At 41.1% G+C, this 144,179-nt stretch overlaps 1 long non-coding RNA gene, 1 other non-coding gene and 1 pseudogene across 3 annotated transcripts; 1 reads left to right on the top strand and 2 right to left on the bottom strand.

Annotated features, from left to right (window-relative positions):
* Positions 1-1,727: 1,727 nt before the first annotated feature.
* LOC131238184 (small nucleolar RNA R71) lies at positions 1,728-1,834 on the top strand. Its single transcript, XR_009167594.1, has one exon. It is a non-coding gene; the product is annotated as a small nucleolar RNA R71 (small nucleolar RNA).
* Positions 1,835-39,353: 37,519 nt separating this feature from the next.
* LOC131229631 (uncharacterized) lies at positions 39,354-40,938 on the bottom strand. Of its 2 annotated transcripts, none has more exons than XR_009163498.1 (5): positions 40,851-40,938; positions 40,654-40,734; positions 40,371-40,540; positions 40,036-40,078; positions 39,354-39,886 (listed from the first exon to the last, which is right to left on the bottom strand). It is a non-coding gene; the product is annotated as an uncharacterized LOC131229631 (long non-coding RNA). The 2 variants fall into 2 exon arrangements; XR_009163499.1 differs by having other exon boundaries at positions 39,354-39,879.
* A 19,667-nt stretch (positions 40,939-60,605) lies between these two features.
* Positions 60,606-105,653, bottom strand: LOC131237292 (probable amidase At4g34880; annotated as a pseudogene).
* Positions 105,654-144,179: the final 38,526 nt, after the last annotated feature.

Raw genomic sequence — 144,179 nt, 5'->3', positions numbered from 1 at the left:
ATGGCATACACCTCCCTAATCGTATCATCATCCAAATTGGGAGAGTGTGCCAAGCACGTCTCTAAAGGGTCAGAGGATAAGGTCATCAGGGCTCCATCTTCCATAAAAGAGTCTATCATGTTAATGTCGTAGGCCTCGTCATCATCTACTGCTTGTCTGCTCATGTTGAAAAAGATATTGAGCTCCAACGTCATATTTCCAAAAGACAAATTCATGACCCAATTCCGACAATTAATGATAGCGTTTGATGTAGCAAGGAACAGGCGGCCAAGTATGATGAGAATTTGAGTGTTCATATCTATAATAGGCTAACTATCCAGGATGATAAAATCTACTGGATAGTAGAATTTGTTAACCTAGACCAACTCATCCTCGATCATCCCATTCGGTACACGAACTGAGTGATCAGTAAGCTGCAGTGTAGTCTGAGTGGGTTTTAATTCACCTAGACCCAGTTGTTCGTAGACTGAGTAAGGAATTAGATTTACGCTCGACCCCAAGTCAAGTAGTGCATTCTTAATTTGGTGATTCTCAATTATACAAGTAATAGTTGGGCTACCAGGATCTTTGTATTTTTATGGCATAGTTTGCTTGAGGATGGCACTTACTTTTTCTATTAGAAAATTTTTCTTTTTGATACTTTACCGCCTCTTAGTCGTGCATAAGTCTTTCAGAAATTTAGCATAGGAGGGAATTTGTTTCACCGCATCCAGCAAAAGGATGTTGACTTTCACTTGTTTTAACACCTCTAGAATATCCTGAGAATTGGTTAGAGGTTTTGGTGCAATCAACTGCTGGGGGAATGGAACAATTGGTTTGCTTTGAGGTTCCGGTTCTAACCCCTATGGAGCAATGCTAGATCCATCATTTCATCTATTTCTGGGTCCTTAGGCTTTCCAACCTTTACCAAAATAGTTTTGTCAATTGTTTTCCCGCTCCTGAGAGTGGTGATAGACTTGGCTTGCTCCATTTGGTTTAAGGAGCTTGGGTCACTAATTTTACATTGCGGCTTTGAATTGGGGAGAGGTTGGGCTTGAAGCATACCTTTTTCCCTAATAGCTAAGTGTGCCTTAAACCTTTGAATGGATTTGTTAAAGTCTTGGAAAGCATGTAATGTATTTTGATTGAAAAGCTCTTGATTTTAAATGTGTTTTTAAACCGGATCCTCCTGAGGCTTCTTTTGATTTAAAAGTTGAGATGGAACCCCTTGAGGGTTAGCTATTTTCCCATTCCTCCAACTGAAATTGGGATAGTTCCTCCAGCTAGGATTGTATGTATTTGAGGTGAGTCCACTGGAAGGTCTTTAGTAATTGTTCATGGCATTCAATTGCTCATTCAGTACCTCTTGAAAAGCAGGTATGGTTTGAAAGTTTTCAGTTGTATGTACATTTTAAGAACAAATACCACAAACAGTTTCCTTAGCCTTATCCTTCTTAAGTTCTATGGCCTCTATCTTCCTTGTGAGGTAAACCACTTTAGCATTTATATCATCTTCTTCTTTCAAAATATATATTTCACCCTTCTCCTTTGATTGGGTAGGCTTGGACATGGTGCTAGGTCTTGGGGAGATGTCCCATGATTGTGCGGTTTCAGTGGGTTTGTCAAAGTAATCCCACACATTATCGACATCTTTGTTCATGAATTCCCCATTGCACATCGTCTCAATGAATTGGCACATGGAAGATGTCAGTCCTTCATGGAAGAAACTTGTTATATGCCACGTTTCAAAACCATGTTGTGGGCATGAACTAACAAGATCCTTGAACCGCTCCGAACATTGAAAGAATGTTTCATCTTCCTTTTGGGTGAAGTTCATGATCGACTTTCTGATGGTGTTCATTTTATGGTATGGGAAGAATTTTTTTATGAACTCCCTTATCATGTCATTTCATTTGCCAATAGTTTATGGACGTAGTGAATGCAACCATGTCTTAGATTTTTCTTTTAATGAGAAGGGGAAGAGTTTCACCCTAACCGTGTCCTCAGACACGTTGGGAAAGTATAAAGCGGTTATGATCTCATCAAACTCTTTCATGTGTAGATATGGACTTTCATATTCAAGTCCATGAAACTTTCGAAGGAGTTGGATCACCCCTGGCTTGATATCCATATTTCCTGTATTTTCTGAAAAAATCATACAGGAAGGTGTGCTCTCCCCCACCGGTTGTAAGAAATCTCATAAGGTACGAGGCGGGGGTGCATGATGCACCTCATTCTCATCCTGGACTTCCTCAACTGGAGGTTGATGTTGATTTGTAGGTTGATTAGCCGCCATCACTTCTATCAACTTTGAGGATCTCAAGTGATGTCTAATCCGGTGATGGATAAGCAACCCTTCAACTAATCCTCTTTCACTTAATAGACGTAGAGTGTTATCACAGACCCACTTGGGCATGAAACACTCTCAGCTTTCAACTTCAGAATTTAACCTAAAATCTAAGAATTGAAAACTACAGCAAACAATAAGTAAGAGAGAGAGAGAGGGTTAGAACGAAGTTGTCAAATAGGAGACGCTAGGTTAGGATCCTACAAAACATAGAATAATGTTAGTTTCTAAGAATAAGTTCAAAAAAATTCCTTAACTAGAAAGAAAATAGAAAGTTAATCCTAATCTTAACCTAATTCTAAAAATAATTAAATTCAGAAAATCGCAACCGTCGTCCCCGGCAACAGCGATAAAAACTTGTTCACAACCCCAAGTGTATGGTTGCAATGTAGTAATAATTCGAGTGAGACCGAGGTTGAATCCACATGGACTAAACTTGTGTGTATTCTAAAAGTAATTAGAACTAGAACTAGGAGAAGATCTAAGTTAGAAAGCTAGGAAAAAAAGTGAGTAATTGTGAATATTGATTAAACTAACAATTGAAAGGTGGGAACTAGGGTGCCAAGGATCCACTTGTAGCTCTTAGGATGCTACCTTACTTGATTCAAGAGATCCAATTGGAGTCATAGTCCTATCTTGTCCAAGTGGAAAGAGAGATGATCAAATCTTTGAACTTCTCATTGATCTAGCCTCAATAGAAAAAGATTGTGAAGATTCGGAAGGGATTCCATCACCAAACCATGCCCAAGAGACGATGACAAACAGCAAGATTTACCAATCCCACAATCCCAAATAAGAAAAGAAGATACTAAAAGCTATCGCAGATCAACTGTAATTTAAGCCACAACCAACCATTAAAAACTGAAAGTATTCCTTAAAATCAACTAGAAATCAATGAAGTTCAGCATTAAAACATGAATCAAAGAAAAGTAAACATCTCAATCACGCTACAAGCTTCACTTCTTAGCCCTAGCTAAGAGATTTAGCCAACCATAGACATGATTGAACTAAAATCTATTAAGAAAAGCATAAAAATAGCTAAAGAAGAAGAAGAAAAATTTTCGGACGGCGGCTCCACTCCTTAAACCCTAGAAGATTCCAAGGAACATCATAGGAACTCCTATTTATAGTTAGGGAACTCCAACTTTCGCACCAAGTTGGAAAAGTTCGGAAACCCTCAAATTTACGCAGTCCGTGCAAAATCTTCGTAACCCTCAACCGACAGTCTTCGACTGGTCAAGGGTAACCTTTGACCTATCGAGGATCGCGCGAATTTAAAAAATAATGTTGCCAGAGTTCGAACCAAAGTTTCCTAGGCTAGTCGAGTTAGAGTCAGGGCTATTCGAGGCAGAGCCAGGGTTAGTCGAAGCAGAGCCAGGGCTGGTCGAAGCACGCAAATTTTTAGGATTCCTTTTCTTTGCTTCAAGTCTTTGATTCTCTTCATTCCTCACTTGAATTTCTTGGATCTTTGGCATGTGAATTCTTCATTCTTGGTCTTCTAAGATCCAATCTTTGGCTTAGTGATTCTTGAGTATTAAATTCATGCTTTTAGCATTCTTTTCAATCTAAGCTTTCAGATTCACCTTGCAACACAAACATGTACAAAATAAACCGTTAAGCAGTATCATGTTCATAAAACCAAGATATAAATAGGGAAAAATATGCAATATTTGACACTCAAGAATACACCCTATTGTACCTTAAGAAATTTTATTTATGAAGGTTATTTAGTTTCATTTTGCATTTCTACACATGTGATTCTTAAAAGCACCCAAGTCACTATGAATAAATTATGGAACCTCAGATTCTCTAAAAACTTATTTGAATGGTTTGTTATGGAACTTAAATTCTACACACTTCACATTTATTTAGTTCTTGATTTGGAAATTCAGGTATAAGACTTAGTTTCTTCATTCTTTTCAGAACATCTACATTTACATATCCTAATTTATTGTGCCATAAATCAAATGACTCAACCATGTAAGCAAAACTGGAATTCATCTTATTAACATTAATAAAGGAAATATTCAGTACAAACAATCCATCAAACAATAACCCTTCCTAACAAATGCCCCAAGAATTTTGGACAGTACAAGCTTCTCTAAATCAAAAACCAATTTAACACTAACTTTATCCCAGAGGGAGCTATAAACTAATTTTTTTCTGATCTCAAGCACATGTAAAATATTATTTAGTGCAAAGGTCTTTCCAGAAGTGAGCCTTAAGATAAGTTTTACTTTTCCGACTAATGAGAAGGTTCAAGTATTTCCCATGAACACTTGTTCATCCCCTACAACTTAATTGGAGGCAAACATGCTTCGATCCTTATAGATGTGATGAGTAGCCCAAGTGTCTAGTATCTAATGCATTGTGTTGAAAATATTCACTTCAGATACTACCACAACTATTTCATCTTATCTGTTTTATTCAGTTAGATTGGCTGAGCTTAAGAAGCCTTTTTCTTATGCCTGCACTCTCTAATATAATGCCCGAATTTGCCAAAATGAAAATATTTTCTATTCTATTTTCCTGGTTTCCTTTTCTTATTTTTGAGCCTACATTGTTCAACACAATAACTTGATTTTCTAAAGTAGAAACATGTTCATTTTAAGTATCGGCATTGATCAATAAGTTAATCTACCTTTCCACAGTGAGAATAAGATCTTTTAATCCTCTTATTCTCCTGATTTGTTTCAATCAAGTTAGCATTTGAAGCAGTGCCATTAGCATTTTCCTTTTGATCCCTTATACGATATGCTTCATCTATTTGGATATGTATGATAATGTTTTTATTTTTTAATTGAAATTCCATTCTTCTTGTGTTTCATCTTATTTTTGTATTCTTTCTAAGAGGGAATGAGTTTTTTAATTAAAGCATCTCCATGGAAAATATCATTCATTTTTAATCTTTTAGATATAAGCCCGTGTACTAAACTTTAAAATTCAAGTATCTGATCAGGTATTGGTTTATTATCTAACATATAAAAGTATAGAAATGAGAAAATAGCGTGCTTTTTAGTACCAGCTTCTTCTAACACATATTTCTTACCCAATGCCAACCAAATATCCATGGCTCTTTCATATGTACCATATACGTCATACAACTCATTAAAAAGAGAATTCATATTATAATTTTTGCACTTGTGGTCATCCCTTACAACAGATTCTTTATTGGCTTCATATTGGAAAGTATCAGATAGCACATACTATATATCTAATGTATCTAAAGCAAATAAAAGTTTCTGTTTCAACCTTTTAAAATGGTTCGATTTTAGATAATTCGGTGGTTGGGTTTACTATTATGTTTGTCATTGCTACAAATGTACAGATTAGTAAATCAATTTTAAGATTGTAGGAATTTTTGGATCTATAAATCCATAATTATGGAAATTTGGAATTAAAATAAATAAATTAAATTAAAATTTTGAATAATGAGGAATTTAGAAAACTTATTTGATTCGAGGCACGACGAAAGCCACTCAGCTTGAAATTGATTTGTCCTCTTTTGGATGATGTCTGTAGTGGAATAAGAATATTGGACAATCAATCTCCATAATACTCTCGAATGTTGTCTTGTCACACCGGCACACTCAATGTACGAAGATCCAAATAATCATTGTATGTCTAACCCGAAGACTAAACCAGATGACATCATTGTAAATATTTGGAGTAAGAGTGAGAGCCGAAATATTGAACTTGATTAAAAATTCAGAACCAGAGATGTCCATTATATAGACTTCAAAGGGCGCCTCGAATAGGTGTGTACGCACCCTGCCAACAGTCATGGCTGTTGGGTTTTTTTTTAAGAAGAAACCTTTTCATTTTTTGGCTCAGTTCAGAAATACAAAACAAATGACCATTGTAAATTAAAATTTTAAAAGGACAACAAAAACATTTAGGCATGCAAGTATAATCTCCCGGGCACGCACCACACCACACCACGTCGTGCCACGTCCACGACACTACCCCGGCCCGGCACGCATGTGTGGTTCATGGTATAAATTAGGGCTAACGGCATAGCCCCCTAAAAGAACCAAATTCTTATGCCCCCTGAAAGGGGCCTAAGCTCTATGCAAAATTTTCATCTTATAAACCTAAAGTTTTCTTCTTACCTATCCGATGTGGGACTAAACCCACACCACTACAAGACAAAATGCATTTATTTCTTTTTTTTAAATTTTGGAGGATTTTTTTCAAATCAATTAAAAATAATTATTTATTTATTTTGAAATACTAAAAATACAACAATCCCCAATATGTTTCAAAAAAAGGACCTTCAGGTCAGATAGAAATAATAGTGCATTATATTGAAGTCTATTAGACTTAAATCGATACTCAGAATAGACAATGTAGGTCCACAAGAGTCAGGTGACAAGCAGTTTTGAACCAGATTCCTATTATTGTAAAATGGCTACACATGTTACTTACACAATTATTCCGATACAGTTGGTTCTGTGAGTTGATGCTTTTTACCAAGCATATTTACTTGGATTTCACTAGTGCTTTGGAGATTTTGTCCAAGTTCTCGTACGAAGCAGTCTCACCTCTACACTATTATAAGTGAATTTTATCAATTGTATGCAACAACTGAATACACCACCAACAAGTATATAGGATATGGATTCATTAAGAGTTCAAGACTCACACTTACTAATTGTTGCTTGCACTGCGTACACCATAGAATTTTTTTTTTAGTTAGCTTGTTAATACACCCACTGTCAGTTCACACTTCACTATTAGCAACCCCCACTAGGGAATCGATACCAAGACCTCAGTGTTAAAATGAGGTATCATTCACTCTGCCTACACCATAGAATGAGCTTTCTTATCGCAGTGCTATACGTCTCCTAGTGTTTTGTTGCTTATTCATTTGAAACCCATCACATGGGATCTCTATTTGTATAGGTTTAGTTACCAACACCGGTAGCTGATGATATTGGACTTAGCCCCATTCCCTTCGATGTATATAAAACTAATTGTTTAGTAAGTCCTTTAAGCAAAGAATCCGCCAAGTTCTTTTCTTATCTCGCAAAATCAATGACTATTACTCAATCTTGTAGTAAATTTCTTACTATATTATGTCGGAGTCGAATATACTTACTTTTGTCATTATAAATCTTATTATTTGTCCTTGTTATAACAGTTTAACAATCACAATATAAAGATATAGCCGAAATAGATTTTGGCCACAAAGCTATTTCAAGCCAAGTAACTTTCGTTACACCTCGAATCAAATAAGTTTACTAAATTTCTAATTTTCTTTTAATTTTTTTTTTAACTCCATGAAATTTACACATATGAGGTTAAAGAATAGATTGACAATTTGGAATACATGTAAGGAATCTAGTCCACTTAAAAAGTGGCAGCTGTTGTGGATATGACCTGGCACAAAATTTATGAAGGTCCACTAATTAAGTGGGACACATATTTAAGGCCTGTTCTAGCATTGGTTAATTATTTTGGTAAGAGTTGGTGTCCCTCATGAACACGTAGCTCATCTCATGCGTGGACTTGCTTGAATTGTGCCCCAGGACATTCTCACTGTGCTCCCAACTAAATGGATGGCCCGAATCAAGTAATATATATATATATATATATATATGGAAATGGTTCTATGCGGTCGAGCTCATGTGAACTTCCCATTAGATCGAGCTACGTGGGCCCCATTATGATTAGTGTCAAACATCAACAGCATGTATTTGATGGGTCCCCTTTAAATTATGGGATATCCCAAAATTCAGCTGTATACGGAACTCAAGTGGGCCGTACCATCTAAAATCATGTAAAGACATGCCTAAAATATATAAAAGCATTTAGTGGGGCCCACTTAAAATTTGGATGCATTTAAAACTTGGTCTGACCCCTCATCCAAGTGGGACACACATAATGGAAAGGATGGATTTGTAAACCACACCTCGGTGGGCCCAATAAATGATTATGAATGTTTTAATGGGAGGGTAACCCCTCTCAACTTTTGTACCTGTTGTGGCACACAAAAGTCATGGATTGACTCATGGGAAGTTCCCATGACCTCGACGACATAGAACCATTTCATATATATATATATATATATATAGTCACACTCACCTACACACCTACCTATGTGCTTACCTTTTGCACACATTTCATGGGCGTCTAATCCGAACGCTCCATGTGATGTGCAATCCCATGAAACCCCAAGGGACAAATTTTCACCCTAATCTAAAATTCTAGTTAGCTATAGAAAAGAGAAATACAAATCAAGGGAGAAAACTATTTTCATTTTTCATGGCCCACCAAGTTTTGGATCAAAGTAAAAATTGGGCCTAGGAGGTTTCATGAGGTGTTGCTTCGCGTGGACTGTTCAGATTTTCAATTCACATCACATATAATAAGTTCTCAAAAAAGTTTGAACAAGTTTAGTCAGAACTGGCGCAGCTGAGCATTCGGCTGTGTGTGTGTGTATGTGTGTGTGTGTGTGTGTGTGTGTGTGTGTGTGTGTGTGTGATGGTAATTTAAAAATAGAGATTGGTGGTGGATACTTATTTAGAGAAGTGAGTGGAAGATGAATTTTTTTTACTTGGAGGCATTGATTTATATCCAGATTATTTGAAAAGGAAGAATTTAAAGAGATGCAAAGAGAAATAGAGAAATTTACCACTGTAGACAATACCTTTTATCCAGCGGTTTTTATGAAGGAATACAAACTTAAGTTACCAACTTAGACCAGCACATGCGGACAGCGAATTTGAGAATGAAAATACCCCTGCTTTTTAAGTAAGCTGGTCTATGGCTACGGATTTGATGGCCTTCTATGGCTACAGATTATAACCGTAGCTATAGGTACCATAGCCGATTTGGCAGCCGACTGCGACAGTGGGATAGGACATTGAATCAAGGTCGACCGGGTCAGTGGGACAGTGACTCGAGGTCGACCGGGTCAGTGGGATGTGGCTTTTCAAGGTAAAATCAAATAGTTAGTATCATCTTCTCAATGTAATTTTTGAGTTATTCTCCATAATCAATTATCCATGCACCCCTATTTTATTTTTATTTTAATTAGCCATTTTCTTCGATTTTGGAATGAGAAAACTAGTTTGGATCCATGTCTGTAAATTCAGATTGATCATATAATCCTAACCATCTAATTGATGGACATCAAATGGAGGGTTATAGTAAAATAGCCAGTGGTCCAAAATCTAACTATTAATATCACCATCTCAATGTGATATTTAGGTTATGCTTCATCAACAATTGTGCATGCATTATGTAGCTATCAAATTCCTATGTTGGTTGTCTCATTTTGGAGTGGTTATACTGAAAAATCTACATCCCTGATAACCCATGAGTACATAAGCAATGTTGACATGTAGTTGGTGATTAAGGTGGATGATTGCAACATTTTGTATTGAATGCATTTGTACTAGCACCTTTTACCTGGATAAAATGATGGTCCGTCTCGTGTGTTTTGTCTTTGTTCTATAGCTAAGATATGGATGCAAGTTGATGATCCATCTCAATGCGTTTTGTCCTTTCTCTATACATGAGATATTGATGCAAACAGTCACAACTTTATCACACATGTCAGATTGGTTAATGGCCCGTCCTACAACCTTAATGATCAAGACTAATTTGCTCAAGAAAACTCAGTTTAATTGTATGTTTTAAAGTCGTTGTGATATCTTGAATATCTTATTGCAATTTGAAGAGCATGAATGAACTAACTAACCACTCTATTTATCTAACCGAAGAATTGCTTATTGGTTGGTGGTGAGATAAGAATCTTTTCATTTCTTACCAAACAATTCCAAGCAAAAATTCTTCAATTTTCGAATAAAAACATTATATTTACGCTATTGTTTATTGTTTATTGGTACGTTCTCGAGTCATCATTCCTATTGGATTATCATAGACAAAACTCATGTGCTAAATGATATCGAAAATGAAGTTTCTATAAAAATCGAAAGAGAATTTAACCACTTTTGTAAAAAATCTTGGGTCCTTCAATTTTCTATTTCGCAACAAAAGTATATTGAGATCATAATTTTAAAATACAAATTCGACTCAAGCCTTGTCGAGTTGAGTCAACTAAAATAAAAACTCAGGCAAGTTTCTTGAAAACTCACACTAGTTAAATTGAGCAGGGCAAACATGAAATTCAGCTGGGCAAATGGAAATTTAAGGGAGGCAAGCATGAAATTGAACGGGGAAAACATGAAATTGAGTGGGGCAAACTGAAAATTAAGCGGGGCATAGATGAAATTCAGTGGGGCAAACATGAAATTTAGCAGGGGAAACTAGAATTTGAGCGGGACAAACTAGAAATTCAACGGGGCAAACTAGAAATTCAGCGGGGCAAACTGGAATTTGAGCGGGGCAAACTAGAAATTCAGCGGGGCAAACATGAAATTCAACGGGGCAAACTTGAAATTCAACGAGGCAAACATGAAATTCAACGGGGGAAACTAAAAATTCAGCAGGGTAAACTAAAAATTCAGCAGGGCAAACTGAAAATTCAGTGAAGCAAACTGGAATTTGAGCGGGGCAAACTAGAAATTGAGTGGGGTAAACTAGAAATTCAGCGGGGCAAACGAGAATTTGAGTGGGGAAACATGAAATTAAGTAGGGCAAACATGAAATTGAGTAGGGCAAGCTAAAAATTGAGCGAGAGAACCTAGGAATTGAGCGAGGGAACCTACGAATTGAGCGAGGGAAGCTAGAAATTGAGCGAGGGAACCTATGAAATGAACGAGGCAACATAGGAATTGAGCGAGGGAAGCTAGAAATTCAACGAGGCAAGTTAAAAATTGAGTGAGAGAACCTATGAATTGAGTGAGGCAACCTAGGAATTGAGCGAGGGAAGCTAGAAATTGTGCGAGGGAACATACGATTTGAACGAGGCAATGTACAAATTGAGGGAGGCAAACTAGGAATTATGCAAGGGAACCTAGAAATTGACCAAGGCAACCTAGGAATTGAGCGAGGGAACCTAGAAATTGAGTGACGCAAAGTAGAAATTCAGCAAGGTAACCTAGGAATTGAGCGAGGGAAGCTAGAAATTGAGCGACAGAACCTAGAAATTCAGCGAGGCAAACTATAAATTAAATGAGGCAACCTAGAAATTGAGCGACGCAACCTAGAAATTCAGTGAGGCAATGTAGAAATTGAGCGAGGCAATCTGGAATTTGAGCGAGGAAAACTAGAAATTCAGCGAGGCAAACATGAAATTGAGCGGGGCAAACAGGAATTAACCGGGGCAAACATGAAATTGACCAGGACAAACATGAAATTCAGCAAGGCAAACTAGGAATTGAGCGAGGCAAACTAAAAAATCAGCAGAGCAAACATGAAATTCAGTGGGGCAAACTAGGAATTGAGCGGGGCAAATATGAAAATGAGTGGGGTAAGAATGAAATTGAGTGGGGCAAACATGAAATTCAACAGGGCAAACATGAAATTGAGTGGGGCAAGCATGAAATCCTCGTGCTCTTCAATCTACCAGCTAAGGGACCACACGTGGTATCCCATTGGATAACCAAACTTTCTTGCATCACTAATGAAGTTCAAAATAAGATCAATCAAACCTCAAACGGGATTTTATGAAATTTACTTGTAGTCATATCGATTTGTAGAAGTCTAAAAGTATGGAAATTAGCTAATCAACTTTAGTATATGAAAATTTTCAAATTTTATTGTTAATTAATGGTAGGTTAATATCATTCCTTGCCTCTACAACTGAACCATACAACTAATAGGCAAAACTTAGGAAAATCCCACTGTTTGGCAATTTGGAATTAAGATAGTTGCCACGGATATGCATAGTTCGGACACTTGGCTCATCTTCAAAATGCAGAATACAATGCCAGTCTCTGATTCTCTAGCCTTGGTGAGTAGATATCTAGAAGAGATTCTAGTTATTGGAAGTCCCAGATAATTGATGTGGAATTGTCGTTAATTCTGATATAGTAGATGAGGCTAAAAAATGTATAGTAGTTGGACATTGAATGATTAAAAGCATTCACTACTTCTGTTGCTTTTCTGCATATACATAAGATTCATAGGCTGAAAAATTACCATTGAGTTCGTGTTTTATGTTCGGTTAGTAGAGAAGGAGAAACTCTTTACACTAGATGACTTACAAATGAAGAAAATTTCCAAGTAAATTGTACGAGGTTTACAGTAATCTTGGAGTACAGAAAATTTTCAAGTATGTGCATTTCAGTCCGAATTCTTTCTATAATCACGATAGCCTTGAGAGGGTTGATCCGAGGGATGGGTTGATTGCAAAAGGGCCGATTAAAACTATATTGGGTTATCTTGCTGGCATAATGATTTTAGGACCAGCAAGATAACCCAATATAGTTTTAATCAGCCCTTTTTGCAGTCAACCCATCCCTCGGATCAACCCAACTCAAGGTTATTGTGATTAGAGAAGGAACTCGTACTGAAATGCACATACTTATAAATTTTCTGCACTCCAAGATTACTGTAAACCTCGTACAATGTATATAATATAACATCTCATAGAAGATTTCTCTCATGCCCTTGACAAATATCATCTACAGACTAGAGATAAGCAATCATATGCTATTGACTTCCTCCAATCAGCGGTGAATTTTTGCATGTCTATTCCCGCCAAAGTAAGACCGCTACATAAAATGTCGATGAATTTCATTATGAATATGCCGCAGTCAAAACCATTGTCCTGCTTCAGCACTGATTCATCAACTCTGATGCTCCACTTCATCCCTTCAAGAGTTGTGCTGTCTCCAGTGGCATAGAAGAGAATGGGGAGTGCATCAGTCATCTTCTTCATCTTCTGCTTGTACTTTATTAATGGATTTGTGCTTAAGCTATCCACAATGACAAGTTCTCTTTCTCTAGGATAGATGACCAGAAAAAACTAATGTGCATTTTCATGATTTATGGGCGCATGCACCTATACATGATTCAAAAAATAATATATTAGTCAAAACATTATAAAACACATAACGGTCAGAGATGATGTTCTGTGACGAGTGCATTACCTGTTCATCACTTTCCACTGATCTCTACTCACCCTAGTCATCATTCTCGTTACCCTCATCGCTCAATTCCTGGGTTTCGATGACCTACAAAATGTATCAATGCACATATAAAAGTCAAAAAACTTTTAACGATGAATTAAACAATATTCCATTTTAATTAAACGTTCATGATATCTCACCTGAAAACTATCACGAAGCAAGAGAACTGCATCTGTTTCCCATTCTCGTAGGGTGGGTTCCAAGTTCTTTATTAAGATAGTCTGCAAAAGAACCCAGACTGATGTTAATATATAAAGTGTAAGTGTCAAATCAAGCAAAGCGAACGGCGAAGAAATACATATACTTACAGCTTCACTCTCAAAAATTGCATGTATTTTGTTGTACCTCCAACCCTTCTAGCCTCGATATTGAATGAAGCGTGGAATTTGTGAGGGAATAAATGAAATAACACACTCTCGTATGGCCGGTAATCTCTCTACAGCCCATATCTATTTTAATGAGATTGCATGATGATAAAAATCCACAATTGAATATAATTATGTAGAATAAAGAAAGAGTTCTTACCTGTAAAGGAAAGACAACCATATACATTGTAGCGAACCGCACCTCATGCCATCACAACAGCTGTGACCCCTTGGGACATTGTATTGTAGGCCAAACTACCCCAAGGATAGCTATAGAAATCCTCTATGGAGTCTACTAAGTACATATAATCCATGTTACACATAGTTTTCGATTCGGTTCCCCTAACAAAACACTCTACACACATAAGTAGAGCAACCTTCACAACATCCTCGTGCTTATTGGTGTCAACTAATTTATTAAACATATCTAATAAATGCTTCTTAAAAACTGGATATTCTTTGAAGTATTTGTCCATTAATGTACTCCTGATGGGACTTTTTTGGTATTCTAAACTCCCCAGTCTTAAGCCCCGTTATGAGGGTGAAGTCCATCTCCGTGAATTGCAACCATGTCCCCCGTATCTAAAATATAAGATCGCCTTTATATCTTACAAGAAGAAGGTGAAATAGAGCCCCTATAAATCGAAAAGATGAGAGGTGCAATAAGAAGGAAAATGGGGATTGCTCGAATAGACTTAGCCTAGTATCATGCTTCTCTAATCCACCCTTCATCGTGTTGAACTACCATCTTAATGAATACTTAGAGGATGGGTTTGGGAAATGAGAACAAGAATCGTTACCTACAAACATGTAATGGAAAATAAATTAAAAGAAAATTTCACTACATAAAGAATCATAACGCAAAAAATTAAACATAGTTGAAATCGAGCGAGGAAAATTAGAAAATGAGTTAGGGAAACATGAAATTTAGCAAGGCAAACATTAAATTCAGCGAGGCAACCTAGGAATTCAGTGAGGCAACCGTGGAATTCAGCGAGGGAAGCTAGAAATTAAGCGAGGTAGCATAGAAATTCAGCGAGGCATCCTAGGAATCGAGTGAGGGAAGCTAGAAATTGGCGAGGGAACCTAGGAATTGAGCAAGGGAACTTAAAAATTAAGCGAGGGAACCTAGAAATTCAGTAAGGAAACCTAAGATTTGAGCGAGGCAACCTAGGAATTGAGCGAGGGAAGCTAGAAATTAAGCGAGGGAAGCTAGAATTTGAGCGAGGTAATGTAGAAATTCAGTGAGGAAACCTAGGAATTGAGCGAGGGAACCTAGAAATTGAGTGAGGCAACCTAGGAATTGAGCGAGGGAAGCAAGAAATTGAGCGAGGGAACCTTGAAATTCAGCGAGGAAACCTAGGATTTGAGTGAGGGAAGTTAGAAATTGAGTGAGGGAAGCTAGAATTTGAGCGGGGAACCTAGAAATTCAGCGAGGCAACCTAGGAATTGAGCGAGGCAACCAAAGAATTAAGCTAGGGAAGCTAAAAATTGAGCAAGGGAACCTAGAAATTGAGCGAGACAACGTAGATATTCAACAAAGCAACCTAGGAATTGAGCGAGGGAAGCTAGAAATTGAGCAACGAAACCTAGAAATTCAGCGAGGCAACCAATGGATTGAGTACTAGCAACAAGCAACGACTTTGAAGCTACAGCCATTTTCTTACTGCCTCTACTTGTTCCTCCGTTTGCTGGGCTTTTCACCGTTGCTTTAGGAATAAGGAATCTTTCTTTTTTTTAAAGAAAATATACCACTAGTTAAATCATCAACAAAGATGAGAATGACTTTTGTTGAGAGACTATTTATCCTCTCATAGATAGAGGAATAGATAGAAGAGAGAAGATCTCTATATCTTTTCTCATAGATATAATATAGAACAGAGATCCCTCTCATTTTTTATCAGGAGAGAGATCTCTCTTCTCCGAGGACTTTGGATTCAACGATTTTTAAGAGCAAAACAGAGAAAAGAAGCGTTGAGATAATACCTTTCATCCTAATCTCATCTACTGAAAAAGGGGGCCCTCTTGATCACCTAAAGAGCTTTTTAGGCAGAATTAGAATAATTATGACTGCAAGGATTGAGCTGCCAAATGAGATTATCATCATTCGTCAGCTGAGGTTCTGGAAGATAAGATTTATGCAGTAAAAAAAAGTCTTTTGAATTGAGTGAGGCAACCTAGAAATTGAGCGAGGGAACCTAGGAATTGAGTAAGGCAATGTAGAAATTCAGCGAGGCAACCTATGAATTGAGTGAGGGAAGCTAGAAATTGAGCTAGGGAACCTAGAAATTCAGCGAGGCAACCAGGATTTGACCGAGGCAACCTAGGAATTGAGCGAGGCAACATAGGATTTAAGCGAGGCAACCTAGGAATTAACCGAGGGAAGCTAGAAATTAAGCGAGAGAAGCTAGAAATTGAGCACAGTAACCTAGGAATTGAGTGAGGCAACCTAGGAATTGAGCAAGGCAACCTAGGAGTTGAGCGAGGGAAGCTAGAAATTGAGCATGGGAACCTAGAAATTCAACGAGGCAATGTAGAAATTCAGCGATGGAACCTAGGAATTGCCTGAGGCAACGTAGAAATTGAGCAAGGCAATCTAGAAATTGAGCGAACGAACCTAAAAATTGAGCGAGGCAATTTAGAAATTGCACGACGAAACTTAGAAATTGAGCGAGGCAACCTATAGAAATTCAGTGAGGTAACCTATAAATTCAACGAGGTAACCTAGAATTTAAGCAAGGCAACCTAGAAATTTAGCGAGGCAACATAGAAATTACGCGAGGCAACATAGAAATTGAACGAGGCAACCTAGAAATTGAGCGATAGAACCTAGAAATTCAGCGAGGTAATGTAGAAATTGTGCGAGGAAATCTATAATTTGAGTGATAGAAATTTAGCGAGGCAACCTAGAAATTCAACGAGACAGCCTAGAAATTGAGTGAGGGAACTTAAGAATTCAGCGAGTCAAGTAAACTAAAAATTGAGCAAGGCAAACAAGAAATTGAGCGAGGCAAGGTGAAAATTGACCAGGGCAAGATAAAAATTGAGCAAGGCAAGCTGGAAATTGAGCAAGGCAACCCAGAAATTGAGCAAGGGAAACATGAATTTGAGTGAGGCAAGCTTGAAATTGGGTGAGGCTAACTTGAAATTCAACGAGGCAAACATGAAATTTAGCTAGGCTAACATGAATTGGAATGAACTTTAAATGTAATTGAACTAGCCTAACAATTTGTCCTTTGGTGAATTTGACCGCAATTAATGAAATTGACCGAGCTTTACATGAAATTCTCTTCAGTGAATTTGACCGAGCAATTAATGAAATTGACCGAGTGGTTCATAAAATTTTCCATTACATTACATGAATCCTTGGAAGTTCTCGATCGTATTTTTATGATATCTCTATCAAATTTATGAATTGCTCAGGAAATTTCACCAATCATGAACCGAGAATTAGGTCAAATGGACCAGAACCTCTCGCAAATTGGATGTACAGTTTGCTCAATACACTCTTATAGTACTGAGTTAACTGAGTTGGGCCCGCCTTGAATGTATGTGGACTATCCACGACGTTCATCCGTTTTTCCATCTAAAGTAAGAGTTTCAGCCCAAAATGGTGGCATATCGAAATATCAAGCGGATCATACCATAGGAAACAGTCATTCCAATGTAGAAACCTTGTTATGCCCCCACAATGATGTTTTATTTATAATCCATCATGTTCATAGGATGATTTTTACATAGATGAACCGAAAACTAAGATGCGAGCTTCATCTAGCAGTTCAATGGCTCACAAAAAATTTACACTGTTTAGGTAAATATACTACATTATACCTGTGGTGCGTGCATTCTTCCGTGGAGGGACCATTTTCAGAAAAACAAGAGAATGCTGATGAATAGAGAGGGTCGGATCCAGCTAGAGGACGGTGCAATCCAAGCAACAGAAGTAGTGCAGGATTTTTCGTCTCTTTTTTATTTTTTTTTCGAAAATGGTGCGAGGGAAGGGAGGGAGAGGAAACGCAACAGCAGTGAAAAGGAGGGGTAGTTTCGTCATCAAATTCGCTGTCCGCACGTGCTAGTCTAAGTTGGTAACTTAAGTTTGTATTGCTTCTTAAAAACCGCTGGATAAAAGGTTTTGTCTACAGTAATAAATTTCTCAGAAAAATATTAACTCACTGTCTATTTAGCTTTGCATCATGTACATGAGAATTGCATATTCTACCATCCATAAAGTGCACCCTCAATTTTAAGCCCCGAGGCCAAAAGTCAGCCGAATCCACAACATAGGTGGGCCAGATAACAAGGAACAACGGGGGAAAATGCCTACCGCACCTTTGTGTGTGAGGTCCACCATGCACCACATGAATATAGAGGTTTTAGCCATGATTTGACATCGTTTGCAAAGTTTGGGTAACCCAAGCATTGGATTGGGCTTAGTTTAGATATGTAGGGTGAAAATTAGTATTTGGACGTGATGGACGGAGCGGATGTTACATGCACAACACAGCGGAGTCCACAGAATTTGGGCGTTTTATGAGCTGTGAATGATAGGATGTTGTACAGGGTACAGGTCCGGTTGTCCATGCCGGACTTCATCCTACACGCAGAAGTTGTCTTGATCTATTGAACCGGTTTGACGCGGTCAGTTTGACCCAGTCGCAGCTCCACCCTTTGTCAACAAGATACGCTGGCAGTGCGTGAAGGTTTAGACGGACGCATTCAGTGCAAAGCATGGTGAATGAATAATTCAAAATAAACCGTCCAAACCGTCTGTACCACTGTGCTAGCTTCCTAATCCAAAATAAGATTAATTGAAATAGTCTAACCTCACATGGATGGAGATTTATGAGTTGAATCGGCTCCTTTGACGATTTCTCTTTTAAGTGTTCGATCGCTGTCAACCTGGTCTGATTAGAACATACGCATAATGTGAGTTTTTTTTTTTTTTTTTTTTTTTTTTAACTGACACATCTGAAGTGGAGCCCACAAGACAGTTCAAAATTGAGCTGTGTATTTTACCCAACTGTATAGCTTGCAGGCATGCCTGTGTAGCATTTCGCTTCTCAAGAGTTGGAAGTTTCCGCTTGTCCGTGACGACTCCAGTCCAGCCAAGAAATGCCATCAGTGGAATGTAACGAGAAAATGAGGGACTACTAAATACAAAGTAAACGAGTCATTATTATTATTTTTTAGGTATTTGTTTGATTGAGCAGGAATTATAGCTACAAATTAAGAGTGAAATGTAAGTGATGTCTCCGTACATTTACAAGTGTAAATAATCATTGCTTGTTTCCAGTCATTTGTAAGAATTCTGTAAGGTGGGACTTATTGATCCACAGTCTGGATTGGCATAAGGGTTGGATAGTGTTATCGGAGTACCAATGGACCCCACTAAGTTGTGATGCATCTAAAATCATGTAAGGGGTTGTGCACTAGAATTATGTCACATACAATGTTCTAGTGACACTAGGATTACCATATATGTGTGGGGCCTTAGGGAGAGGGGTTTCGATGGTTCCAAGATAGTGTTATCGAAGTACCAATGGACCCCACTAAGTTGTGATGCATCTAAAATCGTGTAAGGGGTGGTGCACTAGAATTATGTCACACACAATGTTCTAGTGGCACTGGGATTACCATATATGTGTGGAGCGTTAGGGAGAGGAGTTTCGATGGTTCCAAACTCCTCAACCCTCTAAACTATATAAACAGGGCTGGGTCCCTAATCCTACATACAACAAAACTTCATTCCTATCTCAGTGCTTCTCTAAGGGTGTAAGGTGTGGAAGATTACGACATCAAGCATACAACGATGACGTCCCAATTACGTATGTCATTTATTTAGTTCATTGATCTCCAAACTCGATGCATAGCACAGTCTTTTGCTATTCCGCATACTAATGACAGTTGGTACCAAAGCCAAATATGCATAAGCTATGGCGGATCTTATCTAAATATCGAGTTTGTTCGTGTTTACTAGGGCCATAGATTTTAAACGTCCATTCATGGATATCTAATTCAAATCTCGGCCATCGATCTTAGTTCTTTACGGTTTTCATTGAGGGAAACACTAATCAAATTTCTATTCAACATTAGGAAAAAAGTGCTAACCCTCACCAAATTTGATAGAGCTTCAATGCAATTAGAAATCGACTCTCTGTGACATTCGATAGCCAACGAGGTTTAAAACAACTGTGGCATCCACAATATCCAGTGACCCTTACAGTTCAAAAAAAAAAAATTACTTGTGGCTATCTGATTTGGTGAGCATGGATAAAATTCGATTTCACACCCAAAGTAGTCGTCCGACAACCATCAAGCTTGAAATCGGCAATCATGCGATCCTCTGTTTTTTGCGGTCAACAGAAATCGATAGCTATGGCAGCCATTAAGGATTCCAGATTACCAAAGTTGTAGTTGGTAGCCCTTAAGCTTACAGCAGCCTTTGAAATTGCCAGTCGCCCCACCCTCTATTCTAGCATTGAGTCGTGGGTGCCACCTGGGCCGCCATTAAAGCCCGTGGACAGAGGGTTTTCAAAAACCCACTTCACTGGTTGTAACACCCTGAAAATCGGGGGTCGTGCAGATGCCCAACTCCTGAGTTCCAACGCATCACTTATGCAATATAGATAATGATGATTAAATGTTGACCATATTAGTGCATTAAACATGAAAGGGGATTATACCAAATCATCATATCATACTCCAGAGACAATTAGATTACGCAAGCGAAAGACTGTGATAAGTATATAGAATATATAAGTGATTGTAAGTCTCCTGAGTATGATCATAATACCAGGTCAATTAATTACATGTAAAATTCTAAAATATACAAAATGTGTAATGTCATCTAGTCAGCATCCCAATAATTCCCGTCAATCAGAACATGGCCTACATCGACCTGCCTGATAACTGCATGTAGGAGAACTCCTCCTCGTCATCATAAAAATCAGGCTCCGCCTCGTAAGCATTGCCATCATCTGCAACTAAACCAGAGTTTAGTTAGTGTTTTAAAACACCGTCCCAGAGTAAGAGTGAGTAATCAACTCAGTGGTACTATAAGGCAAAGGTTGACATGTTTCAATTCAATCAAGTAGTAATGATAAAGCAGTACAACACTCATATCCTAAGTACTCTTGTCAATGCAAGAATGGTATGTTGTAATGATGCATGCCCTCGCCTGCACTCCCTCAGTGACATCATCTCACGATCGTGGCATGCACCACTTCGGACACTTGCACTTCCTTGCCAAAGCACATGCAATGCGGTGCATGATCGTGTTAGCCAATACTTAATTAGGTTTATTTATATAGCAGATTCGGGAAGTTAAGGCACCTCCCTTCATATCACTTACCCAAACAATGATCCATCTAGGGTCGTTAATCCTAGTTAGTCACATACGATAGATGGTTACAGGTCGCTACGGAGAGGCTCGTCACCTCATCATAGACCAAATATACGCTCGAGGTCACTACGAATGGCTCGTCACCTAATCGTAGCCTGACAGCTCGAATACAGTGTCCCATATCACTGTATTCAGCTCATGAGACTGGGTTGCTCACTGGACACTACAGGGAGGCTCGTCACCCCATCGTAGGCCGACAGCTCGACCACAGTGTCCATACCACCATGTCCATCTCATGAGTCTTAGCTGATCGAGGTACCAGGTTAAGCGGGCTTTTCACTGGTAAGTTGGTATTTTAGATTCAAGCAGTGGCGTCCATACATGGTGAACATACATTAGGCCAATCGGGTTGCTTGACAAGCTCAACTGGTATGAGCGTACATTTAGTTGATCGACATGAAGCCCGTAAGCACTCCGCGTGGCCTAACCACTGACGACAATCAGTGTACAACTCGGATTCCTCAAACATGTCTTGTGTGGTGAAACAACCTCAGCCACTACTAAAGAAACTTTTCTGATTGCCTAGACTATACAGTAGTCCCAATCACACTTCAAATATGATAACATTCACATGTGTTAATCAAAGGTAGCATGTAGCAACCAATTTAAATATGAATCTCATATAAGCATTTTAACGAACACATAGAGTACATGTTAACATACATAGGCATTCATCCATAAAACACGTAGTAGTAAGATAGGTTATATGAAGGAGATTGTAACTATAGATAAGGGGATCGAGAATCATATCTCAACACCCTAACTAATTACATTTCAATAAGCATTTTCTCATTTAGGCATTTTATCAAACACTTCAGCTACACATATTAACATACATATAATATAGTAGTTATATCAGGCATTATAGCAAATCCTTTCACAAGGAAGTTGCCACACATACAACAATCATGTATCCTCAAACATAAATCATGGCAAGCACAAATCATAATTTCATACTCATACAAACATTTCAACAAACACATGGAATGCATGTATTTCAACATAGTTTATATATATGTGTAATACACGGAGAACATCGTATCTAAGCATATGTGATAGTAATCAAGTTAGACATAAATTATTACTGACATTGAAAGCCTTGAAAACCATAACCTAAACATTTATAGTCTGCACCTTTCACTGGTAGACTTATAACGAACTCAGTTTAAACACTAAGCCTTTGTATATGGCACAATAACAACCTATTACATGAAATAGGTTAGCTATTTCACCATTTACTCTAATTAAATCTCTAAAACAGATTAGGGTTAGGATTTCTTACCCAAGAACGGAGTCGGAATCGACGGTATGGAGACACGGAAGCGGTGGTTAAGCACGTGGAGTGGTGGGATCGAATCCCAGGAACAATCTCTCACTCTCTCTCTTCTCCTCTCTCTTCCCTTCTCTTTCTTCTCACTTCTCTCTCTTAGGGTTAAAATTCGTATGGAATGAGAGAGGGGTGGGTTTAGGTCTTTATATAGGCCCAGAACTGACCCCAATGGCCTCATGGCCATGGTATACTTAGGTTATAGCCAAAAGTTAGCTGTTTCGGGTCAACGGAGCTCATCTAGAGGCCCCTTTTCTACATACGATCCAAAAAAAATTTCCAGACATTGGATCTAGGTCAAGTTAAGTTTTCAGCCCGATCGGATTTACAGATTGACCGCAGAGGATCAGTTTCAATTCGACGGTCACCGTTACTCGATCAGGGCAACAAGTACACTGACCTGTGTTAGAAATTTTCCCTGATCCAAGCGTGTAGTTAGGTCAGAATCTGATGGTCTGAAACCTTAAACTTAGCCCGCAAGCGTACGGTCCAATTCACTTAAGTTCGAGTTCATTTTCTAAAGATATTCATGTTTCTCACACACTTCGCTCCAGGCTCAAGTTGTGCATTTCTGGATACTATTAGGACTTGATTTCTGAGATAGTTGTCAAGCCCAATAAGGTGGTCATAATCGTATAGTTTCGTGAGAATCGAACTTTCGACGCACGGTCTAAGTCCGAAGCGGAGTTTCAAGCTGCTCCCGAGAGCAATTGGGTTATGAGATTGATCTTAGGTTTCTAGGCAATGTAACATTAGTGATCCTACTAGTTTTAGGTCTTACAGATCGTATAGAAAGCTGTTCAATCTAATCTAGCATTTAATTCAATTTAGTACTTAATTAATTTGCGTCTAATCTCTAAAGGATTTAGTCCTTAGTGATTTCTGCCTGAGGTGGTACTCAAGTCTTTGTACGGATTTTTTTGAGACGTTATGCTGGTTTCAGTGATCATTACAACAATGTTGAGGACTGCCATTATGGCTAGTCACGTCATGCCCTTCCTCCCCCATCGTCAGGGATGGAGACCGTGAAGGGCACATCATCCTCAGTGCAGAAAATCTCTAGGTTCCGGTGTGTGGCTACCATTTCTCTAACGAGATTGGTGGTGTAAGTGTTTATACTTAAAGCATACTTAGTATTGTCAAATTTCGTAGTTCTAGATGGATCACAAGCACGCTCTAGCATTCTTCAACAACTCATGATGATAAATGGAAGATTGACTCAACATCTCAATATCGACTCAACATCTCAATATCAGCTCAACATCTTAAGTGTTAAAGACTTTACATGGTTTAAAGACTGAAGCACTCTATATATGTCAACCATCAAGTGGTAAAAACCTTAGAATGACCCTGGGTTAGGTGTTCTTCAAATATGGTCGTAATAATAATTTATACAATGTAAAAGACACTGAAGTTAGCCTGGCCCGACTTCAAGTTCGACTAGCCTAACCATATTCGTCTAACCTAACATAATTTGGGCAAGTTTACAACAAGATTGATTTTTCCATGGAAAGTTCGGTCAACCCAACTCTGGGTTCAACCAGCCCGAGTTTTGTTTGGTCAAGTTTCCATCAATGCATTTCTTCAGAATTCAGGGAGATTCGACCATCCGAATTTAGGCTCAAGCTAGCCGAAAATATGATTTTTCTTATCCCACAGAATTTGAAAGCCATTGGATCGCAATCTTTGAAATTCGATCAGTCGAATAAAAAATTCGGCTAATCGAATTTCCAAATCCTTTAGCTATAAATAGAGATCTTTTCTCATTCATTTCAACAACGAAAATTGGTGAATAACCTCCTCAAAGTTAAAGAGAAAGTCAGGCCCTCCTTAATTTATTTGTGCGGTAATTTTAATTCTTGTTTAGCTTATTTTATTCTCTTTTTAGGATAGTTTCAATTATATTTAAGAGAGTCATCTAAAATCTACTTGAGATTTAGATAATAGAATTTGTAGCAATTAAGGTTTTGTTTATTATATTGAAAATACATTAGATCCCTATATACTTTTGGGTTAAACATATACTGATACATCAATTTTCCAAGAAAGAAGATCGCCGCAATCAAACTTTGGTTACATCTTCGATTCAGCATCTGAAGATAAGTACCGTCTATTTATTTTATTTCATTTGGGTTTTTTTTTTAAGATAGCCCAAAAATCTCAGTAGGTTGTTTTGTGGTGAGCCCGTGAAAATCACAAGAACTGTACCAGGTTGTTAAGGTGATCTTGTGAAAACCTTGAAATAGTGAAAGCCAAAATTACGAGGGTAGTAATTTTTGGAGTGGAGTAAGTGTGCGGTTAAGCATCGAACCACTATAAATCCTTATGCATTGGTTGTAATTGATTATCTCTTTTATCGTGAATGCTTTATTTATTGCCTCTTGGAAGTTTGAAAGTTTGATCTCAAAAATATCATGAAATAAGGTTGTCCTGCCTAAAATCTTTTAGGTGAAGGTTTTCCTACGAACTACTTGGAATTAAGGTTTTAATACTCCAAGCCATTGAGAGTAATTGTTTATTTATGCTCGGGACTAGATAAGGCAATGCCCTTAATATCTTTAACCAGCCTTTGGGCCCTCGTTTGTTATCAGGCTCGACAAGTGGGCCCATTGGACCAATTTTGACACAAATTTGTGGGCTATGTCTACAAACCTGATATATGGCCCAATGCACTTTCATATCCCATGTTGGGTCCATGCTTGCATACCAACTAATTAAATTATGGGCCTCATGAGGTTGTCCGTATGGACTTATTCAATTTTGGGCTTCACGGGGTTGTCTGTATGGGCTTTCTCATTTATATCTACTTTTATGAATTAGTGGTGAGAGCTGAATGGTCCATTTTATGGACCCTAATATAAGAAATTTTTTCCTCCATATGAATCAAACCAAACACTCCATCTAGATCACTCATCTTGTGAATTTTAAACCTAGAATTGGATCACTCATGGATGATGTAACGATAATATGTATAGAATCTTGATTCGACTTAATTGTAGGCCCATTACTCGTCTTTTAGGAGTTGACATGGACCATCAAAAATGGGAAAAGTGAAACTTAACCATTTTTTGCTTCAATTAAAGGACTTCCCTTGCTATAACAGATAATGCCAACTACTTATTAGACCTAATCAAGCTATTTATATACAATCCATGCATGAGATATTGTAAATACTATAAGTGGATTCTTGGATCCTTAGTCTTTTATTTATTTGTTTTAAAACTCTTTAACCTATTCGCATGATTAAAAACCCGGACAGCCTTTACCTTTAGATTAGTTTTAGGTTGTTCCCCATTTCCTAAGGTTTCAACCTCGCTCTCACTGAGTTATTACTACATCATAGCCCTGCACTTGGGGTTGTCAACTCTTGTGTTCTATTATATTTTTGTTAATGGACTATGTGATTTTTCAATCTTTTCTCCATCCTTTATACTTGGTTTTCTTGAATCTTTAGAACTTGACTTCTTCAATAATGTCTTCCAAATCTTAAATTCTTCATTGATCATTCTTTTGAGTTTTAAATCCTCGTTTTAAACTTGCATAAATATGTAGGTCCAAAATCACCTCACTTGCAGATAACATATATAATTAGATCAAATTAACACTTAAATATCATGAAAGCTAATGCAATTGGGAGGATAAATATGAAATATTTAGGCATTATTTATCCACACCATCCATATATTTATCCAACTCATTTTAGGTGTTGAGCCCAAAATTGAAGCATATCCACTGCTCAAGTGGACTACACCTAACGAAATAGTGAGAAAAATGATTTCCATCATTAAAACCTTGCTAGGCTTATAGTGATGTTTATTTACAATCTAACTTGTTCATAAGATCACACAGACATGGATGAAGCGAAAATAGATTTGATGAATCTATTCAAAAATTTTGTGGCCTTAGGAAATTTTCAATGGTGGATGCTTAATTTACACTGAAGTCTTAGGTGTATCTGAAAGAAACAAGAAACCAGAGCAATGTCGTACTAATAAGAAACAACCTCTAGAGAAGAGATAATGGACACATGTTCAAGTGATTGTATCAAGAAACCAAGAGCAACATTTCCCTGGGAATTGCTTGTATTATGGGAAGTATGGGCACAAGGCTCAAATTTGTAGGACCAGGCTAAGAGATATGGGTGTGATACCTCTTTAGTAGATACCTTCTAGGCTACAACTATCGGCACCAACTCAGCAGTCGGGATAGACTTCTCAGGCGTTGCATGCCTTACCTCCTAGGCCACTACAGAATTAGTAAAGTAGGCCTCCTCTTCCTGCACCTCAAAGTTAGGGACGTCAGCAGATAAGACCACCGCCGTTAAGAGCATGAATGTATTTTTCTCATTCTCTTATGCCAATAGAGAAACCATAAGATAACCACAATGTGGTAGAAGGTATGATTGAAATGAACGGTACTCCAATTTCTATTTTATTTAATTCTAGGATACATTATCCTTTGTTGCATCATCATTAATAATTTGATTAAGGTTGAAAATGGAAGCCTCTGATAAAGAAATTTTGGTAGAATCTCCCATAGGAAAGCTAGTTATTTTGGACTGAAAATGTAAATATATCCCACTTATGATAGGGGTCTTCTGATGTTAGCTAACCTAGTAGAGATGGACATGGCAGGCTACGATATCATTCTCGGGATGGATAGGCATACACAAAATCATGTTAAAATGGACTGTTATGTAAAGAAGTCACTTTCTTAGCACCAGGCAAGGAGCCCATCAAGGTTCAAGGAAAAAGGAAGAATGAGAAGATGGAACCTGTTATGGCATTAGTAAATGAAGAAACATAGGAATTGATAGTGAAATTAATTCTGGTAGTGAGGGAATACCCCGAAGTTTTTCAAAATATATCGAGTTTACCACCTCATTGAGAAGTAGATTTTGGTATTGACCTTTACCAAGATTCGTGCCGATATCTATCTACCATTTCTCTTTAGGAGTAAGCTTGGAATGTTGGTGGTGTCCAATGATTGTGCGTTTTTAGCCAACCTATCAAGGTAATCCCATACCTCTACTGGATACTCGGTCATGAATTCGCCATTGCACATCATTTCAATAAATTGAAGCATATTCGAGTTCAATCCATCATAGAAGAAACCGATTACTCAACAAATTTCATAACCTTATGGGTAAAACTAAACTGACCAAACAACTGGGATCCGATGGAAATAATAAGGAAAATAGTTCAGATGAGAGATCAGGAAAGAGCTCGGCCCCAGATGTTGAGCACAACCTCCACGACTGGTCTAGGCACTAGCAATGAGTGGTAGGCTTGCTCACCTAGTCTGCATTTCACTATCGCGACCAAGGGACAACTATAGATGCTGACCTCAACCCCGACCCCAATCATTAACTAAGCTTGGTATGCAAGAGCCTAACCAAAGTGACTTAGAGGTCAGCTCCAACTATCGATCACAACTGCCTCGAATGCCGACCACTAGGAGATGTCCCCTCCATATACGAAATGGATTACCTCCCCGAGATCTTTGCTGAAAATCATGATAAGATAAGTACCATATACATAAGGGAAGATCCCCTGTGTGATACATATCTACATGGCAAACTCATTACCATACACGGGAGATTTCTAGAAAAGTTATAAATAAGAACCCTACCCAGGGTAGAAGGTATGCACTATTACCTTAATTCGACTAGACTCAGAGTGTGCTTATTCTAAGTTAGGCATTAGAGGGTCCCCAGCTACAACCAGGGCCCCCATTATCACTTGGTTTTGCAGGTACAAGACGGTCTAATAGGGATGACCAGATCTTAGCATCAACAGTTTAGCGCCATATATGGGAATGATAGTAAAGCCATTAAGAAATTGTTTCACCTACCTCCATTCATCCTACAATGGCGAAAGGAAGGAAGAAGGCCTTGGCCACCATTACGGTACAAACTCCCGCACTAGAAAAGCAATATGTGGATCTCCAAGATCCACCCTCAATACATCATACTGACTCTCCCCCTACAAGACAGCATAAAGGCCCCACAATCGAGGGTGGTCGGCTCGTCTCCTTAGAAAATCAGGTCGAGGCCTTAACCAACAATATAAACCGCATAATGCAAATACTGGAAAGGCAGAATCTACCTCCTAACCATGGAGCAGAGGCAAGTACGACAACCAAGCGATCTTAGCCCCCTCAAGCACCATGACTCCCGCACAGTCAAGCAACGGCTAGGGCAACATAACCATGCACCTACGCACACTGAATGAATCACTATGCTAGCTAATTCCAACCTACGCCATGCACTAGAGAAAAGGAGGTGCGGAAAAGCTCCCGAAGTAATAGCAGAAAATAAGGTCTCATGGGAGGTCGAGCTTCAAGAAATCTGAGGACAAGTCGGTGATATTCAACAAGGATATTGCATTCGGGTTCCAACCTTAGTTGAGGCCATGTTAGATGAAACAAAACCACCATTTACTAATGAATTCATGAGATCTCAACTTCCGCCGAGATTCTGGATGCCTCAACTTATTCCCTACTCTGGAGCTGGAGATCCAGCCGAGCATCTGAAATCCTTTAGAGCATGGATGGAGTTACATGGTGGTTTAGTTCAATAATGTGCAGAGCATTCTCCCTGACCTTGCCAGGGGCAACACAAAGGTGGTACAGACAGCTGTAGCTAAAATTCATTAGCTCTTTCACCCAGCTCAGCAAGACCCTTATCACACAGTTCATCGGAGGAAAGGATAGAAGGAAGCCAATGACCCACTTCCTCACTATTTTCTAAAGGGAGGAAGAGCTACTAAAAGATTACATCATCCGTTTCAATGAGGAAGTAGTACAGGTGGATGGATATTCTAACTAGATAGCTCTGGCCGCCATGATATCCAATCTATGGGAGGGGAAGTTCCTCTTCTCAATTGGAAACCCCCCCCCCCCCCTTCCCGACCACCTTAGTTGATGTCCTTAACCGATCCCAAAAGTACTCTAACGCGGAGGAGCTCTTCAGCTCACAGAAAGCTACTCGGAGCACAAGTAGCTCAGCCAAGGATAGGAAGCATAAGGAGGAGAGGGAACCGCCCACCGTCGACAGCAATAGGAGAAAGGATGGTGATCCGGGTAGAAGTCATTGCCCAAGTCGACGACCGGAGAGCAGGTTCCTCTCCTATACCCCATTGAATGTGACTCTTGAGCAAGTCCTTATGGAAGTTTATGATAAGAGGATCCTAAAGTGGATGAGTAAGATAAAGGTCAATGCAGACAAGAGAGATAAGAGAAAGTACTGCCACTTCCACTATGACCACGGCCACACAACCGCCGAATGTTTCGACCTCAAGGAAGAGATCGAGTCCCTCATTCAGGGAGGACACATGAGGGAGTACGTCAACAAGAGGAGGGACAAATGACCCGACAAATAGGATGAGCAACAAACACAACAATAACATTATAGGAGAAATTAACATAATATTTAGAGGACCCCCAGGAGGTGGAGACTCGAACAGAGCCCATAAAGCGCACGCCCAAAGTATCAGTAACAACAGTACGGAGCACCACGTACACCTCACCAATAAGGTTGCGAAAGAATAAATATTGAGCCCCTGCAGCTTAACCTTCACTGAGGAGGACGCTCAAGGAATCCATCACCCACACGACGATGCCTTAGGGCCAACCATAAGGTGCACCGTATATTGGTGGACACCGGTAGCTCGGTCGACATCCTCTTTGTCGCCACTTTTGACAAAATGGGAATTAGGAGATCTATATTACGTCTCGTCAGCACTCCCTTGCTCAAGTTCACAGGGGAGAAAATTACCTTTGAATGAAGCATACTGCTACACGTGACAATGGGAGAAGGTCATAACTAAACCGCTATGATGATCGACTTACTTATGATCGATTGCCCCTCTGTCTACAACATAAGATTGAGAAGACCATCCCTCAATGTCATGAGAGCAGTGGTATCTACCTACCACCTCGTGATGAAATTCCTGACCGAGCATGGTATTGGTCAGGTCTTTGGCAATCAACATGAAGCTCGACAATGCCACTCAACGACGCTTAAGGCAAAAGCGCATTGGCAGATGATGATGATTACATCCCTCGACCCCCGAGAAGAATTAGTCAAAAAAGGGTCTCCTGTAGAAGGCTTGGTAGTTATACCCCCCTACGAGACTAACCCGACCCGCACGATTTAGGTTGGCTCATTGCTGACCCCACGTCAGTGAAAAGAGATTGTCAGCCTAATGAAATGGCATGATGATGTCTTCAAATGGTCACACCAGGACACGCCCGGCATCAGCCCAAAGATAATGGTCCATAGACTAAACGTCGACCCCGGCAACTAACTTATAAGATAAAAGCAACGAGCACTCGAACAAGAGCGATACGCTATTATTGGCGAGGAGGTCAATAACTTCGTAAGGCCAAATTCATTGAAAAAATCTACTATTTCGACTGGATAGAAAATGTCGTGCTCATGAAGAAATCAAATGAACAATGGCAGGTATGTGTCGACTACACGGACTTGAATAAAGCGTGCCTAAAAGACAGTTTCCCTTTACTGAGGATCGACCGGCTGGTCGATAGCACAGACGGGCACGAGCTCCTCAGCTTCATGGACCCCTACTCAGGTTATAACTAGATCATCATGCGTGAACATGATATGCAGATAACAACCTTCATCATCGACAAAGGGCTCTACTACTATAAAGTCATGCCTTTCGGATTGAAGAATATCGGGGTAACATATCAACGCCTTGTCAACAAAATGTTTACTGAGCAGATCAGGCATTCCATGGAAGTCTACATCGATGACATGCTAGTCAAGGGCACTAGAGAGATAAACCACGTGGCCGACCTTAAAGAAATGTTCTCCATCTTGAGGAAATACCCGATGAAGTTGAACCTGACCAAGTGTGCCTTCAAGGTATGCTTAGGAATTTTCCTCAGCTTCCTAGTGAATCAGAGGGGAATTGAAGAAAATCTCAACAAAATTCAGGCATTGTTGAACATGAACTTGCCCAAAACTACAAAGAAATCTAGTGCCTCATAGGTAGAATTACGACCCTCAACAAATTTGTCTTTAGAGCTATAGATAATTGCCTACCATTCTTATGACAACTAAAAGGTAAGATGAAGCTGACATGGGATGGCGACTACAAATGTGCCTTTCAACAACTCAAGCAATATTTGGGATCACCCTCATTACTCTCCAAACCCAAGCAGGGAGAGCCGAAGTTTCTCTACTTGCCTATCTCAGATGCAGCAGTTAGCTCGACTCTTGTATGAGAGGTCAGAGGCAAGCAACTTCCTGTTTATTACGTTAGTAAGGCACTGGTCCAAGTTAAGACCAGATACCGTGATATTGAAAAATCATGCTAGCCTTGATTGTGTTGTCGCGATGCCTCTGTCCCTACTTCCAAGACCACACTATTGTGGTCCTGACCAATCAACCCCTCCGTCAGGTGCTCTAAAGGCCCGAGGTGTCAGGACGACTGATAAGGTGGATGATTGAGCTCGGTGAGTTTGATATTGAATACTGACCTCAAGCTACCATCAAAGGCTAGGTAGTGACCGACTTCATTACTAAGTTCACATGTGTCGAGCCCCTAGAAGAAGCTAAAAACAAAGAGGAAACTAACCCGCAAGAGTGGACCCTTCATGTTAACGGGTCTTCTAATTTAAAAGGCAGCAGAGTAGGGATAATCCTTGTCGCACCTGACCAGACCTGCATTCAGTATGCCCTGAGGTTTAGGTTCCCAATTTCCAACAATGAGGTGGAGTACGAGCACTCCCTGCCAGGCTCAGGCTGGCGAAGACCATAGGAGCCCGAGCCTTGAAGATCCACAACGATTTCCAACTCATTGTCAACCAAGTCATTGGCAAGTACCAGGCCAAGGGGGAGAAAATGATTTCCCAGCTCCAGAAGGTGAAAAAGTTTATCGACAAGTTCAACAAATGTGAAGTCAACTTGATCCCTCGAGTACAAAATTCCCGCACAGATGCTCTGGCAAAGATGGCCACAACAGTCGATGATGACATCACCAAAATAATCCCCATTGAGTTCTTACCCAAGCCGAGCATTGGCCGACCCGAGCCAGAGTAAACATTTCATGTTATCTCGATGCCGAGCTAGATGGACCCGATCATAAGCTATCTTCAGAGGAATGAACTACCCTACGACAAGCTTGAAGCACAAAGAATACGAAACAGGGTAGCTTGGTTTACCATGATAGGGGGCATCCTATATAAGAGGATATTTTCCCTACCATACCTTAGGTGCCTCCATCCCGATAAAGGTAAATACGTTCTAAGAAAATTCATGAAGGGGTTTGTGGTAATCACTCGGGCAGAAAAGTACTAGCCCATAAAGTGATTTGATAAGGGTACTACTAGCTTACCTTCCATGAGGATGCCAAGCAGTCTATAAGAAAATAAGACAAATGCAAGCAATTTTCCATGATACCTCGATGACCATTTGAGCAGCTGACATCATAGGACCGCTACTGATGGGCAAAGGTCAGGCCAAGTTCGTTGTTTTAGCTGTCGACTATTTCACCAAGTGGGCCGATGCTGAGCTACTGGCCAAAATCACTGATTAGAAGATCACTGACTTCATCTGGAAGAGCATCATCTGCAGATATGGGATTCTGCATACTATTGTCTCAGACAACGGCAAGAAGTTCAATAACGTGCGATTTCGAGGACATTGTGAAAGACTTAGCATTCGCAATGCCTACTCATCACATTGACATCCCCAGGCCAATGGACAAGTAAGGGAGGTTAATAAGATTATAAAAAACGTCTCAAAACTAAGATCGAGAAGTCCAAAGGGGCCTGTGTTGAGGAGTTACCACATGTCCCCTAGGCATATCGAACAACTACTCGAACTTCAACTAGGAAAACTCCATTCTCCCTAGCCTTTGGCGTTGAAGTCGTGGTACCAGTCAAAGTAGGACTTCCGACCACGCGCATTGAATCATTTTATGAAAGTCAAACTGTTGAACAAATATCCCTGAGTCTAGACCTCCTCAAGAAAGCAAGGGGAACAAGCACAATTCAAAATTACCACCTATCAATAGTGGGCCACCCCGTACTGTAACTCCAGGGTCAAGGTGCACAAATTTTGAGTAGGGTACTTAGTCCTTCGCGAGACTTTCCAGAACACCAAGGAGCCTGACTCAGGGACATTGGGGCTGAGCTGGGAAGGGCCCTACAGGGTTACGGGCACAACACGACCAGAGGCATATCGACATGAGGACATGGAAGGTCAGCCCTTGCCTCATCCATGAAATGTTGAGCACCTGAAGATCTACAATTCTTGAAAAGGAATTTGAAAGTTCAATGGTCATGCCGACCGTGTTAGACGAATCGGTGGCTACTCAGTCAATGAAGAGCGACCCCCCTTTTTCAAAAGAAAAAAGCTACTCATGATATTACTATTGTTTCCTCTCTACTATAAATTCTATAATAAAAGAATTTTTCTAGGTCAGGGGAAGAAAAATTCTTTTAAACATTATTATCCTAACTACCCGAGTCATACGGCCGACTATGGGGGCTTCCCTCAATTTAAGGGAAGAAAATCCTTCTTTCGAAGTGCTCAACCTACTACAATGAGATCGGCCTATTGATTCTACTGTGCATGGCCTACCATTACATAATTGTCTTATCAACCCTACATTGTTCAACCTACTAACTCTACTTCGCCCAACCTACTAATTCTACTAACTTAAGAAGCTCATGCACACAACATTCATAGCAAATCATGACAGAGACATATCTCTTCATTGATAGAGGAAAGGAGATTACAAAGCAAAAAAAAAAAAAAACAAACAAAAAGTTTTATAAGTATTGGAGGGGGGAGAGGCTTAGTCTAATCCCTAGGGGGTTGCTCGATTTTGACTGCAACAGAATCCTCGCGGGGCTGCTCAATTTTTGCCGCAACAAGGGTTAGGTCTTGAAGAGACTCATCGACCAAGCAGTCCGGGTTAAGCCCCAGATACTTTTGCTTGACGAGCTCCTGACACTGCCCATAGTAGAGGCAGAAGTACTCCTCCAGCTCCTTAGCCCGTTCCCCGGAGGCCTTGTATGCCTCCAATACTGCGGCCTACACCGCCAAGATTGAAGCCTCAACCTCAGCCAACTTGGACACCACCATCGCTAACTTGACCTCCACCCTCACGAATTTCGCTCCCACTTCGGCCTGCTTGACCTTGGAGATGGATAGGCACGACTTCATCCCCTTTGACTCGGCTCACAGTGTGGCCCTCTCCTGTTGCTCCTCAACCAACTTGGCCCCGAGAGCAGCCCGTTCCTCCCCTGCAACACGCAAAGCCTCCTAAAGGGACTCGACCCGGGCAACAGATGTGTCCTTAGCCATGACAAAGGCCTTGCGCTCGACGTCCTTGGCCTAAAGGCCCGCCCTCGCCTCCTCAAGCATGCACCACAGCTCTTGGAATGCATAGCGAGTGGCTAAAAGACTAGGGGCAGTTTGAAAAAAGAAACAAAAACAAAGGGTAATAAATGAGGGGGTAGAAGACCAAAAGAACATCGTATTAAAAAGAAAAGCGAAGAAGACCTACTTTGAGGAGGGATGCCATTAACTCACCCAGGAGGGCCACCGGGTGGACGACCAAGAGTGCGGAGATATCCTCCTCGAGCACATGTCGGGTCCCCTACTAAGATAGGAGGGTCATGTGGTGACCCTGGGGGAAGGGGCCTGAGCCGCTAACTATGGCCTCTGAAGCCTGACGCCCTGAGATAACACCCTCCTCGGCATGTTGGTTGTGAGCAGCAGAGGGCCCTTTAGCAGGATGAGTTGCATCCAGCACTGGGTATGGCTCTAAATCTACAACCTTCACTACCGTCGGCTGAGGAGGAAGGACCCTGCATGGGGAAGCCTCCTGAGTTGCCCCACTTGTAGCTATCAAGGTTAGCTGCTCAACAATGAGCCCCTCAGGGATGGGCTTAGGTTTGTCCTCTGTGACCTTAGAGGACTCCCCTAGATGAGCCAAAGGAGGGCCAGGAACCTTCTCAACCATCCTCTTCAGCCGCCCCAGTTCGACTATAGAGTGACGTTTGATCTTTTTCGAAGGGCAAGGACGATTTGCCATATCTATAAATATTTACAAATGTCAAACGTCAAGAAATAAGGTCTAAGCACAAGAATTCTAATGAAAACTTGACTAGCTACAACATACACATTGGCTCGACTAAAGACATGCCAGATTGGTATAAGGATTAAGGAGTTATCACTCCCCAAACTTGGGAACTGGGCTCACAAAATTCTCAGCCACCGAATCTGATGCCGACACCCTTTGTAGTACCGCATTCTCAGCTCCCAGCTCCTATGTGCCGGGTTCTGATCCTGTGATCTTAAAAGGAAGATTTTCAGGGTAAATTTTTTTTGTAGAGAAGCATAATCAAAAGTGTACCCAAGTCACCAAAACATCATCACCACATATCCACTAATATAATATTTGAATACAGTGTTGAAAGAAAAATATATCATATAACAAAATTCCAAAAGATTGGACACATGCTCATGCCTCAATGCTGTTGCAGTTTAGCATAACTCACACGTAACAAACATGCATAAGCTCACTACGAAGCTTAAAGAGTGTGTGCATGTGTGTGTAATGCATGTGCCAAGCATATAGATGTTAGAGTAAGCAGAAATTAAGGAAGGCTAAATTGGCAAGTCTATAAATGATGTTAGCCATATGAAGGCTATGTGATGCAAGGCCTACATGGCCGAATGTCATATGCTAGAGATGCAACATGTGAGTGTTATAATGTATAAAGCACACTCTTGTTTGTTAAATTTCAATGAGACAAAACAACTTATGATATGACTCACATAATGTGAATCACGATGGAAAGTTCACGAAGTAACTTCAAGTGATCAAGATGGAAAGCTTGTGACATAACTTCAAGACATGATTTTACTAAGATCAAAACCTTCTTAAAGTTCAAGTCAAGAAGTAAATCAAGACGGAAAGTTCACCTTTAAGACAAATTCTACTTCAAAGTTTAAGCTTCGACTTCAAGCCCTATTGAAGATTCAACTAGAAGACCAAGCTCCAAAAAGTTCAAACTACTTCATGTGAGTCTTTTCAGGTATAATTGACCCTAGAAAGACATTAGGCTTAGGTCCTTTCAAAGCATAATCATATATGCATTTTTATGCTTAATATAGACTAATCTTCGACTAGTCTAGGCTTAGGTTCAACTAGCCTTAGCTGTGGCTCGACCAATCTAAGATATTTTCGACTAATCTAAGTTCAAAATGTAGAAAAGCAGATTTTTCTGTTGCTTCCTCGACTAGTCATACAGATCACTCAACCAGTCGAAGAGGGACCTTCGACTCCAACAACCATATTTTGGCACCCTCAAACAGTCGAAGCCCATGCTCGATTAGTCAAGCAGGGTCTTTGACTATTCGAAGAACCATTTTATCTAATCACGCCCAAATTTTAAAATTTTGTTACATCTTAGACGAGTTGAAGGAGACTTTAGACGAGTTAAAGCAACAACATTTGCAACTATAAATAGAGGCCTTGTCTTATTTCAAAATTACTCATCCAAGCTAGTAAAAGCCTTCACCAAGAGAGAGAGAAGTCCACACTATCTTCAAGCTATTGAATGGTATTTTATAAATAGCTTTTTGTTTTAAATCTTTGATCTTTTTTCATGAATCTTATTCTTTAAAGAGAGTAATTGCTCTTCTTTGAGATTTTGAGGAATTCAAACAAATAGCCTTTGGTTTGAATTAATTTAAAATCAATCTAGAACTTAAAACCCTTGTTTATGTGACTGGACATTGAACATTTTACTTCAAGACAAGCAGTTCTACAGGATACATCAAGAGATATGTCTTCAAGGAGAAGATAAGTACATTTCTATTCTTTGTATTTTGGTTTCTATGAGATAGTCAGAAAATCTCATGTGTTGGTTTTGACTGAGATAGCCAGAAAATCTCAGTGTGGGGTTTTTGTTTATGATAAGCCCTTTAAAATGACAACTATGTAAGGTTTTAAGGTGAACCTATGAAAACCTTATTTTTAGTGAACACCAATATCACGTGGGTTGTGATTATTGGGGGTGGAGTAGGTGTGGTTGTTTGAGAACAATTGGTGTACACACCAAACCATTATAACTCCTAGTGTTGTAGTGATTGTTTAATTTTATATCTGTGGTGAATGATTGTAATTTTATTTTTGTGCTAGTGGTGAATGTTTGTAATAGATCGGTTTATTATCTCCTGCTTGGTTTGAAGTCTTGATCCTTACAAACATTTGTGAAATCAGGTTGTCCTACCTAAAACTTTATTTTTGATGTAAGGTTGTCCTACGAACTAAGTTTGAATCAATTTTTCAATACTAGTGCTATTGAGATTTCTATTTTATTCTGATTTATTTATTATTCCAGTACTTTAAGTTTTATTCGGCATAGTCCTATTCACCCACCCTCTAGGACTGTTAAGCTCACCTTTTTCACAACGCAATCATGTCAATCCTCAATTAATCCACATATTAGTATGCTTCGTCACTGGAAACATCACTGGGGTCTAGTACACTCCAACACTGGCTGCCACCCCATCGCGTGCATTACCAAGTGAGTAGAAGAGGCCATAATATTCGACTTCCCAGTGGTATGCCAATGCCCACCCAGCTTGTGGATAGCGGACCCATTTACGAGCTAGTTAAACTCAACCTAGCTTACAAACCCCTACCCTCGAGCGAATAAGGTCACGCCCCTTTTCAACCAACCATAACACATTGGGAGACGTGGCTTATTGGTATTTGGCACTCAAGCACTAATGTTATCCACTTGGTCTCAACATTAAAGCATCTTACTGGTACCATAAGGGTTTATGGACTTTCACCCAAGGACATCCATAGCTCCCTAATACTAAAATAGATATTTTCGGTATCCAATCTAGCTATCCACGATATGCCTATGGAGGTCATAACCCTAATATCACTAGGGTGTAAAGTGATCATGACATACAATATTCGAAATGCATGAGTCATACCATCCAAGTCATGCATTAAACCTGCGCATACTGCGCGATCATGTGAGGCAACCCTATCTCATATGGGGTCCCCTATGTATCTCAGCCCATTGGCATATGCTATAATCAATCACCACCCATAACATGCATACAAATGGTGCATATGGGCATTTGTCTAGGCATGATGTCATTATACTAAGCATGTTCTTAATGTATCCTACCAGGCCAAGTACACTAGCATGTTATCAGACATATCAGAAAATTATCGACCTTAATCAACACATCATATACAGAGAGTGGGAACTGAACGACATGCCCCACTAGAAATATATAGAAGTCTATGTGGTGTGGCCCACATTAGACTAACATCAGCTCCTCGTGTAGCCTTCAAGGCATGAATAGAATATATAGATTAGACCAGGTCCTATTCAACACCTCTAGCCTTATCGGTATTCTCATGCATAATAACAACAAAGAAATAGCCTTTATCTATAAAATCATAACATCATTAACATTAGAGGCTTGAACTAGCTATATGGAGCTTGGCTCCTCTTTTTATCAAATGAAAGAAGCAAGAAGTCATTAAAACAAGAAAGCAGAGGAGATAGGCACGAATGGCTAATGGTACCAAGCTATTAAAATATACCACCTGCTCCTATTTTTGCAAGTTTATTGAACTTCCAAGAATTTTGCTTCACAGTGTGTGAATAGAAAATTTTGCTTCATAGTGTGCAAAACACATTCCATGAAGACCAATACAAGGATTCGCCAAGGTCTGGTTGGAAGCAGCAGAAATTCAATCCTGTGTAGCTTAAACAGCATAACTAGCTCTATCCCTAGTTTATCAGCACCATTTCTGCGTAGTTGTTAGGCAAATTGAGGATAGACTACACCAAAATATGAGGATAGTCTGTCCTTTAAAGAAAGGTGGGATAACAAATCTTGGGCAGCGATTCATTATAGTAAATCCAGGCATATGTTTTCTTGCACGCATGAATCATATCCGCCACATGTACCACAATAGATGTGACAATGTGCCACATGTGCCACTATCAACCTTCAACCACCTACATGTGCCACATTCAACTTTCAACCATCCCACATGTGCTAATGTGCACATGTGACACCAGTGATTCACAAGTGGCCAACATGTGCCAAGGTGCCAATGCACACATGCGCCAAATGTGCCAAATGTTCCTTCCTTGTCCAGGGTGTTTTGAAAAACAAAATGCAGGACAGGTTTTCTTATCTTTTTCTTTTTTCTTCTTCTCTTAACCATTTGTTTGAATTAAGGAGTCCCATTTGATCGATATCACTGACAACCCAACTTGATTAGTGGTATAGCTAACTTTGAGTCAACACATGCAAATATATCATGTCTGCCCTTATCTACAAACACCCATTCGATCCTCTAGGCTCAAAAAAACTAGTCAGTCTGGTATCTTTCAAAAAAAAAGGTTAGAATAGAGGTAGTTTGCAGAACAGCCCACTACAGGGTTCTTACTAAACATATATAAGACCGATACATTAAGATGCATAGGCCATGTAACAACCCATTTAAGTCAGGGGACAATTGAGCCATTTAGAATACCTATGAAGGTGAGAAATATGGACAGAAACCTCCTTATCAACCCCTGAAACAGCCATTACAGACCTATTACAGTCAATTTTTTTTAAAAGAAAATGTATCAGCCTAATATGGGACCATTATAGGCTCATATTGGCCTGTAATGGGCCCGTACAACTATTACGGCTGTTACAACTTACAGGCCTATTATGGGCCATTTTTTAAGAATGGACATTACAAACCCATATCACATAAGGGATCTTACCATTACCATTACATAACAACCATTACAACCACTATGTACCCTTTTTTACTACCATGAAATGGCAAGTACAACTTATCAACTGAAGAATGCTAACCTTTCTAATCCAACAAGGTACTTCTCACATATAGAGAAAGAAAGTTGACCTCCAGTTGAATCTGTAAGCACATCAAATAGATGAGTACTGGTAACTACATCAGCGATAGTAGGAATTGTTGGCGCTATCCGAGAAAAAGCTTCTCCCCCCACTGTACTCTCTGCATCTATCTGCCACAGAGATAGGAATGATGAATCCTAACGTATAAAACAAGCAAAACCCTACCACATAGTGCTGTCAGTGAGCATCTATCAAATGGAGGGAAGATAATCAGTTCCTATACCTAGTAAAGAGGGATCTTTTTCATGCTAGCACCTGCTTTACAGACAGCAAGTGATACTATCAATATAGCATTTGCACCAAGCTAACCATATTAACACAACAATAAGATCGTATCAGATACATTTTTGCAGCATCACATGCAAAATTAACACAAAACTAATACAACAAACATCATTAATCGAGGAACAACCATGATACCTTCTGCTTGCACCAGCCCCACTCATTAACTATTCCATCAAGTTGTTGTACCATGAAGTTACCAATGCCAATTTGCTTAGTTGGGTCCTGCAAAGATAACATAAGCATCAATAGGCTCACCATCAATACCAGAATAGCACATTTCAAGAGTGAAATGCTAATTAGAATATGCAGGCACCAGAAACAGGCTCACCTTCAATAGATTCCATGCAGCCTTATAAACATCAGGCGACTGCAAGTGGAAATTTGAATGCATTGTAAATTCCTGGTTTGTTGAAAATGAAACCATACCACCCCATGGTTAGAGTTACTTACTGCATTTGTTGTTGTTCTTGTGGAGAAGCATGGTACCGACACATGGTTGAAATCATGGTCTCAAGGAAGTAAGGTTTTAGGCATTTGCAACACTGATTGGGACACTTGAACACCATTAGGTTCACCCATACAATCTAGCAGTTCCCCTAACCAAACACCATTTCTTTTCATCTTTCAGTCCTAACGTTCTTTTCATCTTTCACCACCAAAAAAAAAAAAATAGCTGGAAGACTCTCTCATCATCTGATCATGGTTAGATGATGACATACAGAAAAAACAAAAATCTGCAATGATCCTTGTTCACCTAGAGAAGTTTAATAACAATAGCCAAAAAACAGAGTAAAAATAACCCAAATACATAATATTTCTCCACTAAATGTAGAAAATCAAACATTCTAGGTCCACCATTAGTTCTGAGACACCAATAGCTGGGAGCAATGTCTCTAATATGTTTGATTAGTGGGACTTAGCCATTCAATAGCGATGATCCACTGATCAATGGTCCTAACTGGCATTGTTACACAGAATAAGCCTATCCATTGGATGCCTGACCATTTTCTTTTAATGAAATTAAGGTCATTAATTCATTGGACACCACATTACATGAGAAACTCCCAATCCAATTCTGCAAAAAAATTTAAAATAATAATAAAAAATAAATAAATAAAAATAAAAGAAGAAGAAGAAGAAGAAGAAGAAGAAGAAGAAGACAGAAATATGAATATTAGAAAGAGAAAAAAGAAAATCGGTCTTACATACCTAAAATGGACGTGGATTATGGCGTGAGAGAGGCAACTCTTCGTGAGATCGAGTGAGAGGGGATGGTTAGGGAGAGAAGAGGAGTTCGTGAGAGGGGAGATCGAGAGAGAGAAAAGGGGCGCAGGAGATCGAGAGAGAGAGAGAGAAGGGGTGCGGGAGATCGAGAGAGAGAAAGGGACGGATGTGAGAGAATGGGGTTTTTTTCCAGGTGTATGAAGGTTTTGTGAGAGAGAAGGGGATGGAGGTGGGAAATGAAACGTCTCGTGAGAGGGGGAGAATAGAAAACGCCCTGCGGTTTTTCGCATTTTCACTTACTATGGTCCTACTACGGTTTTAAACCATAGCTAAAATCCCAGTTGACCGTAGCCATTGTACCATCCGTAACAAGCCCTCCGCATACGCACATTTGACGGGTTCTAGACAGATGGCCTTATCAAGGGCTTTGTGGGGTCCATCATGATGCAATCGATATATCCACTCCGTCCATTAATTTTGTAAATTTTTTTTATAGGGAATGACCCCAACATCTAGGCAAATCGAAGGTCTAATTGAACCACACCATTGATCAATGGTACGTATTAATCTCCACTGTTTACTACCGTGTGGTCCACTTAAGCTTTCGATCTATTTCCTTTTTTGGGCACTTGCCCTAACATGCTCTTTAAAAATGAATAGACGTATCAGATGGAGTACACACATTTTAATGGGCCTCGTAGAGTCCCTTATGGGACTATCTAAGGTTGTATGAACGTGTGGAGATGTAGCTTTTAGCTACGGTTTCGGCATTTTTAGCTACGGTTTTAAGTCATAGCAATTTAGCTACGGTCTATATCTGTAGCTAAAAACTAGCACAGTCCATAGCCTTTGATTGTTTTTTTGGTAGTGTTAACATGTCATTTGATCATCCATCATATTTGGATCTGCCAAATGGGCCGCCTAAATATCAAAATGAACAGCTTTGTTTGAAGATTGTAAGGTATATGCCCCAACTACTGATTAACTTCTCTATTAGATATATGAAAGTGTTGATTTAGACCTCGGGTCGATATAGCCCATTAAAAAGGTATCTTGGTCATCTATAAGCAATCAAGGTCCAAAATGGGGCAATGGAAAGAGAATGAAAAATAAAGAATGTTTGTGAAATTTTAATGCTTTTGGATGGTGTAGTCCAACATTACGGATGGTGGATGTTGGAGAAATAAAAGATGGCAAAATCGTAATTACTTAATGTCATTAACTTATACCCTTAAATTCTAGATCACATGGTTCCCATGATCCATTTCATGTAAAATTTTATACCATACCTATTTATCATAAAGTAACTACAAACGTCGAATTTTAGCCCTTATATCATTTTAAGAGTGGCCCAATTGACAAATCAACCCCTTAACCGTTAATTTTGGTGTCCATCGAGTGAAGAAAACTCGTAGGTAGTCATAGTAAGATATTTCCCTTCGTACGAATGACTTAGATTTTTCATCATATAGACTAAGTGTGAAATATGAGAATCCCACCTTGGTAAGCTTTTTCCTCAAGCGTGAAGTTATCTGTTTTAGGCTTACCAACTCTTTCTAACTCTAGAGCTTCCGATTAACCCACTTTACACCGTCAATCACAACTCAAATTTGGACCACACTTTGGCCTCATATGACTATGATATCATAAAAAATTTAGACCATGATCTATGATCTTACACCATTGAATGATGACCACTTGACTCCAATTCCTTCCTTTTGGTGCAAACGGTGAAATTTGAGATTTATGCCTTTTCCACCACTAATCAACTACCAAATTTTGTCCAACTATTTATTTATCCTAACTACACATTTCTCCCAAAATTGGGCCCTGATCATTAAGTGTGGATCGTTATTTGAGATCAAGTTCGTTTTGGCACCCGTTAGGAGAATTCTCAAGATAAGCCAATCTAAATTTCTAATTACCAAGAAAATCATATACGTCGGCTTTATTTGACAACCCTGACACACTGGATGAAATATATTTAAAGAAAGATTACTAGAAAAGGTCAAATTGGAGAAACCCAATCCAAGTGAGATGTGAAACACACCTCCTCTCACACACCTACTCTTTATAAAAGGACATACCAGCGTTGAAGGAGGGGAGAGAGAGAGAGAGAGAGAGAGAGAGAGAGAAGCTTAGACGGCCATCATCCTCTTCATTCTCTACACATGTGGTGTCTCCCTTTTACTCAAGCGTTGTTGTGATTCATGTAGAAGCTTTCCTATATTGAGATCTACCTAGGGTTTAGATCTAAGGCTAAGGTGAGGGATTCCTTTAAGCTTATACTAATTTGAGTTGATATGATTTATCTTATTTTTATAAATTTTCATATTACTGTAATTTTTCATGCAATTGATTGATGGATCATTATGAATTATTTATGCGTGACTTTAATTATGTGTGATTTTTATGGTTAATATATGATTTTAATTATGCGTGATTTTTATGAATTTATATGGGGTGATGGATACAAGCCTTGCCCTTTACCAATTTTGAGAGCGACGTGTGCTTCCACTCTATATTGAGTTGGCCTTTTACTCATCTCCCCTTATTTTTGTTGAGTTAGCCTATTTGCTACTCTTCTCTCTTATTGAGTTAGCTTATTACTACTCTTCTCATTTATTAGGTCAGCCTTGTACTACCTCCCTTTATGACTTAGGCATGTGTCTTGAAATTTCAAAACTCTCATGGTTCGACCTATTTTTCTATTAATGCAAGTGATGTGTTATAGGCCTCATATATAGTGGTTCATATATATTATCATGGACATAACGCGTTTCAGGTAACGACACTCTTAGTCGACACGTAATCCCGTGGGTTGGGTAGTGGTGCACAATCAATGGAAGTAAACCACCATGCATGTTGCATCACTTCTCGGAATTGGATGATGCAAATAGTCGCTTCATGAACAAATCGTGTCACGTAAATCTTCCAATCGTATTATTGTGTCACCTTGAGATGCTCGCATAAATCCAGGCTAATGTTGGACATACCAATGAATCTTCGTAGTATAGGATGCAAGGTGATCCAAGTTTTCTATAAACTATATTCCACATTGTGATGACCACTACGAATGATGGGCCGCACACACTATACTAGGCATGCATTCATGTAAATTGGTTGCACATACCGATACTGCTCGTAGGGGTGGAGTACGAGACGTATCAGAACCCTCGCCTTATTCTTATGAATCTCTTGAATTATTATTAATCTTAAATGATGACCATCACTATAAGTGGGGCATTGACCCTCTCCAACCATACAGATGATGTAGGTGATGTACAGATTGAAGATACGAATGACGTTCTCCCTACGGAAGATTATTCTGAATAAAGGAGGAGATAACTTTATGTTTAGTTTTATTTATTTCCATTGTACACTTTGAATAATGTAATAAACTCCCATTTGAGAAGGCATTAGACAGTTAGCTAAATTTTATATCTTGATGAAATAATAAGCATGGATGATTTTGTTCGTGTGAATGTGTACCTTCCTTCGTGAAAGTAACTGGATGTGATTTATCAAAAAATGTGCGATTTTAAAGCATCTAATTATTACTTTATTAACACCCAAAATTCTCGGGCACGAGTATATACTCGGGCTACGAAAATTCCGGGGTGTTACACAAACTCCCCGTGAAAGGCCCTGAACACAGACATTCAGTTGAAACCGTCCAATCCCAAATAAGTAAGAAGAAAGAAAGATTGAGGGAATGGAGAATGTGTGGAGGACTGGCCGGAGAAGCAAAGAGAAGAAGAATTCTAACTCATCGGAAATCGCCTAATCTGACAGCAAGAGAATGTAGGGGAATGACGAATGGAGTAAATAAAGGGGTCTATGGTAGTCTCCTTCCCTATATATAGCCTATTCGACTACAGCATTAAATACACCCATTTAATGTTGTTATCCAAAGAGGTGCCTTAGCACACGCCTCCATCCACATGGCTACCAAGGGTTCGTTAACAGACCCAACTATTGAGGCAAGGACAGGTGTTTGCCTACCATTTTCCCAGAGATGAAGAGGCACCACTCCACACACACCTCCTCGTACAACCTGTCATTATCATTACTAAATCCTCATCGATTCCCGCACTTGGCACATTTCTCTCTCCTATCATAATGACAGGCGGTCCTAACCTCCTCCATGTGAGGCCTTATGCTCGAGCGTCAGTTCAAGTCCATTTACTTCCCGAGCTCCTAGAGAGCGCTCGGAAGTAAGGGGCTACTGTTATGGGTAAAACTAGACTAACCAAACAATTGGAACCCGATGAAAACAATAAGGCAAATAGTTCGGATGAGAGGTCAGGAAAGAGCTCAGCCCCAAATGTCGAGCACAACCTCTATGACTAGTCCAGGCACTAATTATGAGTGGTGGCCTTGCTTGCCTAGTCAGCATCTCACTGTTACGACCAAGGGACAACTATAGATGTCAACCTTGATCCCAACCCCAACCCCGATCATCAACTAAGCTTAGTCTGCAAAACCTCGACCAAAGCGACTTAGAGGTCAACTTCGTCTATCGATCACAACCTCTTCTAATGCCGACCATGGGGAGATGTCCCCTCCATATATGGAATGGATTACCTCCCTGAGATCTTTACCAAAAATCATGCTAAGATAAGCACCCTATATACATGGGAAGATCCCTTGTGTGATACATATCTACCCGGCAGACTCATAACCATATATGAGAGAGGTCTAGAAAGGTTACAAATAAGAACCTTACCCACGATAAAAGGTATGCACTATTACCCTAATTTGATTAGACCTTGAGTGTGATTATTTTGGGCATCGAAGGGTCCCCGGCTACAACCAGGGCCCCATTGTCACTTGGTTTTGCAGGTACATGACGGTCTACTAGGGACAACCAGATCTCGACATCAAGAACCATAGTGTGGACATGCGAGTAAAAGGTCCTTGAATATCTCCCAACATTGGAAGAATGTATCATTTTCCTTTTGGAAGAAGTTCACAATAGTGCACCTTAAAGTGTTGGTTTTATGAACCAAGAACTTTTTAAGAAAATCTAGATTCATCTCAGCCCGTATGCCTATTGAGCGTGGTTTTAACGAATGGAGCCATGACTTGGCTCTCTCCTTTAGAGAGAAGAGAAACCGCTTAAGTTAATGGCATCTTGAGAGAAATTGTTGTAATGTAAGGTTTCTATAATCTTATTAAATTCCTTGAGATGTAGATACAAAATTTTTGAGTCAAACCCATGGAATTTGGGAAGGAATTGGATTACTCCTGGTTTGAAGTCCAGATTACCTACATTAACTGAGAAAATCATGCAAGATAGTGTGGCTATTCTTGTTGATTGTAGGTAATCTGTTAAAGTTGTGACTAGGGGTATTTAGTGTACCTTATTCTCATTATGCACCATCCTAACCGGTGGCATATTCTCCACATGAATCTCATTAAAATTCTATTCACTTTTAGTCATATTCTCATCAGAATTTGGCTCCTGCTCAAGCATGTTTAGAGCATTCACAGCCATGGTTTGAGATGATTTAGGCATACTCAGATACATACTCAGATATTTCCTAACTGACTGTGAATGGAAAGCCCATTGACTAAACCCCCATTCACTTATAAGTTGTTCTATATGGTCCCTTACCCACTTGGGTATAAACCAAGCACAAGAAACTAGGTTCTAATCCTAAGAATTAAATCCTACAATAAAAAACTATTCCAAGGGAATTAGAAAGAAATTAGTGATCTATAAAGTAATAAAAAGAAGGGAGGAATGAGGTTACCAATTTAGAAGAACTAGGGCTAGAGAATTCTGCAAAACTAAAACAAGGAAAATTGTTAGTGTTCTAAAAATTCGACAAAAACCTATTTGTAATTCTAAAACAAAACCTTAAAAAAAAAAAATCATAGGTTAGAACTAGAAACTAATCTTAATCTAACCCTAAGTATTCTTAATGCAATTGTCCCCAATAATGGTGCAAAAACTCGATCGAAACCAAGGTTGACAACCCCAACCGCAGGGTTGTGATGTAGTAATAACTCAGTGAGATCGAAGTCGATTCACAAAGACTTTAGTAAGAACACACTTAGAACTACTCAGTTTGTCTGTGTTTTTAATCTAACGAAGTAGAAGCATTTAAAACAATCAATAAAAATGACTAATGATCCAAAATCCCCAATTAATGATATTTAAACTTAATTTGTCTTCTCAAGTTGATAACTCAGCTAGAACTAGATTATAATCCATTATAATCGAAAGATAATACAGTAATATTAATCATAAACATTTATCATAAATTAGAATTATGATAGGCCTGATCTCGTATAAATATCTAGGTAATCTGTAACATCCCGAAAAATTTCATGCAAAGACCCGAGCACCACCTCAATCAGGATTCTCTTAGGACTCAATTCTTTAAAAGTTAAATGTGAATTAACTAGCGCTAAACTCGATTGCCTGTAAAATTAGCACCAATCACTTTAAATTTGATCTGCAAGACCCAAAACCTGTAGAATCGAGCGCTATGTTACCCTGAAATCTAGGATTCAACGCTAAATCCAGTTGCTCTCGGGAGTACTTGGAAACTTTGTATCGGACCTGAACCACGCGTCAAAAGTCTGATAGCAATAATCTTAGACAATTATGATCACCTTATTGGGTTTGACAATCACCTCAAAAATCAGGTCCAGATGATGTCCTGAGACGATTTGCTTGAGTCCGGAATAAATAGTGTGAGAAAGGTGAAATTATTTAGAAATTAAATACGAATTTAAGAAATCTGAGTTGTGTCGCTTGCGCACCGATTTTAAGCATTCTGACCGTCAGAATCTTACCCAAATTTACCCTCAGATCAGGGAAGATGGCCCATACATGTCAAAGTGCCGATGGACCTGATCGAGTTTCGGTAATCGCTGAACTAAAACTGGTCCGCCACGGCTGATCTGTAAATTCGATCGGTACAAAAACTCAGCCTGACCTAGATCCATGGTCAGGGAGCTTAAGTCCGACTGCAAGTGGAAAAGGGACCACCTGAAGTGCTCCGTTGGACCGAAATGGACCCGATTTGGTTATAACCTAAGTATACCTTGGCCCTGGGGCTATTTCTATCAATATTAGGCCTATATAAAGACCTTAAACCCTCACTCTCAAATTCCATACGAATTTTCCAAACCCTAGCTAAGAGGGAGAGAGAGGAAAAGAGAGAGAAAGTGAGAGAGAAGTTGGTGAATCATCTTGAGATTCTTCCCTGTTACTTTGCATACCTAATCCATCGCATCTGAATCGTTATTCCGGCGATTCTAAGTTCATTCTTGGGTAAGTTAATCAAACCCTAACCTGTTTTGGAACTTAGAATAGTCTAAGTGTTGATGTAGCTAATTTAAATCATGCCTTAGGTTATCTAGTCGCCGTTGACGAAGACTTATCGTCTGAATCAGATCTGTTGTGCACTTTCTGGTTTAAGCTGCGGACTATATTCGTATAAGTTATAGTTTTCAAGGCTTTCAATGTCGGTTAATGGTTTATTATTATTGTGGGTGCAATTTCACATGCCAAATGCGATGTTTGTATTACGTTTCTGATATATATGAACTATATTGAGATTTGTGTATTCCATGTATATGTAAAAAGTATCGTATACGTATGAAATACGAGCGTGTGTTTGCCATGATTAATTGTCGTATGTTTGCGCTAGTTGTATGTGTAACAACTCCTTGGCAAGAGGAATTATCCTAATGCGTGCTATCATCAACATACGTCATGTATGTTGGAATATGTAGCCTAAGTGTTTGTAGAAATGTCTGAATGAATAAGTGTGTCATATATTGTACTTTTTATGGGCGTTGAGAAGAGATTCTCAACTATCTTAATGATATGTATGATTTCCTTTATGTAATTTACATTCTTTGTCTGCTTAACTTAGATGCTACTTACGTGTGAATTCATGTTAAGTTGATATTCATCAAATGCTCACATGCTATATGATTAGAATTGTTGATCCATTACTGTTCTGAATTGCTGGTATGAATATCTATTATACTTGAATGTATTTGGGACTATGAAATAGTCCAGGGAATCGGTAACAAATCTTGAGTTCGTGGCCGAAGTTGTTTCCGCCACGTAAGACGTGCTTGACGAACCCGAGTTGTATTAGGGTTATTGGCAGTGGTTTGGCCACACGGAGTGTTTGCGCACTTCATGTCGTTCAACTCAACGTGCGCTCGTGCTAGTCGAGCTCGTCAAGTAACCCGATTGTCCCAGTGGATGTGCACCATGTATGGACGTTATTGTTTGAATCTAGGGTATCAAACTTACCAGTGCAATCCCGTTAACTACGGTACCTTGATCCGTTAAGACTTATGAGCTAGGCATGGTGGTATGGGACACCGTGGTCGAGCTGTCGGCCTACGCTGGGGTGACGAGCCTCCCCGTAGTGACCAGTGAGCAATTCAGACTCTTGAGCAGATTATGGTGGTATGGGACACTATATTCGTGCTGTCGGCCTGCATTGATTGGTGACGAGCCCTTTGTAGTGACCTCGAGTATACCTTGATACTGCATTGAGGTGACGAGCCTTAGGGTAGTAACTAAGGTATGATAGGCATGCATTGAATGGTGACGAGCCCTTTGCAACGACCTAGAACCACAATATTGTATGAGATTGTCTAGGACTGACGACCCTAGAATGGATCACTGTTTGGGAATTGATATGAGGAAAGTACCTTAGCTTCCCAATCCTGCTATATGAAAAGGACTAATAACAACTTGGAAATCATATTCATGCACCGCATTGCATGTGCTTTGGCGTCGTGGAGCACTGCGGGAGGTTGTCATACGTACCGTAAGATGAAGACCCTGAGGGAGTGCAGGCGAGGGCATGCATCATTTCTACATACATCCTTGCATTAACAAGAGTAATTAGGACATGTTTGATTGTATTGTCTTATCATTACTGCTTGATTGAATTGATAATATGCTAACTTTTACTGTATAGCTCCACTGAGTTGATCACTCACTCCCACGTTCTGGGATGGTGTTTCAACACCAACCAGAATCTGTCTTAGATGTAGATGATGATGCGACCCACGAGGCAGAGCAGGAGTATGAGGATGATGAGGAGGCGTTTTCCTTTATGCAGTTCTCAGGCGAGTTCATGTGAGCCGTGTCCTGAGCTACGGGGATTCAGGGTTTATTTTGTAATGGGTGATTTCATTTTGATACTTATATTTTGAAACAAACACCTATAATTATGACCTGGCAGAGCATACATATCTCAGGAACTTATATAGTTATACATATGTGTTTCTTCAGTCTTCCGCTTGCATATTTCACCTATCCCTGGATTATGTTTGCAGTTTAGCTTAATTTACTCCATATTTTATGCACTCATACAGACAACATACATCCATCATTGCATATGTTGCATAAGTGATGTTTTGAAACTCATGAGCTAATTTATGCTCGACCCTTGAATTTCAGGGCGTTACAAGTTGGCATCAGAGCATGATTTGGATTAAACCGGACTTGGGTTATGGTCACACAACGCATGCTGATGTCATCTTAGTATAGGAGAGTGCGAGATAAATCTAAAATTAGTGTAGGTTTTCTAGTTGCACCTAATCGGCGAATGTTTACTGAAAACGATCGCCGAGATCGAGTCTGTACACACTCTTGATCACACACAGCGACGGCAAATCTCTTCTAGACCGTCCATCGATGGGTTTAGACCATATATCATCCCATCCCATCTGTTAAAAATTTGGCAAACTTGAATCTGTATCAGGTTCTATTCAAAGTAACCCGAATTGAGTCAAAACGGACTAGGGGCCCAATCGGGGCAATTCCAGGGGGATCCAGGGTGGGACCCACATCATTTTTGAGCTTGGGGAGGGGGAGGACCTCGCCCCACTGGCGAGCCATCGCCGGTTAGTCCAGAGACCGGCGAGGCCCTCGCCGGTTCGGCGAGCCCTCGCCGCCCAGTGGGCCCGAACGGGCCCAGTCGGGCCGACGCCGTTGGGGCCTAGTGTGGCCCACTCCTCCATGGTTGGTTGAATAAAACTCCTCCCAAACCCTCTTTCCTTCATAAACTACCCTCCCATGCTTTTCTTTTTTTGAAGTTTCTCTCAACATCCCATAAAAACCCATCTCCAAACTCTTTCTTCTTCCATTTTTGTACATCCTCATTCTACCCATCTCAAAACCCACCTCCATTGCTGATTTTCTTTTCTTTTCTTTCCATTTGAGCACTCAAATCCCTACTTTGAGTCTCAAATTCGTGGAAGCCCCATCATTCCTTCCATTTCTCTCTTTTCTCTTATTTTTCATGGCCCTATTCGGGCTTATTACGGCCATATTTTCCACTTCCACCGTTCTCTCTTTCATGGGGAAGAAAAGAGCTCCCGTTGATGAAGTCGGGGCTAGCCGCAGGCCAAGAGGTACCGCCGTGACCGCCACTCGAGAGTATCAGACAAAGCGGGACCTCGATCCCTGGGCTCCTGTTGGAAGAACTTTGTTGGTGGAGCTATCTCATGGAGTCTATAAGGGCCGTAGGGTCCTTTTTGAAGCTCATGTAGATGCACGGCTATTTGGAAAATATCTCTTATTTGAGGGCCTGGAGGAGGCCAGGTGGGGCCCGCTATTTGAAGGCGAATACCGCGTGAATGTGGGTACTGTCCGAGCTTTCTATGCCCACATTCGAGAACCTTCGCTGGAGCCATTACAGTTCAAGATCTCTTACGGAAGAGATCGGGAGGCCAGTTTATGGTGGGACAGTTTCTCCGCACAGTTACGGAGGGTTTTGTGTGGACATGGGAGGCATTTAAGGCTCGCTTCCACGAGAAGTATTTTCCGGTCACTTACCGACACGAGAAGGAGAGTGAGTTCCTTCACCTCCGTCAGGGAGGGATGTCAGTGACAGAGTATGAGAATCGGTTTACTGAGCTGGATCGGTATGCTCCATTGCTTCTAGGTGATCAGCCGATGCGGATGCGGCATTTTTCTGAGGGACTGAGGCCTGAGATTCGATCGAAGATGTGCTGTGCTAGCATCTCTTCTTATGCTGAGTTGGTGAGCATGTCCCTGCGAGCTGAGCAGGACGGGGACAAGTTACCCCGTATGTGAGCACCTATGGTTCTCAGGCCGTGACCTGACGTTTCAAGTACACCATTTCTCGGCAAGAGGCCGCGGGCAAATTCTCCTCCGAGACGTGCAACGTCGCCGGCTCAGTTGATGCGTTCAGACTTGCACTGTACATACTGTGGAAAAATCGGGCATTCGGATCGTAATTGGTTCATGTGAATGCGGGACAGTGGATTTACGCCGCCAAAGAGGATCAGTCGTCCGATGCCTTAGGTCATATCAACTCCACCCCTTCGTTCAGCATTAGCTCACTCATCTTTTAGACCTTTTGTACCTCGCTTCAGGCCACCTCAACGGCCCATGGTACCACCGTCAAATCACCCATAGCAGGCTCGAGTTCATGCGCTTACAGCTGAAGCGCCTAGGGCTGACTTGGCATCGAGATCTTTTGAGGTTACAGCTCACATCCAAGGCACCCCCGTCTTCTTGTTGGTGGATACCAGGTCCACTACCTCTATTTATTGTATGCGGCAGTTAAGCACCTGAATTTGGGCACTGTTACTATGAAGGGAGTGACACTCACTACCGCTACCTAAATTTTCAATGAAAATGAATTAAATATCAAATATCCATCAAAAGGTTCATCCCTTACCTTAGCTAAGAAATTAGTCAAACATAACTAACATCTTAAACAAAACTAAAAGAAAAACTTAAAAAACAAACTAAAACTGAAGGATTGAGGAGTGAGAATTCTAAAGAAGTTCTGCTACCTCTTGGCATCTCTCTTGAGCTCTAATTCCTCCCTAAAAGAGCTTAGAACACCTCCTTAAATAGACTAGATTCACACCAACTTTAAAATTCCGCACTTCATTATACTTCGGTCGCACCGACTATAGCCTTCGGTCACACTGAACATCACTTCAGTCTCATCGAATTATTCTCTTAGTTGCAGTCAAATTTTCTCAAAATTCTTCTTAAGTCTCTGTCTCCCTCAGGTCGAACCGAACCCGCCTTCGCTAGCACCAAATGTCTCTTCTGTAGAACTGAATGTCATGCCAAATTAACTCTGAAAATCACAATTTCTCATTGGACTATTCTAAGCACTTTTAGTCGAACCGAACCAACCTCAGGTAAAACCAAATAGTTTGTTATTTCTGTTAATGAATTATGTAATTTTCATCATTTTCTCTCATTTGTGTTTGGTTTTCTTATATCTTTGGCACTTAAATTCTTCAATATTGACCTTCAAACATCCAAGTCTTTGCTTGATTAATCATTGAGCTTTAATTCTCATTCTTAAGCATGATTTCCTCTTTATCTTTAGAATTACGTTGTGTGTACAAAATATATGTTATTTTATCAATTTAACACTTAAATGCACGAAAACTAATGCAATTGAGAGGATAAATATGTAATGTTTAGACTTGATCGTGTATCCACTCAGTATAGACATTTGACCATCATGCGACCACATGGTTTAGGTCCTTTTATTGAGTGTCAAATATTGCATGTTTCTCCCTATTTATACAGTTTTATGAACATGATAACACCTAATCGATATATTTATGCATGTTTGTCATGCGAGGTGATTTCAAGAGCTTAAGGTGAAAAGGATGTTAAAAGCATGAGAATTGATGCTCAATAATTACCAAGGCAATGATGGATCTTTGGAGACCAAGATTGAAGATTTTAAAAGTTAAAGATCCAAAAAAATCAAGTGAAGAAGGAAGAAAATCGAGTTTGTAAAGTGCAAAATTCAAAAGTTGCTAAACTTGACCTGTCGATGACATCGAACACACTTTGATATCATCGAAGTTAAGTGTTTGATGCCATCAAAGGAGGATCGATCACATCAGAATTTTGGAAAAAATAAAGTTTGGTTGCTAGACTATTGGGTACAATTTTCGATTCCATCGAAGATAGGTGATCGATGCCATCGAACCTAGTTCAATGACATCAACAATTCAAATATTTCAAGCTCAACTCGTTAGACTGTTCTAGACGTTATTCGATGTCATCGAGTAGTTGTTCAATGACATCGAAGCCAGTTCGATGCCATCGAAGGTCGGACGATGACATCGATAGATACGCAGTACGAAAAAGCTCGAGATTCCGAATTCAAATCCAACTGAGTTCCAAATCTTCGATGACATAGAAGTGTCATCGAAAGTGACATCGAAGGTTAAGTAATGCGTAAATTTGAGGCAATTTCCAAAGTCAATCGGACAAAGCCTATATATGTGGGTTCTCTAAGGGATTCTAAGAACGAATTAGGGTTAAAGGAGTAGAGCAAGGGGTGTAACTACATCCAAGGAGTTCTCTCTTTTTTTTCTAGTTAGTTTTTCATGTTTTTCTTTAACAGTTTTACCTTACTTATGCCTTTGGTTGGCTAATCTCTTAGCTAAAGCTAAAAGGCAAAGCTTATAGTTTATTTTAATGCTTTTTCTACTTTGATTCATGTTCATGATCTTCATGTTAAATATTTCATAGTTATTGTTTGATTTAAGAAGTATTTTGATTATTAATTTGATTTATCATCGACTACGAGTATGGTGGATGCTTAGGATCTTCCATGAATGCTTTCTTTCTTTCTCTTTTTATGATTATTTGATCTGTAGAATTCTTTGATCTATTGACTACAGGTATGGTAGATGCTTTGAACTCTCTACAATCAAAACAACAAGATAGTTTTATATGGAACCATTGCTATGAATGTTCAGAATTTGTTTGGAACTATTTATGGTATTTTAACCGCTCTATCATCCAACTGGATAGATGAGGACTTCAATTTCAATTGAAGTACTGAGTTAATCAAGTAGGGATGCATTGAAATGACTACGAGTGAATCATTGGTGCTCTAGTGTTTCTTTTATTGATATTTTACTACACAAAAATATCTCTTCAATTACAGTTTTGAGTTTAGTTTCTAGTTCTGATTCTTAATTAGTTCATAAAAATTACACACATTCAGTCCTTGTGGGTACGACCTCGATCTCACCGAGATTATTACCACATCGCAACCCTGCACTTGGAGTACAAGCAGACACCTTTCACCATGGATATCCTATATGCCCAATATGCTTAAAATAAAATTTTAATGTCCATACTCATATACATTAGTCATGCCCTATGGCCCTTATGTCACTACACCGAAGGCTATGGCCCTTATGTCAACCCTGATGTTTTTGAGGTGTAAATTCAATCTTAATATAGATAATACATGAATGCATGAATCCATTATTTAATTATGTCATGCAAGCCGTTCATACATGTAGGGTGGACCCATCTCATACGGTCCCTGAAATATCGTAAGCCATAGGGTCATCAAAACAACCTTGCCGTACATAGGCAAGCTAAAAACCATGATGTGAGTACCAACTGCGGTCCACTGGCTGACAGGAGTGCCACTAGCTGGACAACATCCCGAATCCAATTGTACTTATCATGAATAAACCATCATCTAAATCATGAACACATGATATGGATGAGATATGATACGTACAATCATATAACTCATACGCATGTAATATCACATCAATCATAAAAGTAGTGCTAAATCATTATAGATGTAATGCTAAATCAATGCAGGAGTAATGCTATATATAATATACTTGCCACATTAGTGTAAAGGAAGTGTCATGTCAAGCACAATAATAAAGCCACATAGTACTAGACTATCAAGTCATCACATTTAGCCAAGTAAGTTATCATAAACGTGGGCAAATCGTACCATGCACCAGAGATGAGGACCACTTGGAATCCAACTCTAACGGCCCCACAAGACTACACTTGAGTGGGCTTCCAAGCCAACAACCCACTCAATGAGTGAACTTAATCATACTCTTGGCGATGAATAAATATGGAGATATAGTTGGAGTCCACAAGCGATCATGGTGGACCCCACAAGGGCACTAAAGTGGACCTTAAAGATCGCCCAGGGCGAGGCTTGAGTTCGGTAACTCATATCAAAACTAAACATCACCCATGTTTGAGCTTAAATAAGGAATCTCGTTGGGCCCCAAGGAAAGGTCCCACTAGCAATGTGAACTGTCCATGTGGCATGGTCTGCTTGAGACTTAAATATACCCCTCATGGGGCCTATGCACTAAAATGGGTTGACGAAATGGATGACCAACAAGGGTGACACATAAACAACATTTTGGGCCTTACGAAGGTTGAAACAATGGGTGTCCAATCCATCCTGCGGGCGGAGATGATGTGGCCCACTAAGACATGAATCTATCCCCTTCCGGGTTCATGTACTAAAATGATATGGAAAAACACATGTACAATGAGGATAAAACATATACAACATGGTATAACCACAACAGCCCCCAAACGAGGCACAAAAGGGGGCCCACACTGGATAGCATGGGTAGGCTCCATTGTCTAGCGTGGAATCCACCTGGGCTACGGATCTGCCTCACCGTTGGGTCCATACTTGAAATGAATTGATAAAAACAAATGGACGGCGTGAATAAAACACATGCATCAAGGTGGGTTCCACCGCTAGCCCACTTGCTAGGAAGCGTGAATAAGACACATAATGTGGTGGGGCTCACTTAGGACAGTAGGAGTAAAACACATACAGCATGGTGGGGTCCACATTGGGCCCCACAGACAGTTTGGATTAAAATAAATATAAATAAATAAATAAACATCACAGTGAGCCTTAGGAAGCTTTCAATGATAAATGTCAAATCACCACTATTTCCTTGGTGTGGTCAACCCAAAACCGGACCTCACACTCTCTATTCCACTGACAAGATGGATGATCAGCGCAGATACAATAAATACATCAAGGTGGGACCCTATAGCAGGCCCCACAGTGTAGTACAATTCGTTTGGATCTTCTACAAAATTGAAAGGCCCACAAGGGCCCATGGCCCATTGAGACAGTCAAGCCAATGGATGGCTTTAGGGGCTTCCCTACAACGTAACTGAAGTCCAAGGTGGGCCCCGCAGCACCGAGAGGTGATGGGAAAAGAAAACCAAGTGGGCCCAACCGGCTGCTACATGTGATTTACCTGAAATTTAGATCTACCTCGTCTTAGGTTTGCCCACTAAGGCCCATGGGTCTTTCCAATGTTCAGATTGGTGAGCCAATAGGGGAAAACACATACATCATGGTGGGACTCCACAATGGGTCCCACGGCCCCTGGATGGACGCTAAATAAACATCACAGTAGGCTCATGAAAGTTGCAATGGTGGACATCAATACCACTATTTTCATGTGGTGCAGTCTAACTGAGATTTGGATCTGTCTCATTCATGTGGTGCAGCATCCTCTGGACGTTGCTGCTGCCAGCAGTAGCAATAGCAGTTGCCCATACATATTTTTTTTGTATATGTATATTTTTATTTTCAACAGGTGGGGTCCATCTCCTGTAATCCACTCCGTCCATCTTCTCAGACAGCTTGCGGTGGGCCCAGGAAGGTTAGGACCAAGCTGAGCTTTGTATTTTCCTTCATCCAGGTCTGACATTATCAACAAGTTATATGGCAAATAAACATCATAGTGGGGCCACGCAGGGCGTTTCCATATTGTCTTGGCAGTGTGGGCGACCTTGGTGGGTCCCATTGGACCACAACAAAGAGTGAAGGGAGAGGGAAATGAGTGAGTGGGAGAGGGGATTCTCGATAAGGTGGGCCACCACCACTATGGGCCCATGTCCAACACAATTCATACATCAAGGTGGACCGCACATTGTCCACGCTGTCCAGTGTGGACCCACATGATGGGTCCAACATTAAGAAATGGGTTGATTGACCGGTTCACTCACACTTCTACGGTCAGCTCGAAGGTGGGGTGCAGACGAATGGTTCAGATTGGCTCAAGGTTCTTCCTTCTACTCTCTAAATTTCTCTCTTTTCTTCTATTAATATCTCTCTCTCCCCTAATCTATCTTTATCTATTTCTTTTCTTTTCCTTCCTATTTTCACTCTCTTTTCTCTCTTCTTTCCTACGGGAGAGGGAAAGAAAGGGGGAATTGGTTAGCATGGGAGATGAAGTGATGGCTAGCTTGGACTTTCTAAGAAGGATAGGGAGTGTGGAGTTTTATGGCAAGAGGGGTATGGAGAGGTAGGAGTAGTTTGGGAAAGCAAGGGGTGTAATTAAGGGTACTTTGTAACGGTGTTTTTTATCATTTGGCTAAGGGGTGGTCGTGGTGGGTAAAAAAATATGAGGGGTAGTCTTGGGATTATAAAAAGATACTTTTTAGAGATTCCTTACAAGTGAGCCTCACTCGCCATGCGTACTGGCATTGTAATGTGTGTCCACCATGATTTACACAAATGTGTGTATCTCACACACCGGGTATCGAAATGAGGCATGTAGCATGGTGTGGGAATTGCGGTGCCACATAGTCGCTAAAGTATGTATCCTGGGTCGTAATAAAAAATAGGTAGGATCGGCAATCGACAATTATCGGAAATAGGCATATAGAAGGTTCCAACGGAACACAAGTCTCACAACGATCATCTCCGTCATGGCCTAATGAGCTACATGCATGTATCATCATTCATATCATGCTATCTAATGCCCTTATATCTACGTGTATAGCATCGTATATCATCTCATCCATTGCCTTAAAATACCTAACTTGGCCTTATCCTAAAAGACATCCAATCCCTTTTATAGCCCTAGTTACCTTCTTTATGCCCTCTGCTGGGCTAATATTACACGAACTCCTAAAAGTTTGTGATCATTCGACATACTCATATTGATCATGTCATCATCTTTCACACGTATGTCTACTCATACGATGAACTAGGAATAGTTATTTCTTGAGAAATTCTATAAAATTATGGCTTATTTGCCTTGACTCCTTGTCATATGGCTACGAGCCTAGCCGGCCTAGAAAGGTGAGGAAGCTCCCTATCTAACGTGCTAACATAGTCACCTCTTATGCTATTACGTGTTGACCCCACAAGGCTAACATCACTCTTAACTATGCTTGAGAAAGAAGCCAACTCTCATAAGCCCATTGAGATTAAAAATATCGCTCATCGAGGGATCATTTATCTTTTAACCATTGTCCATTGCTATCCGCTCCATGTAGTAATCATATTACAGCACCAAGCTACAGATCTTAAGCCCTAAAAGGTTAAAGTGATCCCTTTATCACCTTAGTCTATCATTGTATAGAAGGAACAGTGCATCATTGTATAGAAGGAACAGTGCATCGTGCACCATATAAAGATCACTGAGCTTTGATTTAGAATCAAAGGTTATTTCCTTGGAATGTATATGAATCTAAAGAATAAAATAGCCCTTAGTCTACTTTCCTTCTTGTCTCTTATGTACCTCTGAGTGCTTCATTTATGTCTATAAAAAATCCCGAACCTAACACCACCCTCGGGCTAATTATGGGCTATTCACAATGAAAGAAATTGAAAAAAAAATTAAAAAAATCCATCTATGGCTGAAATCCTTACCACTAACTGATGGGGAGTAAAATCCCGGCTAAGTTGATATGCACCAGTTTTTTGGAATTCCATAAATGGCCTCCTCGAACTTCAAAATATTGTCCACAATCCATTGTCCTTTCAACTCTCAAAGTTTACAACCTTCCGATAACTGAGAGTATGGGAAAAATCATTCATCTGCTCGTCACCTTATATATGGTAGATATTTATTAAAATTTATTTTGCTTCTTTTATTTCCATCATGTTACTATAGCTTGAATGAAGGACAAGTTTTGGAGCACACAAACTTATAAGGAAAACATTAGTATAACTAGCCATATAGGCACTTGCCTACTACTAACATAGGAAACAATTTCACATAATGAGATCCACCTCATACCCACATAGGTTATACTAGATTGGTTCTGGCTACCATGTCATGGCTTGAATGAAGGTGGCTTACGAATCTTGGTCGCTTGTTCAAAAGCATATGCGATTTCGATAAGCTTGGGTTCAGATCCCCTTAATCCTCCGAAGCAAATCCCAATAGGCATCCCGTCCATTTTATATCCCGCTGGAATGCTTATTCCTGGATACTCACCTATTGCAAGGACCACTGAAGCAATCGAGTCAGGTGTCACCATTGCATCCAAGTTATTGTCCTTCATCATCCTCTCAAATCCATCTTTCGACAGTCTCTTCATGGTCTTTAGGATGTTTTTGTTTAGTCCATTTGTCCTTTGGGCTTGTAGAAAGAAGGTCTGACCATATTCCTTGACATTTTCCTGCGTAAAAGATATTTTTTTATTATTTGAAATCACATTTATAAATTTACTTGTGAATAAATAACTAATGAATACATACATAAACACATTTGTAATTTCAAGCAAAGTCCTATCTGGACCATCTCTAATAAAGTTGTCAATGGGCCATGCCTAGGGTAGGTCTTGGCCCGGATTTTAAACTACTTTGGGCTAACAATCGAGCCAACCCTGTTCAAAATTCAGAATTTTCAAGCTTGAGCCAGCCCATTAACACTCCTAATATCTATTGAATGTGAATAAGAATATGATAAATTAAACTTAGAGAGAATTGCAAGGTTGTCCATAGAATTGTTGTTTTCAATATTTCATATATTACACATCTCATAATTCCACTATTGTGAGAGTTGTCCTTAGATCTCTTAGATTCACAATCGTAGTTTTTTTTTTTTTCTTGTAGGTATTAGTTTTCTTACATGTGAACTATTATTATATTTATTTATGAACCATTTAGACTTGATAACTTACTTTATAATTGAAGTTATGCCCTTGATAGAACAAAAGGGTGGAACATGATTCATGTTGCTAACCCTAATTAGTTGGTATAAATCTTAAATGATTAACAGCTGCATTGAGATGGCTGCCAGATAGGGGAACCTGTACAGGGGAGAGGGTGACTCCCAAGTGATGTAAGTAGGAAGGGAGGACTGGACAATGGAGGGAGCCGCACGCAGCAATGGGCAATGGGGGACGGATGAGTCAGCCAACCCCTGTTTTTGGTTTGGATAACCTGATGTAGCCAAGATTAGATTTGTCCAGAAGAATGGAGCCTCTGATGGGCCTTGGAAGATCATTTTGATGGAGGAAGAGCTTGTTCGGGGCACCCCCTACTTGCCAATTTAGTGAGACCGTCAGCTACAACGTTACCTTCTCTGTAATGTCAGCTACAGCGTTACCGCCAGCTACACCAATCACAAGTTCAAAATCATTCTTTAGGAGAGTTTATAGGCCTTCTATTTATATGGGACCCATCATATCAACTACCTAGACCATATCTTGTTGCTCCACATGCAAATGAATCAAATAAAGGTCATGATACAATGAGGGATCTTTAATGTGTTGGGACCGAACACATGTCAAATATACAAGTAGATAACACACATGTCAGAGATTTAAGCCATTAACCAGGTAGGCTAAACTGGACAAGCAATGAAGAAAAAGTAATGCGATTAGGCAGGTTAAACTTGTATGATAAATATAGGTGGTTACTAGGAGAACATGAGTATGCATGTTGTAGGTGAGTGAATTTAGGGCAAATGGGATTTGTTAGCTTTTGTATCCTTAAAAGCCAATCACATCGCTCATAGCAATGTAAAACTATATTGTCTATGATCGAAAGTGCACCATGGTTCCAATCCAATGGATCTTCATCATAAGAATGATGTGATTATCAAACTGGTTGGTTGCTTTCAATGAGTCTCTGATGACAACATTAAGAAGCTTGAGCTTGTAGTTTCTTGACAGTATAAATGAGTTCACAACTATTGATATGCTTTGTCACTACATCAAGGTTGTCATGGTAATTAGATGATTTCTAAATAGTTATGTCACAAGCAATTAGTGATGGGTTCTTACTCCAATATATGAGTATGCACGGCAAGTTTAGCAAGCACAGCGAGCAGGATTAGTGCAAAAAGATACTCTTCAATCTCAATCTAACGGATTATTCACTTCTATTATTAAAAAATAAAATAAAATTCAGCCGCCTAACCATAGATTAGTGCATGGACATCTATTTTCTCTCCTTGGATGACTTTCATACATTCCAATTAATCCCCAACGAGTGGTAATGTCTAAGCAGCATTGGGTTATCTAAAAGGGAAACTATGTATGCCCTCATTTTCTCGACTAAGATCCACTAGAGTAGTAACCTAGTGATGATTGTTTTCACTATGGAAGGACATCATTTGCAATTGACCCAGTGATTCATGCCATTATGCCATCTTTTGTGTTGAAATGATGTTTTTAAAACACTCTTGAAAGGAATGAAATATATATATATATATATATATATATATATATATATATATATATATAGAATAAACATTTGCAATTGACCTAGTGATTCATGTCATGATGCCATGTTTTCGGTTCATGCTCAATTTCAAATACAATGATAAATCTTGAAGTTGACTAAGGTAGATATCACTTTGAGGCTCAAGCTCACCTAATGGAACAATGATTATTGAGTGGAGGAATAAACATAGGCATAGATAAATGGCTGGAATTCGTGTGTGAATACCTGTTTAATACATGACATGGTAATGTCACCTTTTGTAATGAAATTGAGGCTATGATTTATTTACCTAATGAATGGATCTCTATAAATGGCTCTATAAGGTCCTATTCCTAAGAATTATTGTTCTCCCTCCACAGAACTTTGGGTTTTAAATGGGGAGCTTCCATCATCATCTAAAGGGCCAAGCACTTGGCACATTGAGCTTAGGGAAGCCATTATAGTCTAGGGTTTGATGGTTCATCTTCTTCAACACAAGAAATCTTCTTCTTCAAAGGTATGCCAAGTTCCCTCCTCCATTCTTTAATATATGCTTTTAAACCGTTCTTATAAAGGCTATTGAATTCTTTCTTGTCATATAATAAGTTTCTAATCATAAGTGAAAATCTTTGTGGAAGGTGTTTTGATTTTGTTGTAGCCTCAAGTGTGTTTCTACAATTTTAAAAAGATTGCTTCATGTAAAAAAATGATTTTTTGTTGATGAATAGAATGGTGTTGGAGTAGTAAAAGTCTAAAATTATTCCAAGTAAAGAGAAGGCACGACCCAGACTTGTGGAAGTGCAGCCTGAATGCACAGGACAAAGTTAGGAAAGAGGGGTATGAAGGCACGGACTTAAGTATTGAATGTGTGGCTCGAAGTTCCATTAGTGTGCCTTGTGTCTAAGTTGACACCATCCCTTGCTATGTGGACCGACCAGAACCTTACTATTGCCACATGTACAAGCATAGCATGACCCTTATCCAATGCATGAGTGTTGCATCATCATTAGGGCCCCAAGGAAGTCTATAAATATCCCATAGGATTTCTCTTTCAGACACTTAGCATTTCATTTCTTCATTCTCACTAGGTTTTGAGCTCTAAGGATCGAGTGACTTTCCCTAGGTGAATTTTAAAGGAATAATTTCACCATCTCTAATGAAGGTACAACCATGCCACAAACCTGACCAAAAGGAAAAGGCTTACTACCCCCTATGAGTTAAGAAAAAGCCATATAACTCATATTTGTCACTTTATTTAGTACTAATTGCTATTATGTGAATCTCCTTAGCTATTATGTTGTCTGAGGCTATTATGTTGTCAACATTTAAGTGAATCTCCTTAGCTATTATGTTGTCTGAGGCTATGGTACGATCTCACCATTCTCCATATAACTCATATTTGACACTTTATTTAGTACTAATTGCTTATTTCTCTATTCTTCTATAACATTAAACATTTAATGCACTAATGCTAACTAGTGGCCACTACCATGCTGAATCAAACAGTCTAAGAAGAGATGAATAATCTATATTCACCAATCCAATATGGATCTATAGATGCATCCCACCCCGGATTGCACCAACAATACCATCTTCCAAACCAGATATTACAATGGAGTTTGTCGCGTAGCGTTGGAATTACAATGCCCGCACAGTCACTAGGGTATAGTTCTCGGGTTGTTATAGTATAAGAAAAGGATACTTGATCGATGCTCGCCAATCCGGTACGTTCTGAGTATGGTGACACCAGAAATGAAGCATGAGGGTTAACTCTCCTATCTTAGCAAAAAATTTCATCCTAAAAATTTGTACAATAAACCCATGCTCACCAAAGCACACAAGGGAAAGGAATCACATCAATATATATATATATATATATATATATATATATATATATATATATAACAAAACAACATACAAATACAATCAAATATTGAAAAAATGGGGATAATGCTCGTGAATCTCTACCTCTCGCTCCCAAGACACCTCATTGGTACTATGATGACCCCAATGAACCTTCATCAAAGGAATGACCCTAGTCCAAAGGACCTGCTCCTTCCAATCAAGGATACGGACCGATTGCTCTATATAAGATGTATCCTCACGAACCTCCAATAGCTGCCAATATATCACGAGAAGCATGTGAACCACGTCTGACCCATACTTCAACAACAAAGATATATGAAAATTTTTATGGACACCAAACATCTATAGTGGCAATGCAAGCTAATAGGCCACAATACTAACGCGCTCCAAAATCTCAAAGAGTCTAATGAACCTCGGGATAAGTTTCCCATTGGCTCCAAAACAAACCACACCTTTCATAGGCGAGACCCTGAAATACACTCAATCTCCAACATCAAACTTTAAGGGGTGATGCTGATGATTTGAAAACTCTTCTGTCGGCTTTGAGTTGGGCGCATTTGCTACCTGATGATATCGATAACTTCTAATGTCTTCTACATATGCTCAAGACGTAGGAGATGACCCTCTCTGAGTTCGGTCCAACAATTAGGAGACCTGCAAGGTCTGCCATACAATGCCCCGAAGGGAGTCATGTCAATAGTTACCTGGTAGTTGTAATTGTACACAAACTCAACCAAATGTAGGTTTTCATCCCAACTACCTGAGAAATCTAGCATGCAAGCTCCAAGCACGTCCTCAAGAATCCAGTTGACCCTCTCAATCTGCACATTAGTTTGTGGATGATAAGCAGTGCTGAACTTCAAGGTAAGCCCCATAACCTTTTGAAAACTCCTATAGAACTGTGACATGAATTTTGGATCTCAGTTGAAACGGATTGAAACTAGGACATCATGTAGTATCATAATCTCCTCAATGAACAACTCTGTAAGTCAGTCCAATGGTCAGGTCGCAATTATCATAAGAAAATATGCCAACTCCATTAGGCAATCAACAACAACCCAAATGGCGTTATCACCGCCCTAAGTCATCGACGATCCTATAATAAAATTTGTGGTCACGTGCTCCCATTTCCACCACAGGACATCCAACGACTGTAAGGGACCTGGAGGTTTCTGATGATCAGCCTTGATACACTAGCAGGTGTCACACTCGAACACAAAAATGACAATTTGATGCTTCATACCGACCACCAATACTGCCTTCTCATATCACGATACATCTTGATGTAACCCGAGTGAATAGTGAACTTCAATTGGTGTGCCTCATTCATAAGATTTCTATGTAACTCTAGAATACTTAAGACACAACCAGCCTCAAAAACAAAGTCCATTAGCTGACCCTATCTGTTAATCTGACTGGTCCTCTAACATGGCTTGTACTTGTTAATCTGACTGGTCCTCTAACATGGCTTGTACTCGATGACTCTACAACGTCTGATCTACTTGCTAAGCCTCGACTACCCTAAATACAAGAGAGGGTTGAATCAATAAGCTCGATAAATACACAATAGAAGACAAAAGGTTCAGCTCAAGGCCATACTCAATAACATCCTCGACCATCCTCCACTCCTGGACCATCATAAATGCCATCAGGCCCCATGGCTGGCGGTTAAGGGCATCTACCACCACATTGGCCTTGTTGGGGTGGTATTAAATATCGAAATCATAATCCTTTAAGAGCTCCATCCAGTGCCTCATGTTTAACTTTGACTGCAAGAAGAGGTACTTCATCCACTTATGGTCTAAAAGGAGTTCAAATCTGACCCTATAAAGATAGTGCCTTTACACCTTTAGTGTGAAGACAACTGTTGTTATCTCCTGATCATGCATGGGGTAGTTCTGCTCATGAATCTTGAACTGGCAAGATGCACTACTTTGTCATGCTACATTAGAATGTAGCCCAAACCAATACTTGAGGCATCTGTAAAAACTACGAATCTTTCACTTCCGATGGGAAGAGTGAGGACTAGTGTGGACGTAAGATAGTCATTCAGCTCTGTGAATGCTCGCTCACATGCATCACTCCAAACAAACTAAGGGCTCTTCTAGGTAAACCTATTCGGTGGGGCTACAATATAGGAGAAGCCATCAATAAAACAATGGTAATAACCCACTAACCCCAAGAAACTCTGGATCTTAAATGCGTTCGTAGGCTGGCCCCATGACGTATGACATCAATCTTCACCAGATCCACTGCTACTCCCTGCCTCATCACGACGTGACTGAGGAATATCACCTCCTCTTTTTAAAACTCACACTCGTCCAGCTTCACATAAAGCTGGTGTCTGCGAAGTGTCTACAGGGTGATCTCTAGTTACTGCTCATGCTCCTCCTAGGTCTTCGAATAGATCAGGATGTTGTCGATGATCATCATAATGAAATGATCAAGAAACGAATAGAAGACCTTGTTCATTAGTTGCATGAATACCACAAATGCATTGGTAAGTTTGAAGGACTTGACATGGAACTCAAAATGGCCATAGCGGGTCCTAAATGCATTCTTTGGGATATCCTCCTCCCGAACACAAACCTGATGATAACCGGACCATAGGTATATATTTGAAAAGAATTGTGCCTCCTATAACTGGCCAAACAAAACATCAATCCGTAAAAGCAGGACTTGTTCTTGATCGTGGCCTTATTGAGCTCGCAGTAATCCACGTAGAGCCTCGACGAGCCATCCTTCCTTCTTTATGAAGAGTACTAACTCTCCCCACGGCGAACTACTCGGACGGATGAAACCTAACTCATCCAACTACTTCTACAACTCCAACGGTGCCATGTGATATAGGGTATTTAAGATGGTGTGGTACCGTGCACAAGATCTATCTGAAACTCGATGTCCCAACAGGATAGCAAACCCAGGATCTCTTGGAATATATCCAAAAATCACAAGTGATTGGCATCTGGTCAATGCACAAGGAAATCGATTCTTCAACGACATAAGACAAAAGGGATGTGAGCTGCTCTGCTTTAGGTGCGGCTACGAAGTGAAACTGCAGCAAGCCGGGTATAAAGAAGGTGATCGTCCATGCGAAGCAGCCAAATGTGGCATGATACTCGGCCAGCCAATTTATACCCAGGATAATATCAAACTCAGACATTGGCAACACAAATAGGTCCATAGGAAAAAAAGTCTCCTATCAGGACCAGGTAAGACAAGCATTAGAAACCCAACAATTTGGTCTTCTCTAAGGGTATTGACACCGATAAAGCCTCATGTGTAGGCTTTAACGGAAAACTAATCAATCAAGAAAAAACCTTGGAAATAAAAGAATAAGATGCACTGGAGTCAAACAATGTGTGTGATATATATGAGAGATAAGGAGTGTACCTTCAACAACTCTCACTGCTTGAGGATCCTACTAGGCTGCATAGAACCTGACATGAGCCTGTTGGGGAGGTGTTGTCCCCTCTGTGGTCATTATTACTGTTGTTGTGACATGTACTACCACCTTTGTTGTTGAGGGGGAGGTCATGGCGGTGGGTACTTCTACTGTTGCTACTGCTGAGGCCTCGATGGGTGATACTATTATTGCTATTGCTGCTGCTAAGGTCTCAACGGTTGATACAACTACTGTTGCTAAAAGTGGGACAATCCTGCCTATGATTGGCCACCTCTCCACACTCAAAACAGACGCCTGAGAGCCGATGCTACAATTGTGATGGGGATACTGCTGGTGTGGAGGTGCCTTGAAGAAAGGATGGGTCACGAGCCTCTACGGCAGTCAGGTTTATTACTACTGAAATCATGCTAGAGGGCACCTTCCTCTAGCCCTTCCTATCACTATCTTAGTCTCGAGCCCTCTACGACACCGCCCTAGTCAGTCTCATCTATCTGCGATCGTTCCACCACATCCTTGATAATGGAAAGCTTGAGTCCAATCACTCGGTACCATAGTCTAGGACGCAGCCTATACTCAAATCTATGGGTTCTCCTCCCTCCATTGGTGGTTAGGTACGACACATACCGAGATAGCTCAATAAAGTGCGTCTCATACTGTGCCACTGACAAGTCTCCCTACACTAAGATCTCGAACTCTAAAGTGCGCTACTGATCACAAACATGCTCCGGATAGAACTTCCAATCGAACAGGTCTAGAAACTCCTCCCAAGTCTACTCAAAGTCTGAGCATGTTGCTCGGGTAACTGAGGCCCATCACTAATCAGCCTCTTACTAAAGAAGGAAGACAACTAGGGGAACTCACTGATTTGATGTGCATTGCATCATAGTGAAAATCTTCTCTACCTTAGATCTCTATCTCTTCGCTATTATCAAGTCCTGCTCGCCTTAGAAACACAGGGGATTCATCTGTCTGAAATCCCTTAGTAAAGGACAAGTGCGATCATGCTCGGATAAGGCAAGTACATCAGCTGACCTCCTCTCCTAGTGCTCTATCATCAAGGTCATCATGTGCATCATTTGCTTAATTTGGTTCACAATCATAGCTGGAGTTGGACCTAGCTAGGATGTGCCAGGCTTGCCCTTTGACTTCTTAGGTGTCATGTCCTATAGGAATGAACAACGAACCTTTTATCATGGAATCTTAATTTTTTTAGGCTAAGTTGTAATGAGAGCCTAGGGTGAGTTTCTAAGTTGTTGAGATCGGGGTCCTAATTATTCTAAGTTTGTAACAATTACAAAGTAAAAGGTAGTTAATCTAAGGCCATTAGTAGATACGTGATATCATTCGCAGGTATTTCTAAGTTATACTCTAGTGCTAACTTCTATCATACCCTAAACTCGGTAAACAGGCTCAAAGAATTTTTGAGCTTTAAATCCGGTGGTAACATCCTCCGTGATACTCTGATTTCGGCCCCTAGCCCCTATACGCCAGGTTCTGATCCTAGGATCCCATAGGAAGGAGTTTTAGAGTTTTTTTTTTTTTTTTTTTTTTTTTTTTTTGTAAAAGAGCATAACCACAAGTGTACCAAAACCAAAAACATTATCACATATCCACTATATAAACTATTCTTGCAATGATGGAAAGGGAAAATACAATACATAACAAAATTTCAAAAGATCAAGCACGTGATTCAGCCTTAACGATGTTGATACGCTCTAGCATAACTTATAGTATAAACAAACATGCATAAACTTCCTATGAAGCTCAGTAGAGTGCATGTGTGCATGCGCAATGCATACGACAAGTATATCAATATCAGAGTAAGCAAAAATTGATGGAGAACTAAACTGCCAAGCCCATGAATGCTATCATCCATCCTAAGGCTATGTAATGCAAGGACCTACAAGGCTAAGTGTCATATGCTAGACATGCAATGCAAGCATGTCAATCCTCAACTAATCCACATATCATAATGGTTCCCAGACTGGAACATTGTCGAGGTCTAGTACACCCCATCACCGGTTGCCGCCCAACGTGCCCATGACCAAGCAAGTTGAAAAGACCTTACTATCCATCTCATTAGCAGTATGTCAATGCCCCACCCGGCTTACTGATGGCGAATCCATTTAATGAGCTGTTCAGACTCAATCTAACATATAGCCCTCTTAACCTGGGCGGGTAAGGTCACGTCCCCTTCCAACCAACCCTAACATAATAGGAGATGTGGCCTACTAGTATTCATCCCTCGTGCACTCATGAATCCACTTGGTCTATACATTGGAGCATCCTACTAGTACCACAAAATTTAAGGACTTTCAGTTAGGGATGCTTGTTACACCCCGTAACCTTAATAGATTTTAGGTGTCAATAATCAATGGAAGACGCAACCTACTGGTATTCAACCCTCATGTACTCATGAATCCACTCGATCTCGACATTGAAGTATCATGTTGGTATCAAAGGATTTAGGGACATTCACCTAGGACGCCTATTACGCCCTGTAACCTAAATAAAATTTTGGTGTCCATAATCTCATATGTTAGCCACATCAATGTTGTGGGAGTACTTTCCTAGATTCGCTAGGACATAAATGTAACGTGACATACATAATGCACAATGCATGAATCACACTATCCAAATCATGCATTAAAACCTATGCGCATTGTACGATCACGTGGGGTGACCCTATCTCGTATGGGTCCCATAAGTATCTCAAGGCCATAAAGTATACGCTATAATCAATCATTACCCATAACAAGCATACAGATGATGCATATGAGTATATGAATGAGCATGGTATCCATTCTACTAAGTATATTATCAATGTCGACCTATCAAGCTAAATACACTATCATGTAATCAAAATGTATCACATACATACATGTTCTCATTCATAAAAAGAGTATGGCCTAGGTGGGGTACCCTTGGATTCCACCTAACTAGTGCTACAATATATACATCAAGGTAGGCTATGGGTACATAGAATCGAACCCTGTATTGGGTCATAAGCGTGCATACAAATACATGTGATAATCAGCATAAGATGGGCTCAATGGATGGGGAGTGGGATCCAAACAGTGGCCCCCTCTATAAATGAAAATGACCATTTGGCATGGCCCACTTGAGACTTGCATTTGCCGCACACTTGGGCCTGTCCACATATAATGGGCTTTAACAAAACAAATGTACAATGCAGATAAAACATATACATTAAAGGTGGTGCCATGGTGGCCCCAAAGAAGTGCCCCAAGTAGGGACCACACGTTGGACAGCATGAATAGGCCCGGTGTCCACATGTGGTCCAAATGAACCAAGGATTTAGCTCACTTTTGGACTCGTGCTCCAAAACGAGCTGTCAAATTGGATGGACAACACAAGTGTACAACAAATATATCAAGGTGGCCGGGCTCCACTGCTGCACAGCGTTGATAAGACACATACTATATGATAAGGTCCAGTTTGGGCGGCTAGATGGGACACGGTAATCATTATAAGGTACACAGCAGACCCTAAAGAATGGTTGGATAGTAAATAAACATTACGGCAAGCCCTTGAAATTTTTTTAAGGTAAGCATTCAAACACCAATTTTCTTCGTGGGGTCATCCAAAACTAAGCCGCACACACTCAAATGGGTTGTCTCATGGATGGATGGCAGGATACAACAAATACATCAAGGTGGGACCCCACAGCCACCCCACGTGCTGGTTGGATGAAAAATAAGCATCATAGCGTGCCTTTGGAAGTTGGATGATAGGTGTCCAATCGCCACCGTTTACTTTGGAACGATCCACCATTACCAGGCCCCACAACTCAAAGTGGGTTGTCCTATGTATGACAACATGGATAAAGCAATTACATCATGGTGGGACCCTCACAGCAGGCCCCACAGCATGGACAAACAAGCATTCCAGCTTCAAGTCGGCCCACCAAAGCCTGTTGGCCTTTCTGGTAGTCAAAATAGTGGGCTGGTTGAGCTGAGGCGCACTCATCATAGCAGGAGTCTCTAGTGGGACCCACATCCCCCAATTAGGTTAAGAAATAAGGATTATAGTGGGCCTAAGAAAGGTTCCAACGGTTAGCGTCATTACCCATTGTTTCCTCTGGTGCGGCCCATCTAAGAGTTGGATCTAACTCATTTTTTGGCCCATAGCCTAAAATGATCTGGTCGACAGAATGGACAAGATGGATAGAATGCATACATCACGGTGGGTCCCACAAAGTGGATCACCTGGTAGACAGCGTGCAACGGCACGCCGTCTCCCGCCATGGCTAACTGTGGCCCCCAAAAGGCTTTGAAACAAAGCTGATATTTGTGGTTTACCTTCAGCCACGTCCATGTGACTTCATGAACAGGTTTGATGGAAAATAAACAATCGGGGTGGGGCTCAGGAAGGTTTTAATGGTGGACATCATTGTTCCTACTGTTTTTGTGGTGTGGTCCACCTAAGATCTGGATGTCTTATTCTTAGACCTTATGCCTAAAATGATATGAAGATATGGATGGACGGTGTGGATGAAACATATACATCATGGTGGGACCAACATTGGCCACCTCGTCACTCCCTTTTTACAACAGAGCCAGTCGCTGGCGCTGGCACCAACAACGTTGATTGACGCTATCTACATGGTATGTATTTATTTTTATTTTTTTAATATATTTTTTATTTATTATCATGTAGGTTCACATTTGTACCATCTACTCCGTCTATCATATATGCCCAAGGAGCTTTTATTGTAGAGCCAGTGGCGGACAGTTTCATGGCCAAGGTAGATCCAAAAAGGCCTGGTTGACAACATAAGTGATCCAGATAGTCAAACCCTAAATCAGGCGTATCTCGCAATCCGGAATGAGTTATCGAATGTCAAATATATGATTTTTGGGTAGGACGAGCTAATTTAGCCACCAACATTGTTACGCTGGATTACGCAAGCTGGATTTGTGAAATACCATCAGATCGATGACTGTTTCCCTATTTTAATTCCATTTTTACTATAAATAGTGAGTTTTAGTTTGATTATAACTCTTCATCCGTTGGGCTTTAGGAGTTGCGCCCAACATGAAAACTGCTTAGAATAATTAGGAAAACAGCGTGGTAAAGTTAAATAGGACAATTACTATTTTTGGCTGAAAACCTTAAGCACTAATAGACATCACGACCATCTATAAATAGTAAGTTTAATATTTATAGTAAGTTGCGAATTCTAGGAGTTTTAATTAGTTGTAGTTTAATTTTAAAATTTCTTCCTTTGCTTCGTATCCCTATTTAAAGGGTTGTGAACTTGTTCATTTCATTCATCAATCAAATTACGAATTTTATAGAATTTATTTCGATTTTTCTTGTTTTTTCCTCGTGAATTTGAGAAGTCTCTGTGAGGAGTCCAGAGAAGCTCCGTGGATTTGGAGTAGTTATCCTTGAGGAAGATGGTGATTGACCTCATCACGTTCATCCTTATGTCAATTAGTACCAGAGCGAGAATTCCCCTTAGGCCGATGGTAAACAACGAAGGAATAAAACAAAATCCTATGGATGGTGATCCAGGGATTTGTTAATTATCTTTCGAAAAGAATGAAAGCTTTTCACTGGGAGAATCAGTTGACCATGCAAGGGCTGCAAGCAACCCTCGATCATCTAGCGAATGCATTACTTCCACCCTGAGCCCTAGGCGATGCTCCACCACCTGTGGTTGTTGTATGACACAGCCCCAATTTCTGTATAGCACTACCAGTGGTAAATCGTAGGGCTACACCAAGTGATTCGAGATCTAGTGACGAGGACATTAATGAAGGCTTTGCCCGACGATAAATCCATGAAGGTGATCATCCAGATCGTGATGAGAGAGACTATCGAGGTAAGGCCGAACTTCATAGTTTTAACGGTTTATTATGCAAAGAAGATTTTCTCGACTGGCTAGCCGAAGTAGAAAGATATTTTGATTACATAGACGTGCCAGAGCATAAAAAGGTGAAATTAGTAGCATTTAAATTCAAATCTGATTCTTCTGCATCGTGGGAGCAATTACAACTCTCATGAGCCTGACAAAATAAGGCGTTCATCTCATCATGGCCATGAATGAGACGCCTTTTTCGATCTCTATTCCTTCCTAATAATTACGAGCAGGTATTGTTCCAGCAATACCAAAACTAACGACAGGGGAATCGAACCATCACCGACTACACAGAAGAATTTCAGCGGTAGGCAATGCGAAATGATTTGTCAAAAACTGAATCAGAAAGTAGCATGATTTATAGGTAGGTTACGATCGACAATTTAGGACCGAGTTCAAATACACTTAGTCATGATCGTGGATGAAGCAGTTCAATTGGCAAGTAGGGCAGAAATTGCAAGAGTTCCTGCTCGACCTTATCCTTCAACTTGACCCCCCATGACGAGTCTCATGTAGGATTCAGCGCTAGCACGAGTAAAAGAGCAAGTAGGAGAACGTCATCAACCTCCTGCAACTGCAAACTGTGATACGAGGAGCGGCTCATTTAGGCCTCAATGTGTAACACCCACAACATCGGGCCCAAGTAAGATTCCAGATCCTTACGTTCGGCCAAAGTCAAACAATTGTTACCGCTATGGCCAACCAGGCCACTTATCAAACACATGTCCTCAACGTTTCTTAGCACACTTGACCATAAACGAAGGGGGCACTGAAGGTGAGGTCGCAGAAGAAGACCCTGACTTTGATGAACATGAACAAGCCACTGAGGAAGGGGTAGATGGCGATGAATGGACGGGTGAGGATCGTAGCGAATCTCTACTTGTGAGGCGATTACTGTACACCCTATGAAAGGAATTACATCCACAGCGACATGATATATTCCGTACGCGGTGCATCATCAATGAAAAAGTCTGTGATGTAATCATAGACAATGGTAGTAGTGAAAACATCATCTTAAGAGTGATGGTGGACAAGTTGTAGTACCAACGACAAAACGTATTTCCCCGTACTTAATTGGCTGAATAAAAAAAGGTGAACAAAACAAAGGTAACTGAACAATGCACTGTCTCATTTTCAATTAGCAAAACTTATAAGGATCAAATACTTTATGACGTAGTCGACATGGAAGCATGCCATATGTTACTCGGTCAACCATGGCAGTCGGACCGTGATGCGACCTACCGAGGACAAGACAATGTTTACCTCTTTGTTAAGGATAGTCAAAAGATAATCATTGCCCTTATGACACCAGAGAATCACCCTGAAGCTTCTAAAGTGGAGGGGAGTTCCCTCCTGACCATTTAAGATTTCATGGAGGAATTCAAGGAAATCGGCGAGATATACGCCATAATGGTGAAGGGCGAGGAATTGGAGCCCTCAAACATTCATCCAGGTTTAAGGCTATTGCTAAATGAATTCAAAGAAGTCTGGCATGAAGATTTACCCAATGGATTGCCCCCCATGAGGGACATGCAACATCATCTAGACATCATCCCTGGGGCTAGCCTACCCAACCGCCTCCATTATCGGATGAGTCCCAAGGAGTGTGAGATACTTCAATAGCAAGTGAAGGAATTGATTTGTAAGGGTCTTTTGAGAGAGAGCATGAGCCCATGTGTCATGCCAGCATTGTTAACACCCAAAAAAAGATGGGAGATAATGCATATGTGTCGATGGCTGGGCAATCAACGAAATTACCATCAAATATCGGTTCCCAATACTGCAGTTGGACGACATGCTCGATATGCTAGAAGAGGCCAAGGTATTCTCTAAGCTAAACCTGAGAAGTGGGTACCATTAGATTTGTATCCGACCTGGTGATGAGTAGAAAATGGCATTCAAGACCAATGAAGGGTTGTATGAGTAGTTGGTCATGCCCTTCGGTCTATCGAACGCACCAAGTACTTTTATGCATTTGATGAATCAAGTGTTAAAACCATTTACTGGCCGATTTATAGTAGTATATTTTGATGACATCCTGATAAATAGACAGGATGAGACAGAGCACAGGGAACATCTCAGGCAGGTGTTGCAGGTCCTACAAGTTAACAAATTGTACCTCAACTTGAAGAAGTGTAGCCTGTTGTTCCTATGATTTGTTGTAACGTCCACAGGCATCCGTGTGGACAATGAAAAGGTGTGAGCCATTAAGGAATGGCCGATCCCGATAAATAATCATGAAGTGAAGAGTTTCCACGGGTTGGCGACCTTCTATCGTCAATTCGTGCAAAATTTTAATACAATAGTCACACATATTACAGATCGCATGAGAAAGGGACCGGTTCAGTGGACCGATGAGGCTAACAAGAGCTTTCATGATATTAAGCATTAATTGTCAACAACACTGGTCTTGGTTCTTCTTAATTTCGACAAGCTGTTTGAGGTTTAGTATGACGCTTTATATGTCAGAATTAGAGGAGTATTATCACAGGAAGGTATGCCGATAGCCTTCTACAGCGAGAAGCCCAGCGAAGACCGAAAGAAGTGGTTGACGTATGAGCTTGAGTTGTACGCAGGAGTGGCTGGTTATGTGTTCCTGACATCCCTGACTTGAGACGGGAGGTTCTCGAGTTGGCCCATAGTTCTAAGCTTGTGATGCATCCAGGTAGCACGAAGATGTATCAGGATATGAGAAGATCATATTGGTGGGACAATATGAAGGTCCATATTGCTGAGTTTGTCTCTCGTTGTCTCATGTGCCAGCAGGTCAACGCAGAGCATCGCCGACCTCCTGGGTTGCTGCAGCCCATGCCTATAGCAGAATGGAAGTGGGACTTCATCTCTATGGATTTTATTTCTGGGTTGCCGAGAACGAGGAAGGGATATGACTCTATTTGGGTGATCGTTGACCGATTGACGAAGTCGGCGCATTTCTTACCGATCAGAGTCATAAACTCTGCAGACGAGTTGGCTAGGTTGTATATCAAGGAGATTGTGCGTCTGCATGGAGTTCCCTTGGAGATTGTGTCTGATAGAGACACGCGTTTCACATCTATCTTCTGGACTCATATTCAGGAAGCGATGGGTGTGAAACTGAAGTTCAACACCGCGTTTCATCTGCAGACAGATGGGCAGACGGAACGCGTGAATCAGGTCCTAGAAGACATGTTGCGAGCTTGTGTTTTAGATTTCAAGGACAGTTGGGATGATTGTCTTCAGTATGCAGAGTTCGTGTATAATAACAGTTTCTAGACGAGTATTGGCATGGCTCCCTATGAGGCGTTGTATGGTCGCCCGTGCAGAGCACCGCATTGCTGGGAAAAAGTTGGCGAGCGTAGTTTGCTTGGCCCAGAGTTGGTGCAGGTGACTTCAGAGAAAGTTGACGTTATTCGACGTCGACTTCTGACAGCCCAGAGTAGGCAGAAGAGTTATGCTGATACGAGGCATCGACCGCTTGAGTTTGAGGTTGGAGCCATGTATTTCTGAAGGTCTCTCCTATGAAGGGAGTTCTGCGATTCGGTAAGAAGGGGAAGCTGACGCTGAGATTTATTGGTCCATTTCAAGTTCTGGATCGAGTGGGAGCGGTAGCATACCGCCTTGCTTTGCCCACACCTCTTGCGGGCGTGCATAACGTATTTCATGTTTCTATGCTGAAGAAGTACGTTCATGATCCTTTGCATATTATCAGTTGGGAGCAAGTGCAGTTGAGTGAGGATGCCACTTATGTACTGCGACCGATGCGTATTCTCGACAGGAAAGAGCAGGTATTGCGTAGCAAGGTTATCCCTCTTATGAAGGTGCTATGGACGCATCATAGTGAGGAGGAGGCTACTTGGGAATCTGAAGCTGAGGTCAGGAAGAGCTACCCTCAGATCCTTGAGGAATATGAGAAGGTATGAATTTCGAGGACGAAATTTCCTTTAAGGGGGGTAGATTGTAATGACCCTGAAAATTTTGTGCCAAGACCCGAGTATTACCTCTATTTTCCTTATAAGCTTTTTGGGATAATTAGCGCTTAACTCGATTGCTTGTGAAATTTGCATCAATCACTTTAAATTGGATCTGCATGACTCAAAACTTGTAGATTAGTTAGCGCTAGGTTACTCTGCAATCTGGGATTCATCACTAAATCCAATTGTTCTTGGGATTTTTTGGAAGTTCTGGATCGGACCTAAACCGCGCGTCGAAAGTCTGATAGCGATGATCTTAGGTTGTTCCGGTCACCATGTTGGACTTGACCATCACCTCAAAAATCAAGTCCAGATGATGTTCTGGGTCGATTTAATTGAGTCCGAAGTGAAGAGTGTGAGAACGGTTGGAAATTTAATAAGATTTTATGAAATCTGAGTCGTGTCGCTTGCGCGATGATTTTAAGCAATCTGACCGTTGGATTCTGACCCAATTTCACCCTCTAATCATGATCGAGATTCGGTGACTGTTGAATTGAGAGTGGTCCGCCACGGCTGATCTAAAGATCCGGTCGGTACGAAAACTCAGCTTGACCAAGATCCATGGTCAGTGAGCTTAAGTCCGACCTTTCGTGGTAATAGGCCCACCGGAAGTGCTTCGTTGGATCGAGAGAGGCTTGTTTTGGTTATACCCTAAGTATACATTGACCTTGGGGTTATTTTCATCAATATTAGGCCTATTTATAGACCTTAAAACCCTAGCTCTCTTTTCCATACGAATTTTCTTAACCCTAGCTAAGTGAGAGAGAGGAAAAGAGAGAGAAAGTGAGAGAGAAGTTGGTGAATCATCTTAGATTCTTTCCTGTTCGTCTTCATCCTTAAACCTTCACTTTTGAATCGTTCTTCCGGCGATTCTGAGTTCATCCTTGGGTAAGTTAACCTAACCCTAATCTGTTTTAGAGCTTAGAATAGTCTTGTGTTGTTGTAGCTCATTTCTATTCTTGCCTTAGGTTATCCTGTCGCCGTTGACGAAGACATATCGTCTGAAATCAGTTCGGTGTTCTTTCTGGATTAAGGTGCGGACTTCAATCGTATAGGTTATGGTTTTCAAGGCTTTCAATGCCAGTGAATGGTTTATTCTTGCTATGGATGAGATTTCACATGCCAAATGTTATGTTTATGTTGTGTTCCTGATATGCATGTGATTTATTGAGATTTGTGTATTCTATGTGTATGTATAAAGTACCATATATGTATAAAATATGCACATGTGTTTGCCATGATTATTTGTCGTGTATGTATGCTAGATGTATGTGTGTCAACTCCTTGGCAAAAGGAATTGTCCAAATGTTGTAGATGTTGAGGCGACCTCTGAAGCAGAGCAGGAGATTGATGATGATGAGGCTGCTTTCTCTTTTATACAGTTTTCAGACGGGTTCTAGTGAGCCTCGTTCTGATGCGCGGGATGCTGGGATTTCTTTTGGGAATTAAATGATGTAATTTGATACTTATAATTTTGATAGTAACACTTGAAATTACGACCTGGTATGTATATGTATTTCAGGGATCTGCACATGTACACATTTATTTCTATAAGTCTTCCGCTTGCTTTCTTCACTTATCCCTGAATTATATTTGTTATTTGGCTTAATCTATTCCATGTTTTATGCGCTAATACAGACAATATACATCCATCATTGAATATGTTGCATAAGTGATGTTTTGGAACTCGGGAGCTGAGTTATGCTCGACCCCCGAATTTCAGGGCGTTACAAGTTGGTATCAGAGCATGATTTGGATTAAACCGAACCTGGGTTATGGTCACACACCGCACGCTGTCGCCACTTTAGTGTATTTAGGTGCGGGTTTATCGTAGATTGTGTGTTTGTGCTCCATTGCTTCTATCGGCGAAAGTTTACTGAAAACGATCGCCGAGATCGAGTCTGTACTCTCTCCTAATCACACACAGCGACCCGAAACCTCTCATAGACCATCTATTAATGAGTTTAGATGGTTTATTCTCCCATTTCAACCCTTCAATCTTCAAGAAATCTCAGTTTGAATCAGATTTCTGCCCGAATGACCCGATAGGCGTCAAATCATGCAAAGGGGCCGATCGGGGCATTTCCAGTAGGGCCCAGGCGAGAACCCACATCATTTGGAGCATGGGGGACCAGGAAGACCTCGTCCAAACGGCGAGCCATCGCCAGTCAGTCCAGAGACCGGCGATATCATCGCCGGTTCGGCAAGGGCTCACCGATCAGTGGGCCGGCTCGGGCCGACGTTTGTTTGGCCTAGTGTGGCCCACCCCTCCATGGTTTGCTGGTTTAAACTTCTTCTAAACCCTACTTCCTTCACAATCCTCCCTCCCAAGCTCTCTTTTTCTTCAAGTTCTTCTCCAAACTCCTTCAAATCTCTTCCAAATCTTCTTCTTCTTCCATTTTCGTGCAACCCTACCTACCCATCTCAAAACCCTCACCCCCATTGCTGTCTACATCTCCTTTTCTTCTCATTTGGGCTCTCAAATCCTCTTTTGGGATCTCTAGTGTGTGGAAGCTTCACCTTTCTTCCTATTTCTCTCTTTCTCTCATTTTCTCATGGCCCTCTTTGAGTTTATCACGACCATCTTTTCCATTTCCTCCCTTCTTTCTTTGATGGGGAAGAAGAGAACGCCCATGGATGAAGCCGGGCCTAGCCGCCCAACCCGTGCACGGAGGTCGAGAGGTGCCGCTGCGAGCACGTCCGCCACTCGTGAATTCCAGGCCAAGCGGGACCTTGATCCTCGAGCTCTCATTGGTAGGACTTTGTTGGCGGAGCTATCGCATGGAGTCTATGAAGGCCGTAGGGTCCTTTTTGAGGCTCATATTGATCCGCGGCTATATGGCGAGTTCCTGTTATTGGAGCGTCTGGAAGGGGCTGGTTGGTGTCCCTTGTTCGAGGGCGAGTATCGCTCGAATGCAAGTACTGTTCGAGCTTGTTATGCCAATATTCGTGATCCTTCGCTGGAGCCTCTGCAGTTCAAGATTCTTTGTGGTAGCGGTCGGGAGGTTATAGTCAAAGTCGCTTTGATATCCTGACTCCTGAATGTGCCACTTGGTGAAGTGCATGTCAGCAAGAAGGATTTGAACAGTATGCGCGAGAGGGATCGTCGCACCCGATCCTTGTGTGGTCGTCTGGTCGAATGGCAGCCTAATAGGAGTCTTCTGGCTACTAACATGACGGACGACTTCCGCTTGCTTCACCACATGTGTACGTTCAATGTATATCCCAGGTGGAGCAACTGCAGCGAGTGTACACGCCTGATGGTAGATTTTCTGTATTAGGTGGGGCAAGAAGCGAAGTTGTGTGTGCCGACATACATCTTGCGTCAGATTATTCTCATCGCTCGTTCGACTAGGAGGACCAAGTCGCTTCCATTTGGACGCCTCATTTGCAAGCTTGCGCAGAGTTCGGCTATAGGCTTGGAGCAGAGAAGCCGGTTCCTGTTCGTCATATTAACCTGACGACCCTTAAGCAGATGGAGATTGGTTCTGGTCGACAAGCCTCAGAGAGTGAGGATGAGGCAGAGAGTGATGATGAAGAGAGTTATGCTGAAAGTGGTGCTGAGATTGAAGAAGAAACAGAGCAGGACGAGGAAGAGGTAGAGGCACAGGATACGAGTGAGAGCTCTCCTCCTATGGCACCAGAGCAGAGCGCAGATCAGGCTGCCAGGGATGCCCGTATTATTTGGCTTGAAGAAGGTGACTCGAACTCTGAAGTCTATCCTGTGTTGCTTGCAGGATAAGGGTGCCCCGCCTCCATCTCCTGATTCCGACGAGTAGTTGTCGTTGTGGTCGTCCTTTGCTTTGTTCGTTGTTTCTTTCTGTATGTTGTCGTTGTTGGCTTTGTAGTTGAAGCTGTTTGTAGTTGTTTGTTGTTGTTTGAAGTGTTAAATGTTGTAGTTCACATGCTTTCCTGTCGTAATTCATGTAATGCTGCACTACTTGTATTGCGACAAATTTTGTTAAATGGAATGCATGTTGTTTATTGTTGAAGTTGTGCTGTGAATGCTGTGTGGATGGATTATGTGGACGTAGAATCTTACAGGTTGCATCCTCTGTTCAATGTAGGGTATGCCTCCTAAGGGTTCGAAGTCTTCGGCCCGTCTCTCCTTAGTTGAGTCGCTTGCTGGGGTTCCTCCCTTGAGCGATAGCCAGACGGATCCACAGGCGGGCCCGTCTCATGCCGGTGTTGGGCCGACACCTATGGCTCCTCCAATCATGCCTTCGGTTCCTGAGCCGAGCCGTGCATCTTCGTCTGCTCCGCCGTCTGATAGGTTTGAGCAGATGATGCTGTTGATGCAGCAGCCTTCGTGTCAGAGCAGCAGCAGAAGCTGAGCAGCAGTTCCTATCTTCCATGGCTGGCATCTTCCCTCAGTCAGTGGGGGCGACTCCTACTTCACCTTGCCTCAACTGGGAGCGCCGGCGAGCGGCACTTTGAGTGATTCCAGCGCACGACCTCCCACAATGCGGGTTCTCATGGGCAGGAGGCCGAGTATTGGATCGATCGCATCTCTAAGATGCCGAGACCGCTGCACTGCTAGGTTGAGCAAGTTGAGCTTGCCTCCTTCATGTTTGAGAAGGAGGCCATATGGTGGGACAGTGTTCTTCGTAACCGTCGAGGAAGGATTTGAGTGGTCGTGGCGGGCGTTTGAGGCACGCTTCCACGAGAAGTATTTCCCGATTACCGACATGAGAAGGAGAGTGAGTTCCTTCGCCTACGCCGGGGAGGGCTGTCGGTGACGAAGTATGAGAACCGGTTCACTGAACTAGGTCAGTATGTGCCTTTGATTCTGGGCGATCAGCCGATGAGGATGCGGCGCTTTTCTGAGGGATTGAGGCCTGAGATCCAATCGAAGATATGATGTGCTAGCATTTCTTCTTATGCGGAGTTGGTGAGCATGTCCTTGCGAGCAGAGCAGGACAGGGACAGGTCGTCCCGTATGCGAGCACTGATGGTTCCTAGGCCGCGACCGGACTTTCAGGGTGCGCCTTTTCTCGGCAAGAGGCCGCGGGCAGATTCTCCTCCTAGGCGTTCAGCGCCGCCCGCTCAGCAGATGCGAGCTGATCTTCGCTGTTCGTATTGTGGGAAGGCGGGGCATTTGGACCGTTTTTGCTTTTCGCGTATGCTGGCCGGTGGTTTTACTACACCACAGAGGATTAGCCGTCCGATGCCTCAGGTTATTTCTCCTCCACCTCTTCGATCAGCGCCAGCTCATCCATCCTTCAGACCTGCAGTACCTAGCTTCAGGCCACCTCAGCGGCCCATGGTTCCTCCGCCGAATTGTCAGCAGCAGGCTCGTGTTCATGCGCTCTCAGCTGAAACGCCTATGTCTGACTTGGTGCCGAGATCCTTCGAGGTGACAGCGCACATTGAAGGTATTCCCGTTTCTATGTTGGTGGATACAGGGTCCACTACCTCTCTTATATCTTATGCGGCAGTTAGGCGTTTGGGTCTGAGCACTGTTTTTATCCAAGGAGTGACGCTTACTACCGCTACGGGGATTTCCTCTGCTATGAACAAGCGTTGTATGGATTGTTTGGTCGATCTAGGGAGTGGATCGATCCGTGTTGATTTCTTTGTCGCACCTCTTTATCATTACGATGTTATTATGGGTATGGATTAGCTCACGAGGATGCGAGCTGAGATTGATTGTGAAGCAAGGTCGGTGACCATCCATGGACCTGAGGGCGAGACAGTTACTTTCCCTGTTTAGGTCAGTTACCCTCTTCATCTTGATTATTATACTTCTCTGTTGGAGAGTATGGCTGAATCGGCGTTAGTTAGTACGCCGGTAGTTCGGGAGTTTGAAGATGTGTTTGAGTCGATTCCTGGATTACCTCCTCAGCGTGAGATTGATTTTACTATCAATCTCATGCCTGGTGCGGCTCCCATTTCTTTGCCCACCTATCGTATGCCTCCGAGTGAAATGGAGGAGTTGAGGAAGCAGATAGATGGTTTGCTGAATTTGGGTTTTATTCGGCCTAGTGTGTCTCCTTGGGGAGCACCTGTCTTGTTTGTGAAGAAGAAAGATAGTTCCTTGCGATTATGTATTGATTATCGCAGGCTGAATCTGGTAACTGTGAAGAATAAGTACCCTTTGCCCAGGATTGATGATCTGTTTGATCAGTTGAAGGGGGCACGGTACTTTTCGAAGGTTGATCTGCAGTCAGGGTATCATCAGTTACGCGTCAAGGATGGGGACGTGCAGAAGACCGCTTTCATGACTAGCTTCGGTCACTATGAGTTCCTTGTGATGTCGTTCGGTCTTATGAACGCACCGGCCGTGTTCATGGATCTAATGAACAGGGTGTTTCGGCCATTCTTGTTCCGATTCATCATTGTTTTTATCGATGACATCTTGATATATTCTGTAAGTCGGGAAGAACACGAGGAGCACTTAAGAGCGGTTTTGGATACTCTTAGGAAGAATCAGCTCTTTGCGCAGTTTAAGAAGTGTGATTTCTGGAAAGAGGAAGTCAAGTTCCTGGGACATGTGGTGTCCAAGGAAGGGATAGTTGTCGATCTTGCCAAGGTAGCTGCAGTGCAGGATTGGAAGCAGCCTAGTTCAGTTACTAAGGCAAGGAGCTTTCTGGGTCTTGCAGGCTATTATCGACGCTTCATTCAAGACTTCTTGAAGATTGCCAGATCGTTGTCGCAGTTGACACGGAAAGATTTGAAGTTTGCTTGGAATGAGAGGGCGGAGGTAGCTTTTTAAGAGCTGAAGGACAAGTTGACGTCCGCCCCTGTGCTAGAATTGCCAGAGAAAGGGGTTAAGTATATTATATATACTGACGCCTCTCGCGTTGGTCTGGGTTGTGTCCTTACGCAGAAGGACAGGGTGATCGCTTATGCTTCGCGTCAGTTGAGGAAACACGAAGAGAATTACCCTACGCACGACCTGGAGTTAGCAGCTGTCATTTTCGCATTAAAGCTCTAGAGACATTACCTCTATGGTGAGGAGTTCAAGCTCTTTTGCGACCACAAGAGCCTTAAGTACATTTTCACGTAGCGTGACTTGAATATGAGGCAGCGCCGATGGATGGAAACATTGAAGGACTTTAAGTTCGATGTTTCATACCATCCGGGCAAGGCGAACCTTGTGGCAGATGCGTTGAGTCGCAAGAAGGCTATTAAGTTTGCGGCTCCGCTGATGATAGCAGAGTGGGATATGTTGGAGTTTGTGCGAGATTTTGAGGAGAAGTTTACGGTAGTTAAGCCGTATGAGGTTATCGCACACATTCGTGTACAGCCCCTTATCGACGAGAAGATCGTTGCAGCTCAGGCAGATGATGAGCTTTTAGTGAAGATGAGGAAGCGGGTTGGTACAGATGAGAACTCCGACTGGAGTGTTAGTTCTGATGGGGGCCTACGTTTTCGTGGCCGGTTATGTGTTCCTGACATCCCTAACTTGAGACGGGAGGTTCTCGAGTTGGCCCATAGTTCTAAGCTTGCGATGCATCCAGGTAGCACGAAGATGTATCAGGATATAAGAAGATCATATTGGTGGGACAATATGAAGGTCCATATTGCTGAGTTTGTCTCTCGTTGTCTCACGTGCCAGCAGGTCAAGGCAGAGCATCGCAGACCTCCTGGGTTGTTGCAGCCCATGCCCATAGCAGAATGGAAGTGGGACTTCATCTCTATGGATTTTATTTCTAGGTTGCCGAGAACGAGGAAGGGATATAACTCTATTTAGGTGATCGTTGACCGATTGACGAAGTCAGCGCATTTTTTACCGATCAGAGTCACAAACTCTGCAGACGAGTTGGCTAGGTTGTATATCAAGGAGATTGTGCGTCTGCATGGAGTTCCCTTGGAGATTGTGTCTGATAGAGACAAGCGTTTCACATCTATCTTCTGGACTCGTATTCAGGAAGCGATGGGTGTGAAACTGAAGTTCAGCACCGCGTTTCATCCGCAGACAGATGGGCAGACGGAACGCGTGAATCAGGTCCTGGAAGACACGTTGCGAACTTGTGTTTTGGATTTCAAGGACAGTTGGGATGATTGTCTTCAGTATGCAGAGTTCGCGTATAATAACAGTTTCCAAGCAAGTATTGGCATGACTCCCTATGAGGCGTTGTATGGTCGCTCGTGCAGAGCACCGCATTGCTGGGCAGAAGTTGGCGAGCGTAGTTTGCTTGCCCCAGAGTTGGTGTAGGTGACTTCAGAGAAAGTTGATGTTATTCGACGTCGACTTCTGACAGCCTAGAGTAGGCAGAAGAGTTATGCTGATACGAGGCGTCGGCCGCTTGAGTTTGAGGTTGGAGACCATGTATTTCTGAAGGTCTCTCCTATGAAGGGAGTTCTGCGGTTCGGTAAGAAGGGGAAGCTGACGCCGAGATTTATTGGTCCATTTCAAGTTCTGGATCGAGTGGGAGCGGTAGCATACCGCCTTGCTTTGCCCAAACCTCTTGCGAGCATGCATAACGTATTTCATGTTTCTATGCTGAAGAAGTACGTTCCTGATCCTTCGCATATTATCAGTTGGGAGCAAGTGCAGTTGAGTGAGGATGCCACTTATGTACTGCGACCGACACGTATTTTCGACAGGAAGAAGCAGGTATTGCGTAGCAAGGTTATCCCTCTTGTGAAAGTGCTATGGACGCATCATAGTGAGGAGAAGGCTACTTAGGAATCTGAAGCTGAGGTCAGAAAGAGCTACCCTCAGATCCTTGAGGAATATGAGAAGGTATGAATTTCGAGGACGAAATTTTCTTTAAGGGGGGTAGATTGTAATGACCCTAAAAATTTTGTGCCAAGACCCGAGTATTACCTCTATTTTCCTTAGAAGCTTTTTGGGGTAATTAGCGCTTAACTCGATTGCTTGTGAAATTTGCATCAATCACTTTAAATTGGATCTGCATGACTCAAAACTTGTAGATTAGTTAGCGCTAGGTTATTCTGAAATCTGGGATTCATCGCTAAATCCAATTGTTCTTGGAATTTTTTGGAAGTTCTGGATCAGACCTGGACCGCGCGTCGAAAGTCTGAGTCTGGAGTGAAGAGTGTGAGAACGGTTGGAAATTTAATAAGATTTTATGAAATCTGAGTCGTGTCGCTTGCGCGATGATTTTAAGCAATCTGACCGTTGGATTCTGACCCAATTTCACCCTCTGATCAGGGAAGGTGGCCCAGGCATGTTCTTGTGCTTGTGGACCTGATCGAGATTCGGTGACTGTTGAATTGAGAGTGGTCCGCCACGGCTGATCTAAAGATCCGGTCGGTACGAAAACTCAGCTTGATCAAGATCCATGGTCAGTGAGCTTAAGTCCGACCTTTCGTGGTAATAGGCTCACCGGAAGTGCTTCGTTAGATCGAGAGAGGCTTGTTTTGGTTATACCCTAAGTATACCTTGACCTTGGGGTTATTTTCATCAATATTAGGCCTATTTATAGACCTTAAAACCCTAGCTCTCTTTTCCATACGAATTTTCTTAACCCTAGCTCAGTGAGAGAGAGGAAAAGAGAGAGAAAGTGAGAGAGAAGTTGGTGAATCATCTTAGATTCTTTCCTGTTCTTCTTCATCCTTAAACCTTCACTTTTGAATCGTTCTTCCGGCGATTCTGAGTTCATCCTTGGGTAAGTTAACCTAACCCTAATCTGTTTTAGAGCTTAGAATAGTCTTGTGTTGTTGTAGCTCATTTTTATTCTTGCCTTAGGTTATCCTGTCGCCGTTGACGAAGACATATCGTCTGAAATCAGTTCGGTGTTCTTTCTGGATTAAGGTGCGGACTTTAATCGTATAGGTTATGGTTTTCAAGGCTTTCAATGCCAGTGAATGGTTTATTCTTGCTATGGATGAGATTTCACATGCCAAATGTTATGTTTATGTTGCGTTCCTGATATGCATGTGATTTATTGAGATTTGTGTATTCTATGTGTATGTATAAAGTACCGTATATGTATAAAATATGCACATGTGTTTGCCATGATTATTTGTCGTGTATGTATGCTAGATGTATGTGTGTCAACTCCTTGGCAAAAGGAATTGTCCAAATGTGTGTATTTCAACATACGTTATGTATGTTGTGTTATGTATTCTAAGTGTTTGTAGAAATGTCTAAATGATCTAAAGTGTGATATATCAACCTAGTATGGGCATTGAGAAGCGATTCTCAACTCTCCCACTAGTGTGTATGATTTCCTTCATGCAAGTTTCATTCCTTGTTGTTTAATTTCAAGTCTTACTTATGTTTAAATCCAAGTTAAGTTGATATTCTTCAAATGCTTACATACCATATGATTTGAGTTGTTGTTCCATTACTATTCTCAATTGTAGATATGAATATCTGTTGTAATGGAATGTGTGTGGGACTATGAGTTAGTCCAGGAAATCGGTAATCGGCCTTAAGATTGTGGCTGAGGTTGCTTTCGCCACGAAGGACGTGATTAGACGAACCCGAGTCATATTAAAGTTGTTGGCAATGGTTTGGCCACACGGAGTGTTTGCGCACTCTATGTCGTTCAACCCAACGTGCGCTCGTGCTAGTCGAGTTCGTCAAGTAACCCGATTGTCCGATGTATGTTCACCATATATGAATGCTACTGTTTGAATCTAGGGTACCGAACTTACCGATGACATCCTGATAACCATTGTACTTTGATCCGCAAAGACTCATGAGCCGGACATGGTGGTATGGGACACCGTGGTCGAGCTGTCGGCCTACGCTGGGGTGACGAGCCTCCCCGTAATGACCAGTGAGCAACCAAACTCGTGAGCCGATTATAGTGGTATGGGACACTATATTCGTGCTGTCGGCCTGCATTGATTGGTGACGAGCCCTTTGTAGTGACCTCGAGCATACCTGGATACTGCATTGAGGTGACGAGCCTTAGTGTAGTAACGAAGGTATGATAGGCGTGCATTGATTGGTGATGAGCCCTTTGCAACGACCTGAAAACATATGATCGTATGAGATTGTCTAGGACTGACGACCCTAGAATGGATCACTGTTTGGATGATGATATGAGGAAGGTATCTTAGCTTCCCAATCCTGTTGTATGAAAAGGACTAATAACAACTTGGTAATCATGTTCATGCACCGCATTTGCATGTGCTTTGTAGACGTAGCGCACTTTGAGGCGATGTCATGCGTAACGTAAGATGAAGATGCTGAGGGTGTACTCGTGAGGGCACGCATCATTCTTCATACATTCTTGCATTAACAAGAGTACTTAGGACATGTTTAATTGTTCTGCTTTATCATTACTGCTTGATTGAACTGATAACATGTTAACCTGTGCTTTATTGTTCCACTGAGTTGATCACTCACTCCCACGTTCTGGGGCGGTGTTAAACACCCACCAGACTCTGTCTTAGTTGCTGATGTTGCAGATGTTGAGGCGACCTTTGAGGCAGAGTGGGAGATTGATGATGATGAGGCTGCTTTCTCTTTTATGTAGTTTTCAGACGGGTTCTAGTGAGCCTCGTTCTGATGTGAGGGATGCTGGGATTTCTTTTGGGAATTAAATGATGTAATTTGATACTTATAATTTTGATAGTAACACTTGAAATTACGACCTGGTATGTATATGTATTTCAGGGATCTGCACATGTACACATTTATTTCTATAAGTCTTCCGCTTGCTTTCTTCACTTATCCCTGAATTATATTTGTTATTTGGCTTAATCTATTCCATGTTTTATGCGCTAATACAGACAACATACATCCATCATTGAATATGTTGCATAAGTGATGTTTTGGAACTCGGGAGCTGAGTTATGCTCGACCCCCGAATTTCAGGGCGTTACACAACGTCTTGGACCTGACCGAGTATCATGAACCAAAGCAAGACGAGAACTCGAGGATGAGTTCTTTTGAAGTGGAAGGGACTGAAAAGGCCCGGTCGACGACAGAAGTGATTCAGACAGTCAGACCTTAAATCGGGCGTATCTCGCAATCTAGAATGAGTTATCAGACGTAAAATATATGATTTTGGGGTAGGACGAGCTACTTTAGCTACCCAACCTCGTTACGCCGGGTTATGCAAGCCAGATTTGTGAAATACCATCAGATCGACGGTTGTTTCCCTATTTTAATTTCATTTTTACTATAAATAGTAAGTTTTAGTTTGATTATAACTCTTCATCCGTTGGGCTTTAAGAGTTGCGCCCAACATGAAAAGTACTTAGAATAATTAGGAGAACTGCGTGGTGGAGCCAAATAGGACCATTACTATTTTTGGCTGAAAACCTTGCGCACTAGTAGACATCACGACCGTCTATAAATAGTAAGTTTACTATTTATAGTAAGTTGTGAATTCTAGGAATTTTAGTTGTAGTTTGATTTGAAATTTCTCCCATTGCTTAATATCCCTATTTAAAGGGTTGTGAACTCGTTTATTTCATTCATTAATCAAATTACGAATTTTATATAATTTATTTCTATTTTTCTCTATTTTTCCTCGTCGATTCGAGAAGTCTCTATGAGGAGTCTAGAGAAGCTCCATGGATTCGAATTAGTTATCCTTGAGGAAGACGGTGATCGACCTCATCATGTTCATCCCTGCGTCAGCTTTGAATCAAGCTGAAATATGTATTTTTCCATCATCCAGATCTATGTGATCTTATCAACATATTAGATGGAAAATAAATATCATAGTGGGCCACACATGGTGGTCCATGTTGTGACAATGTGGTGCCCACTAACAGTTCACAAAAACCAAAAAAGGAAAGGTAAAAGCAAAGGAAAAGAGGAAAAGGGAACTTTGGCCATCAGGTGGGCTCATCACTAGGGGGTCTTATACACATAACCATACATACACAAAGTATGTCCCACCCTTGTGGACCCACTAAAATGAAAGGAACAAAGGGAATATGAGGAAAAACTCCACCCTTGCACTCACAATGAAAATGAACGGTCGAATCGGGTCAAATATGTGATCAAACAGCTTGTATCATGATCGGGGCCGTCCAAACTAGCCTTCTCCCCTAATATTCTCTATTTCCCTCACAACTCTCTCCATGCCTTCTCAATCTCTCTTTTTTTTTTTTCTTCTAATCTCTCTCAAATCTCTCACCTTATCCTGATCTCTGCTCTTTTCTTTCTAATCTTCTTCTTCTTCTTCTTCTTCTTCTTCTCTCTCTCTCTCTCTCTCTCTCTCTCTCTCTCTCTCTCTCTCTCTCTCTCCTCAAACCCTAGCTAGAGAAATGGGACAGACTCATACGTATTGATTTTTGGAGTTTTTGAGATTTTGGGATAGGGAGAGGATTAGAAAGGGAGAGGAGTAGGAAGGAAAGAAAAAGTGAAGAGAAATAATGGGTTAGCTAGGTGGGAGGGTAGATGTCGACTTTGGAGGCTCTCTTACATGTGGAAAGGGAGAAAAGGGTTAAAATGAGCAACTATAGAGATTAGGTGGCACTTAAGTAGGTTTATTAAGATAATTAGCATGATGGGTGATGGATTGATGGAGAAAAAAAGTGATGGGTGATGGATTGATGGATTGATTAGCAAGATTCCTCTGGATTTACGTAAGTGGGGCTCATGCCTCGTGTATGTTGTGTGGCTCACCTCTAATTGTGCCAACGATAGCATCTTCCAAACCAGATATCGTAACGAGGCATGTCATGTGGCATTGGAATCGCAATGCTTGTTCAGTTGCCAGGGTATAGGCTCGATTCATTGTGGTACAAAAACATGGTATTCGATCGGTGCTCGCCAATCCAATCCATTCTGGGTATGCCAACACCGAAAACAAAATATACAAAGGGTTAATTAGGGTACGGGTCTTACAAGATGAGTACTAATGTTATGTCAGGAAGTATCGTAATTGGTACCATTTTACTATGATCTAGACACAGTACTGTTGATTTTTGGAGTAGCAGTATTATTCCCAACATCATCAAGATAGAGATGATTATTACAAGCCACCGCGCAACTCTATGTGGGTCTAAGCCACAGCCAGTCACATCATTAATAAGTATATTTCTTAATTTCTATTTCTTTTACTTTTGAATAAATTGGTTGTGCTTTCACATAAGTCTTTATACGTTTGTAAATGTTATGCATTCAATTTAAATATAAATGTATTAGTTCAATCAGACAGTATATACCTTAGGACCGTATACAAAGGGAACCTATTATCTACACTTCTTTTTTGAGATGTTGTGATTTAAAAGTATGTATGAAGGCCTTTTTTCATAATCCCTTAAGTTTCATTGAAAAATTCGAACATTTTTCCAATGTTTCCCCATGTTTCCCAAAAAGTTTGATGCAATATTACCCAATACAAGCAATATATCCCATGCAATAACTGATACATATCCGTATCCAAAGGATGTGATATGTAATACGATACCGATATTTTGAAATACTGGTTGGAACAAGTGTCATTAAGTTTAAAGATTTTTCTAAAAGGGGCAAGTGCATGTATACAAATATTTGTACTCATTTTCCTTCTATGCAAAGTAGGAAAAATTATTGGAAAGATGTATTGAAAGGGTGAATATCCCGTAGTTTTTCATTTTGGATGTGTGATAACCATTATTTTGATTTTGGATGTGTGATAACCATTATTTTGATTTTTGATATAGATCAACAAAATTACACCAAAAGTGGAGGGGGTCACCAAATTGATCAAATTGAGCAAGTTATATTTATAATGATCAAATTAATCTCTTGAAAGTAATTAAAGGCAACTACATAGAACATGTTCTTTAGTTAATTCAACTGAATATAGCATGTTCTTTAGTTGCTTCCAACATATCAATTTGATCATTTCTTTAGAAATGAAACAAACAAATCTTTCCTTTTCCATGAAATAGTATTGGTAATCAAGTATATGATTTTAAGTAAATGAATACCTGTGCCGAGTACTTATTGTTGAAGGCAATCAGATCTGCCAGAGATCTAACAGGAGAATGGACAAGCTCCGAAAGGTATGTATTTATTGATTCTTTGAACTCCGTCAATAATGCAATTTGTTCCCCACTCATAGTGAATATTTCACTCACGTTTGCTATCTCCAAATTGTCCACCAAGATTGCACCTCTTCGCCTTCAATGAAACAAAATATATGGAGGGTTAGTTTTCTTTAATTGTCATTGAGAATGGTTTTTGTCTGTTGGGCAACCTCAATGTGATGGACAACACTCCATGTACCTTAAATGCCACGGTTAGAAGATTCTATCCACGGAGTATTTGATCTCTTTCACATTAGCAATCCATAGCGAGGTCTCATAGTTAACAATTCTGATCACTATACAAGTTCATTTGTAAACTAGAAAATTGATGTAAGACAGGTAAAGGCCAAATTAATTGGAGGGCCAAGATTGAACAAATTTAGGATGAACGAGCTCAATTGGGTAGAAACGGCTTAAATGTGCACTATAACTTTTAGCGGCCATAACTTTACCACTAGATCGTGCATGTATAATATACCAATGGAAGAGATTTTAAAAAGAAAAAAGTTAAAACTTAAGTACCATTTTTCTTAGGGTTTTCAAAGTCTAACGATGGTCTAGAGTCCTTGTTGTAGACATTCAATTATTTACAAGTTTTGGTAGGATTATACATCTTTTTAATATTTTGGAAAAGTGTCATGTTTCAAGTCAAATTAGGGTATAGGGTTTCTTTGCTTATATGAGGCCATCATATGCATTGTAGACTTTAGTCAATACTATCAATTATATTTCTCATTTTTAGAGGTTTCACTCCTCTTGTGGATTCAAAGACTATTTTTGAGAAAAAGACGGTAATATCTTCTCTTTTATCCATGCACCAACTTCATTAAAAACCCAAGTGAACTATAGATATCCTCGGTCATGCATCATATTTGAATTACAAGTAGAAATGGGAGGGAAAATGAAAACTAAAGCATTCAATATTATTTGCATGAATATTATTGAAAAATAGCTTTATATTGTTTGGAAAGCATGTAGAAATTTTATTTTCATTAGATAATGGTCATCTTATTTCATTTGCAAAATAAATAAATAAATCCTAACTATGGAAAAGTCTAATAATTCACTTCAGGAATTCCCTCTTTTCTTTGTTATCCAAACATGCTAGTACATCGAATTAAGGGAAAACTACATTCTTTTATTTGCAATTCTATTGTATCCGCTGTATCCAAACATGAAAAGGTTGAAAATAGGATAATATAGCATAGCATATGGATAATGTAGCACAATGAATTCATTTCGCCCTACAATAAAAACAACAACAGCTAATATAGATTTCTATGAGAAATGGCCACAACTTCAATCTGCATAAGACTCACCAATAATCTTGTGCCTACTATCAAATAACGTGTAAAGATGGTTGGTTGGTATCTACCTCCATTTAAAAAATAAAATTTCAAAAGTCATTTTTAAAATGTATTACCCACCCACCCTTTATGGACTGTGGGAGACATGAATGGAAGTGCTTATATGCATTTGAAAGCTTTTATATCTAGAGATATAGTTTCATATATTGGCATAAATATATAGAAAAAAGTGTTTGCATGCATCTGATTGGATTACTAAGTTACAATCTAACTTATCACATGTGCATAGCATTAAACTGGTCTGAAAAGCCTAGTCCTACTATGAAGATCACCCAGTGTAGAAATTAACCCAATCTACACACCAGGCTATCCAAATACCACAGTTGACAATAAAATAAACACTTGGTTCCCTGAGTGATGACCTCATGTGAACTCTTTGGCAGCACCCTTGTAGATATGCCAGTTTGGATTGACCTTCGATTGGAAATTGTAATTTAAATTGATGAATTCTCATAAGAATATATATATATATATATATATATATATATATATATATATGGATGATCTATGAAGATATGTGGCCCACAAGTCTATTGGATGACCCATAGTATTTTTATTATGGGATCCTCTGGTTATCCTTGCCCTTTCTGCGGGCTAGTGGAACTTGCTTGAAACTACGTGTCAAGGATTGCCTATATGTGGGGAGTAGAATGTACTCGATTACAACTATATATGTTGGAGGAGCAATAATTTTGGAGCTGCGATATCTCCCACAGTTTAGATTGTATTTAGACTTGGGTCGATCATATAGTAATTAAAAAAGATCTATCAAATGGTGGTAAGATTTCTTTAGCACAAACTCATATTTTAAGATATGAGCCTCATAAGTGAATAGTATGTTGTTGTCCAGATTACACTGGGCCATCAAATGAATGTTTTGACCATGATTTGAATGGTGATTGTGTTGTGTTTTGTTTGATCTTTCCGGCTATCACATTAGGGATTAAAAGAGCTTTCAAACAGTACCAAAATCTCATTATTTGGACATGTATGTTATAATGAGATCCGCAACCCACATTTTTTAAAATGATTCATGAAGATGTGTTTATATCAGATATTGATTATAAATGAAGCATTTTTAGTATTTAAAAAAAAAAAAAAAAAACAAAAACAAAAACAAAAAACAAAAACAGAGAGAAACTAATACCTCTAAATCTTTTAATAACTAGTTCTTTTTCATTGTGAATGTTTTGTTAATTAGAGTGACTATTATATAGAGCAAAGTCCAAACAAGGACCTTGTTGTAATTTCCCAAAATAAGTATCTCAAACAGGTGCAAAAGCAAGTGATAGTTGTTACTCTTATACCTCAGTGTACTAAGATGCTCCTCGAAAGTTTCCTTGATCGCAGGTTCTGAAAGCAATTCAAAGAATGGTTTCCTCACAATTCCTAGTCTCTTTCCTTTGAGCCCATCTGCCTTAAGAAACTGAGTGTAGCCACCGTACGGAATAAGCTTTGATGCTCTCTTAGTTGCAGCATCTCTTGGGTCGAACCCAACAATAGCGTCCAAAACGTAAACTGCGTCCGATACCGTCCTACAGATGGGACTGCCACATGAAAGAAGTTGATCTTAAGTTTCTGTCAAGAACATAAAGACTGTAGTACATTTACATGAATGGTGGCCCATCACATGCATATATCCACCATGCACATGCGATGCAATTCCATCAAGGTAGGCTTCTTGAATAGTGCACCAACTACACATGGGACATGGTTCCAAAAATACACTGATCTGATGATCCTACCCAACTAATTGTTTTACCTCCAGTGGATGTGTTAAATAAAACATGGTCAGGGGTCCAGAATGAGTAAAATCCAATGGTTACGCTCATGTAATTTTGGACAATGCACCATCTGTAAGGAACCCAAGTATCGTATCCTTAAATTGACAAACACGTATATATGCCAAATCCACAATGAATTTGTGCACTCCAAAAGAACCCTCGTTAATTTTTTTGGCAAACCAGTCAAATACTGAAGGGCTGCCATTTACATTCCCAAGTCCTCATCCAAATTAAAAAATTATTTAAAAGAGGTACCCAAATACACCACTTTTTTCTACTTACCATAATGGAGTAGAACAAGAAGTTTGATAGAATACTCTCTGCATATTGCTATATGACATTTCAGAACTTCAGCTTTTGGATCCGCAGTCATCCTTCAACGATACAAACTACTTTTATGATGGGAAGAACCTTGGATAGGGTACAGCCAAAAATTGAAAATCATATATTAGAATATTCCAATCCTTTTTCATTTGACACTTTTTCCTTTCCCATATGGAAAGTGATCTCCTTTACCATTGAATAATCAAAGGGCAGAAATATTTCAATAAGGGAGTTTTCTTGGTTATCCTGTATCCAGGATAATCCTGGAAACAGTATGGGTGACTGAATAAATACCCAAACCAATAGTTTAAGTCCAAAAATTTCCTATTGTAATACCTCTAAATGTATTTTAGCAATCCGCATAGTAGAAAAAAGGAGTGGTCAATAGATCACAACTGAAGATGAGATAACATTTAGCCAATGATTATTCTGCACCGTGGGTTAATTATATAGCCTTGCATGAGTCAACAAGAAGAAAATATAATGAACAGTATGTAAAATAATATTATTCAACAGCCTGGTTTGGGCCCACTGTGATGTATGGATGCCATCTAAACCATGCACCAGGCGATTCCCACAATGACGATTGGATACCCAACAAATAAGGCCACACCATATAAAAGGGTGAACAACCCAAAAACCTCCAAATTCACATGGTGTCTTATGTAATGCTTGGATTGAACTGATTCTCGGGGAATCCGACTTTCACATTGGAATGATCCTGTTGGACGGATTGGATGTCATGCACACACCATATTAGGCCCCACATGCAACAGTTGTAGAACAACCTTATTCTACGTATGCAGAGGAGCCAATTTTGAATGGTATTCAGGTCTTGGTGACCATCTCTTACCCTATTGTATCCTGCCTTGGAGAAATTGGGATGACTCCACTTCGACTGGTGAGGCCGACAGTGGGTTTTATGCCTACCACTGAATTGTAGCTGGAAGGGCAGAGGATCGAACCATCTGTCTCCGAGCCTACTGATACTGTCACCAGATTTGCAGCCACTGCAATGGCTGGTCCACTGCTTCATCCACAAGGACTGGCCGACAACACGTATGGATTCTGCACTCACACAATAGAGTATCATCCTTACTACTAATTGTTATAATGCGAAAAGGTTGCATTGGTGAAAATGATACGACTAGACTTGTCTAACTGAAGAGAGGAAATAAGGGACGTGCATTAAATCACCGCAACAGTCAAGAGGAATGTAACTGTGATGTGCCTTCCATTATGTGAGGACCAAAACATTCGTGTGTAGGATGTGCGTATACTTATCAGGCACTTGATTAGCCGGGGTTTTGTCGTTCTTTTGGAGCAGTCTTGTTTCAAGCTGTTTCTTTTTGTGCTATATAGGAGATATATGATAGATGTGACCTGGTCTTTTTGTGGTTCCCATCCGAATGGTGTATATCCAGTTTTATATAATAAAAAAATTCAGGTAAAAAAAAAAAATGTGGATGAGGCAAGCCCAAAAGGCAAGCTGATTGGATAATGGTAGCCATACAAAGGCCTCAAAAACTTATGAACAACTCAAAAAAGCAAGCAACGGTTGTGATTCAGTGGGCAAAATAGATGACGATTGGATGGTCAATGTAGCTCACTGACTAGTTGTTTTAGCTCATGAACCATCCACAGTTGCCCACCAAATCAAAGGTCCACTTCTTGAACCCTATCTTCCTGGCGACAATGCTTTTTTCTTATGTGATGAGATAGATCCCGGTGAAGCTTTGTGGACTGTAAGTTAAGAAATATTAGAGTAGATTTATTCTCTTTTTTTTTTAATTGAAACTATTTCTCTATATGTGATCAGCTGGACCAGTGAAGACTTGTTATTGTGAGTTGTTGGAAATATTAGAGTACTTGTATTCTCTATTTTATTTATTGAATTAATTATTCCTCTTTATAGAGAAATTCTCCAGTGCTCTAGAGCACTTACAAGTTATAGTGCTCCCAGTTGCATCTGTCACTTGGACAGTCCGATCGATCCACCTAAGCTGTATATTAAGTCCAGAACACATTTTGTAGGCTAGCATGCAAAAAACCATACTGATGGTATGATCCAATCCACCCTCATTTGTGAATATTTTTGTACCCATCCTTTGACAAGCCATACAGGGATGGTTAGGATTGCTTGACAAAAGTGGCTCTTTAGAATTATAAGCAATGCATGATGGGTTCCAATAAATAGATTGATCAAAATGTTGATTAGATCTACTTTGTGTAAATGATATGGATTGTCCAGACTAAAGGTTAAAGATGATCTTAGATACAACATTGCATTGCAGCCCATAAAAATCTGTGTTGGACCTAATGTATAGCATGGATCAAGGGATTGGGCTAAGTGTGGTTTTTTGTGTAAATCTCGGTATTGTCGAAGTGCTCACTGAATCTGACTCTAAATGGGTGATCGATTGTCTTAATGGAAAATCCATCTTCACCTGAAATGGAGGTATTGGCCGGATAGAATTAGAAGGCAAGGAAGTAGGGGATCTCTTCGGTTCTCCCTAATTCCTAGAGAAGCGAATGGGCCGGCTGACAGTTTGGCTAAAAAAGGTAGTGTGAGGCAAGTGAACCGATTCTTCTGGGATATCTCCCATCTCCCTCGTCTTGTCAAGGGTCGGATTCTTCTAGATAAAGTGGGGTTAGGCTCTATTAGAGAGTTTCATAGGAATTATTCTGTAGAGGATATGATAGACGGACCTTTCCTTTTGTCTCTGGCCCCGCCTGAATAGCCGCTTTTTGTTTCTTTTGCCATCAATGAAATGCTCATTTAAAAAGAAAAAAATAAAAATAAAGTAGGAGCACTATAACAACAGTGCCCTGGAGCACTGGAGCATTCTCCACTTTATAATATCAGGACGAAAAAACTTCTTTTATATTTTTTTAAGGCATGATTACATATGAGATGCATATATATGATGGTAAGGGGAAAAACGAGGAGAAACTTTTCACAAGACAATAGAGTGAGTGATGGGGGGCACCCCTGACTGTGGGGCTCACTGTGATGTATGTGACTTAAATCCACACAGTCCAACCATTTTGACTGCTCATTTTAGGGCATGATCCCAAAAATGAAGCTGACTCAAATCTTAGGTGGACCACACCACAGAAACTGTCAGTGATTGAATCCTCACCATTAAAAATTTCATGGATTCCACCGAACTGTTTATTTTCCATCCAACATGTTGATAAGGTTTATTTATTTATTTATTTAAAAGGAGCTAGACGAAGAGACCACACAAATATCATCTTGATCCAAAGCTTTTTTGGCCGACATTAAGCTTTTAATGGTCAATCACCATTGTTTCTTGTACTATGGTCCGTTTGGAATTTGGATCTGCTTCATTTTTTGGGTAATACTCTAAAATGAGCTTTCAATACAGATGGACGGTGTGGATGCAGTCAAATACATCACAGTGGGCCTCATAGTCAGGGGTCCCACCCACCTTGGTGGATTTGGGGTCTCACCAAATCCGCTCCGAGTGGGAGAGGGAAAGGGAGAGGGAGGTAGATTGCGTGGTGTGCCACGCACCACCAAGGTCGGTGGTGTGTTGATATCACTAAGTTATGTGGGCCCCACCATACACCGTCCATCCATTTTTCAAGATCATTTTAGGGCTTGAGCTAAAAAATGAAGCTAATCGAAAGCAATGGGGACAATGATTCCCATTGTTGAAACCTTCCTAAGGCCCACCAATCCAACCTGATCATAAGGTCACACAAATATGTATGAAGGGAAAAAACAAATATCAAATTAATCCAAAACTTCTGAGAACCCAAGGAGGTCTCAATGGTAGATGTGACCTCGGTGGTGTGTGGCACACCATGCAATTAATCCGCTTCCCCTACACCGTCCATCCAATCTACCAACTCATTTTATGGCATGAGCCCAAAATGAAGCAAATGCAAATCTGTAGTGGACCACACCACAGGAGAAACTATGGTCATTGAAAGCCCAACAATAAAAACTTCCTACGGCTCATTGTAGTGTTTATTTTCCATCCATCCTGTTGATAAGGTCACATAGATCTGGATGTAGGGAAAACACAAATACCGGCTTGATTGTGGCCCACAAAAGGTTTTTAATAATCATTCACCACTGTTTCCTATAATGTGGTTCACCTGAGATTTGTATCTGCTACATTTTTGGGCTCAAGTACGGCAAAATGAATAGATGGCTAAGATATACAAGGCATGTCCGGGTACCAGCCAAGTCGGACCAAGTTGTCGGTGGCAGTAGAGATCAGATCCCATAGAAGAAAGTAGGAAAAAGGAAACACAAAAGAAAATAAAGGAAGAATAATGAGTCCCCTTTTGTCAGCAAGACCCAAAGACCAATCCACTGAGCTTTCGCAATGGATGAAAGAGGATTTTCATTGAAGGAATCACCCAAAAAAAAAAAAATCGTATATTAGATTTTAGAACCTATAGCCATTTATTAAAAATCTGATTGCTAGAAGCTTATTTTACACTACTGATGGAATATCTACAGATCATAGAGTATTAACCACCGGAAGGAAGGCAGTTAGAGGATCACTCATTCAGGTTCAAAGAAAAGCTATGTGATTATATGATTCACCAAAAGCATCAACACCTTATCTTTCCCTGGGTAGATAAATCCGAATGACAACTGAACACATACAGCCCAAGTAACTTTAATAAAAATCTGATTCCTAGAGGATTTATTTTATAATACTGATGGATCATTTACAGGCAAAATATTAGCCATGAAGACAGTTCGAAGGGACAATTGGCCTACACACGTCAACGTGGAACACGACTAAAATAGCTTGTCATGGTGCATTCTTCCTGAGTGAAGTTGCATCTCCTAGTGGACTACAGCGCGACACTATGGGAAGTGGAGCACTTGTTCCCACTACCGGCCAAGTTCAAAGAAAAAGCTGTGGTGCTATCATTCACCTAAAGCATTAATGCTTTATCTTTCTCCTGGTTTAGACAGAGATTAACACCTTATCTTTCCCCGCATTGCCATGAAATGTATTGTCGCTGTAAGTTCTTTCTGAGTGGGTTGCAAATGTCCTGTCGCTGTAAGTTCTTTCTGAGTGGGTTGCATGTCCCAGGGGACCACCGTGCAGCACTACGGGGAGCGGAACACTTGATCCTATGCATGTTCAAGGGGTGTTTGGCGCATGGTATTAAATGGGATTAATTTGTATGGGATTAAAAAAAATATAATTATTACATGTGATAGGGATTGTCCCCTAATACCATGGGATACCATGGCCAAGCATAACTCCTGCCTTGTTTATATCATGATGGTATTCGGTTATTAGTTTATTGCTCATTGAATAGATATATCAACTATCATTTGGAATAATTAAGAATAACATATATGTGTTATATCCGTACTGTCCATTCATTTTACAACTTAATTGGGCCAAAAAATGAGGCAAATCTAAAGCTTACATGGACCGTAACATAGAAAACAATGAAATAATGATGCCTACCATTGAAATCATCTTAGGGTCTATCGTGATGTTTATTTGCCACCCAACCTATTTATAAGGTCAAACAGACATGGATGAAGGGAAAACACAAATATCAACTTGAATTAAAATTCTAGCAGTCCCAAGAAGTTTTCAATGGTAGGCATTCAATCCCCACTACTTTCTATGGTGAGGTCCACTTGAGCTTTGGATATACTTAATTTTTTGGCTCCTGCTTTGAAATGATCTCAAAACATGTGGACGATGTGGATATAGTCCACACATCATAGCAGGACCTACGGAACTTGCTCAGATTTAAAAAACTTTCCAAAAATTTAAGCGGGACGGGGATAATCCTAATTCAATAAGAACCAAATGGAAATCTATCTAACGTAATCTCAGCATTTTTCATTCTCCCGGATGCACTGTAGAATTTGCATCTTATCTTGCTCTGGATTCACATAAAGCATTAACACTTTATCCTTCCCGGCATAGCCACAAACCAAAAGTGCAAGTACACTTTTATAACTTTGTCTTATCACCACATCTTTGAAAATGTTAAATCATAAGGTCACCTCACCAATGGGCAATGAAACCGCCCCTAAAACCTCTAAGTTCACATGCCGAGGCCTGCCAAATATTTGGTCAAGGGTAATCTTCTATTGAAGATTCATCCTCGCAAAAACCTATGTTGGCATCTCTTCTCTATTGTTTCATGTGAAGTGGCCCACTTAAGTTACAGAACTCTCTAATTTTGTTGCTCCAGGTCTTAGAGTTGAGGATGAACCTGATGGACAGAGTTGATTTTACATATACTGCACAAGTCAGTGTGTTTTATGCGCGGTGTAAAACTGATTTCGCAGAGAATACCGGTCCTCGCCCAAAGGCTTTGTACGGCTGTACGGTGTAGTTTCTTTTTTTGACGATTGGGCCCAATGGTTTAATGATCCACACCAACCGTTACTGTATAGACGGTTCCAAAAGGTCTTCAGCCTAGAATATCCTAATCTCTTGATCATTTGCCTACAAACAGACCCTCAACAAGAGAAATACAGCAACAGTCCACGTTCAACGGATAAATAAACCATCCCAAATAACTTCAGCCCAGAAAATCCATGGTCGGCAGCGAACAAACAGACCATTGATAGGAGAAATGCGGCAACAGACCATGTTCACATTAGGATAGCTTCAGGGCACCGCCCATCCATGGCCGGATGCAATAGACAAATCACCAGTAGGTTGCAAACCCTCAGTTGGAGGATCCTCTCCAGACCCTGAGACTTCCCAAAAGCGTAGTTTATTGAAATGGATACCAAGGATCATTGAGTCTGTGGTCCAGATTGATGAAGTGATACCAAGTAGATATTGACACATGCATGCCACGTGGGCACGTTTACAATGAAAACGTGCCCATGTGAAGTGAAAGCGGAATCTACAGTACAAAAGGAAAGTTGGAGCATTTTCGTTACGCCACGTCAGGCAATTCGCATTTCCAAGTAACCGGAGTGGATTACCTGTACCCAGGTAACACCGTGGTGTGTTAACTTAACCGTGTGGGCCCACATTAATGTGTGTGCGTGTGTGTGTGTGTATATATATATATATATATATATATATATGTGTGTATGGGAGAAGGTACTGTGCGCTCGACCTCACGGTAAGCTCCCGTGAGGTCGAGCTGTGTGGGCCCACCGTGATGCGTGTGGACCATCAACACCGTGCATTTGATGGTCCCCTTCAAATTATGGAATATTTCAAAAATCAGCGCCGTACAAGGAACTCAGGTGGGACATACCATATAAAATCATATAAAGACATGCCTAAAATGTATAAAAGCACTTGGTGGGGGTCACCTGAAATTTGGATGCGTATGAAACTTAGTCTGACCCCTCATCCAAGTGTGACACGTATAATGGATTGGCTGGATTTGTGAACAACATCTCGGTGGGCCTAAAAAATTATTACGAATGTTTTAACGGGAGGATAACCCCCTTGGTGTAGCCTACAAAAGTCATGGATTTACTTGATTTTTAAGCCCGAGGCCCACCATGGAATGGTGCATCTGACTAATGGGATAGATGCTCGACACGCATCACGGTGGGGCCCACACACCATATATATATATATATATATATATATATATATATATATATATATATATATATACACACACACATACGTATGTATACGGAGTTCCCACCGGTTACATCAGAACTTTTTTGAGAACCCATTATACGTGATGTGGATCCAAAATCTGAACCGTTCATGTGAAGCAGAACCTCGTGAAACCTCCCAGGACCAAGTTTTACTTTGATATTGAACTTTGATGGGCCATGAAAAATTAAAACTGTTTCCTCCCTTGATTTGCATTTCTCTTTGCTATGTCCCACCAGAATTTTATATTAGAGTGGAAATTTCTCACGTGAGGTTTCATGGGATTCCGCATCACATGGACCGTTCAGATTAGACACCCATGACACGTGTGCAAAGGTGCTATACCAAACTTTAAGATCCAAATCTCAAGTGGAGCACACCACTACAGATGAATGACCATCCTCTGAAAATTTTAATGGTGTGGCACTCAATCACCACTGTTTCCGGTGGTCTAGTGCACCTGAAATTTGGATCTGCATTATTTTTCTGCACATCCTAACATGGGATGGAGAAACAGATGGATGGCGCCGATATACAACACGTCATCACGGTAAGGGTAACACCCACTAAGATGTTACCAGGGGTAACAACTAATCCGCTCTCCCAGTATGCCAAAGATCATTAGTTCGGAGAGTTTTTTTTTTTTTTAGGCAAGAAGAAAGGCAAAAGGAGGAAACTCACATTTCCTTGACCACCTCTGGCATTCCATCCAGGGGGTGCAGATTCAGAACGAAAACCAGACCACTCGCTGAGGCTGGCCTTCCCCAGGATGACAGCACCAGCCTTCCTCAGCCTCTTCACGACGCCCGCGTCTCGAGGAACGACCGAGCCGAGCAAGGCCAGTGAACCTGCGGTAGTGTTGAGTCGATCGGCTGTGGCAATGTTGTCCTTGAGTAGGATGGGGATGCCGTGCAGCAGGCCCTTGGAGCACTTCCCCTCCCCCCTTTCCAGATCTGCCACATCAGCCTGGTGGAGCGCATCTGGGTTTATCTCAATGACAGCACGGAGGATGGGGTTAAGGATCTGAATCTGATCGAGGTAGAAGAGGACGAGTTGCCTGGAGCTGAGCTTCTTCTGCTGGAATGCCACCTGGATGTCATGGACTGTTGCTTCTTTGATGTTGAAGCCTTGATTACATGGAAGCAGAAGCAGTAGCAGCAGGAAGAGGAACGATAATGCTGAGGATGATGGCAAGGAGAGGACTGCCATGGCTTTGGTGCATATACTGTTTCTTTAGACACTCTCCTTATCGATAGTAACCAGCACTGGGCTATGTGTGGCCACTGTTAATAGAGTTAGCATCCGACAGGAGGCCACACGGGTGATGCATTTGGGGCATTTCTCAGGTTGGTGGCATGGGCGACATGTCCTACTCGCAACATAACCTGTCACAGGCGCCCTGTACATGTACGAAAAAAGTTGAATGGCCAGCTAAGTCAAAAAGATGCCTGCTCATCTTTGGCGGACGCGGATTTCCAGCGAAAGCCTTTCGCAGGAAGTTCTGCACGGGGATGCTACGTGGTCCCACCGTGATGTTTGTGGGAAATCCACACCGTCCATCCATTGTGGGAGATTATTTTAGTAAATACCACAAAAAATGAGAAGGATTCCAAACTCCAGTGGGCCGGACGAGAGGGAAAACCGGGGAAAGAGTTTTCTACCGTTGAAACCTTCCTGGGATCCACGTTGATTTTTATATGCCATCCAAACCGTTTATAAGGTCATTCCTACTCGGATGAAGTGAAAACACCAAAAACTTCGCGTGATCATTTTTGGCTGCCAATGAGCTCCCAAAACGGATGTACAGTGTAGATTTTTACCAAACATCACGGTGGGATCCACCTAGCATCCCAGTGCAGTAACTTCCTGCGAAAGGCTTTCGCACGAAATCCGCGTCCCTTTGCTGCTAATGTTAGCTCCACGTTGAGGACTGCTCCAGGAATGTGCTCATCTTTTGTCTAGTAATAAAGTGCAATCAATAGCTGACTCCAGCATTTTAATTGGTCGACCTTTATTCTATTGCCACGTCAATAGTTGTTTAAATATATTAAAGAAATTATATTTTAAAAAAAAAAAATTGTAACACACCAGATCAAGACGGAACTTTCTATTTGGCAATTTTTATTTTGAGGTTTTAAAAAAAAAAAAAAAAAAACTTTACTCTTCTAGTGAATCTTCTCGATTTGAAAATTTTTAAAAATTTTTCGATTTAAATAATGCCTTGGATCAAAGCTTCAATTAGGAAAAAAAACACAAAAAAAAAAAAAAAAAAAAAAAACCCTTTCATTTTGCTAAAATTACAAAAGGGGATTCATGGCCCCTCCTTCCTCTCTCTCTATCTCTCATGCTCTCTCGAGTGCATGCAAGATGAATCACCTCAGAGAGGCATCTTACAGGCATTTTTTATAGATTTTTTTATAAATTGTTTTATAGATTTTTTCAATATACTGCATATATATGCAATGCATACAACAAAGTGGGCTCTGCGGACACATCCCACTCACATCACGGGATCTAGGGTCCCAATAAATCCCTATCCATGTCACCAATACACCAGTTGCAAATTTGAATGATATGTGCGGATCTTCTATTTCTGTCTCTAGCAATGCCAGATTTTGCCTGGGATCTTTCCAATTAGATGGTTTCCAGATAAGTTTGAGATACGCAATCGCTAAAGACTCACGAGTCCTTTAGGGATTTCTCCAGATAAGTTATTGCTTGAAAGGTCCATGCATGTAACCAGTGAAAGTGTTCTAGTGTATTCAAGCATATATCCCTTCACTGACATAAGTAAGTTCTCCTCATAATATAATCCTGATTTTCCATAGAATAGAAAGCGGTTCATCTTCTGCTCATTTTTCATTACAATGAGATTTTCCAAATTTTGAGAAATTTTACCAGATAAACAATTTTATGCCACATCAAGGACTTGAAGAGAAGTCAAGTTTGATAATTGTGGTGAGATGTTACTAGTAAACATATTGAAATCTTCCCTATTCAGCTAGGGTGCTAGAAGATGAAATTTCTTGGAGACAAAGATCGCAGAACAAGTGGGTCAGAGAAGGTGACAAAAATACAAAGTTTTTTCCACGGTATAGCCAGTGCGCACAAGGTATAATAAGATCAGTAGCATTGTAGTGAATGACATTTGATTTGAAGATAAAGATAAAATTTCGAAAGAGGCAATCGGTTTCTTTAGCAGTCTTCTTTGAGGTGAAGGCTGGGAAAAGCCCAAGCTGGATCAACTTCATGTAGATAGCCTATCCGAAGAAGACACTAAAGTCCTTGAGTCCCCATTTACGTTGGAAGAGGTGAAAGGAGTAGTGGAAGCTTTGGGAGGAGACAAGGCCCCCGGGTCAGATGGGTTTCCGATAGTATTCTTCCAAATGTTCTGGGAACACTTGCAAGGGGATATAATGGAATTCTTTAACAAATTCTATGAAAGAGGGAGGATTTCAAAGGATCTCGGGGCCTCTTTTATAGCATTAATCCCAAAGTCTCTAAGTGCGAAATCCATTAAAGACTATAGGCTGATTAGTTTACTTGGAGGGGCGTATAAGATCCTGGCTAAAGTATTAATGTCTATATCGAAAGAGGTGATAGGGAAGATCATTTCTAGAAATCAAAGTGTGCTCATTCCGGGAAGGCAAATTATTGATAGCGCCCTCATCATGTATGAATGCTTGGACTCCAGCCATAAATCTAGATCAAAGGGTCTTTTATACAAGCTTGATCTAGAAAGGGCATATGATCACGTTGATTAGGGCTTTCTTCAGTACATGCTACTGCGAATGGGTTTTAGAGACAAATGGAGAGGGTGGATTGGTGAATGCGTGGGCTCCGCCTACTTCTCTATATTACTTAATGGATCCCCTAAAGGGTTCTTCAAAAGTTACATGGGGTTGTGTCAAGGCGATCTATTGTCCCTGTTCCTTTTTCTAATAATCAGGGAGGCTCTTTCCAAAATGATGAATAAAGGTCAAGAAGAAGGCATCAGAAGTGGTTTCAGAGTTGAAGGTATGGACACACCGATATCTCACATCCAATTTGCGGATGATACATTTTTATGCAATGAAGCTGATCAGGAAAGTGTGAGTAATTTGCAAACAATGATCCAATGTTTCGAGGTAGTTTCGGGTCTCAGAGTTAATATGGAAAAGTCTAAAATGTTTGGGGTGAATATGGAGGAAGAAGATATAAGGAAATTTGCCGAATTCTGTGATTTCTCAATGGGCAAATCAAATAATTTCGCAAATAAGAGTTAATATAAGGAAATTTCGAGCCGATCGTTGGTCTTCCACTGTGTATTGGGAAGCGGGAAGCCCCCAAAGTCCTTATGGGACAAAGTCATAGACAGGTTCAAGATGTACCCCGCTAGATGGAAATGCAGATTCTTATCTCTAGGCTAGCGTTTAACTCTCATTAAGGCGGCACTATCGAATCTTCCTCTATATTTCATGTCTTTATTCAAATGCTCGGCTTTGATTTTGGCAACTTTAGAAAAAATTAAGACGTGACTTCTCATGGCACGGGAAGGAAGAGAAGAAGAAATTTCATCCGGTTGGATGGAAGGAGGTTTGTAAGCATATTCAAGAAGGTGGAGCAAGTGTAAAAGATCTCAAGATAATGAATCGAACCCTCTTAGGGAAGTGGGCTTGGAGGCTAGGGACTAAAAAGGGGAGTCTTTAGGACACGATTGTCAATATTAAATACGGGAGCTCGGAGGGAGGTTGGTGGACCAAGGATTCTTTGAATTATAAGGCATCAGCTCTTTGAAGAGGTATCTATCCATAAAAAAGGAGGTCGTCAAAGGTATTGGATTTGATATGGGGAAGGGAGATAACATTTGTTTTTGGTAAGACATACGAGTGGGAGATTTAGCTTTGAAAGAGAATTTCTTGAACATATTCCACCTCACCCCAAATCAAGTCATAATAGTAGATAGGTGCTACTGCGTTCTCAGGGGTAAAGTCGAGTGGAACCTGGTGTGCAGAAGAAATCTTCAAGATTGGGAGATTGAAGAATATGTGGCCCTCCTTGATCGTATTTACAATAGCAAGACGGATCAGTTTAGCGCAGATAGGTTAGTTTGGAGATTTGACAAATCCAGTATGTTATGCCTCAAACTCAAAAATTGGGCTCACAAAATTTTCGATCGCCGAATCTGACGCTGACAGCCTCCGTAGTACCCCATTCTCAGCTCCCACAGCCCATACGCCAGATTTCGATCCTCGGATCTTACAAGGAGGATTTTTAGTGTAAATTTTTTTTGTAAAGGAGCATAATCACAAGTGTACCCAAATCACAAGAGCAACATCATCATCACATATCCACTAATATAAATAATTGATTATAATGCTGAAAGGAAATGCATATGTATAATAATATCTCTACAAAGCTCAACCACACATTCCTGCCTCAGCGCTACTGCGACCTAACGTCACTTGCACGCAATAGTCGTGCATAAGCTTACAAGAAGCTTAGAGGGTAGTGTATGTGTGTGTAATGCATGTGCCAAGCATATAAATATCAGAGTAAGTGAAAATACTGGCAAATCCATAAATACCATCAAACTTATCCGAACTATGCGATGCAAAGACATAATAAGGCAGTTCATATACTGAGGAAATAGTGTAATATGCAAATCCTGACAAGTCCATGAATACCGTCAGCCGTATCTAAGCCATGCAATGCAGAAACATAGTAAACTAAACATCATATGCAGAGGATGCAATGTAGTATGTAATGCAAAAGAGATGATAAAGCTGGAGTGTATAATCGGAATGATAGTACGTGGTATCACAAGCTATGGGGTTCATCACAAAGGACTTGTATCCAAACTAGACTCATACCTAAATTTGGATAGTTAGACTCAACGTGGTAAACTCTTGATCTCAGTTTGGTCGTGTACCCAACCGAAATCATGGCCATTGCGAAGGTGCACGTAATGATCTAATTGCGCACCATTAACCCGAGTGGATAGTGAATGAATGAATGAATGAGTAAAATGTTGAGTATGCAATTCCTACTCAGTAAGTCCACATGTCAGTGTGACTCATCTTTGGGATATCACTGGGGTCTAGTACACTCCACAATGGTTGACGTCTCCCTAGCTACACAACCAGTGAGTGAAAAGGTGCTCACTATCTGCCTAGCCAGTAGTCTGGCAATACCTACCCAGCTCGTTGATAGCAGACCCATTTATGATCTGGTCAAACTCAGCCTAGCTTACAGCCCCCTCACTCAGGCGGATAAGGCCACACCCTCACCCAACCGACTATGACACAGTGGAAGATGCCGCCTACTGGTATTTGACATCCAAGTGCTCATGTATCTACTCGGTCTAGACGTTGGAGTATCCCTTGGTACCAAGAGGATTCTGGAACTTTCACCCAAGGACATCTAAAGCGCCCACAGTCCTAGAACCAAATATTTTCGGTATCCCATCTGGTCGTCCACGATGTGCCTGTGGAGCCCACAACCCCAATATCGTTAGGGCACTAAGTGATCATGTCACATAAATGTGAGATGTATGAGTCATACCATCTAGTCATGCATCAAACCTATGTGTACCGCACGATCATGTGGGGCAACTCGGTCTCTTAAGGAGTCCCCTAAATAACTCAGCCCAATGGCAATGCTATGATCAACCATTCCTCACAACAAGCATACAAATGATGCGTATGGACATGTAGCATGATGTAATACTAAGCATGATCTTAGTGTGTCCTACTAAACTAAGTATACTAGCATAATTATCAAATATAATAGGCGATGACCGGTCTTAACCGATATGTCACTTATGAGAGTAGGGGCTGAACGATTCTCCCTATTAGACGTGTAGAAGTCTATATGAAATAGTCTATGATAAACTATCTTATTCAAGGTACTAACATATCATATATCCTAATGGGGGTCCACAGAGGGACAATGGATCTAACTCATGCATCGAGATAGGCTCTACACAGTGGATATACAAAATCTGGTACCACATATTCTTCAATCTACTGCAAGAGGCGATGGTGTACTAACGTCAAGGATAGGCCTCACACTTGTCCCAAAGAAGTAAATGGACGGAGTGGATGATATATACGTGACACCAAAGTCCTAGCAACTGGATATAAGGATAAGATATGTCGCATGGGGCGAGTCAATTGGTGTACAACAAGGTGAGTTAAGAGGGTGAATCTCTTTACAACAAATGGGCTTCCTCACCCTCTCTATCATGTAATAAGTTGGGCTTTCCTATAGGGAGCCTGATACGTACACAATGTGGCTTGGTGGAGTTCCTACACTTACGACTATGTGTCCTTTTAAACGGATTTGGGTAGCCCGCTACACATCTAAGTGGGCCTTGGGTATGGGTACTAAACTTAGGCAAAACATGAATCTAAGTGGCCCACATTTCCTATGGAAGGCCTGGTGTGAACACAAGGTGGGCTTCAAGGTTTGGGTAGTACTACAGGGCATGGTGGAAAACACTATTATCAAATGGCACCCAACAGTTTGGGCTAGCCCAATGGGTATTACTAACATAAGTCTACGGGTCCTAGGGAAGTTTACAACAGTGGACATTTAACCACTATTGCCCTATAGTGCGGTCCATTTGGGATTGGAAGTCAGAAATTACTATGGGGCCCTCGGCCCTCTAAGTATTTAGAAAGACGGATGGGCCGCGTGTGTATCACAAACATCATGGTGGGTCTCACACATCGCAATTGAGCCTCACACATACAATGGGCCTCCTGCATATAATGAGCCTCAAACACACAATGGGCCTCACATGCATCACATTGGGCCTCATACACGAGCCACATATACATCACAATGGACCCCCTACACCGGCTGCATATATATATATATATCATAATGGGCTTCATACATGGGCCGAATATACATCACAATGGGCCTCATACACGGGCCACTTATACATCACAATGGGCCTCATAAAACAGCCCATGGCCTAGGAAAATTGGGTGGATAGTGTGTGTATCACATACATCAAAGTGAGCCTCATGGGGCAGCCCACGACCCAAAAAAAAGGGGCAACCGGTGTGCATATAACCCATTCATCATGGTGGGCCTCATGGGGCAACCCATGGCCCAGAGGAAAGGATGGACATCATGTATACAACATACATATCATGGTGGGCTTGCCTAAGGCAACCCATGATTGGGGCACATATGTAGGGTGGGCCTCTCAAGACAATGGGGCCCACGGCCCTAAGAAAATAAATGAACGGTGTGTGTATAATACACACATCATAATGGGGCCTGGGACTTAAAATCAAGTCAATCTGTTGCTTGTGTGGGCCACACTATGCACAACAGTTGAGAGGTTTACTCTCCAATAAAACATTCATAATCATTTGTTGGGCCACCGAGGCATGGTTCACGAATCCGGCCCATCCATTATGTGTGGCCCACTTGGTTAAGGGATCGGACCAATTTCAGATGCATCCAAATCTCAGATGGACCCTAGCAAGAGCTTTTATATGACTAAGCATGTCTTCACATGATTAAGATGGTGTGGGGCACTAGAGTTCTGTTTACGGCTGATTTTTGGGGACATCCCATTCCAAAAGGGGACCCATCAAATGCACGGTGTAGATGCTCCACATACATCATGGTGGGCCTGTGGTGGGGCCTACCGTCCTTGCCACATCCAATAGCAGGATGTTACAGCATCCTCTAGACGCTAGACATTTAGCAGCAAGGGGCATCTAGCCCCTCTGTTATATATATTTATATATATAATTTTTTTTTATTTTTCATAGGTGGGGCCCACATTAGGACAATCTACTTTGTCTGTCGGGTTCTTTGGCTCGTGATGGGTCTAATGAGCCCAATATTCAATATGTTTTGATGTATAGAAACACCACAGCGGGCCCTAACAATTTATCACTATTAAAATAATCTTTTTGATGGTGCGGCCCACCAAAGATTAGGATTGGCTTCATTTTTCATCTCAACGCCTAAAATGAGCTGGGGAATTGGATGGATAGTATGGATATGAAACACATACAACTGGTGGGTCCACACGTGTGGCCCACCGGCATTATAGCAAGCTAGCATTTGTGCTTGCCCCTCTAGTAGCGCCTGTTGCTGGACGGTAAAGATACAGCACATAAATCATGGGTGGGATCCACGTCCCATGCACGGACAATATGGATGAAACATACATCAAGGTGGGTCCATATGTACATGGCCCACCTGAGTTAGATCAAGCAGGTATTTGTATTTCAGTTGCATCCAAACCTGGATGGTCTAGACAACGGCCACTTTGGCTGGTCACGGTCCACCTAGCCCTGTGGCCTCTCTATTTTGGAGGGACGATATGGATACATATATCCATTCAGGTGGGGTCCACATTAGTGTGGCCCACTAGCCTCTTGAATCAAGGCTGATATTTGTGTCATCCATTCCACTTAGGCCTGTTTGGCCATTCAGCCATGCAGGCCCATATGGACCACCAATGGTGGGCCGGTCCAAACGTTCAATAACTGGATAGAAGAGTGTTTGTTTTGGGGACAGCGTGGATGCAAATATATTCATCAAGGTGGTCCATCATACAAGGGAAAGAGAGAGAGAGAGGGGGGGGGGGGGGATTCATGTGGTAGAGGGAGCTCTGCCACTATGAGCTCCCTTGCCATACAATACATACATCAAGATGGGTCCCAACGACATGTGAGCTCTCTAATAAAATCAACGGTGGAGATCCCTTTTCCACCCAAAATGTTAAGTCTAGATGACCTTCTCTCAATGGGAAAATAAACATCATGATGGGGTCCATGGAGAATGGCCCCATCATGGGATAAACATATGAATCATGGTGGGCCATCGGCCACACCTAGGGTCCAAAGTGAGATCCATACCATCAATCGGTAGGCCCCACTTGGCCCATCATCAAAATACAAATCTAATCCTACAAAACACCCACCGATTGTTAATCTTCTAGGCTCCTTGGAATGCTAAGCTCCTTGGCTTCAACTTTGATGAAGGATGATGAAGATTGAAGGGTGGAGATGAGTGTTTAGGAGTAGGGAATGGGCCACACACTTAGCTCTTTTCTCCTTGGGAAGCTTAGACGTCCACACCCCTCTTAGTTGCTTGGGATGGGTGGAGAAAGAGAGAGGGAGGTGGTTATAAGAGTGATGGGTATGAGTGATGGGTGTGAGTGACATAAGGGTTGACTTAAGTAGTTTGCTTGACTTGGGGAAAAAGAAAGTATGGGCTAGAGATGGGATGTGTACTTGATTGATTAATTGATTGATGTGATGGATTGGGTAGAGATTCTCTCAGGATTCACAATGTACGACGTTTTCCTTAAAATAAATGCGAGCCCACAACTTCTAGCCTGGTTATTGCATCGGTGCGCAAGACGTGACATTGGAACCGCGGCGACAGCACGATCGCAATGGTACAAGTCTAGGGTCAAGTTGACTCAAATCTATGGGATGTGACTTAAGGTCGGACGCAAACCCTAATTATACGTTACGGGTTGCCAAAATTCAACAGGGAGGATTGCAGGGGTCTAAGGAACGGTACGAACTAGGATACGGGCCTTACACAGTAAATTCTTGGTTAAGTCCCTATAGAATCTTATGGGCAGCGATCCTTCCTCCAAAGAAGAGCCATTGATATACCAAGTTTGGAGTTACCTAGTCCTACCAAAGATTGCAGCCTTTGGATGGCTAGTTGGAAAGAAGAAAGTTCTCACGGTCGACAATTTGAGAAAAATGGGGATGATAATTACAAACGTATGCCTATGTTGCATGGCAGATAAAGAATCAATAGATCATCTTTTTGTTCACTGCTCCTTTATTAACCAAATCTGGCCAGAAATTTTGACTCCCTTCTGTATCAATTGGACTTTCTTTGATTCGGCAGGACGGATTCTTAAGGCTTGGCATGGGTTTAGATTGGGTAAACATAGGACAGTGTTATGGAGATTGGCTCTTCTAGCTGTGTGGTGGTCCGCGTGGGAAGAAAAGAATGGGAGATGCTTTAGGGGTATCTCCAACTTAGTGGATTCCATAGTTCGTAGAGTGAAACAATTTATGGTAGGGTGGGCTTCAATTTTAGATAATCTTAAGGGTTGTAACTTTCATTTTCTTGGAGCATAGTTTGGTCTACTTTATTAGTGGCCCTGCTCTTTTTGTGTTCTCCTTTTTAGCCTTCTAATATAAGTTTTATGATCTTTCGAAAAACTCATATTTCTTAAAGCTCGAAAACTTTTGCCAATCCAAGTGAGAATATGACTTGAGAAATTGTTGTATTCGAGGTCAAGAGCGAAAAACTCAGATTTCTTAAAGCTCGAAAACTTTTGCCAATCCAAGTGAGAATATGACCTACGAAATTGTTGTATCTGAGGTCAATAGTCTCTAAACTAGTACAATTCTTTAAAGATGAAGGGATTTTTCCCACTAAGTTATTGTTGCTCATGTGCATTGTTTGGAGTCGACGTAACCCACCCAAAGACTCGGGTATTCCTCCCGATAACCTATTCTTGCTCAAATAAAGTGCCTCAAGTGCTACGCAATTACCCAAACTCAATGGAATGATACCACCAATATTGTTTTGGGAAAGGTCAAGGATAATCAAGGAATTCATTCCTGAAATTGCAGTTTACACCGCTGATACTGAAGAATGAATTTGAGTTAAGGTCCTAAGGAGGGTGAATAGAACTTTTCAATTATTTTTACCTATTTAAAATCATGATTGTCTAACTTAAATAATCATTCAATTTTAACCAAGTTAGGCAAAATAACTCTAATGGCTTCCAAGCCAATTAGAGGTTCCAATCACAAAGGCTATAATAGATATGCAGAATATAACAACTAGCCTAGTATTGTGAGCTTGTGTGTGGAATGTGCTACCTATCAATCCATAGCATTCATTTAATCATATATGAGAAGTTAAAACATTCAAGCATATATAAGCATGATTAAACAGATGCGCAAATGATAATTCCAAACACAAGCATTTATAGTTGTTCGGCTACGTGCCTACTCCACTCCTAACATCCACACTCAACCCCAGAGCACACCGGATTTCACTATCAATGGTTTTAAAATAGGCTCACTAATAACCTTTGCAGTCCTACACTAAGGACACAATTTATGTTCTCCATAAGAAAAATTGTCCTGCACCTAGAACCCATGTTTAGGCCCACCGGCCAAGGTCCCACACTAGGCACCTACCGTTTAGGCCCACCAGCCAAGGTCCCACACAAGGCACCTACATTTAGGCACAACGGCAAAGGTCCTACACAAGGAACCTACATTAAGGCCCACCAGCCAAGGTCCCATACAAGGGACCTAAACGAGTTTGTTGATAGCAAACTCTTAGCCTCAATCCTACATAAGGAAAGAGACTAAACTTTGAACTCTTAATTATGACACTTATCAGATAGAGTTCTCTTTTATAGCTCATCTTGGGATGCTTGATTTTCTCGCTCTCGTGCTTGAATCAGCTTCCCGATGCTCCCCCGATCACGTCGCTTGGATTTACCTGTTAGGTTTTGCTTCACGATCAAAAACCTTACATAAGAAGTACCTATAAAGGTGACTAAGGTTATGGGAGTTGGTTAAATCTCCTATCTAGGATAATGAGTAGATTTCCTAAGGGATTCAACCTATGGATGCTCTAGAGTATCAAAAGACAAAGGGTTTTTCTATTGGTTTGGCTTTTGTACTCTAGAGAAGGCACGAGTTCATGTTCTTCATTAATAGGCGTTTCAAATGCTCATAGGAGTGAAAGATCATAATGAAGAGAACATAAAACTCATATAAATAGAGTCTAAATGGGCTAGGATAAGCTTAGGATACACTAAAAACTCTATAGTGCCTATTTCCACTAATTTTGCAAGTTTTACAAGCCGCTTTTATAGATAAAAAGTTCCAACAGATAAAAAATGGCTAATTTACTGTGCCATCGAAGCCATCTTCGATATCACTGAACTTGATTCAGTGGTACCAAAATATCTTTCGATAGTACCTAATAAATTCTCCAAGTTGTTGTCTAAAAATAGTCCCTTTCAGTAGCACCGAACATTGTTCGTCAGTGGCAGTCGATGTCACCGAAATATCCAGTCGGTGATACCGAATTAACGTTGTAAGCTTGCTCGACTATTTTGAGCCCCTTGGTAACACCAAAGGTGCTATTCAGTGGCACCTTCGTCCTATCGAAGTAGACAAATTTTCTTGTTTTTCCTATTTTGTCCAATAAATCTTTCACCAACTTGGGACTTGCTTAAGCCAAGGCTAAATGATAAAAACTATGAGTTTGAACTTAGATTTGAATAAATGACTTAAGTAGGTTTTTCTATTTGGGTTGAAATCATCTATTTGCAAGGTTTAAGATCATAGAAGCGGTTCTTTGTCTTCAATGTTGTTTGATGCTTCTAATCCAATTACATTGCCCATCTTCACTTGCCAAGAACTCATCCGACTACAAGACACAACTAGTCACATGATTAACAAACAAGTGTGCAATGTTGGGTGGACTTACAATCTCCCCCTTTGTCAACTAAGTGACAAAAACAACCTAACCTACGACTGTATCATGGTCCATACCAATGACATACCAAAACAATAAGAATTACATATCAAACATAGAAATTTACAACTTAAAACTTGATATGTAATACAAAGCCATAGTGCTCCCCCTAAGTATTTACCAAGAATAACTTGTAACAAGGGAAAAAAATAATTTCTGTAAAAACAAACATTATTTTGTTAGGTAGGTTTCTTCTCCCCCTTTTTATCAGTTATCGGTAGAGAATTTACCAAAAAATAAACCAATAACATAGAGATAATAATCCAGAGGGAAAACAAGATAGATCATATAATGATATAAGTATAAAGATCATCATCCAAACAAAGAAATATATCATCATAAGCAGGCAAATCATATGTTAGATAGAAAAGATGACAATAAAGAGAGTATCTAACATGAGTAGAAAAGATAATACCATAAATTCATCAAAAAACACTACTCTAAGATTGGGTAGAATAAACCACTATCCAAAAACTAACAAGCCCTTAAGGGCATAAATATCCAAAAAGAACATGTACTATGATTCAGCAATAACACTATGAAAATCATCTAGATGATTCACCCTCATACGAAGGGATATAAGAACAGCGAGTCAGAAGCAATTCAGTGATGTGCTCCCCACTATGTTGAAGAGCGTCAAGAAGTAGTTCAATCCCAGAGAGTCGATTTTCGCACTGCCGGAGGTGAGCTTCTATATTTGACTGTCCTTTAAGAAGTTGACGAACTAGATATTTTGGCGAAGAAGACGCCCAGTGTTGACTGATAATGGACTTGGTGCAGGCACCGGGGTACGACAAGAGTCCCAGCCAGAGGTCATGGGAGTATCTTGAGCATCTGCGCCGCTCCTGCATTCCTGATTCTCCTCAAATGTAGTTGTAAACACATTTAGTTGAATTAGAGTTTCCTTAGTACAACACATGGTAGGATATACCATATTATGCGTAGATGGCAGACCAAGGAATTTTGAGAGTTTGTAGATAACACTTGGAAGGGAAGGCTAGCACAATGAACACCGTTGACAACTAGGATCAATGGTTTTAAGATAAGGGTCAGTAGGCATATTTCAATCCCCTGAAAGATGTCATACAGGATGTTTAGAACAAATGGAGAGATCATATCTCCAGAGACTTCACATGGGTATGCATTTGTACTTAGAATATTATGCAATACTTTAGTGGTTGAGTCCAAATGCAATGATGGGAGGAAGTTGCTTTTGTTCTGGGGGATTGTGGCACCATTACACAGTAATCAAGTTATTTCAGCCCAAACTCCGAGATGATTAAGAGAATGATCAGTTGGGGGAGTTTGTGTTGCTCTGAGGTGCAATAGTTGACTCAGCACCAAAGGAGTGACCTCCTTGGTTTGGTTCATGAAGTTGATGCTAATGGATGGAGGATCATCATGAGTGTGATGACAAGAATTTAGGAATTGATAAATGAGGTCATACTGAACCTCTCCTCCAAAGTATAATAGGTTATCCCACCCAATTGATCCTAGGTAGAGATTAATCCCATATGGTTCGATGAGTAGGGATCTGATCAGTCTATCAAAGATTGCTTTGTTTGACATAGCGATTTCAGTAGGATTGAAATAAGGAGAGCAATAAATGTTAATTCGTCTACTGGAGTGTTCTCCTTTTGCAGGAGCCTTGCCTTTTTCTTAAACCATTATTGTGTTGTTATCATATATTAGAAATATTAATGGAAGGGTTAACAGTATGCATATGAAGTTTCATATTTTTCATATGTACTAAGAAAAGCAGATGAAATATTTCAGTAAGAATTAAGTTATGCATATGCAACTTCAGATAATCTAATCTTTAAAATGAAGTACCAACTATGACTTAATAAAACAAAAGGCTGGCGACATTTAATTTTCTTGGAAAATCAGTTATGAATGATTGATGTATCAATATACCAAAGTAAGTTTCCAGTTGTAAAATAAAAAGATACATAAAACAAAGATAATCCTGTTACATAGTTAATCTAAGAACATCAATCCGTATCTTCTTCGAGGCATGACAGATGTGCCGCATTCTATTCTACTGACTGTTGTAGTGAGTAGAGCTTTTCTTCCATTGACTTCATCATCTCACCAAGTTTTGATTGATCCTCCTAAAGTTGCATGAGAGCATTCTTCTGAGGAGTAGAAATTGTAGAAGCTGAAGTTGGTGAATGGGTATCTAGGCCTTCTTTAACCATATCATCTTCCTTCTCCGGAAGCTCTTCTTTTACTGAATATTGGAACATTAGTTTCAATCTCAGAAGAGAGATTCATTTTCCTGATACTATTCTAATTGATTTCTAGAGGTGATATGGATTCTCCTTCAAGCACACTGAATCTACATTAATGGGCCAGCTTGCACAGTAAATGACTGAAAGGTATTTGTAAGACCCATATCCTAGATCATATTGTTCCATAGACTCCAGCGGTCCTCCCTGTCGAATTCTAGCGACCGCGATCTGTAATCGGCATTTGCGCACGATCCTGAGTCGCATCCTGTCGATCTGAGTTGGCCCGACCTGAGACTTGTACTCTTGCGACCGCGCCGTCCTTGCAGTTTCAACGCCGCGTCTCGCACGTCGATGCGATACCCAGGCCAAGAGATGTGAGCCATCGTTTATTTTGAGGAAAACGCAGCCCAAGAGAATCTCTACCAAATGTCAAATCAATCTCATCAATCAGTCAAGTACAACACCCATCTCTCTCTCTTATCCAAAGTAAAAGCAACCCATACCTAGTCAAGTATACCCATCACACCCATCCCTCTTAGTCTTACATCACCTCTCTCTCTCTCTTTCTCAAACCATTTTCTCAAGCAACCCATGGGAGTCAACGTCCTAGCTTCCCATGAAGGAGCTATGGTGCGGCCCACTTTCTACCCCTCTCATCTCTCATCTTAGCTCTTCAATCTCCATCATCCTCCATCAAAGTTGAAGCCTAGGAGCTAAGGAGTGCATGACGCCTAAAAGAAGTGGAATTGGTGGGTGTTCATAACATTAGATTTTGATATTTATGTAAGGCCCGCTTGTGATGGGACTCGTTTTGATGTATGTGTTGTAGATCCTAGGGAGGGCCTATAGTGTTAGGGTCCCTTCATCATCACGTCATCTCTCTCTTTCTCTCTCATTTCCTTGCATGATGGCCCACCTGATAAGTGTGTGATGTCGACACCATCCAGTGGCTGGACATGAGACCCACGTGATGCGAGTGTTTTATCCATGCTGTTCGTCCAACCACTTGGCTGTCCGTATAGGCAGGCTTAGATGGGAGGGAGGATACAAATATTAGCTTGTATTCTATGCTGGTGGGCCACCACGTGGACCCACCTTGCTGTATCTGTTATGTCCCCACCATCCAGTAGGGACGGTGGGTCATCTAGATCGTCCAGATCATGGGGCCTACCATGATATATGTATTTTTATTCCACGCCATCCAACCATGTGGACGTGGACCCCATAGTGATGTATGTGTATGATCCACGCTGTCCGTCCGTACATGGGGCATGGGACCCATGATATATGTGTTGCATCTTCATCGTCCAACAGCAGGCGCTGTTGGAGAGGTAGATACAAATATCTGCTTGACCCAACGCTAGTGGGTCACCACGTGGCCCCGCCTTGATTTATATGTTGTATCTACAACCGTCCAGCAGATTGGGACATGGACCCCACTCAGACGCCATGGGTTTTATCCTCACTATCCATTTGAGGATGATGGAAACTACCCTAATGTAATGTTTTATTCTTACCTCCTTGGGACGATGGGACTGTCTACACGTGTAGCATCCTACCATCCAGCAAGGGACGTGGGATCCACCGTGTTGTGCATGTTTCATCCTCACCGTCCATAGGATGGTGGGATCCACAATGATGTAAGTGTTATATCTTCAACGGTGGGATCAACAATGATGTATGTATTTAATCCCTACCGTCAGACTGATGGACATGGGATCCACCAGATACATAGCTAATGTACTGATGTCAACAAGCTCTATGGGTCCCACCAGATGTATATCTGATGTATTGACGTCAGCAAGTTCTGTGGGTCTGATACGAGGTATGTGTTATACTCACACCATGGATCCACGGTGGGAGCCCACCTTAATGTATGTATTCCATATCTACACCATCCATTGCTGGACAGTGTTGTGTGCGGCCTGCCCATGATGTATGTTTTAGCCACGCCGTCCAGTTCGGTGGACATGTGGCACACTTGATGTATGTGTTGAACATCCATGTTGTTCATCTGGTGGGCCCATTTGGAAGGTGCAGGCCTACCTTGATGCAATTACGACCCATTTGATGAGGCCCGATGTGATATATATCGGCCCATTGATGCGGCCCACTTGATGTATATGAGGCTCATAGGTGCAGACCACTTGATGTTTATGAGGCCCATTGGTGGGGCCCGTTGATGCGGCCCACTTGATGTTTATGAGGCCCATTGGTGCAGCTCGTTGATGTAGCTCACTTGATTTTTATGAGGCCCATTGGTGTGGCCCGTTAATGCGGCCCACTTGGTGTATACGAGGCCTATTGGTGCGGCCCGTTGATGCGGCTCACTTGATGTTTATGAGGCCCATTGGTGCGGCCCGTTGATATGGCCCACTTGACGTTTATGAGGCCCATTGGTGCAGCCCGTTGATGCGGCCCACTTGATGTATATAAGGCCCATATGATGAGGCGTGATATATTGTATATGAAGCCCATGTGATGCAGCCCATTATGATATGTGAGGCCCATATGGTAAGGTCCATTATGATTGTATCAGGCCCGTTGAGATTGTATGTGGCCCATTATGTTGTGTATAAGGCCCTTATGTGAGGCCATGGGCCCACTATATATTTGGCCCTATGAAGGCCACTCCTTAAGAGCAATGTTGGTTAAATGTCCACATTAATGGACAATGATGGTTAAATGTCCACATTGTGACCTTCCCTTAGGTCCTTTGTTAGGCCGATTATTGGGGCCGATTGTTGATGCGGATTATCGATGCTGGTTATTGATACCGATTATGAGTATGTGTCAGTATAGCATCATGATACATGCCTATACTCATCATCTGCATGTTTGTTATGAGATGTGGATGACTATTGCATATTTCGTAGGGCAAGTAGTTTATGGAACTCCCTGATAAGTGGAGTCGTCCCACATGAGCGCACGGTATGCGCAGGATTGATGCATGCTTGGACTATGTGACTCATGCATCTCGCATTTTGGGATATGACTAATGTACGCCCTAGCGACATCAGGACCGTGGCCTCCACAAGCATATCGTAGAAGGCCAGATGGGACACCAAAAATCTTTTTCTACATTAGGTGTCATAGATGTCCCTGAGTGAAAGTCCCTAAACCTTCGTGGCTAGGAGACGCTTCAACATTTAGACCGAGTGAATACATGAGCGCCCGAGTGCCAAATACCAGTTGGCCGTGTCTCCCACTTTATTATGGTCGGTTGGAAGGGGGTGTGGCCTTATCAGTCAGAGGGTAGGGGGCATAACTAGGCTGAGTTTGACCAGCTCGTAAATGGGTCCGCTATCGACGTGCCGGGTAGATATTGGCTGATTACTGGTCAGCGGATAATGAGGTTTCTTCCACTTGCATGGTTGCGCATCTAATGGGCGACGATCGCGTGTAGAGTGTACTAGACCTCGGTGATATTCCCAGAGATGTACAGTATTGATATGTGGACTTATTGAGCAGGAGATGCATACTCAGCATTTTACTCATTCATTCATTCATTCGCTATCCACTCAGGCTGGTGGTGCGCAACTAATTGATATGTGTACCTTCATAATGGCCATGATTTCGATTAGGGCACACGACCAACTTGAGGTCAGGAGTTTACAACATTGAGCCTATCTATCTAAATTTAGGTATGTGACTGGTTTGGATAAAAGTCCCTTATGATGGACCCCGTAGCCTGCGATATTACGTAATATCATCCCGACTTCACACTCCAGCTTGGTCATTTCATTCACAGCGCATATTGCATTACATCTGCGGTATATGGTATTCTGGGTTGCTGCGTTTCTGCATTTATATGGCCTAAATGAGGTTGACGGCATTCGTCGACTCGTCAGGATTTGCATATTACATTGTATCCTCAGTATATAATATTTGGTTTACTATCTCTCCGCATTGCATAACTAATCTACATTGCTTCCTCAGTATATGATATTGGCTTATTACATTTTGCATCACATAGCCTGGATAAAGCTAATGGTATTTATGGACTTAACAGCATGTTTCCACATTGCTCTGATATTGTATACTTGGTACTTACTTTGCACATATACTTACACCACTCTCTAAGCTTTCTATAAGCTTATGCGTTGCAGCAGCATTAAGCTTGGAGCGTGCAGCGGTCTTTTGGAGCTTTGATTTTTAATATATGTATATTTTCCTTTCATCACTGTAATCAACTGTTTATATTAGTGGATATGTGATGATGATGTTGCCTTTGTGATTTGGGTAAACTTGTAGTTATGCTTCTTACGAGATAAATGTACGTACCGAAAATCCTCCTTATAGGGCCCCAGGATCGGAACCTGGCGTATGAGTGCCGAGAGCCGAGAATGGGGCACTACGGAGGCTGTTGGCATCGGATTCAGTGATCAAGAATTTTGTGAGTCCGGTTTCCAAGTTTGTGGCGTGACAGAAGTTGGTATCAGAGCATAACTTTGAAATACCTAAGGATAACATCACATATCTGCTGATAGCTACCCTACACTCTATGATTGTTGAGAATTTAAAATGATTAGGTCCCCAAGTTTGAATAACTTAGAAATTTTTGATATAGCTCCCTACCATTGAGATTGTGAGGCTGCATAGTATTCCAGTTTTGATCGTTTCTGATTCGGGATCCGAGGTTTAGTAACAGTCACTATTCTGTTGAGGAGGCATCTTGGGAGCGTGAGGCTAAGATTAGAGAGTGCTATCCCCATTTGTTTATAAATTGATTATGCCTTGTATAGTATTGATATTATATGTTGATGCTTCCTCTTCCCTTGCTTTGTCCTACGTGATAGTAAATTTTGAGAATGAAATTTTTATTAGGAATGGAGAGTTGTAAGACCCATATCCTAAACCATACTTTTCCTTAGACTCATGCGGTCCTCCTTGTCGAATTCTGGTGACCATGATCTGTAATTGGCATTTGTGTACAACCCTGAGTCATATCCTGTCGATCTGAGTTGGCCGACCCGAGACTTGTACTCTTGTAACGATGCCATCGCCACGGTTTTAATGCCGCGTCTTGCGCGTCGATGCGATACCCAAGCCAGGAGATGTGGACCCGTGTTTATTTCAAGGAAAACGACGCACAAGAGAATCTCTACCAAATGTCAAATTAATCCCATCAATCAGTCAAGTACAACACCCATCCCTCTCTCTCACCCACAGTCAAAGCAACCCATACCTAGTCCAGTACACCCATCACTCACACCCATCACACCCATCCCTCTCACTCTTACATCACCTCTCTCTCTCTCTCTCTCTCTCTCTCTCTCTCTCTTTCTCAAACCATTTTCTCAAGCAACCCATGAGAGACAATGTCCAAGCTTCCCATAGAGGTGCTATGGTGTGGCCCAATTTCTACCTCTCTCATCTCTCATCCTAGCCGTTCAATCTCCATCATCCTCCATCAAAGTTGAAGCCTAGGAGCTAAGAAGTCTATAAAGCCTAGAAGAAGCGGAATTGGTGGGTGTTCGTATCATTAGGTTTTGATTGTGATGTCAGGCCCACTTGTGAGGGGACCCGTTTTGATGTATCTGTTGTAGATCCTAGGGAGGGCCCATAGTGCCGAGGCCCCTCCATCATCACGCTATCTCTCTCTTTCTCTCTCATTTCCTTGCATGATGGCCCACCTGATGAGTGTGTGATGTCCACACCGTCCAATGGCTGGACCTGAGACCCACGTGATGCAAGTGTTTTATCCATGTTGTTCGTCTAACCACTTGGCTATCCGTATGAGCAGGCCTAGACGGGAGGGAGGATACAAATATCAGCTTGTATTCCATGCTGGTGGGCCACCACGTGGATCCACCTTGCTGTATCTGTTATATCCCCACCATCCAACAGGGATAGTGGGTCATCCAAATCATCCAGATCATGGGGCCTACCATGATATATGTATTTTTATTCCACGCCATCCAGCCATGTGGACATGGACCCAATATTGATGTATGTGTATAATCCACGCCATCTATCTGTACATGGGGCATGGGACCCATGATATATGTGTTGCATCTTCACCGTCCAGCGGCAGGCGCTGATGGAGAGGCAAATACAAATATCTGCTTGACTTAACGCAGGTGGGCTAACACGTGGCCCCACCTTGATTTATTTGTTGTATCTACAACCATCCAACAGATTGGGACGTGGAACCCACTCAAACGCCATGGGTTTTATCCTCACCGTCCATTTGAGGATGGTGGAAACCACCCTAATGTAAGTGTTTTATTCATGGCATCCTGCCTTCCAGCAAGGGACGTGGGATCAACCGTGCTGTGTATGTTTCATCCTCACCATCCATAGGATGGTGGGATCCACAATGGTGTAAGTGTTATATCCTCACCGTCCATCTAGACGGTGCGATCAACAATGATGTATGTATTTAATCCCTACCATCCGACTGATGGACATGGGATCCACCAGATACATAGCTAATGTACTGACGTCAACAAGCTCTGTGGGTCCCACCAAATGTATATTTGATGTATTGACATCAGCAAGTTCTGTGGGTCTAATACGAGGTATGTGTTATACTCACACTGTCCATCCATGGTGGGAGCCCACCTTAATGTATGTATTCTGTATCCACACTGTCCATTAATGGATGGTGCTATGTGCGGCCTACCTATGATGTATGTTTTAGCCAAGCCATCCAGTTCGTTGGACGTGCGGCCCACTTGATGTATGTGTTGAACATCCATGTTGTTCATCTGTTAGGCCCATTTGGAAGGTGCAGGCCCACCTTGATGCAATTACGGCCCATTTGATGAGGCCCGATGTGATATATATAGGCCCATTGATGCGACCCACTTGATGTATATGAGGCCTATTGGTGTAGCCCGTTGATGTGGCCCACTTGATGTTTATGAGGCCCATTGGTGCGACCCATTGATGTGACCCACTTGATGTTTATGAGGCCCATTGATGTGGCCCAGTTAATGTTTATGAGGCCCATTGGTGTGGCCCGTTGATGCGGCCCACTTAATGTATACGAGGCCCATTAGTGCGGCCCGTTGATGCAGCCCACTTGATGTTTATGAGGCTCATTGGTGCTACCCGTTGATGCGGCCCACTTGACGTTTATGAGGCCCATTGGTGCGGCCCGTTAATGCGGCCCACTTGATGTATATGAGGCCCATATGATGATGCGTGACGTGTTGTATATGAAGCCCATGTGATGCAGCCCATTATGATATGTAAGGCCCATATGGTAAAGCCCATTATGATTGTATGAGTCCCGTTGAGATTGTATGTGGCCCATTATGTTGTGTATAAGGCCCTTGTGTAAGGTCATGGGTCCACTATATATTTGTCCCTATGAAGGCCACTCCTTAGGAGCAATGTTGGTTAAATGTCCACATTGATGGACAATGATGGTTAAATGTCCACATTGTGACCTTCTCTTAGGCCCTTTGTTAGGCCGATTATTCGGGCCGATTATTAAGGTCGATTATTGATGGCGATTATCGATGCCAGTTATCGGTACCGATTATGAGTATGTGACAACATAGTATCGTGATGCATGCCCATACTCATCATCTGCATGTTTGTTAAGAGATGTGGATGACTATTGCATATACCATATGGCAAGTTGTTTATGGGACTCCTTGGTAGGTGGAGTCGTCCCACATCAGCTCACAGTATGCGCACGATTGATGCATAATTGGACTGTGTGACTCATGCATCTTGCATTTTGGGATATGACTACTGTACGCCTTAGCGACATCAGGGGCATGGCCTCCACAGGCATATCATGGATGACCAGATGGGACACTGAAAATCTTTTTCCATATGAGGTATCATAGATGTCCTTGGGTGAAAGTCGCTAAACCTCCGTGGCAAGGAGACGCTCCAACGTTTAGATCGAGTAGATACATGAGCGCTCGAGTGCCAAATACCAGTAGGTCGCGTCTCCTACTGTGTTGTGATCGGTTGAAAGGGGGTGTGGCCTTACCCGTTCGAGGGTTGGGGGCATAGCTAGGTTGAGTTCGACCAGCTTGTAAATGGGTCCGCTATTGACATGCCAGGTAGATATTGGCTGATCACTGGCCTAATGGATAATGAGGTCTCTTCCACTTACATGGTTGCGCATCCAATGGGTAGCGATCGCGTATAGAGTTTACTTGACCCAGGTGATGATCCCAGAGATGTACAGTACTGATATGTGGACTTATTGAGCAGGAGTTGCATACTCAACATTTTACTCATTCATTCATTCATTCACTATTCACTCGGGCTGGTGGTGCGCAACTAATTGATATGTGTACCTTCGCAATGGCCAGGATTTCGATTAGGGCACGTGACCAACCTGAGTCAGGAGTTTACCACATTGAGTCTATTTCTCTAAAATTAGGAGTGGGACTGGTTTAGATAAAAGTCTCTTGTGATGGACCCCGTAGCCTGCGATACTACGTAATATCATCCCGACTTCACACTCCATCTTGGTCATTTCATTCGCACCGCATATTGCATTACATCTGCAGCATATGGTATTCTGGGTTGCTACGTTTCTGCATTTATATGGCCTAGATGAGGTTGACGACATTCATGGACTTGTCAGGATTTGCATATTGCATTGTATCCTCAGTATATGATATTTGGTTGGATGATCTAATCCGTACACCGTCTTGGTCCCCTTGAATGAGATCAAATAGACTCTTAATAGGACTAGTTTGGATTATCTGGGACTCCAAAGATGGCCCTAGAAGGTTTCAATAGATAAGTATTGTTCTCCTTAGTAGGGCCCACTTAAAACTCGGATCTACCTTAGATTTTGGCCCATGGCCTGAAATCATCTTAGGTCGATGGTGTACGGTGTAGATTAAACACATTCATCATGGTGTGGTCCACGTGTGGGGTAGCCCAACAAGGCTTCCGCCCTCACCGTCATTGGGCAATAATGACCAATGACATCCTTTTTTGTTTCTTTTTCTTTCTTCCTTTATTTTAATTTTTTTTAATTTTCTACTATGTAGGGTTCACTAGTGGATAATCCATTCCGTCCATTATATCTGCCAGCTCTCTATGGACCAAAGGAGTCTAATGATGGATAGGTTCACCACCTACAAACACAATAGTCGGCCTTAGAAAGTTCCAACGGTGAGACTTTATTTCCCTCAGTGCAGTCCACTAGGAACTCGGATCTGTCTCATTTTTCATCTCATGGACTAAAATGACATGGAGAAGGTGGTGGACGGCATGGATTAAACAAATACATCAAGGTGGGGTCCATGGTTATGACACCCCCACCCACATCCGTATGGCTGACGTGAGGAGTGCTCCCACTCCCGCCGTCAGTTGTGGTGTAATCTACCTGATGGTTGGATCGGCTAGATTTTTGGGCTCCACAACTAAATGAGCCAGCAAATGGATGGATGGTGTGGATCGAAGAAATACATCAATATGAGTCTCATGAGTGAAAACTCACTCTAAACCTCCCATGCAAAGTGAGAAATGACGGTGGGTAACCCAACCCCCAAGTATTTGTGGTATGGTTCATCTGAGATTCAGATTAACTTCATTTTTTAGCTCAATGCCTAAAATGAGAAGGGAAATCGATGGATGGTGTGGATGATACACACACACATCATGATTGGGCCCACGAGAGAAGCCCATATGGTGGCTTTGAAAGGTAAATGGTGTAAGAGACATGTTTCCGGACATTGTTGTGTCTAGCGACGATGACGCCACTACCCCTCTCCCTCCCTTGTGTTTTAAGGGTGAGGTAGGGTCCACCTAGGAAATCTACTTCATCCATTTGAACGTCCAACTCATGGTGGGGCCAAGAAGCTTTGAATCACATCCATTTTTAGTGTATTTTCATCATCTAAGTGTGCTTACACAATCAACTGGTTTAAATAGAAATTAAACATCATGATGTGCCACACAAGGTGGTCCATACTATCATAGCATGCGGGACATGCCTTTTAACAGCGTAGCCCACTTATGGGTCCCACAACACCACGAGAATTAGAAAAGAAAAGGAGATGAAGGGAAATAGATCTAGCCATTAAGGTGGCCCCCCGCCACTGTGGGGTCTACCACATACTCAATACATGATCAAGGTGGGTCCCACCCTTATGGGTCCATTAAAATAAAGAAATCACAAAGAATGGGAGGGTTTTGACCCTCCTATGCACTCACCTCGAAGAATGGATGGTTGGATCATCTTAGATCGGCAATCGGATGGCCCACTAAGCTCCTCTTCACCCCTTATCTCCTCTAATCACTCTTTTCTCTATTCTCTTACTCTTACTCTCTTAATCTTTCCTAATACTCTCAGAAGCTCTCTTTGTTTTCTCTTAATCTCTCCCTAATCTTTCTTTCTTTTCTCTTTTTGTCTCTTAATTTCTCCCTAATCTTTCTAATATTTTTCTCTCTCTTAATCCCTCTCTATATTTGTTAGAAAATGGTAAAAATGAGAGGGAATTAAGGAGTTTTTGTAGTAGAGATTTTATGATAAGGAGAGAATAATGGGAAGATGGAGGGGTAAAATGGGAAGAAAAAAGAATAAAAGAATGATGACTAGTATAGGTAGGGGTATGGGTTGCATGAGAATGGCATGGGTTTTTTTGACTAATAGGGAGAGAGTGACATGGGTGATGGATGGCTTGATTGATGGATGGATTGATAGATTGATTGATTGGACAACATGGAGATTTGTGAAAGTGAGGCCCCCGTGCATTGCGCGGCCTACCTCGAATTATGCCAAAATTGTAACTTCTAATCTAGGGGTCAAAATGTAGCGTGCCGCGTGGTGTTGGAATGGTAACGCTTGTGCGGTCTCTAGGTTACAAGTCTCGGGTTTTTGCGATACAAAAATATGGTAATGATCAAAACTCATAGATTCGATTTGCCAGAAACATGCCGGCATTGAAAACGAAACATACAGAGGGTTAATTAGGGTATGGGTCTTACAGGCGGGAGTTTGGCAAGGCTGTGGATAGAAAATTTGAAATCCTTGGGTAGATTTTAAATATCAATCTTGAGGAGGAAGCGGGCCCGTGAGTCCTTAATGAAGAGAAGTGACCATGAAAAGGAATTCAATAATTTGCTTGGACTATAAGAAATTTCTTGGATTGAAACAACAATTGTTGAGCAATTTTAAAATGTTGTACCATTTGAAGGCAGTTCCAAGACCGTCATGGCTTAGATATCTTGCCAATCCGTATAAGAAGCGGATGTTATTTATACAGTAAGAGTGTCACCTCACAAAAGTGATTGTTAAAGTCATTGTCCTTTCATTTAACAGCAACAGGGAAATGGCCCATATGGGTTCACGGAAAATTTCTTCAAAGAATGTTGGGATATGTCATGGGAGGAAATTATGTTAGCGATTGAGTAATTTTGTAATGAAAGGTTGATGGATAAATTATTAAATTGGACTTCTAATATTATTCCCCAAAAGGAAGATATGTTGGAAATCGCTAATTTTGAAAGTAATTGCTATTTTCGTTGAAGGAGATTAGGAGAATGATGATTCATTTTCAAGGGGCATTTGTTAGTTGCTAATGAATGTGTTGGGGAGGGAGAGAGGTGTGTCCTCAACTTATTTCTAAATAAGAGAGAAAGAGAGAGAGAGAGGGAGAGAGAGAGAGAGAGAGAGAGAGAGAGAGAGAGAGAGAGAGAGAGAGAGGCCCCAAATGCACCCACAACTGAATCATGGAAATCATGTCTTTGTTGGGTATAACCGGGAATTGGACATCATACAAAAATCACATTGAATGCATAATCCTAACTGTAGATTTTTTCCTGTTGGATAGTTGAGTTTTGGTCCTCAACTATCCCCTTGAATGCACGAATCAAAAGTTAATATCATCCTACATCCTGATGGATGAGGACTCTTTCTACACACACACACACACACACACACACACTCTTTTCATAGTAGTTTACGAGGTCGGTTCCTCTACAATTGCTGGGCATGGGTTCCACCGGGGTGTGCGTATGTCATCCAACATGCATTAAATGAGCCTCATCATAAAAGGTTGGTGATCCAAAAATTAGTCCAATCCAACCATCTTTGGGCCACCACATGAACTTGGTGATTTCTAGATGGTTGGCCATTCTTTTCTTGGGTGGGGTCCTATGTACATCCATGGCCCACTATAGGGCCCAAAATGTGCTGATTTTGGACTGTTTGTTGTTACATTTAGGGCTAAGATGTTAGGATATGCAATTTACTATTTGTAGAAGACATGGGGGCTTAATTGAAGATGTGATTGAAGAATTCAAGGATTATTTCCTAGATTTACTTTTACTATTATTAGCCTTGTTGCCATCTTAGGTAGATTAGATTGATTAGATTATTAAGCATATTGCCATCTTAGGCAGATTAGATTGATTTAATAGTTGTGGGATTTTCACTAAGAGCCCTTTCGTTTCATCGATTTCCATGGTAGAGTAACGTAAATGGGCCATCATCACTATTTCATATTTGTTTAAATAGGTATTATGGCTCATATTTCGAGGGACAAATGCCCCGATGTAATAGGAGAAATAAAGAAATTTATTATCATTAAAAAAACTCTAATCCAAACACTAACATCAGTTTATTTTGGTATTGATTTGACATGGAATAAATGTAAAATTGTCATCATTACATTTTTACCATGATAACCGAAACAATGTAATTAGTGCCATTATTGCAATAAAATGCAGCTGATATCACCAGACAAGTAATTTGTAATCATTACCCATTTCCTTTACTATTGTAATGGGTAAAACAAGAAAGCCCTAAAGATTCCCAGTTATTGTTTTCAGGGTCTATAAAAGGGGGTGGGATAGGACGTAGGCATTTCAAAATTTTTAAGCGTGACTTTTCTTAAGTATTGTAATAGAAGAAGTTGAATATCAATAAGGTTGTTTCTCCCTCTCTACTCAATTGTTCCTATGGGTGTACTTGTCCATTTCTTTGTGATTTGAGTATCATGGGCTCATTGACTTGATAATTGGGTTGCACCATTATGATATTAGAGCGGGTGGTCGTTGGGTGATTTTCAACTCTACATCATGTCCTAATTGCTTCGAAAGGGGTGACATAGGAAGAGTTTGTACATATAATCCAATTGATCTGCGCATTCATAGAGCAAGTATATCAACTTACGCATATGCTAGGCATTCTCACTAATCAAGTGGGAGAGCTTTGGTGTGGATGGAATCAGAGACCAAAGTTGGAGCATGTGGACACATAGGGAAAGGTCCTCACCAAAATAGCAGTAAGCCCCGACTTGTGAAGACACCAATAATACAATCTTTCAATTGTTGAAACGTGATAGAGAGCCTGAAATTAAGGTAGTAACTTGAGAATTCTGTGGTTATTTACATGTTGACAACTTCATTGATTGGCTAAGCAAAGTAGAAAAGGTGTTCGAGTACAAGAAAATCATGGACAATTTGAAGGTTCAATAGATATAAAGTTTTTCATTCATGAGTTAGTATGGAGGGACAATTTCCAAGCCGAATGAATCTATCAGGGTGAGGAGAGTAAATTTCTAGAAAAAGATGAAAAAGAAGTTAAAAAGGAAGTTCCTAACTGAGATTTATGCCCATGACTTCTATTTAAAATGTCACAATCTAAGTTAGGGAATGAATTGGTAAATGAATACATCAAGAAATTCTATATATTGACACCATGAGCAAGGTGTCGTGAGTATGGAGACCAAAATATTTCAAGATATCTTAATGGTCTCAACCTGTATATTAGAAATGAATTTGGCTATCAAATATGTATTTAATATATCCATTGCATATACACTTGCATTAAAAGCTGAGGAGATAATTATTCGAGGACTTGGGAGACAATTTTGGTGCCCCATGAGGATTGTCATTCACGATGTGTAGCATGATCACTTCCCATGCAAGGCAACCATGGGCCCTTTCATGGGTTGAGGGATGATGGAACAACTTTTAACAATGAAACCACACCCCAACTAGAGGGGTGGTGGTTATGGATGAGGGGCTAGTGCATAGTATGCCCAAGATGGGGGCAAAACAACGGTCCTTTCATGTGCTTAAGTGTGGGCAACCAGGAAATCTTTCTTTTCACCATCCTGCACATCAATCCATAATTGAAGAAAATTTGTAGATGGAGTCTATGTTGAAGGCATTCCTGATCACATGGAAATGAAAGCTGAAGATGACACAAAATATGACGAACATGCATATAAGAATGGAGCTTACATTGGTGAAGGTGTAACATATGTGTCTAGTGATAAGGGCAAGTCATTGGTTATCCAATGAACTATCCCATCGACGCTTCGAGAGATTGATGATGGATGATAGTTGTGGCACAATATATTCCACACCATTTGCACTTCTAGTAGGAAGATATGCATGATTTTAGTAGACGGGGGGAGTGGTGAGAACATTGTCTCATAAGAATTAAACCTCAAATAATATAAGCATTCATAATCATACAATATTTGTTGATTTTAAAAAGGGGAAGAAGTTTCTATCAACTCTAGGTGCTTTATTTTCCTTTATTAGACCTAAGTATAAAGATGAGGTGTGGTGTGAGGTGATCCCCATGGATGCATGCCACATTTTGTTAAAGAAACCATAATATAGGTCCAAGATATGGTGCATTAACACCCATTTCTTCCTCAAGGATGGTGTTAATATCATACATTATATTTATACCTAATGAAACATCTTTCAACACTTAAATCTAATAAAGAGGAGAGTCAAAAATCACTTAGTTTACAAAAGTCTGAATTAGAAAGGTAGGAGATTGACATCATCTTTGTCTTAGTTGCTAAAGAAGAAGTAAAGCAATCGGAAGTTCCGCCTCTCATGCAAAAGCTCCTTTGTGAATATCATGACTTGGTGCTTGGCACTAGGTTCAAACATGCTGAAAATTTGCGCATTAACGAACTAGTCCAACCAAACAAGCCAAACTGCTGCCAATTGTGGTCTAGCATAAAGAAGTTCAAAAGAAGAAAGACAGAAGAAAAAGAAGGAAATTAAAGAGAGAAGAACCGAATACTGAGATGTTGCAAATGAACATCGTAGCAACAAGAAATATAAAGAAGGTGACTTGGTTCATAAAGAAAGGGTTCCGACGGGAACTCACAACAAGTTCAAGTCTAAGAAGATTGGTCCATGTTGAATCAAGAGAAAGTTGGGTGACAATGTTTTAAGATTGAGTTGCTAGATAACTTGGATAGCTTGACAACCTTCAATGTGGTGCATTTGTCCGAATATTGTTGTAAGGTGCTTGAAGTGCAAGATGAAGTTATTACCAATATGAACAAAAAACTCCTTAAGAAACATAAAGGAAAAATTGAACAAGTGTTGCAGATGAAGACCATTGGTACTCAATCAGGCCAATACAAACAACACTTGTTAAATGGAAGAACAAGTCTTATTTTGAAAGCATATGGATCACCTGTAATAAATTACAAAGATTAGATATATACCTCTACTAGTATAAATCATCCAACTCGCTAGAGTCGAGTTCTTTTCAACCCAGAGGTAATGATATAAGCACCCGAACCACTGTAGGGCCCTACATATGCTAATTTTGGATTATTTGTTTTTATATTTTGTGCTTAAATATCAGGGATTGTTATATTTACTACATGTGGATGATAATGAGGGGATGGTTTGAAGATGCGATTAAAGATTTTGGTGATTATTTCCTAGATTTGCTTTTATTATTATTAGGGTTTGTTGCTATCTTAGGTAGATTATATTGATTTGAAATCAAGCTAGTAGTTGGGAGATTTTCATTAAAGACTCAATAGTAATTGTCTTGAGGGTCACTTAAGTATTGTAAGAGAATAAGAGAAGAAGCTTGATATTAATACTCTACTCAAATATTCTTGTGGGTGTACTCTGTCCTTCTTTTTTTTTTTTTTTTTCTTTCTTTTTTTTTTTTTTTTGCGATTCAGCCATCTGGATCTCATTGACTCGATAACTAGGTTGTACCAGGTCCACATGTCTTGTATATGCCATCTAACTTGTGCATTACTTGAGCTTGCCATGCCGATGGGATGCCCTAAAATCAGGCCTGTACAATCATCAAGTTAGTCCCACCATAGAAAACAATGGTCACCTATCCAAAAATCCCCATATTCACATGGTGGACCACATGATGGTTGGATCAACCCGATTTTTTAAGCCATCCAACTTTAATGATGGTGCTCACATAGTGCATAGGTTGGGTGGTTTCATGTGTTGAGATGTGGAGCCACATCTAGGGGCCACTCGATCGGTCGAGTGGCCCACTCGACCAGTCGAGGACTGCTCGACTCAAAGTCCAGTGAGCATCAAGTTTTAGGTTCCGAGGTGCTCGACTAGTCAAGGCCCATGCTCGACCGGTCAAGAGTCCGCTTGACCGGTCGAGCAATCTGCTCGACCAGTCGAGGTTACGCAGATTCATTTTTGGATTTGATGCAAACTGCAGATTTTGGGAGTCGATTTTCGCAAGGGTGCGAAAGGGGAGTTGCGTAAACTATAAATAGGGGTTCCTAGGGCTTTTCTAGGTAGTATAAGAGTTATTTCCAAGGTGTGAGCAAAGAGTTTTCTCTGTACTTCCAAGGGAGAGGTTAGTATATTGCCTTGTAATCTTCATTTTTTCTTCATAGTGAAAGTTTGCATCCATAGTTTTTTCTTGTTGGGATTTTTCCACGTATATCTTGTCTTGTGGTTTGTTTTGAATGCTTTGATTCTTTTCCAGTTTATATTTCTTCTTATTTATCGTTTGTGGGTGAGACCAGAAATTGGATCTCGATTTATTGCGTTGTTGGCATGCTGTGCTACAACTGGTATCAATGTTATTGGTTTAGTTCTATTGGGAGCGATGACGGAAGAAGGAAAGACTAGAATTGTGGAGTTTGATGGTTCAAACTTTGCCTTTTTGAAGATGCAAATGGAAGATTATCTATATCAGAAGGACCTCTATATTCCTCTATGAGAAAAAGAAAAGAAACCAGAAAAGATGACAGATGATGAATGATTTTTATTGGATCGGAAGGCTTTAAGAACGATTCGACTCTCTGTCTAAAAGTGTCGCCTTCAATATATCAAAGATGAAACCTACAAAAGAATTAATGGAGGCCCTAGCCACCATGTATGAAAAACCCTTATGTCCAATAAGGTTTATCCTATGAAACAGCTATTCAACATGAAGATGTCAGATGGTGGGAGCATGACTGAACATATAAACGAGTTCAATACAGTCATAAGCCAGTTGGAATCCGTTGACATTGTTTTTGAGGACGAGGTCATGGGGTTATTGATCTTGTCCAGTTTGTCAGACAATTGGGATGATTTCGTGATTGTTGTAAGCAATTCTTCAGAGTCGATAAAGTTGAAATTTGATGATATGGCCGGTCTAATTTTCAGCGAAGAATCTAGAATAAAGGCATCAGGAGTTTTATGGGATTTAGGGAATGCTCTAAACATTGAAAGAATAGGAAGATCACTAAACAAATGAGGCAATAAATATGGACGTTCTAAGTCGAAGAAGAAATCCAAGGGACTGAAAGACAAAGACGGGTGTTGGCATTGTGGGAAGAAGGGGCACATGAAACATGATTGTAGGGCACTCAAGAAACAAGAAGGAAGCTCTCAAGGCAGGAAGGATTCGGTGAATCTATCTGAGGAGAGTGACACAAAGGCATTGATCTTGTCTCTTGATGCGAGGAATGAGTCTTAGGTTATAGAATCGGGTGCTTTGTTTCATGCCACTTCATGTAAGGAAGTTCTACGTAATTATGTGTCAGGTGACTTTGGGAGAGTCTACTTGGGTGATGATGAGCCAAGCAGTATCGTTGAAAAGGGAGACATTCATGTAAATCAGAAAGACGGAACGACTTTGAAATTGAAGAATGTCAGACATGTACCGAGTTTGAAACGTAACTTGATCTCAGTGGGGCAGTTCGCAATACCGGTTATGTGACGACATTCACCAGTGATTCCTGGAAGATTACAAAAGGTGCCTTGGTGATATCTCGAGGCAAGAAGGAAGGTACTTTGTACGTGACTTCAAGATCGTATAATTCACTCGCAGTCGCATCAACTAGAGTGAATGGCCAGTTATGGCATCAGAGGTTGGGACATATGAGTGAGAAAGGGATGAAAGTGCTATTATAAAAAAGAAAGCTACCGGGGCTGAAGTCTATTGACTTAGAATTTTGCGAGGACTACGTGTATGGCAAGCGGAAGAAGGTAAGCTTCAAGAAGACAAGACACGCTCCAAAGACGCATCTATTGGAGCTTGTACACACTGATGTGTGGCGACTGACACAGGTATCATTTCTTGGTGACTCACATTATTTTGTTTCTTTTATTGATGATACTAGTAGAAAACTATGGGTTTATTTCTTAAAGCACAAATCTGATGCATTTGATGTATTTAAGAAGTGAAAAATTATCGTAGAAAATGAGACAGGTAAAACAGTAAAATGTCTCAGATCTAATAATGGGGGAGAGTACCGTGATAAGAGATTTGAGGAGTATTGTGCATCAAATGGAATCAAACCTCAGAAAACGATTCCAGGGACACCACAGTAGAATGATGTGGCTGAGCACATTAACAGGACCATCTTCAGTGCGCCAGGAGTATGCTACATGTAGGATTGCCTAAGACATTTTGGGCAGATGCTGTGAATACTGCTGCATATCTCATCAATAAAAATCCCTCAGCACCATTAAATGGTGGGCTACTAGAAGAAACGTGGACTGGGAAAGAAGTGAACTTTACACATCTCAGAGTGTTCGATTGCACTTCATATGTTCATATTGATGCAGAACACAGAAACAAGCTGGATGCGAAGTCCAGGAGGTGCATTGTAGGACCTATATCCTAGCCCGTACTATTCCATCGACTCCCACGATCCTCCCCATCGAATTTCGATAATCCACGACCTATAATCGACGTTTGCATGTGACCCTAAGTCGAATCCCATAGACCAGAGTCGGCTTAATCCGAGACTTGTACTATTGCGACCGCACCGTCGCTGCAGTTCCAACGCCGCGTCTCACATATCGATCCAATACCCTAGCATGGAGATGTAGGCCCGCGTTTAGTTCGAGGAAAACACCATGCATTTGCAATCCCAAGAGAATCTCTACAACATGTCCCATCAATCAATCAATCACCTCATGTCAAGTACAAGAGCAACCCCAAAGTTAACTCTCTCCCTCTCTCTGTTACACACCCATACATGTCAAGTACAACTATCACCTCACATCTATCAATCACACCCATCATCTCTCTCTTACAACCACCCATTCTCTCTCTCTTTCTCTTCACAATTTCCAAGCAACAAAAAATGGTGGACGTCCAAGCATTTCCAATGAGAGAAAGTGTGATGTGCGTGGCCCACTTCTCATCCCAAGATCCATCATCCTAGCCCTTCATTTCTCATCACCTTCCATCAAAGTGAGACACAAGGAGATCAGTATTCCATAGGACCAAGAAGATCGAATGGTGGGTGCTTCTATAGGCTTAGATTACATTCTTTTGATGATAGGCCTAGTGGGGCCTACTGATTAATGGTATGGATCTTACTTTGAACCCTAGATGTGGTCGATGGCCCACTATGATTCTCTTGATCATCCCATGATGGGGCCAATCTCCATGGACCCCATCATGATGTTTACTTTCTAGTTTGATAAGGGTCATCTAGACCTTCCATTTTGGTGGAGAAGTAATCTCCACCGTTGATTTTTGATTTGGTGGGCCCACATGTATTGGGACCCACTTGATGTACGATTGAAAGCATGGAATGGAGGGCCCATAGTGTCGGGGTCCCTCCATCACACGTGTCTATTTCTCTCTCTCTCTCTCCCTCTCTCTTTTATTTTTGTGTGATGATGTGGCTGTGTGGCCGCCCGGATGGACCCCACCTTGATGTATGTCTTATCCACACCATCCGACCATTTGGTGGCCCACCTGGGTAGGGCCCACCCCTTCTTAGCACGTCAGTAGGTGGGACCCACCTTATATATGTGTGTATGCAAACCGTCCAGCGTGACGTGGCCGGGCAGTGAAGTATGAACTGACAGCGTGGTGCACTGATGTGCAAACCACTGAAATGTTAGCTTGATTCAACAGGTTTTGGGTGGGCCACTCATGCAGGTCCCACCTCGATGTATGAATGTAATCCACGCCGTCCACCCTATTTCCCAACTCATTTTAGGCGTTGAGTCAAAAAATGAAGCCAATCAGATTATCTAGAGGGCCATAGCATAGAAAACAGTGGTTTTTACCATTAAAATTCACTTTGATGTTTCTGTACACCAAAACACATCGAATATTGGGCTCATTCAGGCTGTCTTGAGCCATAGAACCCAACGGCTGGGTCGGATTCTCCTGATATGGACCCCACATAGGAAAAACTGCAGAAAAACATTTTAAAATAATAATAATAATAATAATAATAATATACATGCAGTAGGGCTGCTGCTGCTGAGTCCAGAGGACGCCGCAGTAGCGTCCTCTGCTGCACATTGGCGAGAGGCAGGGACCGTTGGGTCCTAACCGTGGGCCCCACCATGATGTGTGTCGTACATCAACACCATGCATTTAGTGGGCCCCTTTAGGATAGTGGGCCACCCCAATAATCAGCTGTATGTGGAACTCAGGTGGCCCATGTCACAGGGAAACAGTGGAGGATTGAACGTCTGCCATTGAAACCCTTCTTGGATCAGAGAAGTTTTGGGTCATTATGAAATTTGTTTTCCTCTTCAGTCGGGTCTGCGTGACCTTACCAACATATTGGGTGGAAAATAAACGTTATGGTGGGCCCCACATGGGACCGCACCTTAAAGTATATGTTTGGTCCACACCGTCCAATGGCTGGACGGTGGGCCGTACCATGATATATGCATTTATTCCACCGTCCAGGTAGCTAGACGGTGGGCCTTGTTGTGATGTATATGTTGTATCCAACCGTCCTTCCATTTGGTGGGCCACACATGTGGACCCCACCATGAGGTATGTGATTTATCTATGTCGTCCATCCCTATGGGACCTGCCATGATGCATGTGTTGCATCCAAACCATCCAATCCTTTGGCAAGCTCGTCTTAAGGCTTGAGGCTAAAAATAAGACAGATCTAGGATCAAGTGGACCACATTGTAGAAAACAGTGGATTTGAACGTCCACCATCAAAACCTTTTAGCTACAGGGTTTGGACCAATATGATATTTGTTTTTCCTCTAAATTTAGGTCTTTGTAACCTTATGAATAGACTGGATGGGAAATAAACCCTATGATGAGGCCCACTGAAATTTAACCATGGAAATCATTATCACTACGGTTATATATGGTATGGTGTAGTTGATCTTTTGATATGATTCATTTTTTTATACATATAGATATTGATTTCTAAAAAAAATAGATGAGTTGGGTTCGGCCTATTTGAACTCGGCCCATTTGACTTAGTCCATTTGATTCGGCCGACTGATTCGGCCCATTTAATTAGGCCCGATGTGATATATGAGGCCCATTGTTGAGGCCCACCTTGATGTAATGTATGAGGCCCGTCCGTTGAGGCCCACCTTGACATATATGAGGCCCATGTGATGCGGCCCATTAGATATAATTAAGCCCATGGGTTAAGGCCTAGTGGGATGTACATAAAGCCCATTGCAATGTGTGATTCTACTATGGTTTGTGTAATGATGTGTATGGCAGGCCGTGCCTTGGGAGCAATGATGGTTTGACATCCACATTGTAAGAATAATGTTGGTTAAATGTCCGAATTATAACTCTCCTTAGAGCCCATTGATAGGCCCCTACTTGTTGTGTGTAGGCCATCTAGGCCCATCTTCGTTATGAGGATAGTTCATCACCTTATAACATGCTTAGTGTAACTCCATGATTTATGCCCATACACATGATATGTATGCTTGATATGAGTAGTGACTGATCATAACATATGCCATTGGGCAGACTATTCATTGGACTCATTGACAGGAGTTACCCACATGTGCGCGTGTGTTGAGGGTCAAATATTGCATACCAGACCCCAGTTATTGCCTGGATTTATGAGCATGATACCGTTTAACGCCCTATTTTAATCATGTTTATGTTGCAAGGTGGATTTATAAGCATGTACTGAAAAAGATGTTAAATGCATGGAATTGATGCTCGAATCACTAAGGCAAGGGACAGACTCCAGGAGACCAAGATCGATGGATTTACACACCAGAGATCCAAGAAAACTAAGAAACTGAAGTTTAAGTGGCCTGAAAGACGTCCAGAATGAAAGATCATAGGGTTCCCACCATCTGTCGACTTGAAATTTCATATATGGCTTAAGGACCATAAATTAACCGTACACGTCAAAAATTAGCCATTGGATCCCTTTGAAAGTGGGCCAAAGGACAGATCAGCCTGCCAAATCAATGATCTGGGGCCCACCTGACCTTTGGATATGCTTCAAACATTAGCTCAACCACTTAAACTAGCAGAGAAAAGGGATGAATGGATTGGATTTCTTAGAAACATTGCAGTGGACCCCATCCGAGCAGTGTGTGCATAATCTATTGGTGCACTAGCCGTGCACTGCAGTCAAAGTCAGGTCAAACCGACTTTGACCCACGACTCCAACCAAAAACAGAATTTCCGTTTCCTGCTGTGTAAAAACAGAAACAGGGAGTGCGGAAGCAACGTCAGTGGGCCATCATCATGGTCCAAAAGCTTAATCCGACCCGTCCATTTGAATCGTATGAGGATTTTAACCAAGATCTGGTGATTCTTTGTCTGAAGACTACCAGCAATAAGTTGCAAAAGCGTTGGATGGCAGAATCTTTGCCGTAAGATAAATTGAGTGGGCCACACCGAATCTAATCCAAAACCAGCCATCCCTGACTAGTTTTTCAAGAATAAAATGTTGGACGAGGTGGATTTTACAAGAAACACCAAGAAGTGGGCCCCACCAACATCGCAGCTCAGTCCGCAGGCCCTGTTTACGCACTCACGTGCTTTACAGCCGTTCGGTGATCATGGGGATGATCGGTCCCTTCATTTGGGCGGTCCAAACACCTCCCAAGGTACAACCGACCGATGTCAAGCTGACTGAATGGATCAGATCAGGCAGCAGGCTTCGTTTTGCTGAGATATAATCATTCCAAGAAGTGTCAGTTCTTGTTTTTCTCACACGGCTGCGAAAGTAGTTGCGGAAGATCTTCCGCTGTTGCTGCACGACTGACTCTTGTGCGTAAAGCTCCTATTCACCGTCTTCCCTGCCTATAAGAAATAGAGAGAGAACGTGAGAGGAGCTTGGCTTGGGCTGGACGTGGAGCAGAGAGAGACAGATAGTAGAGTTGTTTTTTTTTCTTTCTTTTTCTTTTTATTTTATTTTGCTTTGTTTAAGGGATTTAGCCCATTCATGTTGGGCTAAACCTCTTAGCTAGGGCTAAGAGGAGAAGCTTGTGGAGTGATGGGACTGATTCTACGGCTCTGATTCATGTTGATGAACCTTCTGTTTGATTCTAGTTTAATTATATGAAATGCTTTCAGTTTTTAATGGTTTATTGTGACTGAAATTACAATAGATCTACGACAGCTTTGAGCATGTTCTTAGTATTATAGGGTTTATGAATTTGGGAACCTTGTTGTTCACCATTGTCTCCTGGGCATGGTTGGATGATGGAATCCTTCCTAACATTCATACATCTCTCAGATTGGTTGTGGATTGGTTTAATTCTGTTGTTTATCTTATCTCATGGGCATGGTTTGGTGATGGAATCCAATTTAATTTACATCCATCTTATCTTGTGAAACTTAGATCAAAGGAGATTCAAATTGTGCTGTAGTGATATATCTTCCAACTGGATGAAGATGGGACTCGAAGTCCAGTTGAGTTCGTGAATCAAGCATAGATCTCCCTGATCTCTACAAGTGGATCCTCTGAATCCCTAGTTTCCTTTCCCTGAATTCTTTAAGTTTTAGATAATTATTTCATAATTATTCCTTAAATTACAGTCGATTTAGTTTTCATCTTAGTCTAGTTCTAGTTCTACTTAGTTTCAGATTACGTACAGGTATCAGTCCTTTGGGATTCGACCTCGGTTTCACCGAGTTTATTACTACATCACAACCCTATAC

This window comes from Magnolia sinica, chromosome 2, assembly GCF_029962835.1.
Source record: "Magnolia sinica isolate HGM2019 chromosome 2, MsV1, whole genome shotgun sequence".
NCBI classification, from domain to species: Eukaryota; Viridiplantae; Streptophyta; class Magnoliopsida; order Magnoliales; family Magnoliaceae; genus Magnolia; species Magnolia sinica.
The sequence above is the reverse complement of the archived record's forward strand: the minus strand, read 5'-3'. Positions and strand labels throughout refer to the sequence as shown.